The sequence below is a fragment of the Cydia strobilella genome, chromosome 6 (genome assembly GCF_947568885.1).
Source record: "Cydia strobilella chromosome 6, ilCydStro3.1, whole genome shotgun sequence".
Lineage (NCBI taxonomy): Eukaryota > Metazoa > Arthropoda > Insecta > Lepidoptera > Tortricidae > Cydia > Cydia strobilella.
This window is the reverse complement of record NC_086046.1, coordinates 15,696,671-15,840,849: the sequence shown is the minus strand read 5'-3', so window position 1 is coordinate 15,840,849 and position 144,179 is coordinate 15,696,671. Positions and strand designations below refer to the sequence as shown.

Sequence of the window (144,179 nt, the reverse complement as noted above, 5' to 3'; positions counted from 1 at the left end):
TCTCGCATCGGTCTATTCAGCCACCAAAAACGGTGTCTCTCCGGTGTTACACCATAAATCGTCTGCAATTAGACGCAAAGGCCAATGATGAGGTCTCTATGGAACAATTTCTTATACGAATTCAAATCTCACCAGCGGGTTTTAATGAGATTCAGTACCATATTATGGCCCGGCGGGTTATAATGAGATTTAGTACAACCCGGCGAAATTAGAATTATTTGAAAATCGAACTAGCCACTACAAGCGATATACGCAAAACAAAGAAAATAAAACAAATGCCGCGAGTGTTGCAAAACGCTGCAGTATCAGCAGGAGGTTGAAGTCGAAAGATTATAATATTTAAAATTTGTACTTTTTTTAAATAGGGTACTAATAAAACGTTGTTTCTAGTGAGTAGCCTTGCTTTTTATTGTCTCGCAAAAGGTGAGAAAAGTATTCTCCTTTGTGATAAAGCTGTTTTCGCCTTGGGCGAGCTTGAATCCCTCGTTTCACTCAGGACTCTGTTTTAATTCCCTCGCTTCGCTCAGGAATTAACTCGTAACACCCTCGCTACGCTCGGGAGTTAAATCTGGAGTCTCATTTACTCAGGATTCAGTATCGCGCCCGTGACATAAAACAGTGCTTTATTCCCTCGGTGCATAATCTACTATAGGATGTTTGTTTATTTATGAGTAATACAATAAATAATAAACTAATATTCAAACAACTTCTAATATAAAAGTACCTACACTTGTGATATTAAACAAAGTGGTACCTACCAAGTTAAATTGTGTTAAATTGTATGTTGTTTAAAAGCGAAGTAGAGAATTAAGATATATATAAGTACTGTATCACTTACTCTTACATTACATAATAACAAAAAAATGGTCAACCGGATCATTTTGATCACAATTTATCGATTAAAAGAGTGACATGTATCTCAATCATATCAACAGTGATAAAATACAACCATAATAGTCTTGCTGCGATACAGCTTCATTCATTTTACCCCCAGCCATCCATCGATTCACGCACCTTGCGGTTCCCCATGCACCTGACCCATATGCCGTTCCGTGACGACACCATTTTTAATTTTGGGTCATCGGCTGACATTGAACTTCCTCCGTCCCCTGGGGCTATTATTTAGCGTTAGTCTACATCAGGCTTCGGACTTTGATTAATCATTTACGTCTCGCTGTGGCAGTAAAGCGTTCCCCAAGTGAGACGTGGCAAAAATGCCGGGACAACGCTAGGTGGATGATGATACATGTTTTTAGAAGAACCTCATGGCCCAAAACGAAACTCATTGCGCATGGATGACCGGGAAAAATATAGCGTTAGGGCCCTGTGTTCGGACGGTTAGGAAGACAGTCAGTCCTGGCGTAATCGGTTGTAAGTGTAATTAATGTCATTAACGGGTCTAACGCGATTAAATTTCATTATTTTTACCTTTATTCCGACGTTTTAGTTGCCTGCACTAGCTGTGGTCACGGAAGACTGACGTCCCAGCAAAATGTAAGTAGCTAAATGTCTATCCCTTCAACAGGCTTAGCCAATGCATTGCAACATATTTATCTTGTCTAACTGTATGTGTAGGTACACGTTTTCTATATGCATGCACATTATTTTGATGTATCATATTTTTATTTATCTATAGTACGAGTAAAACTGTTTTAGGATACCGATAAAATAATTTATGGTTTACACTGACCTGACATTTCCTTTCTCCTGCACTAGCATACTAAAATAACGACCACTTTCTTGCGGTCATCCAACGGCACGTAGGAACTGCTGCAAATTTAACTATCCAAGTGGCGAAAATTTAAAACTATATCTGCTTTTAAGATTTGGCTCTCTTTACTTTGCAGGAGCGCCAATTTGAGCCGCAAAAAGAGCTTGGTATTTCCCTGGAGCTGCAGATACGAAATTGCATTACATTGCAGGTCGTAACTTGCTTACTGAATGTGATTTTATGTCTCTAGTTGCACACATTGACGTTTACGTTGCGCGCTAGAGTAAACGTACTTATTAGCAGGAGTGTGTGAACTTGTTAAGGAATTAAATTTAGTTAGATACGGCAGGAATTAAAATAACAAGTTTATAACGTGTTTTTGTAAGATTTTGTCGCCTAATCTTAATTTAAATAACTTTTAAAATTGTAGTTCGTAGCCGTGATCCTGATCACAACACACAGAATTTTATCGTCTTTCTTTTATAAAATTAATCTGCATGTACCTACGTACTATTTTTGACCTTTTTTACTATACTTAGCATATTTATTTTTTGTTTCAATCCAGCGTTAAAGGTATGTTACTACGAACAACATCTTTATATTTACAAAATGAATTTAACTTCTTTGAAAATATTCCAAAGTCAACCATATCTGTCAAATGCAGATATTTTTGCAGTCTCATATTATTTATTGTCATTAAGTTTCGATGTTTATTATTCAATACTACACCCGGCTCGTTTGAATATTTTCCATACTAATGCATGTAACGGAAAAACTATTAAAATACCTAACATCTCAAATATTCGTCTACTTGCAAAACTAACCCTATTCCGTGTCCAAGAAAGTTCACTTTTAATAAATAGTGTAAGTATTTAAATATAATTATGTACGTGGAAATTTTCGAAAGTTACTAGAAATTGCAACTTGCTTTGGACAAATCAGTCTGACTTTAGCATTATAAATGTTTGCATAGCTATGTATGTTATGAAACTTTTTTTATATGTAACTTTGTGATTAAATAAATAGTTAAATCAATGTATGTTGTCGTCCTATGGTACCCCATTGGTACAAAGGGCCTTCGTGAGACGTCGCCACCCGCTCCTGTCCTGCGCCTCGCGCTCCGCGTCCCTCCAACTCAGTCCTGCTGCCCGCAGCTCAGCGTCGACAGTGCGCTGCCACGTGTGCGCCGGCCGGCCATGTCGCCTGCTCCCGTGCGGCTTCCACTTGTAAGCAATCCTGGCCGTGTTGTCCTCTGGTCTTCGGAGGGTGTGCCCTATCCACTTCCACTTCCGTTGTGCGATCTCTTGTTTGACCGGGACTTGGTGGCATCGACTCCATAGATCCTTGTTGCTGATAGTGTTCGGCCAGAATATGCGCAGAATGGATCTTAGGCATTTATTGACAAACACTTGCAGCTTGCCCATCAGACCCTTTGTCTCCTTCCAAGTCTCGCAGCCGAAGAGCAAAACAGACTTCACAATGGAATCGAAGAGGGAATCAATGTATACGATTAAATAATTCTGATTTTTGTCATTTGAAAGAGGAAACTATAAAATTGTAGACTTACTATACTAAACCATAACTATACTAAACTCAACTCATACATATCTAAGCTCCAAAATAATTTATTTGGTTACCAAAACCCGTATATGTTTAGAAGCACATGACATGTGCTAACCATATTCTAAACATATTCTAAAAATAACTACACATATATTTATTGTGTAGTTATTTTTAGGGCTAAAATCACAAATGTGTTTTGTTAAAACCTGATCCAAGTTAAATTTGCGTTTACTGGTTTTTGCATTGATATGATATGATATGATATGATTTATTTATCTTACAATATACAATACATTAGATGCGGAATTAAATTTTAAAGTCAAGTCAAAACTGCAAAAAACAATATCGAAAAAATGCACATAACCGAATTCGCAATCTCACCGACGATATACTAATGCTCTTTCTATACTCAGCATAACTTGAAAACTACTTATTTTACTGGAACTTGATTTGGACCATAGTTGTAAGCTGTGGATTAAAGTTACCTGATTTTAAGGTAATAATTAATAAATCTTTTTTCATGGGTAACTTCACTTTGTCAATATACAAACTTTAATTTATTCTTACTTGACGACACATTTATACAAATAAGATTATTTTTATCAAGACAGTCATACAAGGGCGTTGGTTGTACTACTTGATATAATTATTGATAAGGGTTCTCTTGCTTGGTGCTTAAATGTTAGGTACAGGTACGGCTATGTTGACATTCAATTTACCACTGATATCTACATATTAATGCAAACATCGTGTTTAATACAGCTACCTCAGCGCCAATAAAAAAAGGCACGTGCCTCAGAATAACATCGTCGCCTATTAACTTTAACGTTATTTTCTAACGTCCAATCATCCTGAAAGGCAATAACGTTTTAGGACATTATGTTTAAAGTGTATTTACATGTCCCGGTCGTCATAAATGGTACAGTGTGGCCAACCTGTGGACTTTAGTGTACCTATGCGGATTACTAGTGCAACTGAAGCATATCAGATCTTATAGTAAAAATGGAATGACGCACAATCTACATACTTACAGTACATACATACAACAAAGGTAGGTACCGTAAAATTTTTTTTTTACTATTACGAACACCATCCATGACCGATGGTAGACATGGAATGTCCAATTGCGCAACTTTACTCGTTACAGTCGTTACCCTTTCATGTGGATTTCATATATGCTCAATTTCGATGCTTACATTAGAGGTACATGCATGAAATATTTGGGGATATTCTTACACAGTAACCCCCAAATTGAGCTATATATGATATTGTACCTAACGCAAACGCATACCCGTAAAAATACTTCTAACGATTTATTCAGTGTCGAAAGCCAATTTCCGTGATCAAATACTCATGATTCTCAACTACCAACCTTGTAAAAGCAAGTAACAGGGATATGGTTATTAATTTTATTTCTTATCACGATCGTACTTAGATAATTGTCATTGTTGACTTTCTTAAAGTTATTATTATTACTTACTCGTGTCAATCCACACATACATAAATTCTTGTATAAATACACATTGTACTATTTCATCACACTATCACACTATACTGTAGGTAGTGAAATAACGTAAGGTGACGGTATAATATAATTGTAATTAGAAATACGGCAGCTCATAGCTATATGTCGACAAATACCATATATTGTACTGATTGACTACACTCAATAGTCGTGAGTATAATCAAAGATAGATATAACTCCGTAATAGATGGATAAAGTCTAAGGAAAAAACGTGCCTCGAAAATCACGAAAATTTGATTCTCGATCAGAGGGCGCCACTAGTTTTGGCCTAGTCTCGTATAGAGGGCGTTGACGGTTTCGTTTGTTATTTATAATTTTAACGCATATCAATGAAAGAACATGGGTCAATATCATATAAAAATAATTAATGCTAATAAAAAAATCATTTATCCATATTTAAATACATTTTAACGTATTTTTATAAATCTCCATTTGTAGTTTTAAAGTATGTCGATAGATGGCAGTGAATTTACAGCGGTTACAAAATTTACTATGACAGTATCGCTCTATCTAATTATATCCTCATTGGTATAACCCACCTGCCATTGCCACGGAAACCGTCGCCCATTGGCACGAGCTCTTTGAGTTATGGATCGCCGACGCAATAAAGAACAGTTCTGAGACCGGAATCAATTTCAATAACCTGTAGTACCTAGGGCATGCATTGAGACTGACAACTACGGTATTTGTAGTAAATAATCAAATTTTATTTTCCTGTTACACATTGACATCCAAGTTAAAACCTACCTACTACTAAAATAATTCAATAAAATAAACCTTCATCTGGAAACGCCGTATTTTAAATTAAGCTACAAGACGTTTTTACTATACAATAAGCAGTATACAATGTTTTTAGCTAATTTATGATTTATAAAACTATGCGAAAGTTAGTTATAACAAAATATCACTATAAAATAAACGACGGCGTACCTCACATCTATGGTCGTAAAAGCATATAAAGCGTATTGATATTTAAAACTAAATCTCAAATTAGGTTCAAACATCAGTACAAAAACCATGATTACATCAAACAAAAGCGTTTACCGTCCTAGAAGTAATTAATGATACCTTCTTACAGTAATAAATCACGATAAGTGGTTTCCAAAAAATTAAGCAGAATTATTTTTCTAGCAAAAGTGATATTTCCATTTCTAGTGCCTAAAAATAACGTAAATCTTACACCAAACATTAGATAGCCCAGGCGTAATTCTAAAAATCTGCCTTTCACAAAAGGCAGAGTCCACAATTTTGATTACTTGATAAAACTAAAACAGACTGTGATAATAAAGATTTTTGACAAAGAATTTTAGCTTATCTCCACAAAAAATTCAAGAGTCGAATCTTGAGATTAGCTAAGAGGCTTTAGTGACGATGTGGTTAATTATTTAGTAGGTACTTAATAAAATGCCTAAGACTGCTGTATTTTGTGCAAAGCGTGACCTGCCGCCCTTAGTTGGCCTGAGCGGCTTTGTTAAAATGAATTTATGTCTAAACCACAAACGCAGAATTTGGTCTATGGATTAGTTTGCTGAAAGGCTTAGCAATCTGCGGGAGCCTTACAAAAAATATATGTTTTGATTCGAGCTACGAACCCTGTCATACGGCTGTGCTGAGGAGCTGAAACGTAGTGTTATTAAGTACTAATGTACTCCATCATTGCGAAGGTACTTTTATTCACGTTGACTAATGGGATAAATAATTGTGTAATTTGTAATAATATTAATATCACACAATTTTTATACTTGCAATCACAACTATATCATAAAACGTAGTATATAACCGCAATATTTATAACCCTTAATTTAAACGAACGTCACAAATTCAACAATACTTAAATCAAGCGGTTCCTTTTCAATCAATTTAAGCTATACGTATATTTGTTCACCGTCCTCGTCGGTTCCAATTTCGTTAACGTTACCTTTAAATATTTAGTAAAACAAATTACCTACCCTCTAATGGATGGACTTTTCCTTACTTAAAGGAAATACATTTTAAGTGACTTTTATACGCTTCAATTTACTTTTATTACAGGTTATAAATTTTCGTCCCATATTAATTGCTTTTTAAAAACACATTATATTTTTAACTTAAGGAGACCGAAGGTAGGAACTCTATAATACAAATGCTAGGTTATATATTTGTTTCCCTTGTGTTAACTATAATTTACTTGACTATAATTAACTATAGATAAACATACATATCAAAATTTCCATATGTTCTTCGTCATGGATAAAATCAAAAGCAACATAACCAGATAACGAAGAGGCTTAGGGAATAGAGAAAGACTATTGTATGTACCAATAAAGCAGACAATTTTACAACTTAAAGCTAGGTCCTACTAATATTATAAGTGCGAATGTTAGTAAGTATGTTTAAATATTCTTACCACACAGTGACATTTGGCGTAGAAGAATTTTCATCCGGGATCGTCTCTGGAAGGGCTTAAAAGGTGGTAAAAGCACGAGTACCAAAGCGGTTGCTTCAATGACTACAAGGACGAAGGCGTGTAGGCAGGGCTAGTATGTAATAAATTATCGTAACAAGCGCGTGTAACGACAAACGCATACCTTTTCCCATTCTGAGATCCGCGAACATGACGCCGATTCTGGTTTAACAATTTGTTGCGTTTTTCATCTTATTTTAGTAAGACGTAGGCCGTGAACACCAATCAGCGTTAGCGGCTCAGGCTGATTGGTACTGATGAAATGCAATCAGTAGTCGTCTCATTACCTAAGGCATTTCGCTCGCACTTATTCGGGCGCGTAAGATGCCTGGAGGCCTAGCCTAGATAACAATTGTTGATCGAAAACGCCAATCTAAACTAAATAATGTACGGAAATAGGCACGAGACTTTTCGTAGCGTCTGCCAACCCGATACATTTTTTTCATTTCGTTTGGCGTTAGAGCGTTTTCACATTGTCCGATCCGATATCGGATGTAGGATCCGCCATCCGCGTAGTCAGGCCGCGGGGGCGCGCCCGGCCGCCGTCTTTAGCGGTCACGCACACTACAACAAGCGTTATGCCTACACATACACACACAAACAAATATTATTGGTCCGACAGCTGACGGGGGCTCCGACATGGCTGAATTTATCGGAAGCGCCTTTCCGATATCGGATGTCGGAAGGTGCCTATGACAAAAACAGCTGCAGGAGAGTGCGATTGGCAGTAAGTCCGCCTTTTGATAATGATTGATTCATTAAAGGCATGAATAAACGCAGAGAAACACATATCTCACATTTACTTTCTACCGACATCCTATATTGAAAAGCCCCCCGTCAGCTGTCGGACCGATAATATTTGTTTGTGTGCGTATGTGTAGGCATTATGCTTGTTGTAGTGTACGTGACCGCTAAATACGGCGCCCGGGCGCGCCCCCGCGGCCTTCTTACGCGAGTGTCGGATCCTACATCCGTTATCTTAAATAATAAGTCCTATTTCTCTTCTCAGCAGTCTGTCTAAAATGCTGGAAAAGATTATTAATAATCAACTAATCAATTTCCTTGAATCAGAACACCTGCTCTCCCAAAGACAATATGGTTTTCGGAAAAACACATCTTCTGAATTTCTTCCTATCTTGACAGAGGAGAAACCTGCGTTGGAATTTTCCTAGATCTGGCTAAGGCATTTGATACTGTCTCAATACCGATATAGCTAAGGAAGCTTGAACTGTTAGCCATTCGCGGTATCGCATGGAACTGGTTCAAAAGCTACCTTACAAACCGGCAGCAGTGTGTAAGACTTGGCACTTTAGTCAGTGACTCAGCTCCGATAACTTTCGGTGTGCCGCAGGGAAGCATCCTCGGTCCCACCTTATTTCTGATCTACCTCAATGACTTAATTTCTCTGCCCGTCAGCCAGGCAGAAATTATCTGCTACGCAGACGATACTGCTCTGCTACGATGTGGCATGGGATCGATGCTTTGCGGTAGCGGAGACAGGTTTGTCTGTGATTACCAAGTGGCTCGCTAACAACCTGCTCTCATAATTATTATTCTCTTAATATTTCAAAAACAAAATACTTATGCTTTCATAAAACGGCTTCTTCTGCCCCCAGCTCACGGCCAGATCTCAAGTTTTCTCGTGCCAATGCAGATGAAAAAGCACATCGAAATAATGTCTACTAGAGTCAGAAAGGTGATATTTATTATGAAGCTGCTACGAAATTCTGCTACGGGGGAATTGCTTAAGCTTGTATACACTTCGATATGCGAATCCATCCTGTCTTACTGCATTGGCGTGTGGGGTGGCTCCACTAGCTCTGCACTACTGTCTCTCGAAAGGGCCCAAAGGTTTGTGCTCAAGGTCATGCTTGGGAAGCCTCGGTGGTTTTCAACGGTCACCCTTTATAAAGACGCGGATGTTCTTAGTGTGAGGCAATTATTGATCCTACGAGTTGCAACTCACGTGCATCGAAAAAACCGGCCAAGTGCGAGTCGGACTCGCGCACGAAGGGTTTCGTACCATTACGGAAAAAACAGCAAAAAAATCACGTTTGTTGTATGGGAGCCCCATTTAAATATTTATATTATTCTGTTTGTAGTATTTGTTGTTATAGCGGCAACAGAAATACATCATCTGTGAAAATGTCAACTGTCTAGCTATCACGGTTCATGCGTGAGATACAGCCTGGTGACAGACGGACAGACGGACGGAGAGACGGACAGCGGATTCTTAGTAATAGGGTCCCGTTTTTACCCTTTGGGTACGGAACCCTAAATACTATAAATTCCGAAGAATATCTTACCCTAATCCGTAATCGAATCTTCAAAATTCCTACTCCCATCAAAAAATCCGTATTCGCGAGGCGTTTGCCTAACTCCCTGCATCCGTATATTTATAGGTACAATACAGTGGTCAAAAAATCTACTCTTAAAGAAAAATTCGTAATTAAGAACTGGTTGAAAGGTCTTAACTACAGTCAAACTGAAATGCTGCTGAAGGTCGTCACCTAATCACTTACGTATGCTAACAATCTCTGTAGCTCTTTAAATTACATAATTTCTTTAATTATTACTTCTATTAATGTCACCTAGTTTTTTACTTAACCTTTGGTTGTATATTGCGAATCCGGCTACCACGTGACAGGCATAGCCTAGTGTGGGGCCACAGCATAATATCTAATGTTATTAAGGCTTTTTCTTTATTCTTTTTCTTATTCTTATATCGGATCGGACAATGTGAAAATGCTCTCAAGGTCGTATAAAAATGAGATGAAAACCATAAAAATTGGTAAATGAGAATCGGTCTCATGGATGTTGCTGGCTTGATTTAGTGCATCGTGTAATAGGCCGCATTGTAGCTGTTAACCCAGTTCGCTTGATTAAACCGGATTTAGTCCGCTGTGAACTTACACTATGTGCTCAGTTGTGTGTGTATAAGGGATCAAGTTTAGGTATTACATTAGATGTTTTATTCGTAAATATATAGAGACAATTACCAAAATTTAAGATATAAATATTGTTTGGAAAAGGTGAGGTTAATGACGAAGTTTCAAGATAACGCCATAATTTATTGCTCATTTATAGGTACTTATTAAAAATATGAGTATACCTCTTCGGAAGTCAAGAATGCTCAATTTTAAGTAAAAAAAGCACGTACCTATGTATCTATACTTACCTAAATTCTTTTTTTTTTTTTATACTACGTCGGTGGCAAACAAGCATACGGCCCACCTGATGTTAAGCAGTCTCCGTAGCCTATGTACGCCTGCAACTCCAGAGGAGTTACATGCGCGTTGCCGACCCTAACACTCCTCTCCCTCGAGCTCTGGCAACCTTACTCACCGGCAGGAACACAACACTATGAGTCTTTTACGTAAACACTTATCAAGTTTGGTATTTTTTTTGTCCTATCTAATTTATAAAACATTTATAAGGATTGCTTTACGCAGTTAATTTCATCTCAAGATTGCTAGAAAACAATCTCATTACTACTTCTCATGCGAATTGAGAAGAAATATGCCCGGTAACCAATTGCGAGAATACTTCGAATGAAGGTATGAATTTTAAAGGAAACGAAATTGAAACGGAGATTGCGCTGAACCTCGTTCAGATGTTAGTAGTCTTTCAATTTTCTCACTTGGGTGTACTCTTAAATTGTTTCTACTAACTTCTATTTATGTGAACTATCAAGCTGGAAGTCCTGGCTAGACTTTGTTCATTTTTTATTTACGTATTAGGTACAAGCTTGCAGATCTTTAATCGCGCGAAATGGTAAGTGCTTCGTTGGTATTATCAAAACTGGAATGTTAATTTGAAATTGGTGTAATGTTTATTTAAGACATCGTAAAATGAGTAAATAATAAATATGGGTTTGTTTTTTAGAATTACTTCTTGAAACTGTATAAATAAGGCGTGGTTACATCTTCGAACATGATCTTGATTTTGAAGACAGGTCTCGACATTTGCATCTTTATATCTTTACAGCCAGGCTGGAAGCTACTTAAAAAAAATGTTATACATGATACAAGCCTCGATGCCTTAGGTTGACAGCCGAAACACATTAAAATATAACTTGACCTAACCTACTTATCCCTTTTAGGTATCAAGCTTCCACTATATATATATATACGTCGTATGCTCTAAACAGTGTTTATCAATTTGGCAAGGCTGAAACACAAACAGAACTCTCACACTTCCACAATCGGATGAAACTTACCCAGAGAGTTCCGGTCACCGGTTACAAATCAAAAGCTAAAGTCAAATATCCGGACTTTCCCTTCTACAAGATCTTAAGTTGCCTCTCCACTAATTCACTTAAGCTCGTTCTAATATTGACTTTAGATCGGGTTGTTCAGTGTTTGTCCGTTGTTATAAGTTTGGCAAATAGGTCTTGTTCGGGTGCCATGAGTTTTACATTTGAACGTTTCAAGGACGTGCCCATGTTTGTTTAGATCCTACATAGGAGGTAATTCAATAACTAGTTTGAATTCCAAAGTGCTTTATTTGCAATATTGAATAAATACACAAACTAGAAGTAAATTAATCAACTAACCTCATTAACATCTGTCCGTCTCAAGTAACCAACAGCCGTCAAGTGACCTCGCCTTAATACATGACCGCTTTGTGGTTACAAGTCCGTAAACAGGGGTTGAAACAATGTATCCCGTCATCATAAATATAAAAGGGAGGTTAAGTGAGCTTTAATCAAGATAGATAGCGAACGCAGTGACCTGGATACCGGCGGTGGTGGTTACTCGCTGCACGTCGACATAGGTGTCTCTGTCGTGGTCCCAGAGGAAGGTTATGGCGTTGTTGTAACACTGGGCACGACGCTGGTAAATGGTGGCGACGACTATGAAGCGATATCTATGGTATTCCATGGTTTTCATCTCGCGCATGATCTCGCATGATAGACGCAAGGCTAGTGCCGGAGATTCCTAGAAAAATTCACGATGTTTTGTTTAATTTATCATTTTGTTAATTATAAAATAAGATTAAAATTATCTAAATTTAAGTTGTAACGAATAACTGTATATAAAGGATAGTAGTAGACTTCAACCCTTTGTTACGCAATGTTGGTCATGTACAATTTTGGATATTTTTTTCCACTGTTATCTAACAAAAATTATTAGAGCAATTGAGCTGTGAGAAGGTTTGCACTCACTATTTAAGTAAGTAAGTACTTGGCTAAATGTTTTGTGCGAGTACCACAAAATAGGATTACACAAAGGTTGAACACATAAAACAAGCGTCATAATTACATAATGCTACAAGGGCACAGCCTTGCCTAGATAAGTAGGCACAAACAGTTATCACGTCCAAGTTTTGAACGTCAAACGAGAAAAATTAAATGTTCGGAGAATGTCAGTTATCCACAGTGCGATAAAAATGTGTGTATTTATCTGAAGCATTAGATTATAAGATGTGAATAACTGCATAATGATACAACTCCCCAATGAACCTCATTTTAAAGTCCCAAAAACTAATAATGAATATGGCAATAGAGTCTGGAATTCATATAGTCTGTCAAGCAATTTCCGTCAGTAGCAGAAAGCGGCAAATTTAAAAAAAAATTGCCGAAAAAATGTGAAATTAATTCTGTTTTCTATCTCCTCTTCTTATAGGCTTTAAGTTATGTTAATTAATTGTATAAACTCATTCGAGTCTGGGTTACCTACGAGACAGGCTAAGCCTAGTGTAGGAACCAGAGTAACCTGACTGTATTTTTCTATGCCAGGTACATTTTGTCAACTGTGTTTAATTTAAGTTAATCTTAACAACCCTGTAAATATTTTTGTGTACCTACAATAAATGTTTTTTTTTTTGAAAAGGGTTTTCGCCCCATAGAAAATTAAATTTCGCGCCTTTATCTATATTTAAGTACCTACTATTCTAAACAGCTTTCCTAATAGAGTATTACAAGTTAAAATATATAATTAAAAAAAACTGAGTAGCATAAGTACAAGAATAATAAGTAATAAATAGCGAAAAAGCACACAATTATAATATATTTACATAAACATGTATAAATATTATTTGAATATAAGACTAGAAAATAAGTCCCTCGCACTGTGGTTAATAAAATATTAAATATTGTAACTAGGTTTAAGAAATGTTTCATTTTGTTAAATTGAAATAAACAGATTTCATTATATATTTTTTTGTGCACTAATCAGCGTGAGATCGTCAAGGTAGTATCGTCACAAGATCAAAACCTTAACAAATATTATAATCAGAATCGGTCTAATGGCCTACTAGCAGAACATATTACCTGAACATTATACTTATGGCCTGTAAAGTTTTCATCGAGCAACACGTCAATGATCTTCTGGACCTCAAAATCTTTGACTTTGTGTGAGGGCTCAAGCTGGTACGTCGGGAAATACATCAAGGCGGGCCGCTTGAATTCAATGCCCAACTGGAAAAAAGACGCGTTAAGTAACAGCGCAGAAACGAAAACCTATATATTTACATTGTGTTACTTTGTCTAGAAATAAATAAACAATGAATACAAATACTCGAATACATAAGAAACATGAGTATAGGACTCAGGAACAAATGTCTTTTTTAAGAACAATGTACCACATTGTCGCGTGCCATAAGGACGCTCTTCTCACGAACGGCCAAGAGGTTGAAACGCCGGAGTGGGTTTAGTGGGTAGGGCCAGTTCTCCCCCCCTCTCGCCAAGAGAGGGAAAAGGAGCGGCGAGTCCCACACACCGTGCGTAAGTGCATTCCCACTCCGACAAAAAAAAAAAAAAAAAAAAAAAAGGTTATTCGTATAAAGATACAAGCAAATTTCGTCCTTATGGTAAGCGACAATGTGGTACCTTTTTGCTTGACAAATATTCTTGATAAACACGCAAAATAAATGGGATAAGTACTAGTACTAGGTGTAATTTATATTATTTATGGTTTTACTACTACTGCACTGTTAAATAATCAGAATTAGTCAATGGATTGTACAAGCCTACTTTCGTCACTCCAGAGAGTGACGGAAGTGCGACTTTCGTCGAAACAAAGTAGTTAGTACTTCAGTGAAACAAAGTAGCTTTTTAATTTAGTGAAGGCCATGAACTGCCACTTCATACTTCGGGGTCTATTACAAATTCGAAATACATTTTAACCTTTAATATGTGCTCACTACTGAGGTGAAAAATTATATGTGTCACACGAGAGCAAAGTTATTTTACATCTGGTGTTTTTGAGTCGCAATAAAAACCAACTTTCCTCTTGTTGCACAAATAAATATTAAGACATTATTAAAATATTGTTATAAGTACAGTCAACAACAGAAATTGTTCAAAAAATAACCAATATTTATTGTTCAGACAGACTACGAGTATGTGCCGGACATTTTGAAGAACTCACCGCTACTGTCAAGCTTTCTCTGTGCAGCTGCACAACTGACTGTACTCAAATCATAGTTTCCATCAGGTAAGGTAACAAAGCTGATCTTAGACTTATATTGACCGGAATATGGACCGTGATTACCTTTTGTATTGTTTTTGAGCTCCCGATATTTAGTCACTGAGAGTGTAGTGTGTTTGGACAGACCAACGAGTGTGAATGCGACCGCCGGTAACGTTGAAAGCGAACGCAGCCGACGCGCACGAATGAGGGTAGACCAAGCGGGGTCTACACAACTTTGACACCCACCCGCTGTCTTCAGCTACCCTTGAACAAGATGCATGTAACTGCGTCGAAATATCGGGGGCTCAAAGACAATATAAAAGGTAATCACGGTCCATATCCCGGTCAATATAAGTCTAGTGAAACTAACCGTGAATCTAGACTTATATTGACCGGGATATTGACCGTGATTATCTTTTGTATTATTTATGAGTTCCCGATATTTCGACGCAGTTACATGCATCATGTTCACGGGTGGGTACAAAACAAGGGCCTGACACTCTTTGATAGAGAAAGATAGTCTTATTGCGATTCCTATAAGAGGAAAGAGAAAATAATGCCATGCTTTGTCCTTACCACGGACCGGGTTTTTTTTCATGGTCGGGTTATGGCAGGTAGGAGGCGATGGCGAAATACCGAAATTTATAAGAGTGAAATAGAAAAAGGATTGTGCTGCCATACATTAACCTGTCAATACATGAATATGTCTTTCTCTTACCCCTGGTCGCTCAGTTTCATGTCTATAACTACTATTATATACTATGTCTATGGTACAAAAGGTAATCACGGTCTATATCCCGGTCAATATAAGTTTAGTGAAACTAACCGTTAATCATTCAAAACTGTTAAAGCTGATCATACCTGTGAGGTTCTAGGCCCAGCCGCTGTAATACCAGGCACCCTCCCGAAGCCGTAAGATTGCCGCCTCATCTTCAACTTGCTGAATGATTTCTCTGCAAGGGCTGCTTTGCTTGCGCCTTCGTGTATAGATAATCTACTTTTTCTTTGTTGGTCAGCCATTATTTTTTTTTGTAACTATATATAGTAAATAATTGAAAATATTTCTAATAGCAATAAAGCTTCGTAATTTCTCTTGGAATCTATAATTTAATATTCTGATATAATAATGTAATATTCTAATTTGACAACGTCACAAACGCAATTTCCGTCTGACAGTTTTGATAGGTACGAATAGGTGGATGAAGAGTAGATGGTTCACAAAAAGGTTCACGGAAATATATTTATAAAAATCTACGATAAAGATATTTTTTAGGGTTCCGTAGTCAACTACGAACCCTTATAGTTTCGACAAGTCCGGCTGTTTATGTGTCCATCTGTCTGTCAGAGGTGTTGCTCTGTTAGTAGTGTTAATGCTAGAATGCTGCAATTTGAAATGAGTATATATATATATATGTATAAAGTGGGATGTTTTTTAGGGTTCCGTACCCAAAAGGAAAAAACGGAACCCTTATAGGATCACTTGTGCGTCTGTCTGTCTGTCTGTCTGTCTATTTGTCCGTCTGTCACAGGCTCACAGCCTATTTTCTCCGAAACTACTGGACCAATTAAGTTGAAATTTGGTATACATATGTAAGTTTGTGGCCCAAAGACGGACATGTAACGTAAACAAATGAATTTTAAACATGGGGGCCACTTTTGAGGGGTAAATGAGAAAATTATAAAATAAAGTATTCAAACTGTATCGTGTTATATATTAAATGAAAGAGCTTACTGTGAGAATCTCAAATATATTTTTTTATAATTTTAGGATAAACAATTTAGAAGTTATTCAAAAAAATAGGCAAAAAATGACCATTCTCCCCCCTTTATCTCCGAAACTACTGGGTCTAAAATTTTGAAAAAAATACGCAAAATAGATCTTCACCTATAGCTTACAGGAAAACCTATTAGAAATTGCAGTCAAGCGTGAGTCGGACTTAATTACTTAGATTTGATCCGACCCCTACGGATTTTTTAATGACATTTTACTCACGTTTTACATAAAAACACATTGTTTAAATTGTGTAATGTACGGAACCCTTGGAACGCGAGTCCGACTCGCACTTGGCCGGTTTTTTTTTTTACTTCCATCCTATTGTGTAAAGCCTGACCAGGAAGTACTTTATAATAATTCCACCTATAATCTTACTCTGTCAGGTAAACGAGCATTCCTACTATCTGCTTCTTCTTCTCGGTTGGTGGTTTCAGACTTTGAGACTGTGCGGGCACGCCGGGCAAGATAGCATTTGTTCCATTGTTTGGGGAGTCGTCCCACATGGACATTGGGCGCCTGAGCCGCTTATTCGTACTATAATAACTTATACGTTAAGACCAACCCGTAAATCCCGAAAATAATGTTGAATGTTCCATAGAAAACATCGATATCTAATCAGCCAAAATGTTTGAAAAAGACGATTTATATCCTATTAGTGATTTATATCACATTTTTGAAATATGGTGCCATTACAAAAAGGATAATTGACCTTTAATTACTTGCAAATCCTTTTTTATTCAAATCCAATCAAGTAAAAGGTTACAGGCGCAGCTCGGCCACCCGTTTAAAAAATTTAATTACTTATTGAATACAATTAATTAATAATTAGTTCAGTTATTAATTATTGCGCCGCGTAAGCCGCCGCTTCATTCTGGATAATTAATTATTTCGCTTTAAGCCTCTTTGCGCGTGGAAGCAACTAAACTTTACTACCTATTTATTTTCGAAATATACCAAAAGTACTTTTTTCCGTAGGTAAATGATTTTAGATATTAAATAGGTTGTTTAGGGTAGGCCCCATGTAACATCAAAACATGCGAAATTTTTGCATATTCGGCTACGTGGACGTTTTATGGCCAAAACAGACTTTTTCAAACATTTTTAAACATCGCACTTAAACTATCGTGAGACATATTTCAAAACTCGTGCCTGAGGATGGATTCCCAAAGAATCCGAAACATGTCGCCAAAAGCGACTAAAAATAATAGTGAGTAAAAACCGTACTGATAAATATTTTTAAACATTTAACTAACGACTTAACGACTTTCGTAAGATCCTGGGACCTATAAAGAGAGACAACGGCACGTGGAGGATAATGAAGAATGCCGAAATCGAAGAGTGGGTGGGCGGTCCCAATATCATCAGCGCGGCGAAACGAAATCCCACAGGCTTCGGTGGTTCGGTCACCTATTAAGAATGGGAGAGGATCAGACTGCCAAGAGGGCGTACTTAGGAAGACCGACTGGTGGCCCCCCGGTAGGTCGGCCTAGATACTGCTGGAGAAACAGTGTGGAAGCGGATCTGCGTCAGTTTTAAGCCGATAATTGGCAGGAAACGGCGCAGGATCGGGAAAAGAGGCGTGCTCTTGTTTCGATAGCTAAGACCCTCTATGGGTCGCTGAGCAATATTAGTTAGTTAACTACTTAAATTAATTTTTGAATTATCTAAGCAGAATTATCTAATTGTCTGGTTGACGTAACTGGTGACCGAAGAGCTGGCGGCTTCGTCGCACAACGTATCAGCGTTGCGATACAGCGAGGGAATACCGCCAGCATCCTTGGTACAATGCCTCAAGGGCCTATTATAGATTTAAGCTAGTTATTAATTTCGTTTACGTAGCACCACTGTATATATCTTGTATGTAAATAAAGATCCTTTCCAGCAGAATTATCTGCAAACGATATATATTTCCACATTGACGTTTTTCCACTTTTAAATTATTTAACTACAGAATAATTACGAGTAACTTCTTGGGTATTCTAGTATATATGCCTGTCCGTCCGAAGAATTATTACATATATGTTTTTGTGCCTAACATCATGTTTACTAAAATTGTACTAAACGAGAGGACTCATACTCGTAGGATTGTAATTGGTGCAACTGGACTTAATTGCAAGTATTGCAACTAATAAATAATACAGAAATATCACATATCTACTTTCCGTTGTACATTAAGTATCAAAACAATGACCAATTCCGATTCAATCTCTAAATAAGTCCACATCAACGAATTGCTCCGTTCTCTAAATCACCATTCACCATGAATTGAACCGAAGCAGAGATTGTCTAAACGGTTCAGCGCCCCGTCGAGCATGAAATGCAACTGCATTCTGAGGATAACTTCAACAACCTCCTATATTGTTAAATTTACCGTGTAAATTAGACTTTGTTCTGTGCAACTCAAGCATCAATCTCTGGCCAACTTGACGAAATATACGAACTAATTAGTTATTTGACCATTCGGTTACATTTAAGCGACTTTACGTCAACTTAGGTTTTTTTTTAACAAATTGATCCAACCATCACACGACTCATAGGAGAATTAGTTACGCTAACCAGTACCCGTGATGAGTCACTGACAGTGTCAAAACTGACATATACGCTAATAATGTCTACGTAATTTGTGTGAAGCTAAAGGGTAGGGTTAAAGGTCCTTTTTTTAGTTTTTCATAAATAACTCGTAAACGGTAGACCATAGCAAAAATAGTCTGGTGCGTAAATAATCTATATAAAATTTCCTACAAAATAGATATACAGAATGTCGCAAAAATACCAAATCAAATTGACACTGGAGGTTAGGACACCCTAAGAGAATCCTACTCTTTGGTACCTGCGTTAGACTATTTGAATGCAGCCACGATTTTTTTCGTCGAACATTGCATTATGAAACACCGTGGGATTAAGTGTGATTGAAAATAATTAATTATTTACTATTATGTTAACAATGATGAAATTGATAATCCAATGAATACCTATATTAGGTAATCCGTATTTTTTGACATTTAGATTTTTATTTTAAAAAGTTTCTAGACTAGTATTTTTTTATAAAATTTTGGTGTTTGACGATCCTTTTGTGAAATTCTTATTATTGAGTTTGACATATCACTACATAGTATAAAACAAAGTCGCTTTCCGCTCTGTATGTAGGTACAGTTGTGCGAAATAAAATAGCAGTCAATAGGAAAATGAAAATTAGGCGTAAAAAAATTACTTTAGATCAATTATATTGGATCTTTATTTATAATTCTTTACTTAACTAATATTGGAAGTATAACAAAAATATCATGAAAATCGGCTTTTTTACTATTTTTTTCTGCTAATCTGGCATCCTGCTAATCTGACATTTTGCTTTTCTGGCATAAATCGTCAAAACCACTACCTCGCGGAAATTCTTATAAAAACGTAACAACCTACGAAAAAAATACAATTGATGTGTATTATAATTGTAATTTAGTATCTTGCCTATTATTTCCAATCAAAGCTTTACATCTAAACATTATAAGAGGTCTATGTCCAGCGATGTCAGCATGGTTGCATTTTTATCACCTATCACTATGCCTGTCACTTTCGCACTTACTTACTTGTTAGAACGTGACAGGCATGGTGTCAGGCGATAAAAATGCTACCGTGCTAAGCCCGCAGCAGTGAACGTCTATCGGCTGACATGATGATGATGATGATGATTATAAGAGGTTTAGATTAAGGTAATATTTGTAAAACTTGACAATTTAAGTGCTTGTTGCTAGGCCTATTTGGATAAAGAATATGACTTTTGTTAGACAGTGGAACTTCTGTGCTTGTGGGCGCCGGCTAAGTCTCACGTCAACGCTCGCTCGGTTATAGGTTAGTTAACCGACTGTTCACCCCAGCGACGTTCTCCGAGTGGCACTGAAGATGGTGACTGATAGCGTCGGACTGCTTTGGTATGTTTACTTTTTTAGTCTAGTATTTGATACTTTAAAATGAATGAGATATATTTTTACAAGCTTTTATTCAACTTGCAATTTTTGTCTGTGTGTCTTTTGTCTGTATCTAGAAGCTAAATTAGACCCACTGGGTGACAATGCAATATTATGGTACCATCGAGCTGATCTGATGTTGGACACAAGAGGTCGGCATAAAAACTCTGTGATAAAACCACGAAACGGCTTGTTAGAATTGTCTCGATAAGTATTACATAGTTGCCTGTTGAAAGAAAAGTACAGCCAGCGATAAAAACTTGTAAGAAAAATTAAATTATTGACAAAAAACTTTATTGAGAATAAATTTATTTGTTGTTGACTGTTACAAGCAGATCTCTCATCGTATTATGTTGACAGATTGGAAAATGAGCCCTTACTCAAGGCGCCTATTGAAGTGAATAATCAAATATCGACACCTGTCCCGATTGTCAAAAAGTAACTTCTTTTACTATTTATGCTCGCTCTACCGTGCCCCTTGTTTACTTGGACGTATGTACTCATATTTTCCAGTTATTGACCGAGCGTTAGCGAAGATCTCCGTTTCAGCTTAAATGGGCATTGGGATTGGGCAAAAATGCTTACGTATGATTAAATTACGATTAAATAGATTTTTTTTTGTCAATTCGTTTCTGGAATTTTTTCAAAATGGCCGATCCATACGTTTATTGAGTTTTAAGCTATGCTCGAGAGGTCCTCAGCTCACAGAGCCACTGTAATAATTATTTTATACTATTTATGTTAGTTTCAACGATAATCGAGTGCTTTAAATATGCGACTCAATCTTGAAGCAGACTTGTACACGAAAAATACATATTTCGTTGTACCTAGTTATCAAAATATTGTGGAAGTTCCGTGTGGTTCAATCAACCCCACTCTACCCTATAAAAAACTACGAAATATTCAAGATATGCTAAACAAGACATGTCAAAACAGTTGCAACCATTACATAAGTTAGCATAGTAGTAGTATGCAGAAAGGGCTTCGCCCGCCCAGGGTCGGCGACACTGGCGGGCCAATTCGAACAATGATCCTAGATATCAACTAGATGTGCACTAGATATGAAACAGAAATGATAACGAGATATTTAAGAAAGTCATGTCAATTTTGACATTTCCGCGATTCCGAATGTCCTCTTGAACGATCTCTTTAAGATTTGCTTAAGATATTACTTAGACATCCAATAGATATCTAATGAATATCCCAATACGTCACAATAATTGTAGCGTGAAACGACAATTGGTTTCTCGAATCGAACTGCAAAAGATAACTAGTTGAGAACTAAACTATAACGTATCTATTAGATCCAGTGGCGTAACAAGGGGGGGCTGGGGGGGGGGCACGTGCCTCGGGCGCCGTCCAAGGGGGGGCGCCAAAACGGGCGAAAAATATAAAATTATTTTCAAAAACATTGATTGTTCCCGCCGCGTCGAACGGGGGTCTACAGGCTACGTTGGGGGGGGCGCAAATTTGGTGCCTGCCCCGGGCGCCATTTCCTCTAGCTGATTAGATCTCGTATTGTTCTCGTATCTAGTAATTATCACGTTGTTCGAATTGACCGGTAGTTCAACTCAACCTACACGTCGATGCTCGCTTATGTAAGACCTTGTAATATTTGGATTGAACAAGTACGCTGTCAAGTTACAAGGTCTTCATTCTAAACACGCCAAATTCTTATAAAAATAGTATTTTTGTCGGTTGATGAGCAAACTGTCTTATGGTTGACGAGTAGGTAGTTAGATAAAACAAACGAGGTTGCAACAAAATTTTCTTCTACACGGACATTACCTACTGTTTAATTCGTAAACTCATTGATTAGGCAGAAATTTACAGACAGCTTAGGTCCATTTGAGATAAATTCATTCAGGTTTGTAATTATCCAAACTTTTTCATGATCTTATTTATTAAATACCTATCCAAAGAATCCAAATACCAAATTCTAAGTTGCATTTGCTAAGTGACACGGATTGCCATATATATCAGCAGGCGCTGCAGGCGTATTATGGATGGATTTATCAAATTCATACATTATTATTTTTAACACCACGCGTTTGGAAGAAATAGATTACTGAGGCCTATTCTGATTGTAATAAAGTTATGAATTTGATCTGGATTTGTTATAGATATGTCAATGGCGAAAGGGCCGTGTCTGGTTGAAAAAATGTCATTTTTGACACTGGCAGATCATGTCCATAACAAATAACAGATGACCGGTCTGGCCTAGTGGGTAGTGACGCTGCCTATGAAGCCGATGGTCGCGGGTTCGAATCCCGGTAAGGGCATTTATTTGTGTGATGAACACAGATATTTGTTCCTGAGTCATTGTTGTTTTCTAATGTATGTAGTTATCTATATACGTATGTATATCGTCGCCTAGTACCCATAGTATAAGATTTGCTTAGTTTGGGGCTAGGTCGAACTGTGTAAGATCGTCCGCCAATATTTATTTATAAAAAAAAAACAGATTATGCGTATTATGGATGACTTTATTCACGTGATAAAATAACTGTCACTTTAACACCGTGGGATAGAAAGTGACGGACACCGTTTTATCACGCTGTCACGTAGACATAGTCTACGACTAATATCCGTACCACAGTGTTACAATTATTTGTAATACTGTGTCCGTACCGTACAAAAGTAAACTAACAAATAACTTACACATTCCACTCTTAATTTAAATTAAATAATCCTAACCAATCCAATTATCGGAAACCCCGAGGTGTCATTTGCACAGTGTTGAATGCTGACCGGGAAGCCGGGAAGGTCAAGACGTGGGCGACAAAGGAGCGGCTCCAAAGGGTAAATTGATTTACGGCAGGACCCGCCATTGTCAACAAATGACAACTCACACATTCGCACTTGCGTCTTGATTGTGTAGGTACACAAATCCAGGAACCGTACTTGAAATGGTAGATCAAATGGTTGATGCAGTATAACAGTAAGCGTGGTGTTTAATGCAAATGAGGCAATAAGGGAAATCTGAAACTATGACGCATAGCTTAAGTTTGCCATAAAAGCACCATACGAAAACGGACTAAAAGTTATTATACAAAACCCCTTGCCTTTGGCTGTAACTACGGTTAATGGATACAGAAAAATATTCCTGCCTCAGTGCGGCAAAACATTTTCATGGATTTTCTTTAAAAAATAAATAAATAAAAAAAACATTTATTTCGGACCACAGAAATCAATAACAAGTTAGTCGAACATGTACATGCAGGGACTTAAAACTATGTTAGATACAATTAATTACTCAACTTACTATATGTATACTATCTACATTTCATACGAAGCTAAGGAACGATGCAGGTTCGACCAGTGCTGCATGTAGCGACTATCGAGCCTACCCGCTATCACACTCAGGATACTGTTGCTACTGTCTAGCACTGCGACGCGTCGCGGCGGCGCGCTTTCTTATTGTAGCAAAGAGACCGTCTACCTGCGCGTCCGCGAACATTCCTGATGCGCTGCAGAAGCGCGGCAGACGCAACAGCACCCTGAAGGCGTTGTTGAACTGAACCCGTAGGGCGCTGATCAATCTTTGCTAATAATTAGCCCATAAGCTGCAGGTATAAAGAGAGGTACAGTAGGCTCTAAAGAGTGTTATTTTGACCTGAGCTGTACAACCTTTGAACCCATGTGCTACCATATTCGCTCTTATCGCCAGCGTCCTATGTTCCCTATCTATATCAGCGTCGTCACGCAAATTTTCGTTGACTAAGTGGCCTAGATACTTGACACATGTCACTCGTTTAAGGGGTGTGCCATTTCGATATAACGGCGGTACAACAGATGGGACATTTCGTCCCACTCAAAAATCATAAGTTCACTTTTAAGAGCGTTATATCTGAGACCATGTTTACATGCATATTTCTCACATACCTTTAACAGTATTTCAAGTCCTCCCGGCGAGGGACTCAACAGCACCATGTCGTCTGCATAGCTAATATTATTCATACATTTACCGCTAATATGGCATTTTTGGACACATACACACGTCTATAAACGACTTTTTATCGTCAAAGTTGGCCTCCTGGGTCACAAAGACCAATCCGGCTAATAGTTTAATAGATTCTGATTTCACTAACTGGCCTATTTGGATTATTAAAAACCCTCTATGCATAAGGAAATAATATCAGTGTGTTATCCTTCAACATAATTTACCTAATAACTGTAAGCAGTGTTGGCTGAACGTTAATTGCAATTAACCATTAACCAGTACAAACTAAACCGTAAACCGTAACGGACGGTTACAGTTAGTTTACGGTTCAATTTGTACTGGTTAATGGTTAATTGCATTAACGTGTTGACCAACACTGATTGTAAGTATAGTTTATCTTTCAATATCTAGTCAACTTATTTTACGTTATCATATGTCTTGTTAAAAAATAATAATGTTATTTGTTTTCGAAGAAAAGTTAGATTAAATCTATATTGTTTCACAGCAACTCCAAATTATTTGTTTGACTTTATTAGATTTACCTAATTAGGGATTTAGGTTAAAGGTCTTATGCTCTTTGTGAAAAACTTGATATTCGAAGAAATTGGATGAAACCAAGCTATCATATTCGTGTTCTAGTGTTACATACTCGTATTTTTTATATAGTATTCTCTAATATTCGATTCATTCCATTTCAGGAAAGATCACAAATTAAGAGGTTTCATCATGGTTATGATGATGAGGATTGTGCTTCAGGGATGCAGACCGCTATTCCATTAGGTTTTCAATTATAACTAGAAACCTAGGGAGTATTTGAATACCTTTTAAGTAAAAATGGTGCTGTTCAGTAACATTTTCATTTAGAGGAAAATATAGTATACTTATGGGCAGGAGCATAAAGAGGGCGACGGTCTGCATTTTTTTTCTAACGTTGCAGGGTGTTACTTTTGTTAAAAAAATATTATTACTGGAAATAAAATCACAGTGGTTCATTTAATATAAGATTCAAAAGTAAGATATTTTCGGTTAAAATCTATTACTTAATATTATAAGTTGTCTTACTATAAACCGAAATAAATGTCATATACGAAGAAAAAAATTACCAAAGCCTCCAGTGACCGGATAGCCGAGTGGTTCAGGCACCTGTCCGGTAAACGGGGGACGCTAAGATTCAAAAGTAAGATATTTTCGGTTAAAATCTATTACTTAATATTATAAGTTGTCTTACTATAAACCGAAATAAATGTCATATACGAAGAAAAAAATTACCAAAGCCTCCAGTGACCGGATAGCCGAGTGGTTCAGGCACCTGTCCGGTAAACGGGGGACGCTGGTTCGATTTCAGCTTTGGACACCCTTAGGTATTTTTTTCCTTCGTATATGACATTTAATATTTCGGTTTATAGTTTAAATAGTAGTGTGTCTACTTGAAATAACACAAATTAAAATATTTAAGTATCTGTATCACTTACTATTAATAAATACCTATTGGCGCCACCATATTATTATACCAGCTCTCGAAATGGTGCTATAATAAAATCGAAGCTTATAAGTAATTAGTGCTATCTACAACAGTGATAAAAGGCACGCTGCGTTGTATAGTGGTTGTCAGTCTTCTAGATTTACAATCCTCTAAGTTATTTCTTGAGCGTCAACCCTAAGCAGTCTTTTTATAAACTCCACAGAAGGATTACGTGATTCTGCAAAGTAAATAGAATACCTCTAGGGCTATGCATGACGCAAGTTCAGGGTTAACGACTCCCGGTGCATCGCGGGGCAGCCACTGAACCTCTGCACTTCTCTAGCAAGTACATTCAACTGTTATACCCGTACTCTTGCTGCTAATGAAGGTTTGTACTGAGCTTACAGTTTTAATTATTTTTTGAGGTGGCTGGTAGTGTACTCGTATCCTTTATATATATATATATATATGCAAATTTCCAGCCCCGCAAATGTAACTACGGCAGGTAAGTACCTAAATAAGTTTATGAACAAAAATTCAGATGTTATTTCGACTAAATATTTTTAATTCTAGAATTTAATTTGATATGTTTTATCTCTTTTGATATGTTACATTTTGCTATATTATCTTAGAACGTATTTTATAAAATAATTATCGATTATAATAATATTGTCGACCGGTTTTGACGACCGGTCTGGCCTAGTGGGTAGTGACCCTGCTTGTGAAGCCGATGGTCCTGGGTTCGAATCCCGGTAAGGGCATTTATTTGTGTGATGAGCACACATATTTGTTTCTGAGTCATGGGTGTTTTCTATGTATTTAAGTATTTATATATTTTAAATATCGTTGTCGGAGTACCCATAACACAAGCCTAGCTCCTTGGGCTTACCGTGGGACTTAGTCAATTTGTGTAAGAATGTCCTATAAATATTTATTTATTTATAAATAACAAATATGTATACCTATTTAATAAATATAATGCTGTTATTGAAATCTGTCTTTTCCAGATAGGTATCAAATCATATCATATCATTTATTCAATGCAACCATGGTATTTTACAAAGATGTACTTACTTTTTAGTTATATGAAATGAATATGTTGTACCAATCGCGCAATATCTCTGTAGATTGAAACACACGTTCCAACATTATATTTCATATTATTCTAGTAGGTTTACCTACGTAATAATTACATTTATTTACTATCGAGAAACGCCGGGAGTACAATCCACCTACCCTACAATAACAAAATATAGCCTGAAATAATATAGAATGGGTTTCAACAAAAATAAAGTGCTGTGTTATTTCATATGAGCATTATTCGCGAAGCTAGAAAGGCAATAGAGAGTAACTGATAATCTGAAAGCAGTAAAGGTATCTAAGTAATTTTGTTTTTATCAACTTATAAATAAATAGGTACATGTTACTAAGGATATTGAGATAATTATGTTATAGGTACATTATAAAAACGAGAAGCCAGCCTTTTATAATTAAGTACCTAATTATAAAAGGCAGGCTTCTACTTAATCCATCTGATAAAATCTAGTACAAATTAAGTTTTATTTTGTCACGGTAATTTACAGACATTTTTCAAATTAGTGTTCCTACCTACAACTTTTTTAGAAAATCGTTTGTAACTACTAAAAAACTCTTAACAAAGGGACTGAATTCTTATAACACAAAATTCCTGCAATATTTTTTACATTTCATATTTATTGCACAAGCATGACGGAAAAGAAAGATATACCGTATCCGTAATAAATAAGGAGCCCGAACGGAATTCGTCCTTTGCCTACTTTTATTTCCAAAAAGTAGAAAGATCCCACAGCCTATTTAACTTTTCTGGTCGGCTAGATACTCGCATTCTGTATAATTTTATACCTACTACCTAAATATAAGCGGTTTTTCCAAAGGTCGCTGAACATAAAATCCCTTATTTTCGGACTAATGAACATTCATACTTCATACCTGAGAAAAGATTAAATAATAGATGTTTGAGAGTAGATGAGGTCTCGGGAGGGCCGTAGCTCGCGGATTTGGAGAGAGCGTGAAATAATAATGACGTAGGATTCGTTGCTCGTTTCAGGGATGTATGTTGTCATTAGCTTTGTGCTCGTGGATTGTTTCAATGTTGTTGAACGGTGAGCGCGGTTGTTGTCCGTGAAATATTTAAAGAGCATTCCAAATTATAATGAATTGTTGTTTGCGGCTGCTCTTGCTACCGATAGGTTGAAACAAAGTTGATTGGTACCGGTTCACATACTTAAAAATTAAGGTTTGAACTATGCCGTCGGATTTTAAAAGGTTCTGTGAACAAAATCTTCTAAGAAGACTGCCTTTTAGTATCCGACAGCAGAACTTGGTTTAATATAAAAACAAACTTAACAAGGGCAAAAAAAATTCTCGTGAAATCTTCGTTTAAGTAATATATGCTTACTTGTGTAGTACGAGTAGAAACACTTTGCAGATGAAATTAAATTCTAATACGTTACCTACTAGTTCCTGTAGATATATAGCTTTAAAGGTGGCCTTTAACTCTTAAAGACACGGAAAACGTACGATTGTCAGTTAAATTTGAAATTTAATTAATTCACAGAATGTTATCAAATCAACAACTCAAAAATAACGTATTTATCCTAATATTTGAAGGATTAAAAAACTCAACACAAGAACCCACGAGTACAAGCGTGTTCGTGTGGTGGCTCTTAATATGTCATCATATATATTTATGTATGAGGAAGTGTCAGATTCAGTTTCTCATAAGTATAGTTATTTAGTTATCAGTAATGAAGGCACGTAATTCCATTATACGGCATAAGTTTCATTAGGTAAATTAGGTAATAAAATAATTTTACGGCAGCGTTTATGTGCTAAAATACAACGTAAAATGACTTTTAGATTTTCACCCTCTTTGCATAATAAAGTCTGTATGGCATCTGTGTTCACTAATTATTCATTGTATTATTATTATATAGCACCAAAGGACTTACATACCCTTAAGTGTGATTTAAAACATATCGTTTATTTCATTAACATAAAGCCAATTACAATAACTTAAAAAATGACTATAATATAACTGCAATATGTGATTTTATAAAAAGTGTTAAAGGTTATGCAATATACTATAGGTTTTAAAATGTGCCCTAAACAAATGCTATTAGTACCTAAACACAAGATTAATCAGGAATTAATAATACAACAAATTCAAGCATTTTTTTCGCAACTTCAACTGAAATACAGTCACTTATTTAGACGTAACCTGTACAATTGTACAGCCGTGTCACGCGCAACTCAAGTCTTTAAAACATTTTCACACATTATTGTACGTGATTCATCGGCCAGTCATGCGTAACTCCGGTAACTTACGAAACAATGGTGATATTTTGGTAAGGTTTTGGTTGTGTCAGTCATGCATATACGAGTATCATGCAACTCAGGTTAAAGGAGTTGTGCTAGATGCCTGTTGCAAAAAACGCTAGTTGGCAAAAAAAAACCGGCCAAGTGTGAGACGGACTCGCGCACAAAGGGTTCCGTACCATTACGCAAAAACGGCAAAAAAATCACGTTTGTTGTATCGAAGTCCCACTTAAATATTTATTTTATTCTGTTTTTGGTTGTGTTATAGCGGCAACAGAAATACATCATCTGTGAAAATTTCAACTGTTAGCTAGCTATCATGGTTCATGAGATACAGCCTGGTAACAGACGGACAGACAGACAGACAGATGGACGGACAGCGGAGTCCTAGTAATAAGGTCCCGTTTCTACCCTTTGGGCACGGAACCATAGTCATATGTTTTTCTCAGTAAATAGTTAAGATTTTTAAATTTTTCTTTTAGTAAATCTAAATTTAACGGTTTTTAAGGGGATTTAGACTGGTTATCCGTAACTAATGTAACTTAAGTTAGCGGAGTTGCGCGTGACACGCCAGTGTAGGTATATACCTAAATCTTACGTCTAGTTGTTAATCATGTTACTTATGTTGGGTCTGTAGATACCTAATTGACCCAACTATCCGATATTGGCATTTCCATTTTTCTGTATAGTTCCTTAACTTCACATTGAATAGGTGAGCAACAAACGTGGCTAAATAAGCTAGAAGCATTTTCAGGTTTCTAAAATATGATATCAATTTGATTTCAATAACACTCGTTTAAGTTAGTGTGCGCCCGAACACAGTCATCTGGAAACATAATAGGGATGATGAGATATATTTATCAGTACGGTTTTTACTCACTATTATTTTTAGTCGCTTTTGGCGACATGTTTCGGATTCTTTGGGAATCTTTCCTTCTTCATAATAGTGAGTAAAAACCGTACTAATAAATATTTTGAAATATGTCTCACGATAGTTTAAGTGCGATGATAAGATATGTATTATCATATAATCTAGTTAAATAGATAAAAAAATAGTAATATATCACGATAAATTGGACACAGAAAAAAAAAGAAATAATAAAACAAAAACGAGACCTGAGATTCAGCATTTAGGTTTTTATTGCTCCAAAATGAAAAATGAAATGATACCATTCGATTCCTTACATTTTGTTAAAAAATAAATTATACGGCAACTATACATAAATTTCTTGTTTTCCATACTTCAAGATCGTGACGTCACGATCAAGTACCGTTTAGTAGAAGTTTCGTGCGTAGAATACGATTGTCTTAGACTGTCATTTCTGACTTTGTATTGCTAATGCAATAAGTCACATATAGACATTTTCTCCAAAACAAATCTTATCTAGCCTGTTGTAGGCGTATTTTTAAAATCTGAATGTGGCCCCTATCCCCTATATGGACCATAAACTATCTCGCCGGTCAACTATACAAACTACAGGCCGGGGCAGATCTGACTGGACGCACTAATGGAAAAACCAATGAGCCAAAAAACACGAGTTTCTTTGACGAAAATGTAAGCCATTTTATTGATTAACTGCGTTTTGACCAAACTATATTTTTTGTAACATTTTATAAAGCTATGAAATATCTCATGAGGCCATTTGATACGTTTCTGCGAACGTTTAAAGGATGGATCACGTTAGTCACGTTATAATGTGCTGAGGCATACGAGTAGTTTCCAAGGGACTGAGTGATGTATAACCTGGCCCCGTAGACAACATGCCAATCACTTACGCTCCGTAGCGAATGAAACGCAACTGTCACTGTCACACTAATATCGAAGAGTGATATAGAGAGACACAAAGCGATTCGATGGCGAAGCGATAGCGATTGTCACCTTGGCTAGGCCGCCTGGAGGCCAATTTTAACTTACATATGATATCTGCACGATGTCATTTTATTATTATTGGCTCATGCATCTCGCCCCAATACAGGTACTTACAAGTACGAGCGAAATTTATGCGGTAATGATAACAGAATGACACCTGACAATTTAAGTTCGAATTGGCCTCTAGGTCTTATCTAGTTATGTTTATGAGCTAAACTACTTATGAAGGACACCGTTTATGACAATAAAAATAGGTAGGTACCGTCTCTATGGCAATATATAAAACAAAGATTTTCTTGGATTTAAATAAAATTTTATTCTGATTTAGGGTTTTGTAGCCAAAATAGCATAAACGGAAAATTATAGTTTGTCAAGGGACTGTCTCATTTCAAACATAGACAGAGAGAATCATACTATCTTTGTCTTACACTAGTACTAGCACCCAAAAGAAAAGGATGAGTATAGTTTTATGTACCCATTTACTGACAAGATCTGCTTGACCAACTATAGATAATTTCGTAATATCACAGCCATTTTATTCAGAAAACACAAGATGATTATTAACTACTTACAACACCTGGATAAAATATACTCGCTTCTGTGATCGTCCTATTTCAATTTACAAACATTCTTTGTACCCGAATAGAAAGAATAAGTTTGCCAAAAAGTACCTAGCGTTTAAATGTATACAATATATAAAAATACCAAATAAATAGCAGGGGGCCGATTTTTGAATTTCGACCGCACAATTTCGTGTATTTCGTTCAATAATATCTCCACTACTAGGCAATTAAATTCTACTAAAAGAACTGAAAACAAGTGGTAAAAATATCTATCGCTCGTATTTAAAAAAAATAGCATTTCACCGTTTTCCACCGATTTTCGAGTGACGAAAACGAGCGTTCTAAATTCAAAAATCGCCCCCTGCTGCTGTTTAGTAAATATATAACAAAATGACGAGTGGAGTGCAATATAAAGTGCTGTTTTAACAGGATCGCCAGTCGACAGTCTCTGAGGAATATAGTAATTAGTTTCAGCAGTTAGTTTTGTGCGGCAGTCGCGCTGCTTAATGGCATCACATTATTCCTGCTCTAGTCACTACTTCATTCAGTTAGTTTTAATTTAATACGAATATGTTGCAATTCAATCTAAACATCAGTGTGATGCGCTTGCACACATTTAGTTTCGGTTTAGCGAGAAAGAGTGCACGCGGACAAATTGGACTAAGTACGTAAATTTTTTTGTTTAGAGATAATTATCAAGCTCAAGTCAGAATGCTACAAACCATGTTTGAACTTTGTATGAGGTATTTAATAGAATACTTAAGTAAGTGAATGACAAATACAAACTTCGAACATAATCCATACGGGAAATCGCTTTTTCGTGATAAAGGTGTCGGCGGCAGATCGTCTAATCGGGCATATCGAGATATTCCTAGGCATATCATGAAACGCCGCCATTTCATGATCTGACTAGCGACTATCAGCCATATCGTTCAAACCTCAACGTTTGACGATTTGCCTGGCGACGTTTAGGCATATCAAATAAGTTTAGACTGTGATATTCCTAGGCAGATCATGAAACGCCGACATTTCATGATCCGCCTAGCAACCACTAGCCAACTCGTGCAAATTTCAAGGTGATATTCCTAGGCAGATCATGAAACGCCGGCATTTTATGATCTGCCTAGCGACCACTAGCAATATTGTGCAAATTTCAAGGTGATATTTTTAGGCAGATCATGAAACGCCGGCATTTCATGATATGCCTAGCGACCACTAGCCATATCGTGCAAACTTCAAGGTGTGATATTCCTAGGCAGATCATGAAATGCCGGCGTTTCATGATCTGACTAGCGACCACTAGCCATATCGTGCAAATTTCAAGGTGATATTCCTAGGCAGATCATGAAACGCCGGCATTTCATGATATGCCTAGCGACCACTAGCCATATCGTGCAAACTTCAAGGTGTGATATTCCTAGGCAGATCATGAAATGCCGGCGTTTCATGATCTGACTAGCGACCACTAGCCATATCGTGCAAAGTTCAAGGGTTTGTGGAAAGATAAATATCAAATATAAATTAGAATTATATTGTATTAAGCGGCTCTATTTTACGGTTTTACAACAAAACAAAATGCGAAATCAGCTAAATCACGTATGATGCCGTAGATAACTAACAGTTAAACTCGATCACTGATGCTTTTCCGCCATCTTGCCGCAAACCAACGACGAATACATTGCTCCTATCGATCTGCCGCCTCTTTTATAAGGCATATCGTGATATGCCTGGGTTAAACTTAGTCAGAACATGAAATGTCGGCGTTTCATGATATGCCTAGGAATATCTCGATATGCCCGATTTTACGATCTGCCGCCGACATAGGTATAGCCAATTAAATATAGTATGTTACTTAAATTAATAAATAAAAAGTTTAACAACATTAACCAGGCAATTAATTATTAATTTTCCACAATTAATGACGTTAATCTGACGACAACTTACAATATAAAGGAGATATATACATACATATAAATCGGAAACTTTTACATTTGATTCACAAGTAGACACATGATCACATTCGTCGTAATAAGTTAAACTACTTTCTATTTGAGCGTAAAATCAATTGAATTGAACGATTTTATCAGTCTTGGACGGAAATCCAACCCTCACCCTACCGCGGCCTTGTTAATTTCATAACAAAGGCCTATATTCACAACAATACGCTTTAGGAATAAACCGTGCCAAAGTAATTCTGGTATCATGTCAAAAGTTCCCCTTGTTCTTGATAAAGTTATATCGGCTGGCCGTAAACTGCTAAGGCTCATGCGAGTACTAGGAGCGCTATTCGAACTTTTTAACATCTGATCTTTATTTGAAATAACTCGCAGTACATCTTGCATGTTAATTGTATTGCAGTAATTGTTCGAAATGTAAGCCGTGCTGCTCCGAAAATAGTTTTTCACATTTTTGCACAATTTATTAGGGTCTTTTTTAATATTGTCTTCGGTTACCGCGATAGTTACTCATGAAATAAAACTATGAAAACGGATTACGGACGGATATGAACGGACGGGTGACCCGTTGACCACGAACGCTGTAAAGAGTTCGAAACGTCGGGATGTATTATAAATTCAATATACGCGATATAATCCGTTTTCATAGTTTTATTTCAGGGTCTTTTTTGTTGAACTTCGTTAATTTCAAGGGTGCATTCCTGAGCTTAAATTAAGTTACTTTGTCAAAGACTCTAATTAACTCTGTTTTGGAGATAGTCAATAATTTATTTTTATCGGATACGAATTTATACATTTACTACTAAACGCAAGGACCATTTAGTTTCTTTAAATGTACTTATTAACCATAACCCTAAGTTAACGGAATTCAATAAAAACACGGTGTATACTGTTGTTTTTTCTCCCTTCGTCGAAAGCACCCACAATTTTGATTTAATCTTTAAATCATTGAGGCTTTTGGTTTTATTTACATACCTACGGTTGGATTTAAAACGCGAATACGAGGGCGCACGATATTAGTATTGGACTATTGGCGCGGGAACAAAGTATGAGTCACATTATCTAATCACTATCAGAATTTCAAAGTTGGGATTCCGTTTCAGTTCAACAGCCGGAATATTTAAGCAGAGACATTTTCTTCCATCGTCGTAAAATAGGTGACCTGTTCCTGTACAACGTTTAGACTCGAAGATACTTGCAAAAAACCAAACGTCATCTTTTCTTATGAATAGGGCTTTAGGTTTTGCATACTTTTTGTTTACAAAATTGGCAAACCAGACAAATATCTGTTTTAGGACTTTTAGGATTACTTAATTAGCTAAAACAGCAATAACGGAAACCATATATTTGGATTTGTGTATCTGTCCTCATACATGCTACAATATTCTTATAGTTAGTATAACTTTATAAATAGAAAACCGGCCAAGTGCGAGTTGGACTCGCGCACGAAGGGTTCCGTACCATTACCCAAAAAACGGCAAAAAAATCACGTTTGTTGTATGGGAGCCCCACTTAAATATTTATTGTATTCTGTTTTTATTTTAGTATTTTTTATTATTCCGTTCCGTACTTTTTAGTATTTGTTGTTATAGCGGCAACATAAATAGATCATCTGTGAAAATTTCAACTGTCTAGCTATCACGGTTCATGAGATACAGCCTGGTGACAGACGGACAGGCGAACGGACAGCGAAGTCTTAGTAATAGGATTTTTTACCCTTTGGGTACGGAACCCTCAAAAGTATGTGATCTTTTTATAATATTATATATTTATGCTAAGAATATCGTTAACCAGTTACTTTGAAGAGAAAAAATTATAATGTTAGGTACTAAATTATTACAAAGATATTAAAAGATAAATGGTTTATTCGATGACATGGAAGTTTCAGAAATATCTCCAGGTCTAAGGGAAGAGTGACAAAATTTCCACAGTGAAAGGAATTTGATTGACCATTCACGCTGTCAATGGGAGGCGTTAGATTCCGAAATAAAGTAGGCTTTTAAGATAAATTGGGTGTAAATAAAATTGCGAGTTTCTAGGGGAGATATGAATGTCGTGGGCGTTTACTTATATTCCTGTATCGTCGTTTTTGAGGAAATCGAATGCTACTCATCCAAGGATGTATTTTGTATTATTTACACTATTTACAGTCATAACAAGGGAGCGGCCCGTTTTCTTATCGCCTCGTTACACAGGATTCGATTTTTAACATCATTTTTGTATCGTATATCTTATTTCACAGGGAGTCTCCGTCTCATATCCCCTTATATCATTGATGCTGTTCTTTATATTCAGTTTGATTCAATTTATCCGGCCGGTAGTGAGTAGTGCTGCCTGCGCAACATGAGGTCCCGGGTTCGAATCCCGGTAAAGGCATTTATTTTCGTGTTTATCACAAAGATTTGTTCCTGTGTTCTGGATGTTTTCTACGTATATTAACTATTTATATACAACTATATATTGTATATATCGTAGTCTAGTAGGTTCCTACCCACAACACAAGCTTTATTGATCTTACTGTGGGGCTAAGTTGATCTGCATAGAATTGTCCTATAATAATATTTTATCTATTTATTTATACATAGATCAATCAGAATTTAATATTGTAACATAGCAAACATACCTCCGTACGTGCTATGTTGCAATCAAATTGTTTGTGGTGTAATTTCAGTATTTTTAAATATAATAATTTAGAAATTATATACACCTAGGTTTATAGTTTGGCTCTATTAGACAGTGAAAATTGGCCTAGTAACACTGCGTTGTGTTCGGTTAACATTCGGTTCACCTCGCCACCCGACGCCGATAACCGCAGAAACGGCGGTACACAATTTATTGGGCACCCGTAACTATTGTCACATCCGCCATATCTCGCGATTTATGGTACGCATTAGGCCGTGGCCGGACGGGATTATTATGAATGCGGTCTATAAAACATTGTTCTGTACATCTTAGATATATTTATAGTATTATATGTTACGCTACAGTAAACTTATTTTAAATTAAATAAATTATAAAAATTAAGTAAATTCCGGTATTGTTTAATTTATTTTGCTTGTAATATTTGTTTCTCATTTGTTTTTTTATATGTGAGAATGTAAAGAAAAGTTTTTGTAACGTAGATATAAGGCAAACGTCCTAATCCTCGACATGCTAATGTAAAATAGATGGCATCCTGGTCTCGTCTCTATTGATAATGACTTAGGTTTAAAGATGGCATGTACTGAGACAGTGACGAACACTGACATCTAGATACCTTATATAAAGACTGTACCTACACGATAAAAACCCGGCCACGCGTGATGTGCTTAATCTTTTAAATGAATGTAGGTACATTTTCAAGCAGCACTTTTCCCTTCATAATTTGTAGTTCTCAAACTACATAATAAAATTAGAAATATAATATAAAATTAGGTTGTCTGTGACTTTGAGTGTTATTTATTCCACAGTACCTATATTTTTGTGTCCACGGTCTTCTGACTGCCAAATTTTTTCGTTATTTTTTTTAATAATTTTTAATTATATAAACCAAATTATATCTTGTTACATTCTCTTTTCACAATACCTAACATTTTTCTAATTGTTTTCAGATTGAGATAGTTCTGAGGTGGTTGACTTTTTGACAAAAAAATGCCTCCCATTGTATAAAAAAGTTTTCCTGACTAAGTACCTCAAGTAGAAAAGTGTTTCAAAAAGTATGTTTTTGGTAAGATGATATTCTAATGAGGATAAAACAGCTTATGAAAATATAAATACAATTAAGGCATTGTAGTACGAAGCGAGTGAATATTATCAAAAAACGTTGGACAAAAAATTTAAGGAATGATGAAATATATTCGGCGAAAACTCACAGAAGCCCATACATTGTAATATGACTGTATTTTTATTATAAATTACAATAATAACAGATTTTAAAAATAAAATAACTGCTTGAATATGTGCACTTGGTAAAAAGATATACCTACCAGGTCAGATCATGTATGGCCGGGTTTCATCGTGTACTTACTGTATTTATTTTAACCATTCTAAATATGATTTCATGATTTCTTGTTAAAACGTCAAACTGTAGTTAAACTTCAATCTACCTATCTAGGTACTGTTTATCTGTAAAAGACAACACAGTGATATTAAAAATACATTTGAACGTGTTTACCCAAAAGGCCCGCTCTATCACCGCAAAGAAAAAGATCTTGCGTAAAAATATCATGGTTGGCTTATAAGCTCTTTTTAGTTAAAACGGCGGCACTACCCTGCCTTAATATTTTATTCCACTGCTTGATTATAAGGCGTCGAGAAAGAAAATGAAACAACATAAATGATAGAGCATGACAGAGGCTGAACTCGTAGGTACCTAAAACACAAGTATGGCACAAATATAAGACAGTGCGTTGTAGTATCTAACAACGATTGTAGAATCTGCATGTACTTTTTTCGTCATTTATGAAATTTTTTATTGACTAATTTGAATGTCATGAAAAACTCGACGGAAAGATATATTTATGGCATGCCTAAAGAGCTGGTTGACTTGTTTAGTCATTGGTACGAGCGGCAAGAAAACTGTGTAAGGTGGGCGGGAGCGGTATCCGACACATACAGACTGGAATGCGGAGTGAGGCAGGGGGGGCTAACCTCGCCTAAGCTTTTCTGTCTGTATGTCGACGAGCTGATTGCAGGACTCAGCAACACGTATGCGGGATGTTCTATAGATGGCCAAATGGTCAATAACATTAGTTACGCGGATGATATGGTGTTGCTGAGTCCGTTAGTCAGTAGTGCACTTAGGGACCTGCTGCGCATGTGCAAAACCTATGCTGATTCACATGGACTGAAGTACAATTGTCTCAAAACGCAAGTTATGGTTTTCGCGGAGCGGGGCATGTCGACAGTGTACGACGCCCATCAAGCTGTATGAAAAGGAGCTGTAGAAGGTTGACCGGTTCAAATATTTAGGTCACATTATCACGAGTGATGACTTAAAGGACGACAGTGATATTGAGAGGGAACGTAGGGCGCTGGCGGTTCGAGGGAATATGCTGGCTCGCAGGTTCGCGCATTGTACGGGGTAAGTAAAGAGAACCTTGTTCAAGTCCTTCTGTCAATCGTTCTACACCAGTGGCCTGTGGGTTAGTTATACTCAGAGAGCCCTCAACGCCTTACGAGTCCTCTATAATAACATGTTTAGGGTGCTGATAGGGCTCCCTAGATTCTGCAGTGCATCTGGCATGTTCGCCGACGCACACGTAGATGACTTCCACGCCATTATGCGTAAAAAGATCAAGTCCATCAGAAGCAGAGTACAGGGTAGTGCCAACAGCATACTAAATATGTTAGCGGACAGGCCAGATAGTCTTTTACAAAGACATGTCCTCACTTATAAACCCCCATTCAGGGGATATATTTTTTTTAAATTATGGTAGTGTGTAAAAAAATAGTTTTAGTATAAATAACCTAGCTTTTAAGCAACAAATTAACAAATTTGGAACATCGTGTCTGAATAAAGAAATTATTTATTTATTTATTATTATTATTTCGCTGGAATGTGACGTGCACAGAGTTGTAAGATAAGACTACATACTAAGTATAATAGTTCTCTGACTAAGTAACGAGTCGCAAATGTAATAATATCTACATTCTACAAATATAACAACATTTGTATAACATATAATTCGGTAGCTTATTTTTAATGGTGTTTATTAAACTTATACTGAAACCTTAAAAATAGACTTTATACCGAACTATTTAAGTAGAAAGTTACTAAACCTTTGAAAAAAAATAGGTCTTTTGACTCGACATAAGCAAATAAGCCTTTTGGTAATGCCATCTATATATGTGCAAGTATTTTGTTATATGATATTTTACTAACTGAACAGTTAGTAAATTTTTTCGGAGGCAGTAGGTATATATTCATATTAATAAGTTACGTATATTTTCAATGTACTTAATTGATTACTCGTAATTAAATTTTCAACACAGTTATGTAAATTCGTTATATACCTGCCTAAGTATTATTTAAATAAAGTAAATACGGTAATTTAAATTAATAATTTATTTGCAAACAAAAGTATATTTCATGGCAAAATTAAAAAATTAATTGTCAACGTTATTTGTTACTTTTTGCTACGCGTAAACCTATACTAAACTACGCGTACTAGAATAGTGTATGTTATGTATTTCAGTTTATTATTTTTACTTAAAATACACATCAAAAAATATTTCATGAAATAATTTGATTTGTTCCCTAGTTGGATCAATCCTGAAGTTCTCAGAATAGGTATATAATAAGTTGATTTGACGCCATCTGAATATCGGGTAGGTTTGTAATTTATGCAGATTGTCAGCACTCTAGCGAAGGTGAGTTGAAATGGAAAATAATTTTCTTTGATATCCCTTAAGGAACTGAAATGAGGGCCTGGAACGTGAGGATCGATTCAATTCAATTAAAATTAACATTGGAGACGACGTTGGAATAATAAGCAGTTCTAGAACCGTTTTCGTGTGTTACAATGTATCCATAATTAGATGTCATTAATTATGTTACACGAGGCGTTTCCTCAGCAATGGATCTCGCTCGTGTGCGTTTCTTCTCACTTCGATCTGCAGCAACTTGTGACTAGGGGTCACAAACCCGGTTTCACCGAAATCGAAAAAACCGGAAAAACCGGGTTTCTAGGCAATTGCAAAAACTTGTGACAGGCAGAACAACTTAATAACAAATGATTGTCGAATGTTTGATCATACATGCTTTTATTGCTAAATTTTTTCCTCGAGACCATTTTTAACCTTTTGGACGCCAATGACCGATATATAATCACCGTAGGTTCAACGCGAAAGACCGATTAATCAGTCATAGACCACAGAGCAACATAGACCTACATGTATAATATGCATAAAGTTCAATTTCAGTTTTGACACTTCGGTGTCGTGGCGTCTGGATGGCTGCTTTTGTGTTTGACACGGCGTTTTGTTTTGTTGTTTTGTTTTATGTTCGTCTACCTTTCTAGTTTCTTTGGCAACCTACTTACCTTCCGAGTCAGATTCTCTACCTCTCCATCGTCGCACAGCCCATGTTGGAATTAATTTAATATTTAAATTCAAAACAATAAAGGACGACTCACGCTAGAACGGCGGAACACTTTGTTTTCTATATTTTCTATATTGGTGATCACGTGATACTTTCTATAGAAAATGAAGTGTCGGACGGCTCGGCCCGGACCCGGACCGTTCTAGCGTGAATCATCCTCTATTAGCTTGATGAAATGGTATCTAGTCAAATAAAAATAACTAAGTAACTAACAATAACGTATATAACGCAAAACGAAATATAGAAAAGACTACGGCTTAATGTAAATATTATCACAAATCTTATTAGGAACATCGTGCTCACGTATTTTTTTTTCTTGTTTTTATTCATCATCTCATGTTCAAGTAAGAAGGCATCTGAAAATATTTTACGGTACTCTCCGTAATGGAAGTACCTAAAGTCTGAGATCGCATCAATCTCCCCACAATCATGACACAGTGCCTTTGATAAGATAAACAAGCTGTGATCATCTTTCATCCTTTGGATATTTTTTGTAAAGATTTAGATAAAAACACGAAGATATTCAGTCATTATAGCGCTTATAATCTTCTGGATATAATCACAAAAAGGTTCCGAAATTAATTAAAGAAAGCTCAATTCCGAGGTTGACTTAATTACCTCGTTTTAATAAAATCACACATTTGTAAAGGAGCGGTATTCGCACTGAAAGAAATGTCTACGTAAGAGTAGCAAAATATTTTGTTACTACTAACAAGGAGATAAGAGGAGGAGGAGGAGGAGGAGGGGTTTTGTTACAAAGAGATTCCAAGCATAACTAAATTGTAAATTGTGAAATGTTGTAACCAAAAATAATCAATTTTTCATTTTTTTTTACTTACACAAAAATTGGGACTTGCGAACTATGTGTTACACCAGCCAACAGGTCGTTTTACAGTAGCAACAAAATCCTTTTTAGGATATTGATCAAAATTTATTTCTTTATAAGTACAGTTATTTTTTGATTACTCAATGACTTCGGCAATATATTTTTTTTCAGTGCAATCTTTAGGAATCCGTTGTTGGTTGACAACTCGCAGTGTTTGTAACTGGTTTGCACCGATACCTAGATTTGTGCGAGTAATATCAAATCAAGACCAGATATCTAAATATAGTGTTCGAAAACCCTTTGTCGTTGACTTTGTTGTAGTTAAAATAAGATGGGGTTTCACATTATTGAAATTAGAAGGTAATAGAGTTGCGTCTTATTTTATACGTTTAGTACAAAGTGTTTTAAACCTATACTAGAAAACTCCAACATAATTTTCCTCCGAACTCCTCACTCAAGTGGTTTCAAATTAAAAATCCTTTCGCTAGCGTAGAGGCAAGATCCAATACTCAGTTCCAAGGGAAGTGTGCTCAAGTGGCTTAAATCAAAAATCCACGCTACAAGGATACTCACAGCCATTGAGTGGCGACAGTGATCGAGCGGCTAACGAATCGACCGAGTACGTACGTTCGGTACGTGAAGCGTATTTGGATTTAAAAAGTATATTATTAATTTGATACTGGTATATTGGGGTTACCTTGAATCGCGGGGAAATATTGATCATCCATCAAATACCGTAAATTGGGGTTTACGGTGTTTTATCTATCGCGTGAGGTACAAATATGTCTATTATATATATGATGTCGTACCTGATACATATAGTGCCTGAGTAAAAGTATCTCAAGCTAGTAATATGGCAAAATTTAGAACCCGAAACATGCTATAGCTTTTTGCATTAGTACACCGCACAAAATTCCCGCAACTCCCTGTAGATATTATCGTTATATTCCTTAAAGTTATGGACATTTCACCACTAAACAACAAAGCTCTCTAAGTTGTAGATTTAATCCACTTAGCAGTACTAGGTCTTAATTCAGGAACAACAATAAAAAACAATGGAATACCAATCCAGTATGAAAATCTGTTCGCCACAGTTGCACATATGTGGCCATGTTCTAGAGCGATGGCAAAACACTAGCAATATATCTTCGATATTATTCTTATACGACATGTTATTTTGAGAATGATGCTCGGCGAACTGTAACGAGCATAACTTAATAATATAATGAGCTTTGTCTGCTTATTGGCCAACCTTATATTTGTTTCATCAAGTCGTGTCTGTATTTTGCTGTCTTGCTTTGTATGTAATGACGAATCGAAAGCAGAAAAGTTTAGTGTATAGGGACTTACCTATATGTTTACATATACTTGAACTAACTTTTCGTACCACTGAAGTAGAGCTGACGAGAATTATGCTAAGTACCTGTGAGTATATATTTATTATGCTAATGTTATCGCACCCCAAAGAAAGGGATGAATATATTTTATATTTAAGTAACTCTGCTCCTGACAGAAATGGATAGCCAAATTATATTATTTACATTAACTGTACGACATAGCAACATTTTCTTAAATGGGTACAACTAAGATATTATCAAACAGAAAATAACATAAAAAAGATAAAAAAAAAAGATAAAAAATGTTTTTATTGCACAGAACGAATACAATTGTAGTACATAGTAAGTACATATCACAAGTTACAGAAAAGAGTTGGTGCATAACTGAATTGACATTCGGAGGTTCCAGGAGTCCCCGCACTAGGCTAGGCCTGTATCGCGGGAGACCAGATGTACATTTTTATGTCATGCGAGTTTACTAGAATAATATTTTTTACAATTGAGGACAAAAATGAGATTCAGGTTTATATACCTGGATTAAGAATTTTTACAATTGAGGACAAAAATGAGATTCAGGTTTATATACCTGGAATAAGATAAATACAATTTCTGTTATTAGTTATTACATTATTGCTATTAAATTTGTTTCTAGGTTCAACTTTAGTTTCAATTATATTCCAATGATATTTAGTCTAATCTAGCTAGTTTTATATCTATTACAGTTATGTGTTATACAGTTTTATAAAGTTACGGTATTTTAGTCTAATTTAGTTAGTTTTATATCTATTGCAGTTTTGTGTTAAACAATTTTATAAAGTTACAATATTTTAGTCTAATTTAGTTAGTTTTATATCTATTACAGCTTTGTATTAAACAATTTTATAAAGTTACAATAAATATACGAATAGTACGGAACTCGTAAAGTTATATCTGGTTCAATGTAAAACCTGACGAACATTCAACCCATTTATCCATCACGTCTTTCTATCTCCAACGATTAGCCTAACTTCGGTTCTTTACCTGAAAGTTCCTCGCAATACACCTTAATAAGACACATAAGCGGTGCCCGAGAGGTCAATTCAAACGTTCACTTTGACATAAAAAAGATGATTTAGTAATCATTCCCGCGTGCAATTCGCTCGTACTTGTCCGCGAGCGACACATATGCTAACAAAATTATATAATTTTGATCTGAAAATGTAAATTTGAATTAGCCTCCTGGTTTAAATAGATATGGGGAAACTGACTTTGTTAACTAAGGATATTAAATAGTTGGTTTAAAACTGGGTTACACTTTGTTTTGATCTTTAGTTTATTTAATGTTTATTAAGAAGTCTCTCATTTTACATTGATGGACATTGTTTTAGGTATTATGTGCTGTTGTTAAGGTGGAGTGAGTTTTGCGGGCGCAGCACGGTTCCATTTCTGTCGTCTATCACTATGGCCGTCACTTTCGCACTTACATACTTGTTAGAACGTGTCAGGCATGGTGACAAGTGATAAAAATGCAACCGTGCTAACCCCGAGGGCGCTGATTTTTGAATTTCGTGCGCTCGATTTCGTCACTCGAAAATCTGTGGAAAGCGGCCAATTGATATTTTTGAAATACGAGCAATAGAAATTGGGCATCTAGTAGTATTGACCACTCGTTTTCAATTCTACTCATATTGATAGAATTTAAATGCCTAGTAGTGGAGATATAGATAGTTAATAACTAACTAACTAATAGGGCCTATTTTAGATTTAAGCTAGTTATTAATTTCGTTTACGTAGTACCAATGTATATATCTTGTATGTAAATAAATGAAAAAAAAATAGTTATATGATATAGTTAGTTATTAGTCCCTAATAAAATATTGACAATATTGTCAATTTATTATTCAATTCAATCCAATCATTTATTAATAAAATCTCAATGTGTATTACTATTTTATATTTAAATTACATGCTTATTTTTTAAATCCAACGGTATCCAATACAGCTACTAATTATAATATATACTTTTGAATAAAATTATGTTTATGTTAATAATGATTATTTTAATGTAATGGGTTGATACCTAAATAAATATTTTATTTATTTTTAATTTTTATTTATTTATTTATTTTAGGATCAGTTTCAATCAAATTTATTTTCCCATTTATTTCAATTTTAATAAATTTTAACATGTAAAAATAAAATTAATAGGTTATTAATGTAATGTTAGAGAAATTCATATTTATGGTAGAATAAAGGCATTGTATATATATTTATATATATATATTTATGGTATGTATATATATTATTTGTTTTTTTATTTTTAAAAGCGTTTTAAAACATTTCCAGAAGCCAGAGAATGATTTTACACGATTTTCATAATTTGTTGATATGTTAAAATAGAACTTCAACTCATAGCAACCTTTTCGTAATTAATTTGAACATACGTTTTATGTAAGATTACAAAAATTACTTAAATTAATCTTACTTATATTCACATACCATTTAAGACATCAAATTTAGAAGAAAAACGAAAATACCCGCGTATTCACTCGCGGGTAGGTAAATATCGGGTATATACCGGGTAAATACCCGCTCTCGGGCTCGGGGCCCATTTACCCATGCTTCCGCATTGTAGGTATCATGGCAGTGACTGTCAAATGACCTCTGCTACCGTACAGAAAGGACACTTCCTACAAAACCGAAGTTTGACAGCGATTCAGGGACGAATGAAACGCTGTCCCTTTCTAATGTATGGTACCATCCCTTTCGGCTATTTAGGGTTGTCATTATCTTATTTGTGGTCGAGCACGCAAAGGGACGTCGCATTGTGTCAACCCTAATAATAATTGCTCGGAGCAATGCTGAGCCGAATGGAGCCGAGAAAGCCCGAAAGGAGGAGTGTCCCCCCACTGCTACAAGACCAGTTCGCGCTAGAGCGGGGTGAGGTCGATAGTATCTATAGTCGATACGGTTTATCGACCTATGTAGGTGTATAAGTTTAGGTAAACTATATAAATATAAATATAGGTATAGGAAAATGTATATGTATAAGTACCTACATAATATTTCTAGACAGTAATTTATATACCTATTTTTCGGTAGCATTACCATAAGAGCGAGAAATCATAGTACCTACCTAAAACGTCAGTCCGAAGTGAAGGAAGCTAATTAATAATTAGGTAAATAATTACGAATCTCGATTTTCCTGAACAGAATATATAACAAATACATAACTGGGCTCGTGCTTATTATATAGAAGCCTATTCGAAGCTCAAAATTACAGCTTGATATTTATTGATATGGCACGACTTGCAGTACATATCTCGCACGCTAATAAGCTCGAACCAGGGTGCCTAGCCGAGGTGACAATCGCTTGCGCTACGACAACGAAACGCTTCGTGTCTCTATCACATTTCCATATTAGTTCGACAGTGACATTTCGTTCCCTACGGAACGTAAACGGTTGGCATGTTGGCTACGCACCCTGATACAGTGCTTGTCGTATCAGGTTCGTTTTATATCAAACATATCAAGTGGAGATTTTATAATTCGAATAAGTCCTTGGTCATAATTGAGCCTGCTGAAGTTCCCTTGATTGGGTTCCTGTTACAGGGTTAAATTGGAATCGTAAATACTTAATTGTATTTGTTTGGTTTGTTTAGTAATTACTTTGCCTTTAATTTCCGCTTCATATTTGTTGACGTAAAACATCAAAGTGAATGTATAATAATACATTTATTTATTATACAGTGGTACTACTAAACGAAATTAATAACTAGCTTAAAGCCAAAATAGGCCCTTGAGGCATTGTACCAAGAATGCTGGCGGCATTTCTTCGCTATATCGCAATGCCGTTAGGTACGTTCTGCGAGGAAGCCACCAGCTCTTCGGTCACCAGTTACGTCAACCACCCTTCGAGATTTCTGCAAACAACTTGTGCGCGCTGGCCGTGGACCTAGAGTTTCAAATCCAAAAGTGAATGTATGAATTAATCTCACATAAACTAACTAACTAGGGTAAATTTTGATATTTTATTTGTTTTTCCTATTAAAATTAACAATACTTGTTAAACTGAAATGAATTAGGAATGCAAAATCTAAACAATAATTACTGAACATTACGTTGACTTTGCAGGAAACAGATATTCAGGATAGAATTAATTTACCTTATATTTACCAATAACTTCACTTAAAGAAAAATTCAGAGGTAGCCCGCATGTGAGGTCCCGAATCCGCACAGAGTTAGTGTGAAAGCTCGTGTTTTCCTTAATTGTAAACCTTTCTTAAATGTAGTTGAATATTGTATAAATATAATTTAGTACCCATATTATTCACATTTGATGTAGCATGATATCTCAAGTCTCAAGTCATGCAACGTCAAACTTTACTCCATACAAAGTGACACCTGAACTAAGTTAGTGCATCTATATGGTGAAGCGAGCTGTCACTTTTTTTGCCATACTAAATTGAACCTTATCACCGACCCAGAAAGGTGTTCCTACCAGACTAGAGAAAAACGGTCCACATGAGATAGCAAACCAGAGCCCCATGTCTCACTCGCACGTGTTGCGAATGTTAAAAAGATACCATTGTGGTATTATTTATATCTATATACTACTGAAATTAATTACCTTCTTATAATATTTGAGTGCTATATTCAGATTACGGTTCTGATATCTTTTAAGTAATTTGTAAATAATTATGATGTTAATATAATTAACTGATTAAACCAAGCATGTGCACAACAAAAAAAATATTAATTTTAGTATGGTAGACATTGTAGAAACATTGGATAATAATTGGTATCCCCAATTGTCAAACTCAGTAGGGTGACTATGATGTTGGCACGATGTGAATCGGTCTTACAGGATTCTTATTACGTACTTAATATTTTAAAATAAGTTTACGTAAATAGGTATATCTTTATTTCGGCATGTTAAATTATTTGGTCGATGTAATGAGAGCTTATATAATTGCCTAAATTTAAATCCAAACTTTACATACTTACATTTATACATAATATTTAATTACTGAAACGTTGGTTAAAACTATTTATATATATGTAATCGATTCTATATAGGTTGGACACCGTTCCGTCAGTAGACAAATGCGGCAAATTTGAAAAAACGTGACTATTTTATAGATCGACAGTGGACGCCAACGGCTGATATTTATTTAAGATCTTAGCCAAACATATATATTCCTACTTATCCTAATATCCCACATGACTTATGGCCACCCTAATTAGAACGAGATGCAAGGCTCTAGTTTGAGTTCTCATGTGGACACACTTTTTGGCCAGTGTACTCGATCCAGCTTATTAGTTCTACATCCGTGATCTAGGCATTGTAGTTCAAACGTCTTTGATCGTCCAACCGTGATGATCAATAAGGTGCGCTGCAGACTCGCCGAGGCACTGACGGCGAAATTACACGTCAAGTCACAAGCGAGAAAAGTAAGGCCACGGACTTACTATAACAACTAGACTGGTTAAATAAGCTTACTTAAATTATTAATATTATAATCATTTAACAACCCTCATTATTTTTTTTAATATAGGGGCGAGCCTAAGCTACTTACCGGGTCACAGGTGGCTTATAATCCTGTAGTATGCAGGCCAGCTGCAAGGGAAACCGAAATAAGCAGCTATCGAGGCGGTAGGGTTATGGGTTAAGGCGGTTCCCTGAGCGAGAAGGCTAAAAATCTCCTTATATGATCATATTTTTCTAAGAGGCGTTGATATTCGTACGCGTGGAAAAAATATATGTAGTTCTTGACTATATTATCTTTAATATCATAGCTTCCGATACACGAATTATAACACTTCGCTCGATACAATTAATTCCCAAAGTAACCTCTAACTCGGACTTTTAATCCAACTTTACTCGGTTATTTATTATATAAACCAAAACAGAAGAAAAAACAATCTTAACTTAAATAGTAATTTCATAGCTTTCGAATTTCGATATTGTAGGGTAATGTTTTTAAAATAAATAAAAATCGACAAAATTCGATCAAAATTGACACTTGGCGCGCATGATATTTCCCGTTCTTTCTTGCGAAATGTGACAGAGAAAGCGGCAAACCGATGGAACGGCCTTACCAGGGAGTGCTAGGGTATTCAGTGGCGTGGGTACCTCACTTTATAAAAGGCACAGTCCCGATGACGATCCTATTTATGGCGAGCAAACACCGCCATCAAATAAGTGTTGAGTTTTGAATGATTCACGGTTAGTTTCACTAGACTTATAGTCGAGCGCGGTCTACACAACTTTGACACCCACCTGCTTGCTATCTTCAGTCACCCGTGAACATGATGCATGTAACTGCGTCGAAATATCGGGAGCCCATAAATAATACCAAAGGTAATCACGGTCTATATCCCGGTCAATATAAGTCTAGTGTTATAAGTGTTGCCCTGGCAGAGGGAAGCAGCCTGCCAGTAACTAGTTCGGACCTAGAAATTCAACTGCGGACGACGATGTACTGCGATCACCAACCCGTCATGGCTGACGTGGTGATTATGGCTAATCCCCTTCCCTTCAAACCATGACAGACAAAAGAAAAGATGGACCCTGAGTTCCCAGCGCTTCTTCACTCCCTGGCTCGAGCAGTAGCCGAGTAACATGGGGCAGGGTGCGACAAGTAATCCCTCAGGGTCTTGTTTTTCAAATACAAAAACAATAAAATTACCTACCTACAATTTTTATGTATTTATAGAGTTCCGTGACCAAAATGGCAAAAACAAAACCCTTATAGTTTCGTCATGTCAGTCTGTCCGTCCGTATGTTCGTATATCACAACCATTTTACTCGGAAACCATAAGACATTATAATTAAATTTGGAACGTAGGTGTATTTTGTGAGCTGCTACTTAGTTTAAAAGATAAAAAATATATTTATACAGGTGATTTTTAACTCGTGAGCAATAACCACATCTGCCAATAAAGCCTCCTTAAACTAAATTCTTGTAAATATGATACATACTTGTCACATAATCATAGCAGCTTGTTCCAAACGATGATTATTGTAGATTTAGAAGAAAAAAGAAACATTTAATTCTAAAACAAGGTTTTATTTTTTAACAACAAGTCCTTTCCTTATAATAGTTCGATGGGGTAATTCTAATTATTACAAACACACAATTTTTTATACAAGGTGTTCACGAGGAAACCGAAAGATTTTAACCACGCTTTTCTGAGGTCAAAAGAAGGAAAAAATGGAATAAGTTTAGGTCAGATTCGCAAAAAAAAATTGTTTTTGTTTTTTTTTTTTTTTTTCAGATGTATTTGTCCATAAAAAGTAAATATTATTGGTAAACTTGTCACTTAAAATGGACTTTTACTTTTTTTTTCGTAAAACGTAGTTTTTACAAAGTTTACTTGTCACTTTTTGACATCTATCAATAAGGTTACTTAGACTACGTCCCACAGTGGCAGTGGCGACATCGACATCAAAAATGCGTTTTGCACTATGTAACAATAAAAACTTTTTTTTTTAAATTGGTATTAACTCTAAAACTAGGCAAATTACAGAAAAGTTTATAGGACATTTTAGTCTTTAAATAGGAATACGCTGTTAAAATTATTCGGTATCCTCGTGTTACACCGTGTATAGGTACTATACGTATACGGTCGTAAATAACGTGTGTTTAAATTTAAATAATGACTAAGTTAATTGAATAAACTCAGCTACCAGGTAAATAATTGAAATTATCTTCAATATTAATAACAAATAATGATTAACGTTTCAGTTTCATTTAACCTTACTTACTTTCCAAATGTTGATACAAACAATATTTTATAGCGGTTTTATTAATTTTTTCATTTAGGTTACAAAATGTAAGCAATACTCTAGCACTGAGTTCATTCGCCTTAATATAAAGGTACAAGTATCTGTTCGGGCCAATATTTATTTATATTTCGGCTTTCAGAATTAAATTCTGGTCTTATGTACGAAGCAAATATACCTACCTACTTAGTGTCATTCAAATATACAAATATCTGGGAGAAAACATATAAAAACTCAAAAATGCGCTTTTTCCCAGAGAAAAGACTAGCTAGATCGATTTTTCGCCCCCGAAAACCCCCATATAGCTAATTTCATCGCAATCGTTAGAGCCGTTTCCGAGATCCCCGAAATATATAAATATATATACATATTCATATTCATATTTATTAATAAATATTACACATACATTACACGTCAAAAAACAAAATATAATTACAACACATAAATATATACAAGAATTGCTCGTTTAAAGGTATAAGATTACTAATTACTGAACGGCAGAGTGTTACTTGAACCAGAAACACATATTAAATAATAAAGACTTAAGCTTAGAATAAATTCAAAAGTGGAAAAATTACTGCCTTGGGTGAGACTTGAACTCACGGCCTCTGGATCGATACTCCAGCGCTCTGCCAACTGCCACCAAGACCTCATCCATAGTCAGAAAATCTTCCCACTACCTATATGGGTCTAGGGGACCCTAGCGACATCTACCGTAAGAGTGTTACACTTCTTAAACGGCCACCGGAGTTCTAAGTCATATTGGAAATTCACCAGTTACGATGTGCTACCTATTCTAATTAGGGTCACTCTTTCAATCGAGGCAAATTTAAAAATATTGTCAAGTTCATTTTTTATGGACTGCAGAGCAATGAAACAGACATACAAAGGTACACTTGGAAAATACTCAGACGGGCAAAAATCTAAGCCTCAATTTTAATGAATGAAACGGACCATAAAGGCGGGATTTCACCAGTGTGCGGCACAAGCATATTCAGTACAAAAAAGCTTGTGCCGCACACTGATGGAATCCCGCCTATGAGCCGCAGCACAAAAATATACCTGTACTTATTGCATAATTTAGCCTATTCTATCGCTCTCGTGCTATCACTACGAGTAGTGACGATATACCTACATATTAAACTTAGCTTAATGTTTGACATTTATCAAGCCAAAATATGTATTTTTCGAATTAATGTAGTGTGTTATATTAAAACACAAGATATCGGTTAAAGGTGCTACCTCCACCACTGAATATAGATAATACCTAATACTACCTATACCTACTTACGTGGAGAATTCTTACTACCTGTCTAATAAAACCCATGTTTGACAGCGGAAGGTCACGAATAATAGTGTCCCTCCCTAACGCATCATAAATGCGTTAATACAGAACTGAGAAAGAAAAACAATATACAAGACTAGGATTAATCAGTATTATGTATTACCAAAAAAACGCTAAAACGTAACAATGAAACTGCAGTAACATAAAGAGTACGGTACGGCGGTTACGTAAGAGCCGGTAACAGCGCTAATATCAACAGGCGTTGTGTAATGCTGATAAGAAACTGAAAACAACGGTAGCTACGGTACATGGCTCGTTTTTATGAGAATTTTTGACACTCGTGTTTCGATGAGGTAAGGGGGAATTGTATATTCGGATGGCGACTACAGCAGAGTTGATACGCGGGATGTCACTGTCAAAATCCTTAATAAATTGTGTTGTTGTCGTTGTCGTACTGCTGCACGGGCGATGTCACTGTCAAAATCCTAGATAAATTGCGTTGTCGCATTGCTGTCGCGACTAGGATGGCCAATCCGTCATTAAATTTATCTATCTAGTGATAGTTTACTAAATTAATTTATCTTGTGATATCTCCTCCTTTCCTCTACTTCAACACTACACCAGCAAATGCTGAAGGAGCAACGCTGCTGCATCTGAATGTCATCTAATTCAAGATTTTTGGTTTTAATACTTAGCAGCTGGCTGAATTTCGAACCGTGCAGATTTAAGAAAAATTTAAAATCTAATTAATGACGTCTTCAAAAAGTAGAAACTCCTCGATTTTTTTTAAATCTTGCTGAACATAAACTCGAACATAAGGTATAGGTATATTACAATAACTTAAATTAAACTAAAACTACTACTCAAATAACTAACTCAGCCCAACAGCACTCCTGTTGTCCATGTGCATGGCGTTCCACTTTTTAACTATTCACTTATGCTCTGTATTTTTTTATTGGTGTACCGAAGTGAAACATCACATTTCTTATTTCTTTCTATATTCAAACTAAAAAACTACGAGTACAGCACAGCTATTTTGTTTAATGTCAGTAAGGTATGCTCGCACTCATTTTGTATTTTTATCTTAAATTAAATATTCTTTGTGCAGACATTGACATAGGTAAGAACATTTTTTACTTATATTGTAAACAAATTGGCATCATATTTACAGATGCGAATAAGCCTACTTGAAACGCCGCTTCAAATCTTGTTTACGAGCAGTGTTAGAGTAATCAAGGATGCTATTGAAGCGCGAATGAAGGCTCCAGACGCCGAGGTGCATTTCCTTGTTTTTCTTATGTGCAAAAAAACTTCCTTCGTGACTCCGATTAGATCTTTGCTTGCTTTGTTTTTCTGGTTAGGCTGGAACTGACCGCAGCCTACGGGATTAATTAAGAATTGGGGCGAGTATTTTGCGTTTTCCTTATTTCCTAATTTGAATTTGCGGGTCATAAAAGCCTAAAAATTGGAATGGAAGGATTGGCCTGTGTTTACTTTACTTCTTTAAATGGGAAGCTTGTTCATTTAAAAATAGTAGAAAACATTGATGAGCGAGAATATTTCCTAATTTTTTTTTATACCACGACGGTGGCAAACAAGCATACGGCCCGCCTGATGGTAAGCAGTCACCGTAGCCTATGGACGCCTGCAACACCAGAGGTATTACATGCGCGTTGCCGACCCTTTAAAAACCTGTACACTTCTTTTTTGAAGAACCCCATACTGTAGCCCCTCGGGAAAACAGCGGCAGGGAGCTCATTCCACAGCCGAAGCGTAGGCGGGAGGAAATTCCTCTTAAACCGCACAGATTTTCCCTTATAACACAAAATTGGGACACCGCTTGCCTAGTAGTACCAACTCTAAAGTACGTAGATATTTTTTGTGCGTCCTTTTTCGTCTTCAGCTTAGCTTCATCCAAAGAAATTCACATATTTTGTGAGTTTGTTTACTGTTATTCTTTTTAGTCTGTTTATCTGTTATTCTTTTTTTTTTCAATGTGACATTTTATTTTAATGGAGGTTTAATATTAGTTAGTAATTTAAGAATATTTGTACGCCATGTATTATGGTAAATCAAGGACTGGAAACAATATTATGTAACAACAATTTATACCCTTTTTTGCACAAATAAACTATTCTATTCTATTCTATTCTATTCTTAGTCATATATTATTTGTTATCTATATCGTCATTGTAGTCACGGAACAGGTCTAAGTATATTTGGGTAATGCGAAAAACTGTCATTAAGCTTTGAATAGCCATTATCCAAAGAGACAATTCGTTTTACATATACCACACTACTACGTACTATTCAAAAGTACCACAAAATTTTGGTAATGCCTGACCCGGCAAATGGTAGATTAACCTTTAAGGCGGTTCCAGAAGGCGAAAAATCTCCTTATATGACAATTATCACCTATATAGAATACATAATGGTACCTACTGAAACATATTGGCCAATATGCTTACTTTTAAATTTATTACACGGTTACACCTAGTTGCGAGATACTTTGGTAACTCCAGCAATATTTTTTATCAGGATCTCAATTTATCGCTGAGTTTATCCTTATCAAGCACATGTTAGATAAAAATAACTGGCAGATAACAATAACTACGCAATATTTATTTAAGACGATAGAGGACGACCGCCCCGAAACCGCCTATCCATACAAACGTAGTCACCATTTTTCCCTCTGGATATTAACATTATTGAAAATATGTTTACACAATTTGATGTATTTTAATCATAGCTATGCCCGACCGTTACATTTTTTCATTATTATAAAAGAGTTAGGAGCATTTAAAATGTTATATGAAACCTGTTTTTCGCTTGTAACTTTTATAATAATTAAAAAAACGAGAAAAATCAAACGGTCGGGCATAGCTATGACTAAAATACCTACACAAAATTGTGTAAAAATATTTTTCATAATGTCAATATCCAGGAAAGAAAATGAGGACTACGTTTGTATTGAGACTAGATCGTCGTCGTCATCATCGTCTCATCTCGTGAAATAAATTGATTATTGTTTCATATATTTTAGGTACTTCTTTTATCAATTTATTATTACAATAAAGTGCGCTATAGGCGTACAAGTGCCTAAAATGTTAGTGACTTTTGACGCTGACACTTCCTAGTAGATCCAATTAAAAACTTTGTCGTAGAAATGAATTTTTAACTAACTTCTCTTAATGATATGTCGTTGGACCAATGTTTGAACAAAATCAGATAACTCACTCGTTATCAGATTTTTTAAATAGTATAATATTTCTGGCAGTGGAATCGAATTTCATGTTAGTTTGTTAATACACGTTTTCAAAGTCGCTTCGTTCATGTGCCATCTATCATCACGATACTACGTATTTTGACAATATAATATATTATTATGTATAATTTATTCATACTTATATGATATAAAATCTGACACAAAAGTTAGGTGTCAAAATACATTGCAACAACAACAATAAGGCAATAATACTAGATTGTTAACCAAGGGATGAAAGGCACTCATTTGTGTCGAGGTAGTGACAGAGCCAATAGTCCGAGGCTGAAATGATGCCTTTCACCCGAGTTAACACTACTTGTGTACAAAAGATCCATTTAAATTCTAATTTTAATTGCTTATCGGTAAAATAGTAAAAAAAAGGTACTTGGAAAGTAAAATGCTCTTTTGGTTGGTAGGATTGACTTTTGATGACTACTTGACTATTTTGAGTGATAAATATTTAATAGCGTTGATGGCGAGGAAAATTCTAACCGTAAAACATTACAAATCAAATCTAAATGAACGCTGTTAAATATTTGTCACTCAAAATCATGAATAGCGTTCATTTCGATTTGATTTGTAATGTTTTACAGTTAGAATTTTCCTCGCGTTGATGTGGTGAAAAATGTTGTGATTCACTCGGTTGCAGTTTGTTTAGCGCTTCTGCCCAACCGCATTTCGCTTGCTCGGGTATCAATATCAAACAGCTTTTCCCCCTTATAAAACAAATGACTAGTACACATAAATTACCTTAACAGCTCATACAATACTACTTAGTAGATATATTGCCAGAAAATGTTGGATGTGTGTTTCTCACAGCACAAACAAAACAGGCTCCAAAAATCATTCAGGTTTTTGCAAACCCTTGCCTTTTTATGCTATTAACTTTTTATCGCGGAAGTTCATTTAGGAAAAGGAAATGCACCTATCTGGCCTCGAGTGTATGGAACTCACTTAACTACTTTTTACTCAACATTGAACATTATAGTAACTGAATGATCGAGATTAATGTTTGAACAAAAACTATCTGTATTATTGTTTGAAAAGATCCTTGCAGGTTTAAGAAGGAATAGGTTTGACAAAGCTATTTCCAGTTTTTATTTGATTAGGTTTAATAATTAAACTGTGTAAGCTTCTCTGGTAAAGTTTGGTATTAATATTATGTTACGACTGCTGGCTAGTAAGACTGAAAATGAGCACTGGAAAAACAAACAAAATATACATTCAAGCATAAGCATAAAAAATGAGCACGTGCGTCTAAAAGAGATACTACTTAATCATTGTGCGGAGGAAAATAATGCCGCGATATTTACCTTAGCGTGTCACAACATAATTTGTTAGCATACAAATTGCTTAGCGGCGGTAAAGCCGGGGAAGATTAACGCTTTTCCCAAATGTCGATTAATTTACATGTGGTTAAGCGTAGGTGTGTGATGGCGATAAATATAATATGACGATAAAACTCCTCGCAATATTTTCCGCTAAAATACATTGTAAACATGAATATTTAATACTTACGATTTACATAAAGGAAAGGTTTAATCGTACGTAGGTATATAGCTTTTAACAGAATACATATTTAAACCCAAGACTGCTATTAACTATTACCAACTGTCTGCATCGTCAGCAAATATTTATTGAAATGCGCGTGATCTAGAAAACAACCCTAGTTTCACTTTTCATTAGACAGATTTAAAATGCCCAAGAATATAAGAGGGCGGCGCTATAGCATAATATGGTTAGCATACAAATTCCTCAAGCAGCGTTACTTACAGAAGATTACTGTTTCATCCCACATGTTGATTAATTTCCATGGAATTAAGTGTATGTGTACTTATATATTTAAATGCAGACTGGGTGACCTAGTTCAGGGAAGTATTACTTGACTTATAATATCGAGGTTAAGCGTATCTAGCAGATACCAAGCTATCAAAGTACTACTAAGAATAGAATTTATCGATTATATGTAAAATATTTCTTTTCGATCGATTTAGGTCACGTTTTAGTGTTAATAGTTCGAAACTAAGTCAACATCAGGTCAAAATAATTTCGTACAAGTACTACTAATTTGTTAATTTCGTTGATTAGGTACTAACTTCAACTTGAAGGTTTACTTCTTTATTTTAATCACCTTCGTCAAAATAGTATCCAAAAGAATATTCAATTAGCCTGAATAAGCTTTCATGACTCTTCTTCTTCTTCCTCCTTGACCTTTTTCCCATTTACTTGGGGTCGGCCTTTCTTGTCCTTTTCTTCCATAATACACGGTTTTTGGCTATTTCAGCGTCTGTATTAACATCTTTCATGTCTTTTTTGACTGTCGTCAGCCAAGTGGCAGGTGGTTTTCCACTTCCTCTCCTTTGTGTCGGCAAATTTAAGGCTAACTTGAACATATGATCTTCTGGGCGACGTAGGATATGCCCGTACCATCGGAGACGATTTTCTTTAAGTTTCTCGGATATAGGTGCGACTTTAAAACTTCCTCGTATATAGTCGTTGCGGATTTTATCCAACAGTGTGACTCCTCCCGACCAACGCAACATGCGCATTTCTGTGACATGCATGACACCAGAAAAAAAGCCTTTGGGTCGGGCGCCTTCGGGCGCGTGAGGGCACAGGAATGTCGCTGACCTGTATAAAACTGCGGTCCCCGTAACAGTCTAGGCAGAGAGCCTATGATGACGGCCGGGGGGGTTGCCACTGCTGGCCGGCGCCGACGTTGTGGCCTCGAGGAAGGCCACCTCTATAAAAAAACGCTAAGGCTACCTGAGGGGGTGGAACCCGGGGCTTTTCCATCTCCTCCCGGGGTGGAGGTTGTCATGAAAACCAGTGTGTGGTGTCGCCCTGCACACTACCTTCGAGACGGGGAGCGTCGGCTTCAGGGCCTTCGGGTCCAACGGGGGGACAGCTTCGGCTGTCGGCAGCAGGCGGTGGAATGCTCTGCGATACCGTGTTCACCGCCACCATTGCTGCGAGACGGGCATACCATGGAGGGTTTAGTCGGTATTTGGCCACGAGTCCGACATATCCGTCCTAGTTCCCCGGCTAGGCGGAATGCCTAAATGCATTACTCCACGTAAAAAAAAGACCAGTTATTCCCGGGTTAGTGAATGGTGCAAGTGGTCAAGGGTTGGCTCTAATTCGTCAAGTTATGTATTTGTTGTGTTTAGCTTCCTCCACCTGTGAAAGCAGATGATTTAGAGAGGGTCATGGATAAGGCGTCTATTAATCTGACCAACAAATACAAATTCTTTAAAATAGTGGGAGATTTTAACATGCCTTCGATTGCCTCGAACGCAACTGACAATCAAATATCATTATCCCCAGAATTGCATGGTTCGTGTTCTCTAGGACATATTGTGATGGAGTTTGCTGCGCTGAATGATTTGGGGCAGAATAATTCTGAAAGTAACTGTAACCCTAAGATCCTGGATCTCGTTTTCTGCAGCGAAGAAGTTCATCAGAGTTGTACTGCCTTAAGCCTAATAGATCCTCGACATCCGCCAATTGATTTCAGCATTGAAATTGACTTAGAATCCACTCTCGCGTTTAATCTAAAACCAAAGCCAAATTTTTACATAGGCGATTACTCAGAACTAAACAATTATCTTGGTGGCATAGATTGGCCAACGTTACTTTTTGATCTTGTGTTGGATGGGGACGATATGGTAATCAAATTAAAACATGAACTAGGCTTTGCCATCAACAAATATGTTCCACTTAAAAAACCAAAAGGGAAGAAATATCAGGTTTGTTGTCGCGAAATCTAATCAGAATGCAGAAAGAAAGATCCTTGTTAAGACAGAAAGTAAAAAGATCCCATAATCCTCTTTATCAGATTAGCCTAGAGTCAGCGATGTGAACGTTAGGCGCGTATTTTTGCTATAATTCATATTGTTGACATTTAGAAGAAAATATCCTACGCAATTCAAAGCATTTCTGGACATTTATTAAGCAAAAACGTAAAAATAAGTCCACGACGCCAAAATAAAATCTCATTTGCCCGTTCATCTGCTCGTACTTCATCACTACATAGTTAGTATAAAACAAACGGACCAATTCGAACAATGATCTAGATATCCACTAGATATGAAACAGACACGATAACGAGATATTTAAGAAAGTCGTGTCAAATTTGACATTTCCGCGATTCCGAATGTCCTCTTGAACGATCTCTTTAAGATTTGCTTAAGATATTACTTAGACATCCAATGGATTTCTAATGGATATCCCAAAACGTCACAATAATTGTAGCGTGAAATGACAATTGGTTTCTCGAATCGAACTGCAAAAGATAACTAGTTGAGAACTAAACTATAACGTATCTATTAAATATCTCGTATTGTTCTCGTATCTAGTAATTCACTTGCATTATCACCTTGTTCAAATTGACCGGAAAGTTGCTTCCTGCTGTCTGGATGGATGTCTGTCCCTATGTATGCTTAGATTTTTAAAACTACGCAACGGATTCTGATGCGGTTTTTTTCTAAATAGATAGAGTGATACAAGAGGAAGGTTTATATCTATAATACATCGGCATTGTACCCATGCGAAGCCGGGGCGGGTTGTATACTCGTGTTCGTGCAAGCGACATGCGTTGCGATTATAATGTCAAAATATCAAACGAACGCAGGGGAAGCTTGCATGCGAGCAATGTGTACCTGTGATCGAAAACATCCCGTTTTCCAGTCCGGTTTATCAAAAGCCGGACAGGATAAATATTTATTGAGCTACCGTATCGCAAATACAAACGCATCAGTTTCGAGCCAAATGCGCAGCGCATTGATAGATACTCGTATATAAAATCTGTACATACCTGTGAGTTTTTAGACATATACAACTAGCGACCCGCCCCGGCTTCGCACGGGTGCAATGCTGATTTATACATATAAACCTACCTCTTAAATCTATTAAAAAAACCGCATCAAAATCCGGTGCGTAGTTTTAAAGATCTGAATAGGGACACACATACCTACAGACATGTTTTTACATGATGCTTTTTTGATGCTAAGCAGTATTGAGTAAGTGGTAAATAGGTGAACTGAAAATAAACTTAAGTTACCTACGTTACCTACGGCCTACGTAGGAAGACAGCGAAGAACCTGTATTTAGTCTTAAATTGATGCCATTGTGTTACAAGAATTAAGGAGTTTTTATTTAAACATGTATGCAAGTATGTTGGAGTGTGCTATAAACGTATTCATTTTCCATAGCGCTGACTAGACGCTGACGCTCATAAGACGCTAGTGTGGGGTCTCTCTAATTTAACTGATATCATATACACTCAACGTCAATGTGTCACGGGTCCACGAACCTATTCGCGCTGATGTGTCCATTGAACGCGGACGTATCAATTTACGTAGCCATTATTCATCTGCGGCTCATGTCATGTGAAAATCTAGAGCTTAAATATCGAAACACAAATAGTGGCTGAAAACAGTTTAAAAATTAGTTCGTTTCACGCGTTTAAATGTATAGTTTTCATTTTTTATCTTTGTCCTTCCTGTTTTGCCTATGTTTTTGGAAACCAAAAAAGGAATTCATCATTAGACATGACTAGTCTTAAAATTGAGTCAAACTCTGTTTTAAAAAATATAATTTTCATCTTATTTTGAAATGACCTTAACCGTGAGCACTAAACAACGTTAGCAGCGTACGCTGATTGGTGCTGACTTATTGCAATCAGGAATCTCATAAGGTATTTCGCACACATATTACGAGATGCCTGATAACACGACTCAAGATCTTATCAAAATGAGATGAAATCGTATCAAATTGTTAAAACAGAATCAGCACCAGTACAAAAAAAATGTTGCAGGAAGAAGAAATGATAATGAATTGGATTATCCGATTTCATAGTTTTTAGGGTTCCGTACCCAAAGGGTAAAAACGGAACCCTATTTATTACTAAGACTCCGCTGTCCGTCTGTCCGTCACCAGGCTAGCTGTATCTTATGAACCGTGACAGCTAGACAGTTGAAATTTTGATAGACAGATGATGTTTTTCTGTTGCCGCTTTAACAACATATACTAAAAAGTACGGAACCCTCGCACTTGGCCGGTTTTTTTTTATTTCATGAGTAACTATCGCGGTAACCGAAGACAATATTACAGGAAGGTTATTTTATAACCCAAAGTCAGCGCTCTTGATATAACTTTGAGAAGTTCCTGAAGATATTCGTTTGTTTAACTGGTCTAATTCGGGCTATTAATCCTCGATGTTGAGGAAATTAATGAACTTACGTAATTAACGGTCGAAATTTGAATTTTATTTTACTGTGATTCATGTCTCTGGGAGATTTATGCTTTTAATAACTTAAGTTTTCAAGTTATCTCATAGCAAGGTCTATTTTCGTTCATAGCCATTTGAAATTTAAGATATAGTATATTTTCTATGTTTAAGCTGTGTGTTGTGTTCTAGTGCGTTTAGTTATGTTTTAAAACGTATTTACTATTCAAACATTTGTTATATGGATGGACAGACGGACTGACACGACGAAACTATGTTCATTTTTGTCGTTTTAGCAAAATTGATCATAATTTAAACAGATTCAGAATCAACATCTTATTGAATAGAATTTCCTGCCCTCGTTTCGCCCACCGTGAAATACATAAATTTTTCCCAACAGTACTAACCGCCATTGAAGCTGTAATAAATCGCAAATACAGATTTCGAATATAGATATATTTATTCAACCGCACACAGAAATCATAAATCTTTAATATTGAAGCGTCCGAAATAAAAATTGAGATAAAATATGGTAAAATGATTCCACGAGACCACAGGGCTTTAGATAACTCATTAGCATTTATATCAAATATAAATAGGGTTCGTATCAATAGGTATCATATGACCACAGTGCTAGTGAAATTAATAAAAAGTATCAATGAAAATAACAGACGAAATTCAGAATTTTCCGGCTGGATCAGGCCAATTCGAGTGTATAACTACTAAGTGTACGGACGTATACGTGCTAGTATTGGTACGAAGTAAATAACATGATTCAAATATAATTCTGATGGCAGTGTATGTACATTTCAATTGGTCTGTTTCATAAGCACTGCTTCGCGTTTTCGAAATTGGACATTTTTAACGTACCTAAAGGTTTGTACATTATTTAAGCGTCTATTTGGTAATATGCATTGTCAATGTAATAATTGGAAGACATGACTTTTGAAATGTTCAAAAATACGTGACGATTAATTACAGCTATCATCTCTGTGTAAACATTTACTAACACACAATCAAGTAAAAAAAAAACAATAACAAAATAACAGTAATCCGAAGGGGTCAAATGATTAAAAATACTTCAATTTATTTGGTCGTCATACAAATTGGATTTAAGGACATTTGTTGTAGACAGCGCTTTAACGATTAGTCTGAAATAATAAAATAATTTTAACATTACATATTCAAAAAGGTGAATATATCAAGGTTAGTAATTTGTGTTCAAAAATATTTATATTCCTTGCTTCCAATGCTAGTCTTAAATACTAAAACAAACAAGAGAATGAACCAAAAAAAATATAAATGTACACTAGGGTGGAATAAAAAAAAAATATTTGTAATCTTTTCTCCACAAGGCTCCCTTTGTTATATTATGAAGTAGTTATCTATGTGCCAAAATTTGACTCATTTGCTAATTATTTACTGGTCGCTTTTAAATTGCTTTAAAATTTGATATCTCATACAATACTTAAATAAAAAACACATTAATCCCAAAAACGAAACAGGGAAAAATGAAATAAAACCATTAAAACGTCTCCAGGTAATTTTTTTAATTGGTCAAATTAATTTCATACATTATGGTATGGAATAATTGCATTATTTTGAGCGACCTCTAAATAATGTTTGATTGTTCTCAAAATTGGTTTACATAATTTTTATAAATTTTTTACCAATAATGTACACAACCCCATTTTTAAGTTCAAACATAATATAGGTACCTATTTCGCGTAAAAAAAAAGTTATTACACATAATACCTAGTCCATGTGGGAGGTATAACGCGGAAACACGTACCTACACAAGCGTAATGACCTTCTAAGAAATTATTACTTTAACTTTTCGATACATCGTTACGAGCATTCTGTGATTTTATTTGCTCCATAAGATTGGAAAAATGAGAAATTGCCGTTAAACTAACCGTAAGGAAACGCTTGTTTAGCGTAGGTAATTTCTGCTTTCTAATGGATACTTTATGATAACCAATTGTATAGTAAATATAGGCAGCTCGTGCAGGCAAATAATGTTAAACACTAGAATAAATATCAGTCTGTACTGAAGTAGAGAAGGTTATATTCTGGCTTTGTTTTGACGTTTAACCACTTTATTTAGCCAGTCGTTGCATAATTTTTAGGGTTCCGTATCCAAAGGGTAAAAAAGGGACCCTATTGCTAAGACTCCACTGTCCGTCTGTCTGTCCGTCTTAATATCTGTCACCAGGCTGTATCTCATGAACCGTGACCGTGACCGCTATAACAACAAATACTAAAAACAGAATAAAATATTTAAGAGGGACTAGCTCATACAACAAACGTGATTTTTTTGCCGTTTTTTGCGTAATGGTACGGAACCCTTCGTGCGCGAGTCCGATTCGCACTTGGCAGGTTTTCCACGATTCTCAACATTCAAGCAAGTAATTTAAGACAAAATAGTTATAATAAGTAGGTATTATTTTCAATTAAACGTGTATGTAAGTGACTTGTATGTCTTTTATGAGAATAAATATTTTTAAACCTAACCCAATTAAACAATAAGAAGAAGTTGATCAATAATTTAAACTTACGAATATTTTCTTGATTAAACGTCATAAGAACTACCTATATATCTAATTATGGACCTATTCATCGATATTCGATTAAATTCTGTAATACATTGACGTGCGTCGCTGCGGATTACGCAAATGTCTGGCTTAATAAATCAAGATAACAGCTGTATCTTATTAAATTGGCAAAAATCAGCGGTCATGTAATATGCTTAACGTAATATTGGTGCCTAGCATAAACAGGAAGGCAATTTAAGGCATTTTTCTATATCTTCTAAATTATGTTTAGATTATTATTTAGAATACCAATACCAGATCTTTTTAGGACAATAATTAGGAAAATAATTGCTTCTGAAACCCAATGTTTCTCTCTTATTACTGCGTAATAAATAACACAAAATAAAAAAAATATTTCTCTTTTACCTACAGAAGGTACGAAAGTCGTAAACAAAGATAAAACTATACAAAACAAAAGCTAGAACTGACGCTAGCTTAAGTTCTTTTTGAGATTGAAGAAAATAATAACAGGATCCAATAGTCCGAGGAAGAATACCCGTATCCCGGTGGTTGCTCCCGTCACAGTTCAACTTTTAGATTAAACCTAACACACGGTCGAATGTAACGAATGGGGAATTAGTCTGTCAAAGTTTACGAGACTAATTTCTAAACGTAAAATTTCCCTTGATGAGAATGGTTTTTATTTTGCTTTGAGGGTTACATTTAGTTGAAGAGTGATCTACGTACTTATTGTTATTAACAGTCCTTTCAATATTATTATAGCATCGAACTAATAATGACCTGATGAACCTTTTCATTAAAAACCACATCTATCTTCTTCTTTATTTTTCGGGGATTGTAAATATTGTTTATACATATAAACAATATTTACAATCCCCGAAAAATAAAGATAGTCATGTTTGTATTAATCTTCACAACTGACTTGTATGTATAATAAACGCATACATACATACTTAGGTTGAGTGCTGCCTTTCATGGCATGTTAATTTTACGCCTTCTGTCGAGTCAGCTTCGAAATTGCATAAAAGTAAATTCCTTAAATTATTCCAGCTAAAATACAACACTTTCATTCTGTAAAAAACCCTTGAAGGGGTAAAAATACCTGAATCTCATTGAACGGTCATTTATCAAACACGCCGTCTGCCCCACGGACATTTTGAGCAGGGTAAGTGGGCCGAGGAAGGGTTATTGAAGTGATTATTTTGTATATCCTTGAAAGTTGTAATTTGGGTAAAGCTGCGCTGATTGTAGGTAGGTATGTGACGCTACATGTACATTGAGATTCGAAATTGCATGGAGAAATTATGAATGAAATATTATATGTAGGTAAATACCTACAGAAAACAAATCACATTTATGGTTCTTTTATCAATACATCGTTAAATTACCTACTTCCTTAAAATCAAAATGTATTTGCTCTTTATTTCATTCGTAATAGAGTACGTTTTTCAAACGGTCCCGATACGACTAAGAAGTTACCTAATTTCCCAACAAAATTGATCGAATACACGGCAGCGGAAATTTTGGCAATTCTTCCGGGACCCGCCAAGGTCTACGTACCTGCGGGCTCAGCACGGTCGCATTTTTATCGCCTGTCACCATGCCTGTCACGTTCTAACAAGTATGTAAGTGCGAAAGTGACAGGCATAGTGACAGGTGATAAAAATGCAACCATGCTGACACCGCTGGTTGTAAGTAGGTAACCCGCGCAGATTGACGATTGTGATATAGATATATAGATGGATTTTATTAAAGGAACATTGGTATTGATACTTACCGGTCAATTCGAACAACGTGATAATTAAAAGTTTTGAATGATTCACGGTTAGTTTCACTAGACTTATATTGACCGGGATATAGACCGTGATTACCTTTTGTATAGATGCATGTAACTGCGTCGAAATATCTGGAGCTCATAAACAATACAAAAGGTAATTACGGTTTATATCCCGGTCAATATAAGTCTAACGTGATAATTACTAGATACGAGAACAATACGAGATCTGATAGATACGTTATAGTTTAGTTCTCAACTAGTTATCTTTTGCAGTTCGATTCGAGAAACCAATTGACATTTCACGCTAAAATTATTGTGACGTTTTGGGATATCCATTAGATATCCATTGGATGTCTAAGTAATATCTTAAGCAAATCTTAAAGAGATCGTTCAAGAGGACATTCGGAATCATGGAAATGTCAAATTTGACATGACTTTCTTAGATATCTCGTTATCGTTTCTGTTTCATATCTAGTGGATATCTAGGTAGTTGATATCTAGATCATTGTTCGAATTGGCCCGAGTTATCCCAGGGTTTGGCTGATATAGATAGATAGACATATAGATGGATTTTATTTATATTGATTTTACATCGTTACGCTACTATAAATTATTTACACCTAGGTGAGCAATAACATCCGTTAAATTCGTTGTACATTTCTATGTAACTCAATATAGGTAATTAAATATAATGGAATTTATTGAACATAGATTATTATTTGAACATGTTTAATTGAATTATAAAGATTAAAATGTCATATGAAATAATTAGAAACCGATAAACTTAGCAATAGCGACTTAGCGGCGCGTATTTTATTTTTAATGTAGTGTGCAAATTAAATAAATATCAGCAATAAAATAATTTTATTATTTCGACATATTTAGTCATTCGTATAAAGTATGTTATGATCACATACCAATTGAAAATATTAAAAATGAAATGGGTTAAAAAAATATCCACTCCTGTTAGTAATTAGTCCCGACTGCAAGTTGTATGGCAACTGCTCGCTGACTGCTCGCCAACTGCAGTCCGTCTGTATCGGCCCTAAGACTGTTATGCATTATATTATAGGACTTAGTGTTAAATAGCAATCATTTCATGTCCCTATAAAGCTTTTTGAAATTCTGACTACTCCTAAATATGTATAGCGGAAAACTAAAATAGAAGACAAGCTTCTGTCTAATAAAAATATTTCCATTTTGTGGATTTATCATTACCTTTCTTGTTTTACCGGAGGCACTTGAGTTTTCATATTGTAATAGACACGTCATTTTGTAGAACCTCTTCTGAATTTTTCTCAAAAAATACCCAGAGAATAAGGAAAATTGAGGTTAAAATATAAAGTTGATTTGACTAAAAGCCTCGCCGCAATCGGGTTAAACGTTTTGACGTCGCCGTTACACTTTGTAATAAGAGTCCTTGCATATGACGTGTTATTAAGACGACAAAATTTACCTATTTTCAATGAATAGGTGATAAATTTACATATTTTTCGTGAATAAGTTATTTATAGAACCTGTCAAACTACATATAATGTTTTTAATAAAATAGGTAATACATAGATGATTAAAACACCAGTCAATATATTACCTACACCTACTTGACTGTATTGTGGTTTTAATGCTTTTATACTTAGTTAAGAAGAAAATAACAAGTGGATATCTGGCATTTACTAACTTAACGAGACTTATATTATGCTTTAAACTAGTTAAAACTGAATTCAATAAAAATTCAGTTTTTTAAACTTTTCCAATCCCAGTTTGAATATCTTATTGAAATAAAAAAACTATAATTGCATAAAGCGTATTTGACTATCGCAATGTAAATGTGAAGGTGAACCGTAGCTCTCCCGTGCGTAGCTCGTAGCGCTACGACAGGGTGGCTACGATCAAAGGTTTCTGCTTTCTGCTACGCGCGGCCTCACCCCCAAAACAATGGCCACTTCCGCCGCATATCAATGGTCCATCCCGATTGAATGCCCATTGTTCAGACACCGGCATTTCAGGTCAATAGGCCCCAAAGACGACCGTAATCGTAATGCTATGTCCTTAAACTTGTCAAGTGTAACAGCACGGTAGAGTGGGCAAGTGCAGGCCCAGTCCCCGTGACCTACATCTGCGACCCTCGCTCAGGAAGCTGCTAATTTCTACCGCGCGGGCTGAAGCCGACGTCACAGGGCGGGGGGAGCGGCGCGCGGGGAGCCGGGGAGGCAGCGCCGAGCTGCCTGCGAGCCGGCACCGGACCAGTCCGCCGCCCCACTCCGGTCTGAACGCACGCGCCGCTTCTAACAACATAGCGCCAGACACGATAAACACGCAACCTATTACCGATTTAATTTTTTCAGTGTTCAGTATTTTTGTTGAAGTGCGATAAATGTGTAAATATTTTTCTATATCGACTCTGTGATAGAGGCGGGCAGGCTCGGGCGGGGCGAACTCCTGACACAGTGGCTCAGTCGGCCGCAGGTCGCCGAGTAAGCACCATCGATTTTCTCCACGCAGCAATACGCGAGGTACGTAACGTCACGTGCAAGTATTTTCATACGGCTATTTCCACGCGGCGCGTATTTCGAGCGGTCTCCGTTCAAGGCCGCATCTGTTTGCGTTTACGCTGCGCTTACGATTGGGAGTTTACGTTAGTGTTTGTGATCTCACGTGGGATCAGGGAGTTTTCACGGCTATGGGCACGTGCTCGGAATGGCTAATGCGATAACGCTATGAAAGCCAAGGCTCTAACCTGCTCATCGTTTCTTATTGTCATGCTAATTTTACCGTGGGATACTATACGAGTAGTTAAACGGACTAGTCACATTAAACGCGTAAGTGGTACGCTCTTAAAACAAGGTTAAATCATCCCACATCACATTAAAGATGGTGAACACTCTAAAACTGTTTTACTAAATATGAGATATTATTATGATAAAGTAGTGAATCAAAGTGGCTAGGGCAGGTGTGTTTGCGTTGATGATGGGCATGATCATGACCTACAGATCGCGTCTAAATCAGAAGCAAGTGATTAGCGACTTGGCAGTTATTCGGACAGCTTCCATTCAACACGGCCGTATAATTGTACGCGCTGCATCTACCGGCAACATTTATTTTTATAGCTCTTTCATTTATTATCGAATAAACTGCGATACTTTGTCAATGAATGGCTAGCTTTCTTACGGCCCAAATAATTAAATACGGACAAGAGCTTAGTGTAAAGTAAACCTGTTGTTTTAATAGAAGCTACATATAGCATTCTAACTATATGTACTTCTATTTCTATATTCTAGCAAAACTATGATATTAAGTATAACGAGTAGAACAGTGACTGATGCTTCCTTCGTTTATTTAGGATATCCTAAACCATTAGGAATATAAATTTTACATATTTATAAAACTCAATGATTTTTTGGTTTTGATCCTTCTCTTTTAAGAATACATAAAATACATAAAATTGTATTATTTTAAAATATTTACTTGTGTACTTGTTATTTTTTTACGTTGCCTACCTAAAGTTTTCAGTTCATTTATCGGTTTCCGCCGAGCAGTTGCCGTAAAACGGTTATTAAACTCTTATCGCACATATTGCGAAATTATATCAACCGACAACCAATTTTATCCATGGCGAAAAACTTTAATTAACTCTCGGAGCTGAAATCTGCATGTACTTACATGGAAAACATGTTTCCAATTATGGGTACAAGTAAAGATTTTAAAATACTAAAATTACGCAGCTACGCTACCAACTTTCTTTTTACCATTTACTCAGATATTAATAAACAAGATTGAGAACAAATCAAATTATTTTATTAAATATTTTGATTTCTGTTTTTTTTTTTTAAGTAGTGTTACTACTATATATAAATTAAAAACTGTAATAGATGTCATATATTAAAGAAAAAGGGCTTCGTCACTTTTTCTTAATAATTAATTAAGCCTTAATAATGAATAAATTAATCAATTAAATCGAAATTATATGCGGAATAATAGTGAGTATCCAATTAGTAGGTAGGTACTATATATTGGTATGTTTTATTGTCTTAATTATGTTACTTTTACCAAAGATAGATATAACTCCGTTATAGATGGATGTATACAGTAAAAAACGTGCCTTGAAAATCAAGAAAATTTGATTTTCGACCAGATGGCGCCACTACCTTTGTCCTACTCTCGTATAGATGGCGTTGACGGTTTCGTTTGTTATTTAACAATTTTAATGCATATCAGTAAAAGAACATGGGTCAAAATCATATAAAAATAATTAATGCAGTAAAAAAAAACCATATTTTATAAATCCATAAATACCAAATTTTTATTGAAAATGTTATGTATGTTTTACCTATGGATCAATGTAACCTGGATTAAATGATTTTATTATTTATTTCATATATAAAAACATTTTTTGATATTTTTAGTTTTAATCGTGTGTCGATAGATGGCAGTGAATTTACAGTGGCTACAAAATTTACTATGACAGTACCGCCCTATCCTATTATATCCTCTATGTTTTTACATATTGTTGTTAAAATGTAGGTATGAGTAAATCTAAGACTTGACACGTGCGTACCTCCTTATAGTAAAACTCCAGTTATTGCACATAAATTACACGACAAGTATTCCGTCAATGCCACAAAGGCGTTGATATAATGCCGTTTTTCTGTATTACTCCAAGGTTATCAAATGTACGTAAAAAGAAGGCACTCTTCCGATTCAGTGCCAAACTAGCGACCTCTACGAGACAACGGTCCAGCAGTTCCCACGTCCACTTCCTAAATCGCGAGATAAAAAAGGAACATTGGTTTGTACTGAAGGCTCGGAGCGGAATAAACAAAGGTTGGCCAAAATCAGTGCCTCGCTATTGTCTTTGAAAGTCAAAACAAAGCTTAGTTTTAACTAGGTCCTAAAAATATTTTTGCTTTATTTTTTACCTTGTTTGTTTTCCGAATGACTAGTAGTAATAAAGATAAAATAATAAATGATTTTTTATATTTCTGGAACTGTAGCAACCTTATATTAGGACTTTAAATATCCGGGCACTATTAGGAATAATTGAAAATAAAGGCTTTAATTTCGAATAATATATGATATTGTGAGCAATGACCATTAATAATAGACGCGTGACGTTCATAGTTGACAAAACTAAAATGCAGGCAATATTTAGTAGATGATTGTGACAATCTTGACACATTGGCGTCAACCGTACGACTTACTCAATATAGGTTCCGGAACCTATATTTGATGGCTCACGATCCAGCGCCTGGTGCCATATGTAGATATCCTCCCTTTACTTACATCCATGATTATGAGGCATTTTGTCAAACTATTACAAAATGAAATAAGTAAGATATAAAAATTTTAGCAGTTCTAAATAACTCTAGTGGCTCCCAAAAGCCCCATTGATGGAATATTTGAAGTTCAAATATTCCATTTCAAGTAGGTATTTGAACACTTTGTTATCATCATGAGAATTTAACAATGACAAACAAACAAGTAGTTACCTTTTGTGTGTCTGTAACCATTGATTGACACACTTTGCCTTGGGCGAGGACGCGTAATTGTAAACATACGTGACATGGCTGTTATCCTAAATCAATCAATCGAGCTGAATTTACGTACATTGTGTTCTGTCTACCAGTCCACGAAAATGACGACTGAAAAAACAACAGCGACATCAAACTTGATGCTCATTTATATATTAAATTTGATAGCCCTTCTGACAGTCAATTTAATATTGTTTATACATGCCAAGCCAGACATTTGACAATGGATACCCACTTTTCTACGGCGTCTTAAGTAACCATTTGTTTACTCATTCATTCAATCTGCCCATTTATACACCCCGAAATTTTTTCTTATCTTCACAATCAGAAGAGAGAAAGTAAACACTCATTTTCATACAAAACTTAAAGCGATTTACTCTGTCCAGTAGGTTGTTTTTTTTTTAATTTTGCTAAAAATACTTTTATAGTAAGAATTATTTTATTATTATATTCCTCTGTATGCAATATTACTTTATGCATGTTTATAACAACACAAATAATATGATAATATTTGTTTAAATTTTATTTTTGGTTATTTTTTAAATTATAAACAAGTTGTGTACCTAGAAACAATATTTCAAACAACGTACCAACATCTTCAATTCCGTAACTGGCAATTTACACAGTAGCCAAACTCGTCCGAAATCGTATTTTTCGGCTGTCACTATTAAGCTTGTTAATGGCATAACATAATGGGCCACGTATTGATGTCAAGGCACCCCCGGCTGGCATCACCGGGTCGAGTCAACGCCAGCGCGGACGACGCCTGCGATGCACAAAAACTGTTTCACATACACCACTACTATTTAATTGTAAATATTAATACGATCTCTTTTTTATTCATGATTATTTTTATATTGATACGAGGCAAGTAGAACTTTTTCAAAGTACTCTTTTATGCGATTTGTGGCAGACTTTTGTAACCCAGCCAGCCACTAAAGTTTAAAACCGAAAATATTTGTCATACTTAAAACTAGAAATTGTATGTACGAGGATCCCAAATTTATCTTTATACCACTAATAATATTGATAATACGAAGTTCATTAACCTTATATTGACCGGGATATAGTCCGTGATTACCTTTACCTTTTGGTAAAGGTAAAGGTAATCACGGTCTATATCCCGGTCAATATAAGTCTAGTGAAACTAACCGTGAATCATTCAAAACACTTAATAGGAAGTTCAAAATTCAGTCATTAAGCTTCAATTGATAGCGATCTAAAATCTCGATTGAACATCATTGGAAATACTATTTACTACTCGAAGATTAATGAACACTGCCTGCGTGTACCGTAATTAACATCACTGCTATCGATTTTATACTAATGCCATTCATTAAGTTGTATGACGGATTGATTGCAGTCAACTTCAGACTCATACAAAAAAGTTTTTATGCACATTCTATTTTTCTGAATATTTCCATATATTATCAATAACTCCAAATGAAACAACTTAATTATTAAATAACTTTTAAACTGAAATAGACGTCATACAACTTAAAAAAAAGTGACCAAAGGGCTCCGAAATCGACCCGGCGAGGCGTCTTCCGTTTACGCTGCTTTTCTGATCTTCAGTAATAGGTAGGTACGTTGTATAAAGAATAGTTTTGCACGTTTTAATACAATTTAACCTGTCTTTGTTGAAGTCTTTTTGTATTACCAAAACATGGGTTAACCACACAAATGGCAATTTACGGACTAAAAAAACTTCAACTTGATATTATTCACAACTTGGGTAGCTATTTTATTCGATCAATTCGGATTTAAAAGGCTTTCACGTTTATTCGAGCTTTATTTGATGCTTATTTAAAATATCTAGCAGGTAATGGAAGATGAAAGCAGGAGCATTTGATTTTGTTATAGACGTTAAAAGAGAATTTTATAAAATTTAAAAAATATATATTTGTATATAATATATAAGTAGATACTAATTGAGAGTTTGGCCATGTTCTAATCTGTTATCTAAATGGATATTTTCACTGGTTCATAATAGTAAAGAAAAAACAATATTACAGAATAGTTTAAAATGCTATTACAATAATTTATGACCGTGCGTCTCATGAAAACTACACTAGGTATTTAATTGCAATTAAACCATAACTCCTTAGTCGCTATTTATAACCATACATTGGAGTTTTCGGTGCGGGAATGTTTGACATTACCCAAAGAGTTAGGTATTGACTTAAAACAGAATGTATTCTAGCAGGTTTCTACCTAATGAATAATTAATTAAACAAAAGATGAAATAAATAAATAAATATATTTTTATAACAAACTTTGCTACCAAGTGAAACACAATTTTCTTCACCACACCAATGCTACGAAAATACTAACTGTAAAACATTACAAATCAAATCCAAACGCACATTTTTTTATACATATCATTCAAAATCATCATTTAAAGTTCAATTCTACTCGCCGAGATCAGAAATTAACACAAGATTTGGATCTAATTACTTTGCCACTCTTGTGGATAAAATGCAACTTTCTCTTCCGTTTTTGAAAAATAAGGAGGGTCTTTACGAGCTAGTGTGGTAACAATAAAATTGTATCATTTTGTGAGGTCGTTATTCATTAGGCTTAATATGTTGTTTTCTCAGACTAACCTGTCTGATTGTCTGGTTACTCTTACTCAAATCATTCTGGCACCGAAAACCCCATTGTATGTTTATAACCTTATTTGGAACATGCATTAATTTATATTAAGCTTATTCCAATTACCACCAATTTTATACACTCAAGATACTTAGGTACAGTATATAGGTAAATTCAATAGCAATTAGTCAACTTGAACACCAAAATTTATGAACGACGATAGCCTCGATGATACCTTTTAGACAGTTTACCCTACCACGGAATAATTTACGGCCTCGCTGTCACGCGATCCACGCTAAGGCATTTTCCTCATTAGGTACACTTTTTGTTTGACTTTTCCTTTTTAACAATTTTGCTTTTAATGTAGTTTAAGAGTTACGAATTAAAGCGACAGATATTTTTTTTCGAATTAGTTATTGTAGTTTAATAGTCATTACGTTATATTAGCAGCATTAATTGCTATTGAAACGTTGTAATTAATGGAGTCGCAAAACACTATAACCTTATAATATAACCATAGGATATCATGATGGAAACAGAAATTTATAAACAATAGCCATTGAACTGAATTAATTGCAAGTTGATCGTTTACCGTATTGTACAAAAACACAAACAACAAACAAAAATACAAACTAAGTAACTACTAGATCATTACTTTCCAAATGTGTAAGGATTATTTCAATTATTACAAAACAATATAACGTGACTGGAATATCACCGTACGTTCGAAAACACGTCCGAGATGACGCGATAAGCACGCGATACAACTATTTTCTCAATTGCTGAATGAATTGCTTTATTTTATTGATTCACGCCTGTTACGAAACAGTTAAGTAATAATACCCTAAAAACCGGTGTATTTCTAAACACATTTTTCGTAGGCCGATGCTTCATCGGTTGTTTTACGATATATATATATATATAATTTGTACCTCGTTTAATTCTAGACTAAAATTGGAATTATAACAACAATATGGACATAATTTTTATCTAAAGCATATACCTACGACTTGCGATATGCTACATTTAGCGCTTAATTAATATTAATATTATAGGGACATTCTTAATCAAATTGACTAAGTCCCACGGTAAGCTCAAGAAGGCTTGTGTTGTGGGTACTCAGACAACGATATAATATATATAATACTTATACAAATACTTAAATACATAGAAAACATCCATGATCAGAAACAAATATCTGTGCTCATCTCACAAACAAATGCCCTTACCGGGATTCGAACCCAGGACCATCGGCTTCACAAGCAGGGTCACTACCCACTAGGCCAGACCGGTCGTTATTTATTTTTATTTTTATTTTATTTTATTTATTAGGAAAACTTACAGCTGAAGTAACACGTTAGGTAATAACATAGAAGCAGTGAGCCAATTACAAGTTTCCACAGATAGAAACATATTATAATAATGGCATAATATAATTATAATGGCATTTAAAATATAATAATAGATGGCGCAGAGCTAATAAGTACGTGATAGCCTAGTTGAACCCTAATTGAACCTCCCTGCAAGTGTAAATAAAAGTCAAGGCAATCAAAAGACCTTGTTACACAGCTGCCTAAATTACCTAACATTCTCAAAGTAAGTGACACTGTAGGCATTGCAGCTTTAATAAACATATTAAACAAGAATGTTATTTGTTTGTACTCAAGAAAATGAAAACAAGCCAACTCTAGAGAACGAACCTAGCCAAAAACAACGTATTGGCACAGAATAAATAATAGTTCTACCGTACAGAAAGGAATCTTCCTATTCTTCCTACAAAACCGAAGTTTGACAGCAGTTCAGAGTCGAATCATGCTGTCCCTTTCTAATATATGGCACTATCCCTTTCGGCTAGTTAGGTCTGTCAAAATTCAAGTCATTATTTTACCTGTAGTCGTGCACGCAAAGGGACGTCAAGTTGTGCCAACCCTAATAATTGCTCGGGGCAATGCTGAGCCGAACGGAGCCGAGTTTGCCCGAAGCGAGGAGTTTCGCACCCCTGGTATTGGTCATAAATGTAACATTGAATCTATTTATTGCACAACGCTATTTATTTTTTATAAGTCAATTTATTTTCAGCTCAAAGAGAATAATATTCTAGTGATTAAAAGCGGCCAGTGTTTCAAATTAAATAATTTTTCACAAACCTATACTATTTTCATTCATCTTTCATTTCAATTTCATTGCAGCTGTCACGTGAATTAAAATGACAGTTATTATGTCTTTAATCGTTATCGCGGGCAACTTCCTGCATTGGAAGCTCCTTGTATAGTTGTAAAAAATCGATAGCGGTGCTTTGCTGGCAGCGGTGAAAAAATAACTGCCAGACCTCTACAAATACATTTAGCAATGTTACGGAGCACCGTTAAAATTGATTTTTTTATGATTGGGTTCTTTATAGGCTAATTTATTTTTATACTGTATTTTTAGGTAACTGCTAATTTATTTAATTTTAAAATTGTATTTTAATTTTAAATTGTATAATGATTAAAATATCTTAACAATACCTTCAAAATCTGGGGGCACGGCCGTGCCCCCGCCAAGACGAGATAGTTTATTCTCCCGTCGAAAATATTCAAATTAGAATTAATTTTGGAGAACTCCCAAAGTTATCGAACCGTTAGCGACTTAAATTAGTTTAATTCAATCATTCAACCATCCCTATAATTTATTCCGTTGATCAAGCCAGAATATTCTGCCTCATGCCTTACTTTATTATTATATATAATTAAAGCAAATAATCGGCTACCTGTATTATTATTCTAATTAGCATCGAGTCTGCAAAGTGATGAGGATTTTGTCTCTATGGTAACCTGAAAGACGTTAAAATCTTCCAGCGAAAAAGAAAATCTCAAGAAAATGAATTGACTGAAACTGAACTGTCAGACAGAACAATATAAAATGTTTATATTGAAAATACCCTGAAGGTTAAGCATTTTACTTTATTTTTACATTTATCTTATACCGCACAAAATAAATACGTATTTAATAAGTCGATGCAAATTCTTATCAAGAAATGCAACATTTTTTACTCCTATTATTCCCGTTGTATTTAACGGTTGTATTTTTGCTACTATTTCAACTGGCTTGTAACTTTGTTACGTAAAGGTAGCCAATAAATTCATTTCCCATACCTGCAAACGCCTATTGAGAGAGAAATGAAGAATAAATAAATTAAATTACTTTATGTAAGCAAATCAGTGTCAGTAGGTAGTTCGAGGTGTAAAAGTATTCGTACTACCTACTACCTAATAGTGATTTTACATAAGCCTGTATAGACCCCGAATTTAACATGCCTCACAAGCGCACACAGCGTTCATGGTTAGTTATCCACGAGCGACGGCTCACTGTGTCTGCCCATTCGTCGGGATTAATCATTGTATCCTGATTGCGTGCTGCCGTACGGAAACACGTGCGGGGCGATAATCGACTCTACTGGCCATGAAATTAATCTTAAATTACTCTGCATCTCCTGGAACGATGTAGTCGTGATCAGCAAGATCAAATATCTTTTCACCGGGAAAATATGTTCGTATGGTTTTGAATATGGTTTAAAATACGAGTATTAACATGGATTCCATTTTAGGGGCAGAATTAAAATAACCAAGAGAAAATAAGCGAATATCTACTTAACAAAATTTCTACACATCATGAAAAATATGGGTGAAATTATTTATTTCGATTTTGGTCCCATATTATAAATAATTCAGGGTATTTCAGAATACCCTGTGTGTGTAATGTGTATCCCAGGCGGGAACAAACAGCATATCTTAGCACAAGACTGGTAAGTTAGTTACCTACTCATTTATAACCTCCTGTGATAATACCTATACTAGCTAGAGCTTCTTATGCCAACGACACGGGACACTTAGTATAAATTTTCCAATTTCTACTGGCAGACGTTCAAGATTCCCACGATATGCCGTCATAGCACTTCCGCGGATATTTACGACGCCATCTCGTGGTATAATAGTTATGTCATAATTCAGAAGTGTAATAATTATAAAAAAACTGACTGTATTGATAAATAGTCTACGTCACAACAAATTGTAACGACGCCTCACTGCTTAGGTTATTATTGTTATTAAAAACCTTTCAAGCTGCATGTGTGTCTTCTCCAGAAATATTTCTTACGTTCAAAATAAGACATATTGTTTACATTATTTTATTATGTATTTATTTTCATTTCTAGTTAAAATTAAAACACGAAATCATCCAGTCACGCTCGAAATGTTGCACATTTGTCACTAAGAACATTGTTTCTTTTTGGTCTTACTAAGATTGATTAAGAGCTTGTTTACGTTAAATAATGGTTAATTTACATTTTGTCCAAGTCAACATTTTATTTAAAGCTTTCAAGTTAGTTATATATCGGTATTTATATGCACAATAATGAAACATTGGAGTTCCAAAGCTTAGTTAGTCAAGTTATTGACATAAATAAGTACAGAGATCAATGACTTTGATTGTTAATGACTAAGATTAGTATTTTATTTTGGATGCACGAATGTTCTGATGTGCTATAAACTTAATTACTTTCTTTACTATAGGTACTTATGGCTAAAGTGTGCCACTACTATCACATCGTACAGCGTAATATTAGAACAAGTTTGGGAACAAAACAAATTATATTATTAAATATTTTGATTTGTTTTTTTAGTCGAGAAATTGGGACGGGTACCGCCGTGGCGAGGGTGGCCTAGGGGTTCATGGCGTTAGCCGTGATAGCTAAAAGACGCCGGTTCGAATCCGGCCTTCACCACTGGAGGCCTTCGTCACTTTTTTTTTTATATATGACATCTATTACAGTTTTTAGCGTAATATTAGATTTTATGTTTGTAATACACTAAATAAACATAATCGTTGGTCACAGAAGACAGACTGTAGGTATCCATAAACCGTCTGGTGAATCCAGCGATCGATTTAGGCTAATCCCGTTTTGGCAGGGAGGCTAATGTTAGGCTTGACCTAGAACCGTATATCGATTGTAAGCCTTGTAATAACGTTTCTGCATGTTCTTTGCAGTTAGCGATGCAGTATTGTGAAAGCTAAATGAAGGTGAAAAGAAAATGCGTCAATTGGGTTAAATGTGTCTATTAAAGATATGTTTCTAAACGGAGCCTGTTAGAACTTTGGCAACCCTCTAGTATGTTCAAAGTATGGTCACCGAGCTTTTAATGTAGACAGCTATAATAGTTACGAGTATAATATGTTGCGTTTCGAAGATATCTTCAATAGACGCATATATGTACACCAAGTGACTCATTTATCCCGGTTCACTTAGTTGGATTGCTGATTTCAGACATTCTAACATTGGGACTACTTAGGGATTGACAGGTGATGTTGTCTATCTCAGAAATAAAATAACTTAATGACAACTCAATGTAATGTTGTCTTAAGTTATTTAAATGTATTACTATCAATAACTGTGTAACTGTAACTATCAATCAACCCCTTAGGGCCTAGAAGCAGTCATGATGTAATAAATCTAAACTAAAAATGAAAATAAACCCTTTGGGTAGTATCCCAAGTTATTTATTTTTAATTGATTTTACCCCCATTTCTTAAAACTTAATATCACGAGTAACTGCGCGGCGCCGCGAATCCTGATTTTCCATCCAATACGAATCCAATTTATTTTTACTACACGTGGTGGATACAGCTTCTGATCTAAATTGATTTTTATTTTGGTTATTGAGATAATTTATCAAAAATAAAAGTAATTCATGTTTCTGACATCTGACCCGGCTCAGCCTAGAACTTCAGATAATTTGAAAATTTAATATCCGTCAGAAACGCCGGAAATATCGATCACTGTCGAAAATTGACAAGTAGGTAAATAAAATGAAAATATTTATTTTCAGGCAACTATTGGCCCATAGATAATTTATACCTATCTTAAAACTAAAAACAAACACTATAATTATGGCGGCGATGCAGTTCGCAACCCCGTAGTGTCAGGGAGCCGCGAAACCGCCGGAGCTTGACACTCTTCGGCAAAAACTCCTCCTTGGTGAAGGTCGCTAGATGTTCAGTCGGAACGTAAATTAAACGATACATAGGGCTCGATTAGACTTGATTTGTCTTGACTGAAGCTACGGAGGCGACAAACGACAACGGCAAATACTTCCACGCGACGACATCGACAATGACAACCGCCGCAAGTTGTTAAAGAAACAAGCCTACAAGCGTACCTATTAGTATTATCAAAGATAGATATAACTCCGTAATAGATGGATACAGTCTAAGGAAAAAACGTGCCTCGAAAATCACGAAAATTTGACTCTCGATCAGATGGCGCCACTAGTTTTGGCCTACACTCGTATAGAGGGCGTTGACTGTTTCGTTTGTTATTTATAATTTTAACGCATACCAGTGAAAGAACATGGGTCAAAATCATATAAAAATAATTAATGCAAATAAAAAAATAATTTATCCATATTTAAATACATTTTAACGTATTTTTTTAAATCTTCATTTTTAGTTTTAAAGTATGTCGATAGATGGCAGTGAATTTACAGTGGTTACAAAATTGACTATGACAGTACCGCTCTATCTTATTATATCCTCATTGGTATTATATTTCTTAAAATTTGTCAATACCTGACAGCTTGACTCCCGTGACGTGACCAGAATTATGAAAGTAACGTAAGGCCACTTATGTATGTGTAGTTAAAAGAAAATTGGGTTAGTAAATTATTTAACAAAGGAATCTTGTGTAAAAATCAGTATCGTATTGATTTTGCCGACAAATTATCAAAATCGCCCTTCAAAATGGAGTCTCACAGAAATTCTAGTTTTTTTAGATAGGTAAGTATAATGTTTTTTTATTACATCCATATGTTACAAACTGTATTTATTTTTTTCAAAATCCCCGAGTTTGTATTACTCAGACTGCGCTACTCACGCTTTTGACATAGTTTAATCCTTGAATCAAAGCACAATCAAAGTCATGTTCCAACTGCACGTATTGGGGTGACGATGCCTCTTTATATTTTCTAGACCTATGGAAGATTGTTTACAAGCACTTGTTGGAACAGATGGTAGTAGGTAAACATTGAATCAGTTGGTATTTAGCTACCTAATGAAATGGTAAATGCGCAGTTGAAACGTGACTTTTTTCGCAAAAATACATCGACATACCTAATAAAAAGTTCTAATTCTATTGACAGCTTTTTGTGGATTGGATCCTTTTCCCTAAATGGCGTCCACTTAATATTTTGTCCCATGCTAAATATTTTGAACATAGAACTACCTGACCTATGTCACCTTTTTCAACCAGTAATGGCTTGCAGAAATAATAAGTCTTAATTAATTAACGTAATACGGTAATACTGTGAGAAAAAAAAAACAAGATTGGGGTAGATAGTGAACTGTTAACTATGGTATATGGATTAGCAACTACGTACCTAATTCGCAACGCGTCAGTTACTCCTCGAAATAGTTACATATTTAAGTATAAAAGTAGGTCACTGTTGGTCAACTAGGTCACACAGATACATTACAAATGTTACATTGAATCTGTTACCTTTAAATGTATATAAAGCCAATATACTAATATGCTTTAACAAATTGTGACAATGAACCATCTGTTTTGTATCTGTGACGCAGTGAAAAACAATGAAATAGTTATTTGTTTAGCTGTAACGACGTTGTGCAATTGTACACAGAAGTGATTCGCCACGCTTGACGACCGGTCAAAGAATCTCTTTCACACTGTGTAGGTTAGAGCTAGGATTGTTTTCATGATAGTCAATTGTTCATAGTTCGTGACGATCGATTGCTTACAATTAAACAATACGATGGCCGCGTTGCCAACATGCCAATCGCAGCGAACGAAACGCAACTGCCACTGTCGCACTAATATGGAAGAGTGATAGAGACACGGCGCGTTTCGTTGTCGCAGCGCAAGCAATCGTCATCTTGGCTAGGCCGGCTGGGGTCTTCGTATCGTCAAGTCTGTTTTGTTAATATATGTATTATATTAAATAGACCTTGTATTTCATCATGCACTAATAAAATGCAGCATTGTGTAGCAGCACATGTACGAAGTTTTTGCTTTTAAAAGAAGGTAAACGTGATAATTTTTATATCTTAATTCCAATGACAGCCGTGTCAACTCCTTTACCTTTATATGAGTTATTGTTGAAACTGGCAAAACTAATGAGACAGTATCAAGCACTCGGTTTTTTACGTTTAGTATTCTTAACAAGTATAGTAGTAACCCACAAGTAGTTCTCTTTTTTAATGTTGACAAGGTTTTCCCTAACATACCAACATACCATACCATTGTCATGCCACATTGTGACAGTATTACCGCGCGTAAAGTTCACAGTAGGTATACCTACATAGATGTATGTTCATAAACTTCCCAAATATATCTACTCGTATAAGGTATAATTATAAGACATGATTACCATCAGACGTTATGGTCTTTATTATGCACATTGGCATACATTAGAACAAAACCTAAAAGGATTTTTTTTTTGTAGTTTATTTAGAACACAAACAGTCACATATACAAACGGATTTGAAGTACAAATGTACTTGACATACTTAAGAAACAGACCTGGAGGTTCATTATTAAGTACATAATGTTAACATACACACTAAACAGCAAAGATAAAAAGAAGATCAAAGAAAAACATGAGCCATACCTACCTAGGTAGGTAGGACAACCGGCAAGTTACATTTATACATTTACTTATTTATATTTATATTCAATACTTAAAATATTAAAACAATTCAGGTCTAAGTTTCATTCTAAGACTAGACAGGGAATTGTGAAAAGGATCAATATCATGTAGGTGCTTAAACAAATGAATGATTTTTTAAACAGCATCGTCCAAAATCGCGAAGTGCGCATTGCCCAGTTTAACCGTGCCAGTTTCCATGACGTCACAAGTTATCTCAGCAGATAATCCGTGTGCTGCGTTATCTAGTCCGCAGTCAGATGCGGCCGGTTGGGACAAACAAGGATATTGAATGATGGGGTCACTTCCCTCGGCCTTAAAATGCATCCGTCGAACGTAATTGAAGTGTAGAACGTAAATTAACATGATTTATCAAGGCTTTTTAAAATGTTAACGTTTATGGCTAGCTTTATTTTACTTTTGTTGAAATATCATACACGTTAGTATAATTGGATTATAAGATATAAATCGGCCCTCAAAGCTCACTACAATTATGTATACATGCGTCACAGTTTAAAAATAATAGGTAGGTACCTGTTATGTTCGGCGATCGATATAGATTGATTGGTTGTTATCAATGGGGCGCGTCATGGTGCTGTGATTTGTTAATAGGTTATATAAAGTTTCATGTTAGCACTAGAAACCTATATATGATATGTAGGTGCTGAGAAAGGGGTGGCAAGTACTTACTACAGGGTCGGAGGTGGCCAAGACTACAAATCCGCCACTGGATACTGCTTCAAAATAGATATTTTTTAAAACGAGGATGCTTCCTAATTCAATCTACTAGGGGAATGTACGGTGATTACTTATCGAAGTATGTAACTACAAGAAACAAATCAAGATCATATTGTTTACAAAAATACGGCAATCAAGTGTGCACTTTGCATGCTTGCATCCATGGGAACTCATTACACCATGTTACGCCTCAGAGCGCAGCAGCGTTCATGAATGGGTTGACATTGGCATACGACGCGGACTTCCAGGGTCATTATGATTAGACTCATATTGTTTTTTACTTAAGAGTAGTGGGTACACGTCAGACGAACCATGTAATGGGATATTAGAGGTGACCGTGAGGTTGAAGTCACATGATTCAGAATTTTTACAATAATTGTAATTCCTTCTACTTTAAAGCAAGAGCGCCAACAGTCATGCAGTATGCTAATGATTGATTTTTTTGTTTCAGGTAATTAAAACATAACATGCTTCAAATTAGAACTGCCACTTTGAATTATTTGTAAGTAAGCAATTAGTACTTTCAATGTCAAGTTCGAGACAAATATGGAACGGTCGATCATTTAATTGTTTTTGCTCCTTAAAGATTTTCCGTATATTCTACAATGTTTAATTTTATTGTTAACTGTTGCGAAAACAAGACAATGTGACGTTACCAGCGACTACCGGCCTGATTCGAACTTTAAGATACGTCAAATATTAGATCTAGAAACGATATGGGTTAGATGTGTCAGTGTCAAAAGTGACGTTTTTGTTTGAAGAAACGTCACTTTTGACACTGACGTATCTAATCCATATCGTTTCTAGACCATTAGGTCTTATACCATTAGGCCCGATTCGAACTGTGAGATACGTCAAATATTAATTTGACGTATTTTATATACAGTTCGGAACGGGCCGAACGGCTTAAATTTGACATACAGTATACAAATAGCTATAACACACATGTGGCTGTCCCTACATTTTAAGAGGAAAGTATACCACGTACTCGTACAAAAAGAGAAAATGTTTTTCCACTTCTAAATATTTTCCATTCTCCATGATTTTTAGTATTTTATTGACACAATGAAAAACTAGGTTTATAGATATCCTTTTTTTTTTTTAAATTTGCAATACATTTTTTTTTAAAGCGAAACCTACCTACCTTAGGTACATTAGATCCTCCACCTAATAACAGATTATTAGGGCCCGAGCCCGGAAAAATCATGAGATAATTCATACTATACGCAGCTACAGTTTAAATCCGAATGTGAACTTCATACTCGTATAATCGCAGCCGTGTTGTTAAGTACGATTTATGTTCAGTAGAAGCAAGTAGTTACCCTATTTATACTTCTAATCGTCGAAAATAGTAGCCCCATGAGCGCACTTGGCCCGACTAATTAACCTTATGTCACTTCATTAATGGCAACGATTTACGTCACAACCACTATTTAGACTGCCCGGTTTTAAACCACGGCGCTGGGAACTCCGCTGCTCGCTACTACGTAGCTACAGCGGAGTCATAAATAAAACGTGTCACGCGCTGAGCCAGCTCTATCAATGGCTGACATTGGCACACGCCGTTAAGTGCCAGGGCCACTTTTTTAATAATCGTACGTGGTATTGATTTAATCATATAGTCAATCACTTTAGCGCATTAAGATGCATTTGATATTCCTTATTACTACAGTAGAGAGCCCTTTAGCGCACGTCCTCTTTTTGACCTGATAACGTCTTATAAATCGATGAACACCGGTAGCATGCACGAAAAAGTGTCACGTTGTGGACAGATCTCCATGGTAACGTTGTGGACAGATATCCATAGTAACTTTACGGCCACGTTGTGGACAGATCTTCATGGTAACGTTGTGGACAGATATCCATAGTAACTTTACGGCCACGTTGTGGACAGATCTCCATGGTAACGTGACGTGACAGTCTTATGACGTTATCACGCAAAATTATCGTCCGTAAACTGACTTTATAGACAACCATTTTTTTTTAAACATTTTTTCCGAAGCTCTTAGTTAGAAAATGCATGAAATAGATAATTAAATTTTGCGCCCTAGCTCAGGTGTACCCAAGCATGTATAACGGGCGCTAATGGGTTTAAAAATACTTACTATAAAATTATATTTTTTTGAAATATGAAGACTAGCTACCTATTTGGCATCGTGACTTTCGTTTCATTCTTTCTCAAAAAAAGAAAGTTACAACGGTCGATGAATGTGATATTGGCAGACGCCGCGTTCGCCAGGGCCGTTGGTTTTAATCGGATTAAGAGAATACCAGGGGTTTATTACGATTATGGCGGGTTTATTATATGGCGTTGTGGGATTAACTTGGCGTATTTCAGTTCTTCGATATGCTTAAGTTTTTGCAATACTTGATTAGACTTATTGAAAACTTGGTGACGCTTGATTTTTTTATATAAATTTTGGATTAAATATATCGCTCATTATGGATGAGTATGCTTATTTGCCATCATCGTGGTACCTGTAATACCAAAAACGAAGCACCAAAAACTTAAACAGACTAACTTAAACCTATGTACCTTCTTATTTTGTCAAAATAGTCACGATACGGCACAGCCATTACGTGAATGATATATAAACTAGGTCTGAAACCAGACCGAGGTATTTTCCAACTTACAGTAGCGGTTACAGTAGCGAATTTAGGCCGGTCCGCACAGTTCAAAATGTATGAGAAATCTACATTTGTTTTTATAAATCCAAATTATTACTAAAAGAGAGAAATAAACCAAAACATCAATCCCCACACTAGAGATTTTCTAATATGCTGTTCTCAGGCATATACTCATTAAGTATTTATATTTTCTTCCAGCTTGGCACAGAAACCTGCCCCCAATAACTTTCTTTATTAAAATTTTTTTTTACATAAAAATAACAACTAATGTGTACATAAAAATTACATGTTAATTAAGCTCTTTATATTTACTATATTCTACAAAAAAATCTCTAACGTAAATGAATCCGTTTAATTACTATTAAACATTTTTGTTTCGATTTTTTTTTGTTGCTTATAGAAAATGGACACTCGACTTTTGTTTCACCTTCATAAATCTCTTACTCATGTTAGTGTAATAACAAAAAAAATCTCATGTATATGTAATATTGTATGGAATACAACCATAATTATTACGACGTCCAAGCTATTTAAATTACCCACGCAGGCACTAACTGACGGGTACTGATTCACTGTAGAGAACGTTTGATCGACTTCCATATCTCCGTCTCACTTCAATGTTCGCGGTAGACGATCGGTCCGCTTGAACTGCCGAGAGTTCGCGATGCGGTCGACCGTTAATTCTCCCATGACTAACTTACCCAGTTTCATCGGTACGCGTAAAGATTGTTTACGCATGTTTAATTTTGATTGCGCGCTTACTTAACACACCTCAGGCAAAGCTCCGATAAAACGCGCAATGCATACATTGCGGCATATATCTCACGTATGTCAGCTATGAGGCTATGTCGCTATGACATAGCAATGACAGACAGTGGCAGTTAGTGCCAAATTAGAATACAGACTTTTTTACCAACCATAAAGTTTAGTGCAAAGAGAATTTTAAACTCCTTAGTGAAAACCTCACGGTTTGTGCGAAATTGAGCGTTAAGCTATACTATGCTAATAAACCCTAACAACCATTTTCGGTCGCCGTTACGACACGGTGTAGACACATCTTGCGTCGACACCGTCTTTTCCGGTCACAAAACGGTCGCAGTGTGGTCGCCGTTACGTCGCCGTTACCGAAATGGGGAAGGCTCGACACAGACACATTTCAGTCACAAAGTGTCGTCGCCGTGTGCACACATTGTTACCAGTTTGCGACTAGTTATCCCAAAATCATTCGTTCATTTTGTTCGTTTCAAATGGGAACTGTCAGATGGAAATATACTTAAATAAAAATAAACAAGTGACAAACGCCATCGCTAAGAAGGATTTACAAGACGTAAGTATTTATTGTTTGCATTTATATTACATTATGGCTTTAAATACTATGGGAAATTAAACTGCTCGAGTGATTTGATTAACTAGGTGTAATTTTATCAACGCGCCACCTCATTATTTTAGTTTAGCCAGAAATGAAATTATTTACTTCTCAGTGCATGTGTTCATAACTACATTATTTGATGCAATTTTAGTGCTCCGATGCATATACTATACCTAAATAATAAAAATAACGCTTTACATATTACTAAACTTGGTACTTATGATGTAAAAATATGGTTTAAGGCTGAGAAAAATTCCAGTCACAAAGTAGTCGCAATGTTACGACTCTGTGTAGACTCTGTGTAGACACTGTGTAGACATATGTCAAAAGTAGTAACAAAGTTACTGGATTTGCAAAATGGCTCCTTGTACTCATTTGTTTTCAGATCAGTGTTGCCAGATCGTACCTCTTATTTACGTACTTTTTGAATAGCATATGTACTTAAAACGTACCCCGCCCAAAACCGTACTAAAATCGTACTTTTTGGCTAAACCGCACATTTTAGTACGATTTTACGTACTTTTCGTATGAGCGGTTCAAAAATATGCTATAATGGCGTAGAAATAATAGTGACAGACCAAAAAAGTACGATTTATTTGCGTAAAAATTTGTGACTTTGTTTTGGTATTTCTGTGCCTTACTATTTTGCATACTGTTCCTTTTGCCCTGAGAAAAACAAACTAAACATAGTTTTTTGCCCAACGTGACCGCAAGTTATCTTTATTTTCAGATCTAACCAATTGCTACAGAATACAAATGACAAAGAAAAGAAGCAAGAAGGAAATAAAACAAACAAAAATACAAATGATTCCTCGACGCAATCGGGTTATTCTTAAATTGTGTCCATTTTTTGTTTTTGTCATAAAAGTTTTTATAAGAGTTTTGAATGATTCACGGCTAGTTTCACTACCTATATAGACCGTGAGTACCTTTTGTATTGTTTTTGAGCTCCCGATATTTCGACGCAGTTACATGCATCTTATTCACGGGTGACTGAAGATAGCGGGTGGGTGCAAAGTTGTGTAGACTGCGCTCTGTCTACCCTCATTATATCATATCGGGGATATTGGGAGCTCAAAAACAATACAAAAGGTAATTACGCTCTTCTTTTTTTCATACAAAACATGGTACTATATTGGTGATTCTTAAATTGTGTCCGGAAGTTATTTTTTATAAAAGTTTTTATTTTTCACACATTGTTACATATAAAGTACATACAAAAAGTGAGCGTTCCGTGACATTTCTTGCATTTTTTTTAAATATGTTTTCTTTATCTATGAGGATCTCACTAGAATACCTAATACAATTAAGTCGTTAATTTTTAATTATCCTGTATAATGATCTCAGCAATTCGTTTTAGTAGTTTAAGTTTTAAATAAGTATTAAATAAGTACAAACGTATGGTTGTGATATAATATATAGGTATAGACTGCGAGCCACGAACCGATTTTAATGACCAATAGCCTCCCGGGCGAAAACTCGTAAAGTGGAAAACCCTGGTTTTTTTCTTGTTATTTTATAATAGTTTAGTATGGTCAACCACTGAACAAATATTAAACTTTAAAATATTTTGAGCCTTGCCAAGATAAGGGTTAAAAAAAGTATGCTTAGAGAATGTTAATAATTAATGTTTATTTATCGAAGCGTTGATAATATTGGAAAGAATACCATTTCGGTATTGCAATCCATAGCAAAAACTTTGCATTTAATGTCGTCTAAATTATATTCTCTCAATTCTTCATTTTCATAAATGAGCGCTGTGGCATATATGTTTATGTTTGATGATTTAAATGGCAACTCAAAAAAAATATATTTGTTTTTTATATTCCCGCCGAAGACTTTTATTTTTCCTTCTACACAAGTAGCGTATTGCATTTCTATTAAATTTTTGTCAGTAGTTAGAAACCACTTGTCCTTATTGTTTTTAAGCTTAGAATAAATTTAAAAGTGGAAAAATTACTGCCTTGGGTGAGACTTGAACTCACGGCCTCTGGATGCCTCGGCAGAGCGCTGGAGTATCTATTGTAGCAATTTTGGGAATAAATAAAAAATATAAATGCCACAAGATATATATATTGATATTTACAAGCCACGGAAATCAACCTTATTAAATAAAATGCCACGGAAATCAATTTTATAAAAATGCCACGGAAATCAATCTTATTAAATAAAAAATGGCTAAAGCCTACTGGTACCAGTGGGGATCAGCCAGGAGTGAAGGCTGCGAGTAATAAATATTTAACAGTGGTTTAAATTATAAAAGATATAAAAAGGAAGACGTTGAGTAGATTGCCTAAAATTGGTAGGTAGGAAATAGGTACTTCCCTTGAGAGAGGAGAGTGAGCTGCTTGGAGAAACAGGCCCAGGCCTATACCGGTTCCGGTCAGGCGGATGTCGGAGCCGCAACCAGGGATCTATGCCGGACACTGTGGTATGGCGTGCGCCGTGATCCGTGTCCAGAAAAAGTAGGAGCAATATGTTCTCCAAATAAAATGAAAAACTGCGGACGAAGAGAAGGGCCACGCTATAATAAAGTGATGAAATGAAAACCAATAAAATAATAAAATAGAATATGGAACGGACTTACCCGCGACAAAAAGCGGTTCTCCTTATTTCTAAAGGGTCGGCTATTCACGTTAAAAAAACTTCCGTGATCCTGGATAAACCCGGTACTTGTTATAGATGGGCAGAAATGGCAGAATTACTTTTATTTTGTGAAAAGATCAATTACTTTTTCACCATCACATCCAATTCCTTCTCACATTGACAGTTTTCACACCTTCATCTTTTTTTCATTCTTTTGGCAGTTGTCAAAGCAAATCAAAGAACTCACTTGTAAAGAAAAAAAGGTTTCTCCTAAAGCGTTATGCTGCACTATCCAGAGGCCGTGAGTTCAAGTCTCACCCAAGGCAGTAATTTTTCCACTTTTAAATTTATTCTAAGCTTAATAGCATCGATCGTAGACGTTCCTGCTTGTTAAAAATTAACTTATTATTTTTAGATATCGAGTATTTTTTACTAATTCTGACTGTCTTAAAAACTTTTTCACCAGTTTCCAGTAAAATTTCGTTTTTGAGGGCGGGATCTGATTTGTTGCAAGTAGTCTCTATATTCAATTTCGACAGTTCTTGTATGCGATTCGCTACTTGCGCCAATGGTTGGTTCCCTTTTCGTAACAGGTTTTTAATACTGTAAAGCATACCTTCAAAAGGATAGGCGCTAAGAGAAGGTAGAGACCCGAACTTCATAACGTCAATCATTGACAACATGGCATTAAATCTTTTATACTGGACGCTCGATGCCCAAAAGGGACGGTAGTTCGGAAGGGACGACAAAGGGACGGTGTGGCATTAAAAAGGACGGAAAATCGTCCTATTTGGGACGATCTGGCAACACTGCTATTAATGGACAGTTTGACAAACCTTCGTTTCCAATAGGTATTTTATATTGTCATTTGCGGTCACAATGTTTCGAAACATTTCAGTAACCGTTACGACACATTGTGTAGAGATTTGGTCACAAACTGAACGCAAAGTGTACACAATGTGTCGACACCTTGTTACCGAAAAGTGTACACACGGCGACGACACTTAGTTACTGAAACAATTCTGGCCACATTGTGTGCACACGGCGACCACACTAAGTTACCAAAACTGAACACAGTCGCAAAGTGTAGTAACGGTTACGACACCGTTTCGACACATCTGACATTTAGTTACTACTTTGATGATTCTGCGACCGGAATGGTTATATGGGAAGATGATGGTGTGATTTACGGAAATTAATAATAGATATAATTTATTTTATTGTATAATACATTCCCGTTTCATTTACACCCAATATTATATCTTTTTCCGTAATCAAATGCGTTTATAATTACTGTAACCGTCTGTGTAGTGTACCATAATATACGCGATGGTTTGTCCTCCGGGCCCAAAATCGATGATCCCCTTTGATTATTTATTTTAAATGAACGTCAAAATCCAGACAGGAAATTTGATTTTGACATTTACGGCTACTGCCGTAGCAGTCGACAGCAATGTCGCGCTTCAATATTGCTGCAGTCGACTGCATTGCTGCAGAAAACGTGAAAAAGGTCATTCAATTCAATGGGTAGTAGAGTTATGAGATGAAATGACGCAATAATGAAACTTTAGTTAATTAACAATATTATATTAAATCATTATTACATACTATTTTACTCGCAAAAAGGTTTACTACCAACATACTTCTTGGTGCCCAAATGAAATAAATAGTACATTTCGATGCTAGTGCGGAAAGTATGTCATTACTTCACGAGTACCGAGATAGGTATCTTGGCAAGACTCGGGACGAGTGAAGAATGACATTTCCGCACGTGTATCGAACGACGTTTTTTAACACAGTTGCGAAAAAATAATAAAAACAACAAGTGAGGAATAAAAACAACAAGTAAGGAATAAAAACTTGGAAACTTAAAACGCCGCTTAGTAAGAAAAAACGCCTCTTTTTTGACATGCGTTTCGGCAGCTATTCCTTTAAAGTGATATTTTCCAGAATGAACAATAAATGGGCTACATTGTCCATTTTTTTATTTAGTGCAAATCGCCACACTGTAATTGTAACAGGGAAAATTGTCACAAAAAATTACATAACATTTAAATTTTTTGTAAACAACTCATTTTTTTGTATGGAAAGGTCTAATAATTTTTTCAAAAATGAATTCCTCGTTCCTAAATTATACGAAAATGATATATAAGTTGCCCTAGTTGCTAAGAACAGGAAGAAATATAGCATAGATTGGACTTGGGGAGCCGACCCTTTCACCCCCCTTTTGGGGGGCGTTACGATCTCGTGGCTACCGGGCTGAATCAGTTTTATTTGCCCTAAGGAACAATCAATCGTGCCAAGCGGCATCGCCTGAGACAAAAGTGCATACTCAATGCGCTTACTTACCACTATAATTTAATAATCAAATTAATGGGCCCTGGAGGGAAATTCTCTGAAAACCTTAAGTTAGCTCATTTTACTTAAAGGAGACATTCTTTTATTTTTAAAAAGAACCTAAATTGCATTCAAAGGTTTTTAATTTTTTTTTTTCAATTTTGCTTGTCTAAAAATATTCTTGAGTACTAAATATTCGATTTTATGGAAATTTTGTACGACAGACGAGTGTAAGACCTAATGTTTCTTGAATAAATGTTATCATTAACATTAACTGTATCGACGTGGTATCGACTAGTAGAATAAAATAGGGAGTGTTTATTGTTTGGAATTTTTAGTCGGTTCGATTCCCAGGCGAGACAAGCGAATTTCAAAAAACCTTTGAATGCAGTTTTGTTTCTTTTTAAAAATAAAATGAGCTAACTTAAGGTTTTAAGGCACTTTCCCTTCAGGGCCCATAAAAAAATTCCACACTGTATATTCAGAGCACGTCTTATTCTCAACTGTTAGACCTTAGACTAATATAACTTGATCCCAAGTTTCCTTACAATTATACGTAATCGAGGGCCAGGTTCATACTGGTTTCATGTCGCGATGCGCTCGCTGACAAATACCAAGCGGTAAGAATTGCTGACATTTGCGTCTTTTCACTCACACAGCTCCCGCTACTAAAAGCATCGGATGACAGGATCGTTGAAAAGGGACAAACATATCGTTTGACGTTACGTTACTCTTCTCGTGAATTGTCAAAATTTAAAATTCGAAATTAGCTTTATAATTTGTCCGGGCGGCTATTCGAAGTATAACTAAGTGGACGGTCCTTACTAACCAGTAAGATTCAGATCAAGCATAATAGATAGTTGTAAGACTTCAAGTGTCTATTTATATCTGACACAGCATCCAGTATTCTAAACGTTTTGTGAATAGATATAAAAATTTGACAGCTATCGTTTTTCATATAAAGACAGACACTTAATGCATTGAACTATTGAACCTTAACGCAATGCCATAAGCCATAAGGTATACTTTCCTAATATACCTTGAGGCTAATTCGAACTTTGTAATTAAAGATATCATTTTTTTAATTTGCGTGTGCGTTTCGCTCGTACTAGTTAAAATATGTTTTGGAGCGAGCGAGACGGTCGGGCGAATGATAACAAAATGATATATTATTGACATCTTAAATAAAGTTCGAATTGGCCTCTGTGAATGCCTGGAAATACCGCATACTTTTTAATTTTTTTATGCTGGAAATTGATTTAATTATCGAGAGAAAAATGAATACGTTATTCTTCCATAACTTGTGCAGTTACTGGCAAAAAACTAGAAATGTCCATTAATTGTGCAGAACATTATTTGCTGTTTGTTTCCAAAATCTTGCTGCTATTCTACAAATATAGTAGTGACTCGGGCGATTTTTAAACATGATCGATACAACTACTTCATAACCACCATAGTAAACTTTTCTCTCGGCGTGGGAGTTCCTCGGTCATGAAAAACTTACAAAATAATAATTTGTTTCAATAAATTTATAATTTACATTATTGTCGAGAGATATTCTGACCGTGTAGTCGTATAAGCTTCATAACCCATTCTACAAAAAATATCTTATGTGGGAATTATTGTTTAAGTAGTATAAAAGATTTAAAAAAAAGTTTTATTTCTCAAAAACGGGAACTGATATCAAGTTGTTACTTTACAGACGGGTATTCAATATGATATAGAATTCACCCATGTAGAAAAATTTGAGTGTGCATTTAATGTAACTTAAACTTTATATTGACTCCACTAATTGCGAAGTTTCACAGTGCGCATTATTTATTTGTTACCTATTTATTTTGTCTACAAGCCAACTAAGTAAGCAGAACTAGATTTCCCTTTGGGTTATGAGGTCAAAAACATATTTCATAAAAAGTAGTCAGGTAGGGTAGGTTATTGTAGCAAATCAGACTAGGTGTATTTTGATTTGGAGGTATTATTTTTTTATATCATGAAACAGACTACCACCCGGTATTGAGTAATGCAAATTATTTGTTTATTTCCAAACCAATAGAAAGATGTCCATTTACCAATGTTATTATTTAATCTAGACCGTTCCACGTTTATTAGGGTACTTTAGTAGCTGTTTAAAACACTATAAAAAATGTAAAACCTACTTTAGTTAGTTTTAGGTTTTATCCATTTAACCCATTTTTAAGTAATTTCACTTCCTACACGTGATTTAGCTCCCTTTTCTCGTAAGAATAGCTATTTTACATTCTCGATAAGAATAAGTATAGTAAAAATTAGATAAAACCCCGACCCCTCTAAAACTAAAATATAATTCAAATCCTTAACTAACCGCACAGTTTGATCACCAATTACAATCAGTGCGCGACCCGACTGAAGGTCAGGACGGCTGAATACACACGAGCTAGGACCTTAACACGATTACGCAAGGTTCAGAATATTTTAGCACATATTAGCTACATGTTCTTATGGTGAATACATAGTGCAAGGTGTAACATACGTACGTGGTACCAGGTTTACGGTTGTCAATGGCTAACAATAAATATTTAGAAAATATTTCTGGCTAGGGAATAATAATAAAGTTACAATTTTATTTTTATATTGATTTGATAAATTTCCACGGGCCTTTTCTATTTAATTTCATGCCGCGTTAAAAGGTATGTCGATACAATTTATTTATACTGTTCTAGCTAAATAGCAACATATTGCGTAAATAATAGGCCTTATTTCCGCTTGCAACGACCGTCATGCCAGTAAAGCTCGTCACAGACGGAGCGATAATATATCGGCAGATACCGTAAGATAACGACATATATCTTAGATTAGAGTATCGCTAAGTACCAAATATATATCACTCTCTGTCTAGCACCTACATTGTGAGAGAGATGAAACATACCAATGGTAAGATACCAAAATATATATTACAGCTCGTGTCGTCGTCGTGTCGTGTCGTATATGGACTCTGTCAAATAGTACTTACGTAAAAGATATCGTAAGATGCCGTATCTTACGGTATCTGCCGATATATTATCGCTCCGTCTGTGACGGGCTTAATACTTAGCTAGTTGTTTTGTTAGTGCGATGCGATCACTCGCAAACAAAAAAGAATCTGGCAAAATTTAATTTTCCACTTTCAACCCAAACCTTGGTGCCTTAAAGTTAAAGTTCGCATTTCATTTAACTTAACGCATTTTGATCGCAAGTGTTTGCCCACGATTTAGCAGCATCACAATTGGTGAGAATTGATATTTCACATCGCATCACGACCTTGTGACGTCATGGCACAATGTCACGTCCATTGCGTGACGGTTTGACGTCGCGCGTGACTAGTCATCCACCGTGCGTAGAGCCGTCGCTTCGATGTGACGGTGGGCGGGGAGAGCTCAAGGGCGCGTGGTTCGTGCACCGGAATATCAATTAGAATGTGGAAGAGATGGGACCTTGAAAAACGTATTTATGGTAGGTTTTTATTTTTTATAAGGTACTAGATGACCCGGCGAACTATATCTAGGTATCTTTTTATTCACAGTCAATTTGTTTTCTTTCATAAGAACCTTTTCCTGACAATAACAAATACAACAAAAAAAAGAATTAGCGAAGTTAGTCCACCCGTTCATGCGTGATGCCGTGACCAAGGGAAATAGGGATTGATTTATATATAAGTATAGGTATAGAATCGGTTTAAAAACAACCAATATCCGATGCCATTTTCGCTCGTTGTAATTTTTTTTTAAATCCTTTCATCATAATATACTTTTTTTTACTGGCACATTATTTTTTTTAGTAAAACTATAATGGTTTAAATAAATCCATAGTCTTCCAATTATCATGCAAAAAAAAATTAATGACTGTGTTAAAATTTTGGCACACAAAGTTTTTCAGCTTGATAACAAGATACGATACTTTTTATCCCAGAAATCGTTTCACAAGCCATAAAAACGTGAGTTTATTAGGAAATTTGTACACGAATTTATTCGCCGCGGTCAGATGCTAGGATTGCTAGGTAAAAATAAATTAATCTGACAGAACCTGTTAGCCAGTGTTAGGCGACTTTAACAAAATGCATCGCATCATAAAACATTCAGTTAGCCGTTAGCGGAACGCTGACCGACCAACGCCCAGCGCCCGTGACATTGCAGAGGTCAGCTTTGAGTCAAGATGACAAACGACCCGGCATTTGTGTTACGTTTTTAGTGATCCCTGGTTTATCGGAGGGGTTTAATTGATGGTCAGAAGCCCTACTACAATCATGTCTGTAACTTCAATACGCCAAAGCGATAGAGATTCTAATCTCAATCTTCTATTCCGTTGAGGAATACATGACATCTTTTGAGTGAGGTAGGTGCATGATAATTATAATATAGAAGTTGACTATGATTGTTTAAACTTAGCTTTAGTTGTAAGTTTAGTTTTTTGCATGCCAGATGCTGGTGAAATATGTGATACTTATGTATAATATTGTCTGACCCACCTTTTGTACCATATTTCATGCAAAATAAAGTTATTTTCTTTCTTTCTTTCTTTCAAATGCGTTAGTCTAGCGTTAGCCACCCAGGTGGTAGGAGACGCTTATAGAGCTAAAAGAGTTATAAAGCTTTTTATAAACTCTTCTATTTCTCAAGATCTTTGGATTCTGTAGATTGTAGATTCTGTGGATTCTCGCGTAAATGAGAAAATTAAAAATAATGTTTTTAAAACTATATTGTATTACATATCAAATAGAGCTCATTGTGTGAATCTCAAATATATACATTTTATAATTTTAGGATAAACAGTAGAAGTTATTCAAGAAAATAGGCCAAAAATTATTATCCCCTCCCGAAACTACTTGGTCAAATTTTTTTTTAAATACACAAAATAGTTCTTTACCTGTACTAGATGACAGGAAAACCTATTAATAGAAATGTGCAGTCAAGCGTGAGTCGGACTTACTTACTTAGGTTTTGATCCTACCCCTACGGGTTTTTTAGACATTTCACTCACGTGTCACATAAAAAAATACATAGTTAAAAATTGTGTTATGTACGGAACCCTTGGAACGCGAGTCCGACTCGCACTTGGTTGGTTTTTGTAATGTAAGTCCTATGTAGGATCCGTCTAAGATAACTTTGGACCGACTTAGACAAAACAGTGTCAAGACCAGTGTCAGTGTGAGCGTCAAGGGTTCAAGTCCCACCCAAGACAGTGAATTTTTCCACTTCTAATTTATTTATAAGCTTAATAGCATCGTTCGCAGACGTTTCTGCTTGATACAAAATTAATTTAGTATGGGATAGCGCATCGTTACTGGTGAATTTCCAATATGACTTGGAACTCCGGTAGCCGTTTAAGAAGTGTAACACTCTTACAATAGATGTCGCTAGACTAGAGCCTCCTTAATGGCTAATATATGGTGGAATTATTCGCTGCATTGGGTGGTCTTGGTGGCTCAGATGGTAGAGCACTGTACTAGTGATCCAGTGGTCGTGGGTTCAAGTCCCACCCAAGACAGTGAATTTTTCCATTTTGAATTTATTTCTAAGCTTAAAACAGAGTCATTTTACTCTAGTTACTTCTTATCCATTTTACATATTAGTATACAGAGATTGCACAAATATATTTTTAAATACCTACCTACTGAACGTGACAGCTTGACATAAAAACTATTTGCTATAATTTCATGTTTATGTCTGTCATTGTTAGCGATACCTAGTGTAGGTACCTAACACCACTACGAGTAATGCCCAGCGTTAGTAGCAGGGTATGATGTATGTGTCTTTGTAATGAGACACCTGTCATTGATGACATGATGACCGACATGACATGTAGGTATGTAGCAACAGCGAGTGCCAATTAGATAAAGAATAGGTCATGCTGAATAATTAACACACAATTTTAAATACGTCATATATGTCAGACAGATAATCCATTCTGATAAAAAGATTTAACTTACAGCATTAATTTTTAAACAGTATTCTCTAGTTTAGGAACCTTAACACGTAAAAAGTAATAGCACAATACAAATGACAATACCATGAATTGAATAGTCCACACGTTTATCTTTTATCGCATTGGATAAGATATAATTACGTCACATTTGAGAAATACTAAACTGTTTAAAAGCCGCACGTCTTATTCAAACCGATAAAGCACGTTGTTACACCGTGACAATGTAAAGTAATCATTTTATATTCAATAATTATCCATCTGTCACTGACTATAGATATTTTTAGTATATGTCTGCCGTTTAACTGCGACGGTTGGGAAGAAATTATTATGGTCAGCTACGGACTGGTTGGCTTCGCAGCATGAAGCTGTATAAGTGATAGAGCTGTACTTGTCATTCGCCGCAGAATTTACAATAAACAATGTAAGCAATTGTGAGACGTTTCGACCACAATTGAATGATAAGACTCTTTGTGCGCGAGATATAAAGATTCCCTTCATTATATTTTTGGAGTTCAGTACTTAACAACAGTTTTATTTAAGCACCTAAGGAATATTAAATAGTCCAGTAAACTCAAAGAATAAATTAGTAGGTATGACTTCAAATTTTAGTTTGAAGATTATTCCGATTTTAGACAGAAGTAGCTACAAAAATTGCAAATGGCTGGCTGGATACTTATTTGCTTAAGAGTAGTGATCGGTAACAACGTTTTAATTTCATGGCAGCGTTGTTAAGGAAATCTTTAAAGTAAAATTCAGCTGAAATAATTAATTAAGGTTATTAACCTTTATATGAACCTTAATTGACGTCAAAATTGTTACTCGACCACGCTGCCATGAAATTAAAATGTTGTTACCGATCACTACTAATGAGTAAATAAATTATCATAAAACAAAGATTTCCATCACGCAGGCGATACTTCAAATAACTATAGGTACAGTACCAACTGTAATCTGTTTTTGAAAAACACCATTCACTACTACGAGTATAAGTAGACGTGACTAAAACTAAATCGGTAATTTACTGACTTCGTAAAATAGACGCCGAAACAGACATAATATCTGCCTACCTCTACCTACATACCAAGGATTGATTTTACAGCGTAATACATTTTCTATTTAAGGGTGAAACAGATTATATGGGTAACCTTACCACCCTCGTGCGAATAATAGCTCCATTACACATCGACCTCGCTTTTATTGTTCACTGTGTCAGTATAACGAAAATAAATATAACCGCTTCCGCTAAAAAGGGGTATGTTATGTAATGCTTTTAGGATATTAACTGTCGTGGATTGAGTGAAATTTGATTATTAGCACTTGCGCAATAGGGTGTTGCAAGTTTGATGACTTTGATGTTTAACTACATATTAAGTAATTCGCTACTATAGTATAGTATAGTGTAGTTATCTTTTAAAAATTATGAACTGATTTAGTTTTAGATCTTATTCTTATGTTACTATGAGATGACCTTGATTTCTTTGACAGGAACAGGTGGGAGACGGGTCAAGACCGGGATACGTGGAAAGGGGGGAGGGAGGCCTGCCCAGCAGTGGGACACTCTAGGCTCATAGAAAACAAAAGCTAGATTGAGAGGTCGTCCTATGCTATTATCTAATAAAAGAGTACAGTCTTTATTTAAAGGTTTTTCGTCACCTATTGAACATCTATTTAATGCATTAGGGTTTCTCACAGACAATACTAGACAAGTAGACAACATCTCGGTGTATGTCAGTCAACTGTCAAGTTAACGTACTTGATTATATTGGAAACATTTGAATATAAAATGATCTAAATTTCCCAATTTCGTTTGAAGACAAATATATTACTTTCCGATGTATCCTTAAACGTCATTGGAAACAGAGGGCAATATTAGGTACTCCCTATCCCACGAGCCTACATCAATCAAGTTTTTCCCGGGTCTCCGAGGAATTTCGTATAAATGGCAACATTAATCATTATGGACGAAAGGCCCAGTTTGCCGGTGTCACGTTTATCCGCGATATCTCCAATTTATCCCAGTGTTGCCAGACAAAGGATGCGAATATTTCTTTAATCAAAATATGTTATCTGAGAAATGACCCGGCCTATATGTTTCTGTTCCGTTGTTATTGAGGATTCCTTTATATAAAAGGAACTTGGAGTGATGAAAATATGTGATACTACTGGCATACTACAGGGTATGTAGGTAGTATATATCAATCATTATATAGTAAAGGCCTGCGATGGATACGTTTATCACACGATAAAGACAATGTTTCTGGTTAACATGTTTAACATGCAATTATTATACATGCTAAACATGTCCTGGGTTTGAAACCCGGTAAGGGCATTTATTTGTGTGATGAACGAATGAGTCATGGGTGCTTTCTATGTATACATATAAGCATGTAGTTATCTATCTATATAAATATGTATGTCGTCGCCTAGCAGCCTTAGCCCTGCTTAGTTTGGGCTAGGTTCATCTGTGTGTCCCCTGATATTTATTTATTGTTTTATTTTAATTTATTAATAAAGCCATTCCAGATAACTAATTAAGTAGGTAATCATTATTCTATTGGTTTCAACTTTCTAAAAGTAACAGCAAGATAATACCATTATCACTACAAAGGGCTATAAAATGAAATTCCTCGCCAAAGCAGTTTAAAGTTTCAGAAGCAATTTATTAAGGCTATTGTTACGAGATCATAAAGTTTCAGTGTTTCGGCTACCGATGACGTCGCCGGATCGATTGGGGTTATATATAACGCCTACATAGCACCCAGAAAACTGGCCGCGTATTCTATATGGTTTCGCGAGCTAACTTAGTTTACGGGCGAGTTTTTATACTTTGACTTAAACCTAGAAGACTCGAAAAAGAACTGAAGAGAAGAGAAGAAATCTAAATAATACTAAAGTGTTTTAAGCCGTGCGTGACCGTTCGAACGTACATTTTGATAGGTATGTAAATTATTTTGGGATTATTTATTTATCGTATGCCTTCGTTACATGTCACTGGATACAAAACTTTAGAGAATACCTATATTATATTAACAACATAAGATTAAAATTTCGCCCTACTCAGTTAAGCAGCCGCTTCTTCAGCGGGATTGCTTGTCTACAGAACATATGTAGCGAATTAGCGATATATGGAGATCCGGACAGTGGCCATCGGATTGGGCACATTCTGCTATTCTCCCCTTCCACTAAAAAAGGAACTGTTCGAAAACTGCAATAACTATAGAACAATAGCATTAATATCACATGCAAGCAAAATCCTTCTCTGTACGTCCTGAATGCACGTTCGCGGGCTTTTTTGGACTTGCCAGGGAGCAGATACTATACTTACGCGTTCTAATAGAAAAATACTACGAATTTAACACTCCGACTTTCATGTGTTTCGTTGACTACCAAAAGGCTTTCGACTGTGTGAAATGGGAAAAACTGTGATATGTGCTCTCTGAGACAGGAGTTCCTGCACACCTGATATTAATTGTTTCGCAATCTCTATGAGTCGGGAAACGGTACTGTCTCGATAGAAGACGTAACAGCGACCCGCTTTAAATTTCAAAAAGGCATTCGGCAGGGCTGTGTAATCTCTCCAATCTTATTAACATCTATGGCGAATACATCATGCGACGAGCGCTTGAGGATTGGAGAGGCGGAGTAAAAATCTCCCTCCGATACGCCGACGACACTACTTTGCTAGCATCAGCATGGCCAAATCAGCAATGACCCAGTTAAGCAAACTTTGGTAAAATAGAAACATCACAAACAAAACCAAAACACACCTGGTTCGCTCTCTGGTTTTCTCTATTGAGCTTTATGGGACAGAGACATGGACGCTCAAAGCTGCGGACAGGCAACGCATTGATGCATTTAAATTGTGGTGCTGGCGTCGCCTACTGAGGATACCGTGGACAGCCCATCGCACAAACAGCTCTGTTCTGAAAGAGCTCAAATTGGAAACCATGCAGCGTCTGGCTTCAAAGGGTAAAAACGGGACCCTATATTACTAAAACTCCGCTGTCCGTCTGTCACCAGGCTGTATCTCATGAACCGTGATAGCTAGATAGTTGAAATTTTCACAGATGATGTATTTCTGTTGCCGCTATAACAACAAATACTAAAAAGTACGGAACCCTCGGTGCGCGAGTCCCACTCGCACTTGGCCGGTTTTTTTGTCCGCTAACCCTACTGTAGCAGTGTTATAAATCTTTAGGTGATAAAAATGTGTGCCCAATCCGGGGTTAAAACGGGATTATAGCCGGCTATAACTCCTATTTTTAGAGCACTAAGAACACCGAAAGATTAAATGGGCGTTTATAAATCTCTTCCTTAAATTTAGCGCTTAATGTTACTTGGGTATGGAGTCAAAATGTTCATTTGGATTAGCCTTCTGTAAAACTGGGTTTAGTTCAGAATTAGTAGTTTAATAGATGAGAAAATGTAGACTCATGAAACTCGAGTACCTTACCCAAAATTGTCATACTATTTGACAAAATGTCAACGGTCAAATAAACAATAAGCTCTAGGTCCGCCAGGACGCTATAGGACCGCCAGCGCCACTATAGTGTACTCATCCAATACTAGCCCCGATTATTAGTTTAAATAAAATATCTATTTACATATAGCGCTTCAGTTACGGTTAAGCTTTTGACACCCTTGTGCTTGTCTAGTGAATATAATAACACCCCAATAAACTTATTTACGTTACAACCTAAAAGCGTCTCCAAGCGATAGTGTGTGGGAGTAAGTATGGAGAAGGGATAAAAATAGTTACCTAAAGTAAGAGTTGGCTTTGTTAGACTGTTGCTTGATAAAAAAGAAGAAAGATATTTTCATCAAATATATAAACCTTATTCAGTATAATGTAGCGTGTCAAATTTATAAAATTTTGCACTAACTGCTAAATAAGCGCACTAAACCTGTCTTACTCAAAATAATAAAATATTATTATAGGTACACAATATGATGATAACGGCATTATCAGTCTAATACCTACATATCATTCGGTTTTGTTGCTTGCTTACTAGATTAATCTAGTAATACATAATTCAAACACCGCTCTACATTTATTTTGTCAGTTAACATATTGATTTCACCGACATATAATATATGTTCACCGACAAACAGCGCCACATATGAAGCCATATTCAAACCCAAATCAAAATACGCTCCCTCGGGCAGAAAGTTACCCTAGCCAATTATTGTACTAACATGTACGAAACTTTACCCTAACAAATTATTGTTCTATGATACACAAACATACTTAAGACTAATACCCGTCACTGATACACGTACTTAGTAATTTTCGTAATTCATTAACCTCTTATTAGGATCATTTTAACGTAAAATCAACCTAAACTCTTACTGCACAAAGTTTAAATTTCAAAAGTGAAAGCAAACATCGAAATGCAAAGTACCTATAGACTGGGGGTGATTCGCAGTTGCGTCACCGTCTTTATGGGATTCTAGGCCTTGTGGGGTGGGGAGACAGTCTGGTTCCCCCTGGCGTCTGATGCAAGAGTTTGACGTCACATGACTCGGTCACGCGGTTAGATCGTTTACACATTGCTTTCGTGCTTTCTTTCTATTCGGATCAACGCAATCGGGTAGACGTTTAACGTTGATTTATTATTTCGCTTTGCAGAAACATCTGAAATTACATTTTTGATGTATTTGGTGAAGATGATTGGATTTTTGTATTCACGTTTTAGGCTATGTAACTTTATTGTTGTATTTAAATCTAATTATTTTATGACTACTCTGACTGAAGTAAAATGACGTGATTTAAATATGTACCTAAACCTAAAACTCTACTTGTATAAGTTATGATATTAGCATAATCCATTAAAATGTCTTCTCGCTTTAATATTTCTTGCCTGAAATTCGACGAATAATTATATGTGCATTAGGTGTTTTCTAAAATCATGCAAAGATAAACATTTATAGGTACTTATATTGAAAGCATAAATAATTATAGATACATACTATAAATCTTTCAAATCTAAAACGCATTAGCTTCAGTTATTTTAGGGGACTAAAATACTCCATTATATATAACAAACTGAATAACAAAATTAGTATGCACGACACGCAAACATATTTATGTAAAGTTATATTTATGAGTGGTAACATTAACATAGCGATAATTGGTTTAACAAGAGCGCCGTGAATGCATAGCGATAACCGACACAGTAGAATAACTTACAAACTGCGATTATCAGTAGTACTTATGTAAGTAACTATAGTTGGTATGTTGTGTTACTGTTTCGTTTGATGATGTTACTAAGTTGGATTACAGTCTGAAAATAATAGCTGACACGTAATATGGTGGATATTACTGTCTTCAAATGGTCAGCACATAAAACAAGGCCTAGTGATGTGTGTGCTACCTTGTAAAAATAGTTAAACATGTTACATGCTATGATAAATAATTTCAATATAATATTCCAACGACCATTACTACGATACACACTAACTTGTAAATATTACGAAACGCATAACACATTTCATGACATATTAATTTTATAAAGGTACAATTTCAGTATTGTGTACAGTTACAGTTTAATTAATATTTTTTCGTTCTTTTCATGTTCACGCACAAAAAAGACCTGATTTTGAATTAATCATCGCGCCCAAAATTACAAAAAATGAATTTTGGTGGAGCCAAAACAGAATCTCAATTTACATAATTTTGTTTAGCCACGTTTTACAATGACATCCAGGTCGTGTCTGTCAAAAAGGGGAAATGCCTTGACACCGAGTCCCGTCCCCGATATCATTGTCACCGCGCTGCATTGTGTCCGATATAATTTCCATCTTTTATGTCACCCTGGTATCACTGACAATGGCTCCTAGTTATATTGTTTGGATTATGTTTAAAGCCTTGGGTACTAATAAAGCGGTTATTATTATGGGTGTTATGTTAAGGTTAAGCTATTTTTTGACAAACAGGGCCGTTTTATTTAACAATACCTACACGAAAATAAGTTAACATCAAGATAAACCTAACTATATTTCATATGCTGCAGCTAACCAAAAACTAGACTCACAAACACACATTCATGCACTATAAAAACAGTATCCTGCCGTCCCTTTTTCATCAGTTAAGTAAATAAAAAATAAGGTCAAATTACACTTGAATAAATATTATAGAACTTACCTATATTATAGAACATTCTTACACAGATTAACTAAGTCCCACGGTAAGCCACACCGGTACGGCTTGTGTTATGGGAACTCAGACAACGATATATATAATATATAAATACTTAAATACATAGAAAACACCCATGACTCAGCAATATCTGTGCTCATCACACAAATAAATGCCCTTACCGGGATTCGAACCCAGAACCATCGGCTTCACAGGCAGGGTCACTACCCACTAGGCCAGACCGGTCGTCACTTGAAATAGTAAGCAATAATATCTAAAAAAAAATAACAAGCAGATACGTCTGCGAGCGATACTACAAATTTTTATATCAAAGGAAAAAGGAAAAGGGGTGGGAAGGGAAGGGAGGGATTTTTTTTATTAAGCGAAAAGGGTTAAGAGCAATGTTTCGGGTTCAAGTCTTGCTTACCAGCAACCGCGTAAATTATTCAATTTTTTCCATTAATATGAAAATAATAACGTTAACTCCACCTTATAGCAACCCAATTCAAACAAAAATGTTATGTTATCACACAACACAACTAAGTACCTAGTAGTTAGTAGTACAGCAATGCTCGGAAACTGAAATCCCCGAGGCGACCAAACTTCAAACAATGAGGATTTACTGCTCACTGCAGATTTCAATCCCAACTTTATTTTCACGCTTTCCGAACAACGGACTGATTCGCGCACATAGTTTATGAAAAAAAAAATCATGTAAAAATTAATTATTTTTTTGTTATAGGGTAACTTAAACACAAACTTATCACAATATTATCATTCATTACCATCACAAGAAAACCTTAGAAGTTAGCATTTATTACTTTTATTAGTATTAAAATACATAACTGCCATGCATTACGCAAACCTCCGGAATTACGGAGACAGCCACGAAACCACCGAAATTTGACTGACAGTGTGACACACGTCGGTAAAAACCTCTTCGTTGCTAAGGCTAATAGCTTAGGTTGCAAAATGATTAGTAATATATTATGTTGGAACTCTAACTACAAAATAATTCAAATGAAAAGTCTCTCTCTTCTTCGATTGTGTTCGTAAATATGCTATACATCCACCACCACATTTATAATCGATTTTTCATTGACACTCCATTGATGCCTTATAGGTCTCCAAAACCCTTAAGATATCTGGTACTTACGTCCTACACAGTCTCTCATTCGTACTGAAATCAAGTTAAAAATACCGTAAACGCCACTGTCTTTACAATCTCTATTGTCCTTGGTATCATTCCGATCGCTTTCCGAACGCAAGCGGTTATCGCTCGTACAAACGAGTATACAAGAACGCTGTCGATTTCGCTTAGTTTTTTTACGGATCATGAGATCACATTACTATGGTTTTCCTGAAGCTCTTGGTTCGCCCACGCTCGCGCATGACGCGCATCGCATCTAACGGGAACGACCTACTACTGATGTGCCGATGAGAACGTTCTCATTTCTGAGAATGCCTTTCCGAAGAAATTTCCGGAAAATTTGCATATTTCTCGAAAACGTTCTCTACCTACACCTTATAAAATAATGTCCCCGGCCGCATTTGTCTGTGTGTATGTTGGCAATAAACAAAAACTACTGAACGTATTTTCACGCGGTGTTTACCCATAAGTATAGTGATTCTTGAGGAAGGTTTAGGTGTATAATTTGTTGAGGTTTTGTGTAAATTGGTTGAAATATGACGATGTTTGTTAATTACGTCGGAAAAAATCACGCTGGCTAGGAGCTTTAATCGAAAACGCTGCCCAATCCGTTTGAGATATAACAACACAATGTATGATGGAATTGTCTCTCTTTTATTACTCTACAAAAAAGTCCGCGATAGTATATGTCTATCTCTTAATGATAACTTACTATACCCATTACTAACTTCTTATTAAAATCACATAATGTCGTATTTGCAAAGCTATTTACACGGATACAGTATTAATCATTATCAAACTAAAATAACTAAAATAACTAAATACGTTAGTTACATTAAGCATTTCATACAGATTATAATGGATCTTTACACCAAACAATTTAAATGAACATCATAGATGTTATCTTAAATTAAAAATTTCGCGCGAAAAATTCAAGCAAAACTATTTTGTTGACGTTGTTGTTTCGAGCGACGCCGAGGCGGGTCGCTAGTTTTAGCATAAATAAGTACATTCTTATATTTTTAAATGGAATGACATATTTACTTTTTTTTAAGTGTACACCTTTTGCCTCAAATAACTTGTTTGGGAAATTTCGGTAGTTTTACTCCTGGTATTTTATCAATTAGTATTACATATATATTTTTATATTGAATTGAATGGTGCCAAATATTTGTTTTTAATCTTCCATGGTATTTGCCTTATCTCCTACACTAAGCGATTAAACAAAAGAAAAGAATTGTGACGGTTTCAATCAAAAGGTCACATTGTCGGTTGTCGATAAGGTTGATTTCTAATTGAAGCTATATGGAAAATGCTATACCCTTTTGGTTGAAAATGGCACAATTCATCGCGTTTGCGACAAAAAGAGTGTAGCGGTACTTAATATCTACGATAAACATCCTATATAATACGTTTTTTTATTACTGAATGTTTGTATATGTTTTGTATTTACTTGTCTAAAACCCGATAATGATAATATTTTTTTTTTATAAACGAATGATGTCTGGAGAACGTTTCAGAAAACGTTTCTCTGGAAATTTCCAGGAAATAAGGAAATTTCATGTTTATACTATCCCAGTACATAAAATAACATAATCAGTGTATGGAGGCTTACCTCTGAGAACACAAAAATAACAAAAATAAAATATTTTTTGTTTAAAAAGTACTTTCTCCAGAATTTCCGTCTCAGAAAACGTTTCCGAGAAGGTTTTCGATAGATTCCTCTGTTTTCGGGAAAATTTTAAGAACGGCACATCGCTAGAACGACCTTTTATAGACAGAAGATCAATCATGATGCCAGTTTTAGAATACCTGTTTTGGTATCTTATCAAGAATTTCCGATATCATCCATCACGGGATGTCGTATTGACTGGTGTCACTTTGGGATTATCTGCATTAAAAGTAAATAATCAATGTTTGGCGTGTATACAGTGCATAAATACAATACAATAATTTAAAGTTACGTAGTTAACATGAAAGATATGATCAATTTGACAGTATCTACATAAAGACATTCTTTATGATTTCAATTCGTTTATGTTCTACTGTATTGCCTGCCCATTTTTTCATAAAAAAAAACCTAACGCTTAAAGGTTGGCAACCACTTTCTGTCTGGCCTTACTTTGTAACATCCACGTAATAACAGCAAAAACTACACCGTTTAGCGCTCTCGTGTCTATATTATCCATTGTAAGGATCAAACGTGTGTGTCTTGTTATCATCTTGTTACATTACATTATGTACACGAAATTGCCGACTGACGTCAAACTCCCACGCACTGACTTGCGTACGCACTAACTGTATTCATAACAAAACTTCGGCAAATCTGTAGTTTTAAAACTGTGCAGACTGAATAATTTTGTTATTGTACACTAGACTGGTTTGCTTGAATAGGGAATTCGGATAAGCTAATATAAATTTACATTTGGACGTATATTTTGTCCAGTTATTTTTATGGGTAGGCACGACTAGCACGAGAACCTAAACTATTGAAACGAAGTCCAGGTTCTGGTTAGGTAGGTATATTTTGTCAAAAAGTCAATATATTATTTTTTTTCATTACTCTTCAAGAGAAAAGGCTTTTTTTGGAAATATTAAAATAGTTATTTACGATACAAGTGCGGAAAGGAGGAAATTCGAAACGAGTGGCGATAAATTAAAACACGACCGCAGGGTGTTTTAAATCGACACGAGTTGCGAATTACCTATTCGCACGCGTATCGTACAACGTTTTACAGTACATATGGCCCTTTAAACTTTCGACATATGCACAAAATATGCTCCTTTACGCACTAGTGCGAGGAAGTAGCACCATATGTACTGGAATAGCTATTTATGCAACAAGTGAGGAAATCATCTTTACGCACGTGTATCATACAATGTTTTACTATGCATTGTGCGAGTAAATAAAAAAAAAACATATAATGGCAAATAAGTTTAATTATTAAAAAATTGAAAGTGCGAGAAAGTAGCACCATATGTACTGTAAAAATAAAAATTGAAAACAAAAAGCACTAGTGCGGAAAAGTAAAACTTTCCGCATGATATGGCTCCGTAGGAAACGCACTTTTCGAGCACATGCATTGTAAATGTAGTAACATGGCTGTTGGCTACAAAATGAATTGATTACTTACTTATTCATTAAAATCGGCCCAGCTACTTAAACATTATGATAGAACACACGACACAAACATCCCAATAATATCATCCATATATAGGTACATAGCCTACGGATGAAAAGAAACCTCAAAATTATTCGAAATATGTCATGCGTTATTTACTTTAGATTACATGAGGGACCGTTTTACAGTGTATTGAAATAGTTAGGTATATCTGATCATGAGAATTTTCTAGGTAATTCAAGCTAAAAAATATAATTTCAATAAATAAACTTTTGCCTAACATGATAACAGAAACACAGAGTAAACACAATTAGGCTTTGCTCCCAGACGGGACAATTTGTTCGACGTACGAGAAGGCCCGGGAGACCGGTGCAGTCCGCATGACGGGACAAACACCAATCAGAAAATTATTGAAATTGACATTGGGGCACATGGAAACAAAGTATTAGTAGTTAGAAGTTTATTTATCTAGTATTTTTTTTAAACGAGGTAGTTAGGTACCTATACCTAAGTGTTTTCGGGGATCTTAGTAGGTGTTTTAAATGTGGCATTATCGTTAAGATAGTAAAAATTCTATAACATATCGTTTTACAGAAGTAAATTCCCGACCTTTAATGTCACTTGCACATGTCAAAAGTGTATATACAGTGGTGATAAGTTTGTAATCAAGTTAAATTTAATATAAACCAATTAAGTACGTATATTTTGTACACTAAAAATGTAACCCTGAATTCTCCAGCTATTACTTGTCGCTTGTTGTTGTTGTTGTTGTGTGTTGTGTTGTTGTATTGTTGTGTTGTTGTTGTTGCTATTATTTGTTGAAGTGGGACTGTCATATACATGAAAACGATAAGGAGAGCAGAATGCAGACCCAGTATTCGACGCTGAAACGTAGCGTCTTCCGTAGCGAACAACTCACGCAGCGCAGCGGGCCCACGGCGTTCGCGTTCGCAACGAGATCGCTCACGTAGGACACTTCTATAGGTATCAAAGGATTGATTCGCTTCGCGTTCGCGTGTTGTTCGCCTACGTAGTACGCTGCGTAACCGCCAGCCGACGCAGGCGCATTACAAAACACGCTGACCCACATCGCTATCTCCCGCGTAAGTGTGGAACCGGGTGAAATTTACATAGCGATAACCGAACATGCTGGCGAGGTGAAACATCCTTTGCCCTAAAACGGAATCCTTTCGATTTCGAAATATTTTCGTATTAGCTAGTTGTTTACGTTAATTTAGAATTACAAGGTTATGATTATGTTACTTTCGTTAGTCACGACAATTGATATGATTTCTGTGACGTACTGACATGTTATATAAGTAGTAAACTATAAAACTGCAGGAACGGCAGGCAAACTGTATTATAAAAATATCGTGTATTCTATAGGGTGTATTTTCAACACATAATTTGTACCAGTTTAAAATATAGTAATATATTAAACTTGTATAAATTCACCAGTTTTGCAATAGCAATACTAACCTATGCCCTAAACATACCGAGACATCAATTTATAAGCGGTATTGTAGTGTATTATTATTGTTTCTATTAAAACTAAAACAACTCATTCATAAGTATTAATAAGTACGCAATAACTTAGTTTTTCATTATTCGTTATAGATTAATAATATTTAAGCACTTTAATATATAAAGAGAATAAGCAAGTTTGTAGCTCTCGCAGCAGTTTGTTTTTTCAGAGCCTTGAAAGCAATCACCGCTTTTATTATGTACAAAAGGTTCACTCTAGAGAATTCACAACTCGCTGCGTGCGTCTTTAAAAAAACAAATGTAACAAACGTAATGTGATGTTAGAATACAACTGCTTCTTGATAAACGTAGAAAGTTCCCAGGTTTTTATCATTAGTCTGGTTTAAGGTAGAAAGCTAGCATGACATTATTACCACAATAAGGCAAGGTCCTTTTATACAACACATAAAAGTAGATAATATGTTTCTATGAATAGAAGTAGGAATCTATTCAAGTCCTATGTAGACTTTAATTTCTTTAACTTCAGCGATCCCTATAAATTTTTCTTATGAAATATCTTACCCAAAAGGGTCAGTCTAGTCATAAAAATTAGATAAACGCACAGAACAAATCCTATCGTAAAATTCTGATTCGTACTTGTCCAATCGCACTTAAACTATCGTGAGACATATTTCAAAATATTTATTCACTTGACGACTCCATTTGCGGACTGCCCCGCGCCCCCCGCCCCCGCCCCATCAGCGCGTGCGCAACGAGCGACGAGGCGGGCGGCGCGGGCAGTGCACGACGAACAACCGCCGCGGACACTCGTGCCTGAGGATGGATTCCCAAAGAATCCGAAACATGTCGCCAAAAGCGACTAAAAATAATAGTGAGTAAAAACCGTACTGATAAATATTTCGTACTTGTCCACTTTTTATCCAATAATCAAAATAAATCTGAGTCAAGCAATAACGCACTCTCGCTCCACTTCTAAAAGGTTTTTTCTTAAGAAAAGTCAAATAATGTCAGTTTTAGGCCCAAAGCCAAGGGCCCAGACACATAGGCGCTGTTTCCACGTTTGAATAATTCCCAAGGCTGATATAAAACGTCTGTAAACATTAAATGGGGCAGTCGTTGACCCGAGTGTCTTATAAAGTGTATTTGTAAACCCACGCGAGTATTTGTGTGGCTTTAAATCATGGTCACATCCCTAGATTACGTGAGGATAACATAAGTGTGCTAGTTATACAGCAGCATGGAAGATTTAATTGCAATATACAATAACATTCCCTATGCTAAAGTGTTTTAACGGCCATTTCTTCAACGGTAGGTAAATAATATTGTCATGGAAACTTATGCGCTTGTCAGTTTGAGAATTATTAGACCCTCTTTGTTTGTTAAAAAACACTGATTTAAACTTTCACGATTTTTACTAATTATTATTTACAACGACGGGACTTAATCGCGTAAAATAAGTTTTAAATTTACCTCCGACGTTTCGAGGACGGCGTTGTCCCCGTGGTCTCGGAGAAGACTGGCTAAAGTTGACATCAACATCTTCTAGGCGCGCGAGTTTTTCGAACTACCCGCACTTGGTCTTGTTTATTAACTTGAACGTTTTGTGCTCTTTGTTTGTTGTTGATTGCTGTCCTGTGAGTTCTTTACTATGTAATAAAGTTAACTAATTAATTTTATTTCTTTTCAGGTAATTAAAACAAACTTATGCTTCAGAAGTAGAACTGACGATTCGAAGTTTTTGTAAGTAATATTACAATTTTAATGCGAAGTTTTGTTTTATTTATAAATTCACTTCTAATCAATAATGCTTTTAGTAAATATTGGTAACAAATTTGGTAAAGACTAAAGCGCGCGGTTGTTTTATGCGATAAACGCAGCGTTGAACGCAGGCGTTAACGGAATGTATGAAAAATGACAATGCGCTTACCTCGTAAAACAATATACTGTCATTAGATTATCTAATGTAAAATGTAATTTTACCTACATTCCGTTGATCGCCTGCGCTCAACGCTGCGTTTATTGCATAAAATAAATGCGCGCAGTGATTCTTTATTTTGTATCTGTTTATTTTTTTCCACGAATTAACTCTTTATGTATCGAGGAAGGATCGAGCACTGACTAACGTTATAAATTATTAATGCTGCAGTCACTGCACTCATATTAATCATTAATCAACTTGCTGGAGTACTTCAGACATGTTTAGATCACCAACCAGAGTACAGATATGATGGTTGCAGGTTGTCTACGCGATAGCGTGATAATGAAAGTCTATTTCGTTCATTTGCGCGGTTTTAAATGATTGTCATTTTATCGCGTGAAAACCGTCATCCATAAGCGCAGGCGAAATATGGATGCTTTAACCAAGTGATAAAATACGAGTACTTAAGTGTCACTTTTTAACGCCCCGCGATTAAAAGAGATGGAAACCCATTATCAGGCTGTCAAGTAGGTAAACACGACAAGCGTATCCTTACTACAGGCTCTCTAGTCTAGTATATATCTTGCGAGAAATATGTCACATGAAGGCATTTTTTGAGATCAAAGTAATGAATGATTAAATCAAATGCAAATATCTGTTCTATCGACACTAATGACTTGGAAATTTTGATTTACATTCAACACATAAAAGTCCTGTCAGGGAAGTGGTTCAAATTTTAGTAATAAGATTTGAGGCACTATATATATATATATATATATATATATATACATACAAAGGTATATGCGCAGTGAAGCTAAATAAAAGTGTGTAAAAATATGCTGGAGACGTATTATGGTTGTTCTTACCGCACACAACATGCCATGATATGGCGCTCGTCTTAATAGGCGTGCGATGGTAGAACGTGACGTATGCTGTATCACGCGGCACGCCATGTCATGCGCAATAATGTCGAACATAACACGCCTGCAGAAATATTACATGTATTTTGCCTTGCATTATAGGCATGGAGACTATATAAAGGAGCCAAATCTCTATGTATGAAAAGTGTCCATCAAAAAACAGTAATTAGGCGGCGCCACCATACACCGAAATACTACCAAAGACAACCTACGTAATTTGGTCGGGTTATTTGTTGCCTTATATGGTTCATGTTATACTCATGTCCCAGAGCCTAACTAGCGCCACCGGAGAGATTAGGAACTATTATTTAAAGCTGAAAGCGCCGAAAGCGGTCACTTTTGCAACAATTCTGCCATAAGAGATTGGCATCCTTTCTATACCATCCATACTTCATCGTCTCAAATGACTTTTTCGTCTAAGACGGTAATCTGTTACACAAAAGCAGATGCAGGCTATATCCCTTCTTCATAAATATACCCCGGATATAAATATAGATCGGAACTTTGAATATTATCCAATACACAATTTCCACCTCATATAATTTTATTTAAAAAATTAAAAATAAAATTATATATGTCAAACATATTGCTCAGCGTTATATTATCTGACGTTGTCAAGCTGCGCACAGTACACTCGAGTCGCACGCAGCCAAGGGCATGGAGACTGTATAAAGGAGCCAAATCTCTATGTATGAAAAGTGTCCATCAAAAAACAGTAATTAGGCGGCGCCACCATACACCGAAATACTACCAAAAACAACCTACGTAATTTGGTCGGGTTATTTGTTGCCTTATATGGTTCATGTTATACTCATGTCCCAGAGCCTAACTAGCGCCACCGGAGAGATTAGGAACTATTATTTAAAGCTTAACGCGGTCACTTTTACAACAATTCTGCCATAAGAGATTGCGATCCTTTCTATACCATCCATAGCCAAGGGCCTGACACTCTTTGATAGAGAAAGATAACCTATCTTTCTCTATTCGTCTTTTAAAGAGAAAATAGTGCCATGCTTTGTCTTTATCACCGACCGGGTGGCATCTTAGGTAGGAGGCGATGGCGAAATACCGAAATTTATAAGAGTGAAAGAGAAAAAGTCCTATGCTGCCCAAATTTTATATGAATATTCTTTCTCTCACCCCCGGTCGTTCGGTGGCGCGTCTATAACTACTTGTACATACTATACCTATGCTCGCAGCCGAATTATTCGTGGGGTCGTTTTTGAGCTCTAGGTTAGGCAGACTTCTATATTTGGTTATTCTTGTTTTTTTTTTCCTATTATTGTATTATCTTAATTTTGACTTTTTGACATTACCTAGTTTGTCCTAGTCGTATATTTTTACAATTATTTTGGACATTTTTATTTTTTATATTCTAAATTATTGTGACTGATTTCTACTGTTTACTCTTTCTATTCATAGAAAGTAATTCTTACACAATGACTTTTTACTGTTTTATTTTCTTTTGATTATTTATTAACGGACATTATTTTATTTTTTAATTTATTATTCTTTATTAAATTACAAATACTTTATTAGTTAGTAATTACAAGTTATAACACACATGTCATACAAAATAAAACATTACAAAGATCTTAACCTAAACTAAAACCTAACAAACACAAAAACTATTCACAAAATGCGCCCCGCGCCCCTCCAGATGCAAAGGAGCCCATCACGCTCGCCGCGTTGCCACGTTGAACAGCGATGGACAACCTTTGCAAAAGGAACGACCCGGAGCGAGGGTCATGACCACTCTCCCGCAACCGTCTGCCCACTTCCCCAATAAAAGTCTTGGCCTCAGCACACCAACAGCCAGTGGTTTCCGCGGCAAGAGGGACAAATAGGTAGTGCGTCAACACCGCATACTTTTCCCGCTTCCGAGCCGCCGCTAGCTCAGCCGCTGCCCCCGCCGAACGCACGGTGCGGCCAATATGCGAAGCAGCAAAAGTGTTGACGCACGTGGCGTCCCACAACAGACATTTGCCTCTCTCCCACGGGACCAAGGTCAACCCGTCGGGCCTCTTTCCATCTGTTCTGCTAAGACCCGGTGGCTCCAGCACACACGGAACATTCGCCGAGACCAACGCCCTTCGTACGATATCATTCAAGGCGTGGTGGCGTGGGTACCTCCCAGCACACCGACAACAACTCAACGCGTGATGGCCGTCTCTCTCCACCATAGAGCCGCAGATGCATACATGAGGTTCACACACATCACAGCCCAGGCGAAGAGCCACGGCCACCCGCATCGAGTCGTTATCAAGAAGGGTACCTAAGTGCGGAGAAGGAAGCGCCTGAAGCCACGCTCCGGACTCTGGCCTCGACACAGCGACGAGCCTCGCCCTGTCCACACCCGCTGCATTCCCCAACAAGCCGTCGAACACCCGCTTCACCCCTATATCGTCCCATGAGCGCTGACGGTCCAGTAACTCCGGCGTGGGCGCACTCGGGTTGAGATCCGACCATGCCGCCAAAGCATCCGCAGCATAAGGTATGGCTACCTCATCACCATTCGAAGCTAAAATTTGAGTGACAAGGCTGCCAACCCCAGCCACCGACGCCAAGAAGGCCGGCAGGCTCACATCCCGCGCGCGCCGGACGCCCAGACCGCCGGTCCGAATGGGAAGGGAGGCCAGATCCCATTGACTCGAATCAAGGGAAACATTTAACAGTAACTCTAATGACTCCCTTAACACACAATCAAAGGAGTCAATATGCACAGGGTAAAGCCAAGTCGGTACGGTACGCAAGAAATAAGTCAATTTGGGAACGGCAAAACAGATCCGCAACAACAAAAGAGCTACGTGCGCAGAAATGTGTTTTAGCCTTTCCCCGGCGGTCAGGAGAAGCTGCCTTCGCACCTCAAAAGCCTCTGGAATGGCTTCAGGGAAAATGGGCGATCCAAGAAGATGAAAGGTTCGAGGAGAAAGCTCTTTAAGCCCGGGGAGAAAATCACAAAATGAAGGTGAAGAAAGCTGTGAATCGGCGCTGCAAGAAAAAAATTCGCTCTTATTCGAGTTCACCTCCAGTCCCAGTTCTCGAAAGCGTGGAAGCAGGGTGATCAGATCCTGCTCCACCACCTCAGGCTTACCCCCGAGGGTACCATCATCCAGGTACCAAATGTTCAACGGGGATTGAAGCACTGAGATCGCCTTTTGAATGGCGAGACTGAAGACTAGAGGTCCAAGCGGGTCTCCCTGCTGAGCGCCGACCTGGGAAGAAATGAGGGAACCATTATAAAAAAGATTGGAGGGGGACGCATAAATTTATTAAATTGGATTCTTAATTGTTATTATTGATATTGTGTTGCGACGATCTTTTTGTGACTGACATTTTAAATGAGAAATAAATGAATCTAATCTAATCTGTTGGGTTTATCTATTAAATCATAAACATAGTTTAATTAAATGCAAATTCTTGACCTTTATCAATTCCATTGATGCTCAAGTCAGTCGAAAGTTTGATTTACATCTAATACATGATTCTGGAGTTGCCTCCAGACCTGCCTTGCCTTGGACCCAATATTCATAAGCGTGTTTAAGTACGGCATAACTAATGTCTTGAGCGTTCGTCCCGGCCGCCTTTAACCTTTGTCAGAAGTCAGAATATAGGAAAATTTACACTGCTTAATTTAAGTTATGATATTAGAGTTTAATACCCAGGGCTTATTTCGTGATTCGGGTATGAACAACAATATTCTAAGCAATTCTGTTACTGAAAAAAGAGTGTGTTGTTTAGAAATACATTATTCGCATTTTATTGGTAATTTTAGCGAGATTAATAAAAAAACCTATAACAAACGCATCACCTTCGCTTGTGTGATTTTATAGCAAACACAATTTTGGCCATTATAATTGTGGCTAAGCCCCGTATTTACTAATAAATTTACTTCCTGATAGAAAACAATAATTACAGCAGTTAGCGTGAGATTGTTAGGTAATTTCTACTTTACTTAATTACTTCTTTGGCGTGTTGTTAAATAATTCTTAATTATATATTTGTTTCCAGGCCCGTAACAATTAACTGGAAACTTTTGTAATTAAGTACTCCTACCTACCTTCTGAGTTTATTTTCGTTCGCCTTGATTATTAAATATTTATTTGGTACTATGATCGGTGGAGATTCCTTGTTTGAAACGTCGTTCTTTAAGTCTTGAAAATTTAATATACTATGACTACAATTAAGCTTACGGTGAGTTCAGACATCTGCAATAAAATAACCTGTACAACAAAGTAAAAAATACACGCTTTATAAATAAGATTGATTTATAACATATTCTTCCGCGCTTCATTGTACAGTCGTCATCAGATATATCGGAGCGGCCAAGGCGCTCACAAATATATGAACACGTCTCTATTTCCAAGGTGTTCGAGTGCTTATTTAGATATTTTTGAGCACTTTGGCAGCTCCGATATAGGGTAGGTGTGTCAAATTTCGTCCACTTATAGGAGATGACAACTTTGAAATGCGAATGAACACTTCCCGCCTAAACTTTTTTTTTTTGGTTTTATGACCTCTGCATGAAAGGCACGGATGCGAAGCTGCAACTAGTATGTTTTATTTTATTTCGCTACTTGCGAAATAAAATTTTTATGTGTAGATATATTGTTAACAGATTAAGGATGGCAATAAGTCCAAATTTGTGCGGTAAGGTAGGTTTATATTCAAATTATACGCAATTCTTTGTGGCAACTCAGTCAAGTGGACGGAAACTGGCACTGGACGGTAAACTAGCACAATTACCCTATCTGATGGCGACTGTACAAGATGTCGCAGGCAACTATACCTATTAGGTTAAACACTGAAATATTGTAGGCAATACGTCATGGCAATCTTCGTCACTTCGGCTATTAATAAAATGTCTGGGTATAATAAAATCACTAAATAATTTTATCAAATATAAATTCTACAGTAGTTTCGAAAAGGTCGAGGCCAACTCAATCAATGTTCACTCCCTGTCTTACTTACTTACCTGTATACCAATTAGGAACTGGCTGAATGTGTTGATTAAAAGAGAAATTAACTTAAGAAAACAAATACACTAATTACTATTTTTAATGATGTCAAGACTAATTGTGTCCCTTCAAGAATACAAAACCAAGGGAACGAAATTAGGACTCGCTTTGGCCTTTGCAAATTAGGCCATGAGCTTCCAAAAGATTTTAGTAACTCAGCTTTGAATAAATTATTCCAATTGAGTCCTTAGTACCCCTCGCTATTTAAAAGCGCCCGCCCGACAAAATGGCGGACTTGAAATTACCTCAAATCGACGCAGACATCGTTTAACTTACTTAATTATTTTTTGTATTAAGCATAAACGTCTGCAATCAATTCCACAATCTACTATATACCTAGATGATAGATGTCGCTATATTGTCGCTAGACGCATATTATGAAGGAATGTGGTGGAAATATTCACTGTCAACTGGTTTTTATATCGATAGCTCAGTAGGTGTCGCGGCGGGCTGGTATTCCGAAATCACGACTTGGATTCTTGCCCGAAACAGGGAATTTTTCCACTCTTCCTTTATTTCTTCTGTGCATCATTTAACTTAGTCTATCTTTGAAAGTAGTAGATAGTAGTGTAGGTGGGATTTTTATAAAGCTATTACAATACATCAGGCCATTAGGCGGTGAGAGCCGTAACGGGGATGGATGCATGCCATTTGTAAAGTGTAAGGCACGAGCGGGCTATGTATAGGGGCGAATACAATATTTTTAAGAGCCTAACCTTAAAGCCCAGAGCTTTATTCCTAAAAAGGGGATATGTTTGTTTTAACATAGAATATTTTTCGTATAATGGAAATAAATGGAGGTGAGATTAAAAATGTGCCATGTTCTGGGTATTTTTTATTCTCATGAACAATGAAAATATGTACAAGATGTTTTTATATGTATAAGATAATTTATGTGAACGATGTTCTCAAAAAGCAGCATGAAAATCAATTACACTGCGCAGAGATAAAGATGCTCAGGTGGGCGGGTGGTGTAACTAGGCTGGACCATGTCAGAAACACACACATAAGAGGCACCTTCAAAGTGAGACCTATCCCAGATAAACTATAGGTACAGGAGAGCCGTCTGCGGTGGTACGGACACGTTATGAGGCGACCATCCGACCACATGACCAGGAAAGTGCTAGATATCGAAACTAAACCCCGAGGACGAGGAAGACCCCGAATCACATGGATGTCCGTAGTAGATAAGAACCTCAAAGAAGCCCAAGTCAACAAAGAGACGACCCAGGACCGAGCTGCCTGGAGACGCATGATACGGAGGGCCGACCCCAAATAAAATGGGAAAGGGCCAGGCAACGAAGAAGAACGATGTTCTTGCCGTGACCCTTGACTAATTTAATGTATTATGAACAACGTATAATGCGAGTAAGTACACTAGGTACCATAATTAATACAACCGCCTCTGCAAAGTAAAACTATCATTGCCCATCGCTTAGAAAGAATATGTATATATAATTAATATATAGCTTCTCACACAAAGTATAAGGATAGGTTTTTTCTTATGGAAAAATATTATACCTACTAATTATAGAATTCATACGGCGTACAACAATGAAAAGATAGATAATAAAATATTTGAAAAATAATGCATTTTGAGTAAAGAATCGCTTTCGCCTGGCCAGAGAAGCGTACGTCGCCTCCGCCGCCCGGCGGCCAGCATTGTTCTCTGTTCTTTTCAGCCAGGAAATGGGGGAAATCATTTTGTCTACACAACTGCATTAAAGCGGAAATATGTTTACGTATCTTTTTATTATAAAAAAAATATTATGCTATGCCACCGCCGTGGTATAACAAAACAAGCACGTAGGTTTCTGAACGTTTCTCTGCCTACAGATACTTTAAGTTTCAGAGTTTTGTGTATAACAGTCAAGGCTCGGAACCGAATAAGAAGAAAACATACAAAAAAATAACGGTATTCTTACGTCCTTTTTCTTTGATTTATTATTTCATTTTTAATGGAACAGTCTAATAATACGAAGTTGTTACAAATACATGATTCAGTCCTACGTAAAGAGCATAAAATAATAAAAGATATTGGACTATTTCGGGTTTTAAAAAAAACCGGTTCCGAGCCCTGATAACAGTTATTCAAAAGATCTTAATGAACTTTTAGTTATGGAGTTAGAGCCAGTGCTTAAAAAATATCAATGGTTTTAATATTAGTCAAAAGGGAAAATTTAAGGTTTCTATTTAACTACCTACATACTATTCTTGCCAAAAAGATAGGTAGGTAAGTTTCGAAAACTTCAAACCTATCCACGAGAATGGATAATTAGATATTGTACAAATCTGAACCCCGAATCCCGAAAGAAATTATAACTTCGTTTATCCAATTTATTTTCGCCATTGGCAGGAGATTAAGGCGGTTCCCTGAGCCAGAAGGCGAAAAATCTCCTTATATGATCCTGTTTTCTAAGAGACGTTGATATTTGTAGACGTGGAAAAAATATATGTAGTTCTTGACTATATTATCTTTAATATCATAGCTTCCGATACACGAATTATGACACTTCGCTCGATACAATTAATTCCCAAAGTAACCTCTAACTCGGAATTTTAATCCAACTTTACTCGGTCATTTATTATGTGATACTATAAACAAAAAAAGAAGAAAAAACAATCTTAACTGGCTGGATCTGGCCCAAAACTAGAAGCGGTACAATTTCGCATAAAGGGATTAGGTACTTCTGCCGATGGCCGTGGGCGGATCGTTTGACACCCACATACGCGATTATGGCCTCTATTTTTTTTACACCGCGTTATGGAAAAACACCCTAACATTACACTACGTACGCAAATTGACGAGGTTGTTACTTATTACGTTTACAAGGTTTGTAGAAGTGGGCCGGATGCCGGCATATACACTTACAGTATAATGTTTTTGAGCCAGGATGATTTTGTTTGCATTTTCGTCAGAGTCCTGTATCTTCCCACGAATTATCAAATGTAGAAGATTAATATTATAGGGAATAATAAATATTATAGCTATTACTATGCTCTAACTATGTATGCTAGAGCGACGCCACCCATTGTAATAACATCAAACAAGAAATCCAGAAGAAAATCTACCACAAATCCAATTCACTCCGTGATTCAAAGCGTTAGCGGATTAAAGATAGCACGGGATTATGACCCCTCTTTCTAAGGGCTAAGCGCCGTCGCTTATGCGTGTTCTCGGGCAGTGGGGCAGAGATCGATACTGGCTACATTTGGTACAGATATATAGGACAGATGAACTCGAAGGCCGCCCCCGATACTCGGTTTCGTTCGCTGGCCATCATTGATCACTTGTCCTTGATGGAGCGTATTATACCTGATATTAGCATTTCCGGTTTAATTCAGTAAACTTCACTTTTAGGTCTGCACTAACGTTAAAATTTCAAAAACAGTATGTTAAACTTTCATATGCGTGTGGTGGTCAAAAATTGTGGGTTTAAACTTCGCTCGGTTGTGCTGTATAAAGCAACATCGTTCTCGAAAAAATGCAGCGAAAGGATGACAAAAATTTTGGTCAGGATCCTTATCGTATGATAAGGATACAGACAAGATGGCTGTGTATACATACAAGAGGTAAAAACCTGCTGACTGACTAAAATACATGAGAGGCAGTTGTTGCTAACAGAGTGTTGGCAAATTATTAAGGCTAACCAGTGTACCAGTGTGTGGATTTGTGACCCCGGGATTCGCACATACTAAGCGTACCTAAACAGAGCGCGCACATATACCAGATAGCTTAAGATTTAGTATTTAAATAAGTAGATAGATGAAATAATTTGCCTGACATCGATTCGAGATGGCCTTAACGACTTCTAACTTCTGATACTAAGTTATAACCTATTAATGTTTCTTTCATCTCGCTCGTCTGCAAAAAAAGACATCTTAATTGTAGTATTTCAATGAAAACACCCGTCTACGCCTGGAGAACGTAAATTGATAGGTGCTATAAAAATTGAAGCGTTGCAAAGTTTAGGAGTAAAATATTATTTCGTGAAAATGAAACATTGAATCCAATCTCAAGTTTACGGTACAATTTGAAAGAGGAGCTGGTGTTTAATATTTATTGTTTCAAGCTCTGGCGAATTTACTTACATGCAAGTTATACATGTATGTATGTACTATGTTACTACTTGTGTGTAGCATGATATAACATAAGATAAAAAATAAATATAACTTTTATTGATACGAATATATCCTCACAAGGCAATATATCTGTAATTAATTAGTAGTAATAAGAACTTTGACCGGCATCAGGACCCCCTTTGTCGGCACAGTCACTATCAACAAAACCAAAGAGAAAGCATCAATATAACTGTGTCGTTTTCTAGCAAAAGGTACCACATTATCGTTTGCCATAAGGACGCTCTGACAGGTTTTTCGTATAAAGTTACAAGTAATTTTCGTCCTTATGGTAAGCGACAATGTGGTACCTTTTGATTGAAAACGTCACAAATAAGTAAACGTGTTACATAGGCAGTTGCAATCTTCAACTTATTTAACTTGGTAAACTAGTTGACTCCAGGATGTACTAGGGTGCCGATTACCCCTATTCAGTTAGCCCGCAGATAAACGGGCATGGGGGATGTGGCGGGGATAAAACCTCCCCCGACTCATTTCATTACCTACATGAAAAGTTATCAGCAATACGTAAAGCGTCTTTAGGTCTATCTAATTAACTTTGTTTTTGTCATTGGAGTCGTAAAAAATGCTACCTACTCTACACACAAATGTATGGATGTAGGTATATCGTGAAAAGGTAGTTAGGTACATTTAGTTTTATTTTTCAATCTAAATTACTTTTAGTCTAAATACTGTACGAAAAATGCATCGTTATTAATAGGTACTTTTACTTTAGTTTAAGACATATTACCTCCCAAGACTCCCATATTTTAGGCTTTAATTTGTCTAGAACAAACTTTCAAAGCAATCAGTAACTTGTACTGATATTTGACATATTCGATTAAGTATTTCACTTTGCACCAAATGTTTAAGTTACGTGCCTAAGGATCAAAAGTACAACAATAAGAAAATGGTTACCAGCATTAAATACTTTCTCATTCAAGCTACGTTTACACATCAAGTATTCCCATGGAGATATTACTAATAAATGAGCAATAACACAGTCGGCAATATAATCACATAGTAATATTGTGAAATGGGGTGCGCTGTGAATTAATTGTAACGGCGCAGCGACACGAAATAGCCAATTTAGAGAGAATATGTTCCAACCCTCTCGAGGGATACCATCTAGGTCTGTCGGGGAAAATTGCCTTCTCGGAAGTGCTCGAAGATATGTAATTCAGAGTTTAGGCCAATTGATTCACATACGAACTTTGCCTTAAGCGTATGAAATTTGTCGAATCGCCAATCTACATTCAAAATTCAAATCGTTAGGGGATCAGTAGATTGCATTTAACCTCAAATTACTTATACTTGTTGAAACTTGATAATATCTTAACGACGGGATTAAACAGTATAAGATTTATAAAATACGATAATGTCAATCCATGATATGAAAAAAATCTATGAAACCCTGCCTGTGAAGCCGATGGTCCTGGGTTCGAATCCCGGTATGGGCATTTATTTGTGTGATGAACACAGATATTTGTTCCTGAGTCTTGGGTGTTTTCTATGTATTTGTATATTACATATATCGTTGTCTGAGTACCCGCAACACAAGCCTTCTTGAGCTTACTGTGGGGCTTAGTCAATCTGTGTAATAATGTCCTATATAATATTTATTTATTTATTGACATTTTGTTTTGTCAAAGTCGTTGCAGAGTTAACGTATACGGACTCTACCAAATTTATTCGTTCGGCTCGTTCCATAGACATAGTATGTACAAGTAGTTATAGACGCTCCACCGAGCGACCGGGGGTAAGAGAAAGAATATTCATAAATTTGGGTAGCGTAGGATTTTTTCTCTTTCACTCTTATAAATTTCGGTATTTCGCCATCGCCTCCTCCCTATGATGCCACCCGGTCGGTGATAAAGACAAAGCATGGCACTATTTTCTCTTTCCTTTTATAGGAATCGCAATAAGACTATCTTTCTCTATCAAAGAGTGTCCGGCCCTTGGCACGTTCGCACAACGTTTGTTTGTTTAGGTTCTCTACCTGCCATTGTGTTTGACGGTATTCAGATTCCCTACTCTCTCCAGGTAAAGAATCTCGGTGTCATGATGGACCAGAGTCTCTCTTGGGTACCTCAGGTGAATGAGGTTAGCAGGAAAATGTTTGCTGCAACTGCATCACTCCGCAGACTCCGTAATTTCTTGCCTTACGCCACTCAGATTGCGCTAGCTCAATCCCTCTTATTGCCCATATTAGATTATGCCGACATTTGCTATCTGGACCTTACGGAGGACCAGCTGAATAAGCTCGAGCGCCTCCAGAATCTCGGTATAAGGTTTATATTTGGTCTGCGCAAATTTGACCATGTGTCACAGTTCCGTTCTCAGCTCAAGTGGCTTCCTATTCGTCTTCGCCGTGATTCTCATGTTCTCGCCCTTCTCTATGGCATTCTCTTTAACCCCGCTACACCACCTTATCTCAAAGAGCGTTTCAAGTATCTCTCTTCTATCAGATTTTCTCAGACTCATATTCTTGCTTCTCCCTCATCTACTTCTAAATTTTATAATAGCTCTTTTACCTTCCGGGCTGTTCGGCTGTGGAATGCTTTACCAGTAGAATTAAGATTAGCTAAATCTCTCCCCATATTCAAAAATCAGCTAAAACTATACTTTCTATCTCTGCCTTAAGTTGCCATTTTATATATTGTATATATGCTTGTATAAATATATATTATATATATATATATATATATTGTATTGTATATTTATTTGTGTGTTAGGTTTCGTTTTAATACTTATATGTATAAGTAGTAATTGTAGTATGTGTGTTTGTGTTTAATAGTCTCCATATTTAGCTCTTTGCACTACCTGTTGACTTCTGTATGAGTTCTACATTTCCTGCTACCCAAAGGTTGTCTGGAAGAGATCGCTTTTTAGCGATAAGACCGCCTGTTGTTACCTGGTTCTATTTTTTCTTTAAATATTTCTTTGTAGTTTTACATGTATGTAAAATGTATAATTTTGGTGCAATAAAGAATATTTACTTACTTACTTACAACATAAATTTAAGCACAATGCCCTGGAAATTTAAGTTAAAATATTTAATATTATATCAATCATATATAAATTATGTGAGCACGATTGTCGCCGTTATACCTTCTAAAATTAAATATATTCATAACTGTACCGACGATAAAAGACGAGAAACCCTACATTAAACATAATAAAGTATTTATGCAGAGTAACGTCGTAACAGTTCCGCGGTTCCATTAGTGTTCCATTACTTTCCGAAGTGCCTCGCTCGTTCAAATAGAACCATTCTCGTTGGAATCGACACGGCAAGGATCTGCTGCTCAAGGTTTGGTATCTTGTAGTTTTTCTTGAAACGTATTTTAAGACGAAAAAAGAAATAAAGAATCGTTAGCATTTTAGATCTTAGCACTGAAAAAAGATGTCCTAGAGCCACACGCCACATTTATATAGCTAACCCTTCTTAATTGGGTGTGCGTAGGATGTAGTATAAACTAATATTTTCATAGAAATTTAGCTGCTTTTAGCTAAGAGGAGATGGGGTAAGTAAAATATTTTGATTGGGGCAAAACGAACATTATGACGATTCCATAAAGTTTTCCACTTGCCCCGGTACCTATTCGTGTTACCACCTCCCACCTTATTTGAAACAATTTTTGAGGTTGTTTAAAATACTCGAAATACTTATTAATGTTTATAAAATGTTTTAGAAAACGTACTTTTATAATTTCACCATCGATCGAACTTTATCGAAAATTGCGAACGCAAGTCACTCCAGTTAACTTTAATTAAGATGTTTTCGGTGGCGATAACTTTAAGTTTTAGTGTAATGACATTTTGATTAATGACTTTTACATTTTGGTATTGCAATTTAGTCTCCAAGTTGAACTATTTAAACATTATTTAGTTTAATAATTAAAGGATTGAATTAGCGTGTCGATCTAATTCAAAAGCCTTTTACGAGTATGTTTAGATGAATGGACGGTTTTTCGTAGCGCCTCATTTGGTCCTTACACTTCATAAGGTATCCTGTATGCTTCAACCTCGTGTTTGCTCGAATGTAAGATCACTTAGCTGCTGTCAAGCTAGTGATTAATGGTTGGCTAAATTAATTATGCCGACCTTTACACTTCATGGATTTATTCTCATTACGCGAGTGTGAGTTGAGCTTATGGTTTAACCAACGTATAGTGACCTCGAGGTTCTTAGAGACTGCTAAGGGCAATATGAGAGCCCCTTTATACTGGTTCACTTGAAAAGCAGTTTGAATGATAACTCAGAGCACAATATTTAGGTAGGCAAAATGCCTGATGCGAGAATTTGGTCTGAAACAGACTGTAAGTTTGGGTGCAATTGATAAACGCTGAGCGGAATTTTGGCCTAGGAATAATGGTATCATTGGCAGCACCAAGATGCAAAGATCATCTTCTTTCTTATATTTAAAGCTACAAGTTGCCTAAGCTTTAACAATTTTATGTCCGATCTAGCTAAATTAAATAATGCAATTATCTATAAATTGACTTTCTTCAGCAGGCTTTTTCGAATTCTATGCTCGTTTGCAGTATGCGCTTCAGCTTGTGATTTAGAGCATATACTGGGACTATTTCTCATAGCGACCTTACTCGTGACAAGGGTGGGCTTTGGTCGCTCAGCGCCATTTTACGCCTCTACCTGGCCTTGTTCCTTTTTTAACGTGACTATATGTACCACTATAACATGATCTCGAAGTCCGTATTTACGTTTTATCCAGTATGTAAGTGCGAAAGTAGCAGGCATAGTGACAGGCGATAAAAATGAAACCATGCTGCCACCGTTGACTATTTAGGAGGTATTTTCAGTTTGTACCTAACAGCTGAGAAGGTGTACCTACTCGTAGTAATATTTTACGGATTTTCTTATTATTTGTCCGAAGGTTTCGTTTGGGCTTGTAATTCGTAATACATTTTCCCTTATTTTACTTGGCAGTATTCGTAAAATTACATTTATTTTAAATCAGTCAGTTACAGTTATATTTACATCGATTTAGTGGATCACACTAGGCTAGGCCTGTCCCGTGACTCCACGTTAGCGCATTATATTAATAGCGATTTTTATATATATATTACCTATATGTATGAATTATATTTCTTCCAAAAAACCTTTAAAAAGCGAAAAACTGGTAAAGTACCAAGTGAAACAGTGGTTACTGCAAAACGATAAACGTGACTTATTTTGTGCAAAACTGTTAAGTAGGTGCTAATCTAATTTTTATGATGTAATTTTCCATAATAAGTGCTATAATACGAAGTGGCGGAAATATGTTGTTTATTTACATTAGTTATCAGAATAGAGGCGTGTCGGCATCGGCTCAGCTCGTCACGATTAGCATACACTTACGTCGTGCGTTTGCGTTGGCTAATGTATGCTAAACTGTATACATACGTACAGCCGGAATAATACGGACTGTTAATCTGCAATCTAATTGTCGCTCGCCGTATGGGTGGATCAACTATTTCTTGTTGTTATTTTGTCCCGTTAGCCACGAGACAAGAGTAGCACAGGTTTATAGAAGAATGTTTTTAACCACGTTCTACTGATATGGTTAGAAGATGCCCTTATTGAAAGAGCTTAAAAACTACCAGAAAAATGCATGTTTGTCGAATTAAAATACCATAAAACGAAGGTTTTAAGAGAAAACAGGAGAACGTAACCATGGCAACAAGTGACAAGAAAACGTTAATTCGCCCTAATCATTCATAACTAGGCGTAACATTTTTTTGTCGCGAAAGACAGTTTCACTTAGAAATGATTTTCGATATTTCTCTCACTAAAAGGAAAAATTGGGTCACGGATGAAAGGCACTCAGATAATTTATAATCAAGAATATGATTCATATTCAACTCTCAAGAGTTGAGGCAAGGAGGCGGAGGGGTAGACCAAGGAGAACATACATAGATCAAGTAAAGGAAAAACTCAACGTCGTGTCGTATCAGGCTGTCAAGGAGAAGGCAGAGGACCGACACTTATGGAAATCGCTCCACCGACAAGAGTATCTCTTAAATATATGATGATGATGATTCATATTATTCTGGAATTCGTCCCAGGAAGGAAGATTTGAAGGTTGTAGAGGAGTGCGATCAACAAATACTATTTGTACAATGATTTACGGTCTTAATTATTAACGTATCTCTGAAATCACGCTGAAATGCTAACGCTACAGCGGCTCCTGTCATAAAGTATAGAGGGTACCGAGCATAAGCATAACGAGATGGATTAGGGTTGTCGCACATTATACGCGTTGGGTCCGACTAACCCCACAATGTGTAATTTCGAGTCATAAAAGAGCAAAATATTCCGATGAATCTGCTTATCTTTTAGATAATATTTTCGAAAAACACTAAACAACCAAACCAAAACACAACTACTACGAGTTAAACTACTGACAAAATATGATAGGAATAGGTAGGTATACATACTTACCTACTTATACAAACGTGTTTTGTGAGTAAATGAAAAGGTTTCATTTCCAAATCGAGTAGCAACCCTTAGCAGGGCTGAAAATTGATTAAAACATGAACTCGCGTACGCCTATAAAAACGAAATTGGCTGTTTGTAGCTATACATATATGAAGGCGTCATGCTAAAATGGTCTACGCATGTATCGGTGCGATAACTTTGGACACGTGTAAAGAAAATGTTATCAAATTGTGCTTGAGGTTTCAGTTAATTTCACGGCTGTACTGATAAAATGAGTTAAATGTCTAGGTAATTTAGTTTCAGGGTGCGTAGTCAACAGGCCAATCGTTTACGCTCCGTAGCGAACGAGACGCAACTGTCACTGTCGCACTAATATGGAAGAGTGATAGAGAGAAACAGTGTTTCGCTGTCGTAGCGCAAGCGAGTGTCACCTAGGCTAGGCACCCAGGTATAAGACGTACTATATAAATCAGCTTAGTTTGTATTTTGGTTGAGGTATATACCTATTTCAGAAGCAATTAAAAACATTCCTATGTTTTAGAATTTAAAACTTATTTCATTTGTAGAAAAATCTTAAACAGTCACTAATAGATATAAACGTTCAACTACAAAAAATTTCGTGTCTAGGTACTGAAACATTTTTTCGTGAGATTATATGGTTAGTACATTAAGATCCCCTAAAGCCTGTACAAACAACCGTTGCAATTCAGCCCAACGGCCTTCAATAAACCCAATCTTATTTAAACAAAGCTATCTTGACTTAAATTTCGAAAGTACCGGACCCTCGAAAGGGTTCCTAGGTCCCTCCATTTATTTCACACCCTTAACCTTATCTGATGATTCCCAACGTCTTTATCTGATAACAACACAAACCTATCTATGTCCAACGTAGGAAGGGATATACAAACGTGTTGCACAAAGCTTAAAGTTTATTTTTAAATGCATTTTAAGTCGTGATACGAGTTTTAGTTTTTTGTCCGTGGAGTAGCTGCATCTTGTTTTGTTAAGAACGGTCACCGTGTAGGTACGTCGTTCTTACGATGTAGGGTCTCGTATAATTTTATTTGGTCCATCTCGGACTAAAATGTTGCTACTACGAATTTAAATTTATGTTTTAAGATTGGCAATATAAAAACTGTAATTGATGTCATTTATTAAAGAAAAAGTGACGAAGCCCTCCAGTGGTGTAGGCCGGATCCGGATTTATATATAGTAGTGTGACTACTTAAAAAACACAAATCAAAATATTTAATAAAAAATAATTTGATTTGTTCCCAAACTTGTTCATTGGCAATATAATTTTCTTGCTTTGTATAATGATTTAATGTACGGAATTTACCTATTAACTCTAACCTAAGTTGGCTGGGCATAAACTTTGCACCAACTTGAACAGAGCAAAGTGAGTGAGGGAGTGTTATAAACGTCACAGTACATCCACAGAAATTTGATATTAATGAGGAAATTGAAATTTTCACACTTTACCATAGCACGCAGAGTCAGCTTGGTCCGACTATGTTTTTGTACAGATTTAGCTACTATGAATGAAGCTTTGAATATCTTTATTATTTGTAAATTTCCCGAGTAAGTTCGATAACAAGCGTTCTTCTTCTACCTAGCGTTATCCCGGCCTATGCCAGGGTCCGCTTTCCTACTAGCCTTTCTCCTTCGTTATTTTGCTTAAATAATTATTCCATTTACAAACTCATGTATGTGTAGAGTTAGAGTACCTGATATACTCGTAAGAAGAAATCTTTGTCATAAAAACAAAACAGCAGGCGTAGTGTGAATGGCTTTATCCACGTGATAAAATAACTATCACTTTTTAACACCGCGGGATAGAAAGTGACGGACACCGTTTTATCATGCTGTCACGTAGACAAGAACGACCATCAAATCCGTGCAGGTAGGTATAGTTATACCGCGTTACGTTGACGGATTATTTCATTAAGTCCCTGTGAAGTTTCTTTATTGCATTAATAATGTGCCCCTTTGTCCCTTGTCACAAACTCGTGACAGCTACTATATTAAACTTTACACGAGTTACCTCTGACAGTACTATTGATGAATAGGTACTTAAGTGCACGACATCTGATATAAATTCAGGAAAACTAAATATTGATGTCACAAACTAAGTGATTTTATAAACAAAAGTTTATCTCAATCGACACACATAGGCCAATTCGGGTTTTAGTTATTCGATCTGTTTCCGATATGATATCGATCTGTCGGTGTTAAAAGTGACATTTCTTAAACCAAAAACGTCAATTTTGACACTGACAGATCAGTATCATAATCGGAAACAGATCGAATATAGTCTGCATCTTCTCAAATGATTTTTACGCCTAAAGCGGAAATGTGCTAAACAAAAGAACAATGGCTTTTGTTTAACACATTACAGTTTTAGGCGAATTGGCCTGTCAGAAACGACAAGTACTGTAAAATCTTTTAGAATTAAGAGAAACATTGGGGCCTGAAAAACACTTCAGCTTTTCTTATTATTATATTAACTTAATCCTACATATAGTTGATTATTTTTATAGGAACGGATAAAACAATGTAGTCCCAAATTCTTTTCGTTGACAAATATTTGTGTTTTCGTATCGAGAAGTATCCTTATATGCGGATTTTATGGCAGATATTTTTTTAGGGCGTTCATCTTTTTCGAATCCGATGACACCAATGTTTTTATTTCTATAGGGAAAATATGAGAAGATATGAAACGAACTCAGTGTTGTGTCAACACAGACAGGAAAGATATCATATAAAAACAAAAAATCCTGATGGTGATTCAAATAAATATTGTCTTCTTTCCTGCCGTCAGTAAAAAGTCGCCAATCTGTCACTCTGTATGTTGTTAGCAGAAAAACGTTGAAAAATCGTTTGTTACGTCGTATAAAAGCATCTGCAAGCATTCATAGGCTACGTGTTCAGCTTACCATCAAGCGGACGTTCTTGTGTGCCATTTTACTGCCTTAAAAAAGAGGAGATTTCGACGTCTTTAGACAGGGCACATATTGTCAAAAACAAACAAAATATTCTAACCATCAGATTTTTCAAATTAGTTTTTAAGCTTTTCTCTTTTATAAGTAAGTAGTATAGTAGTAGCGATATGATTGAAGACGTGTACCACATATTGGTGGAATGTGTGCGGAACGAATCCTTTAGGAGCCAACTGAAAATATCATGTAATATTTTTAACAATGTTGGTGGCTGCAATAGTGCCCTGGCTTTTCCTTTGTCGGACGAGGCCAGAGCACTGTTTAACAGGCCGGTGTCGATTTTGGAGCAAAAATGTAAAATTGATAGATTTAGTCGTTGAAATTATACACGTTTTGTTACGTAATATCTAAATAACAAGTATTGGTTTCTATTAGCACGTCTTCTCATCTTGCCCTCTAATAATGAGGTCGCCAGCGTGCGTCGCCGGTAATGTATGAAGAGAAGGGGCAGTTTTTAAAAATTCTTCAAAAAATTATGGTGGTAAATTATACAAATTGATGTATAAGAATAGTTTCAGCAAATGTTTTAGATTATTTAAGAATTAAAATTAAGTTGAAATTAAGTCGATTTTCAGAGAAATTGTCACTTTTTTTGAAGTAATTTCTGGAGAAAATTGAAATCGTTTAACTTTAATTTCCTCGAACAAATCATATAACAAAAATGTAATCTGATAAAGGTCAAGTACAGAATATGTGTAATACAAATTTACCATTTTTAGCAGTCCAAACTTTATGAAATTTACAAATAAGAGCGACAAAATTAGTGCTTTACGCGCGTTTACCTAAACGTCCATCAGAAAAAAAATCGTTACTAATTTAGTAAGTCTGTTTCCAAAAAATTGATCTGATAAAAGGCAAGACAAGAAGACGTGCTAATAGACACCAGTACTTGTTATTTCAATTAGGTAACAAAAGGTGTATAATTTCATCGACTAAATCTACCAATTTTACATTTTTGCGCCTAAAATCGACACCGGCCTCTTAAGCTAGTAAATATAGGCCTTAGTAATCGTAAGTGAGTGTGATTGTATGTTGATTATATGGAGCGACATAATCGCTAAGCGATAAAGCTATTTAATAAAGATACCTCTCGCATCTCACCGCAGCGTAACCAACATTACAGCATTTCTACAAGTCTGCCTCGGCAAAGGAATGAATTTAAAATTCCTGCAGCGGCTTCACACTACAGTCTACATCTGTCTAGATTCAGCTCATATAAACGGCGGTCACGTTTTAAAGAAATAACTTGAGAGTCGAACGAAACGGAGAATACAGGAGGAGTGTTATTGGAATTACTTAAAGACTCGAATGCTCTTAGTGAACCAGTATAAGATGTTTTCACATTGTCCGATCCGATATCGGATGTCGGCTGACCAGCTGCTACAAATTTCCGTATGGCATCAGGTCTTTTTATTTTTGCATTATAGCTTTCTTTTGAACCACAAATAATAATAAAATGTATATAAAGGCACTTTTTACTTTTTGCTTCTTTGTAGTAGTATCCGACATCAGTCACCTGCAAAAATCTTTGCAACAGTTTTGTTTAATTGCTTATACTTACTAAAAAAATCTGATTTAAACTTTCACGATTTTTACTCATTACTATTCACAACGACGGGACTTAATCGCGTAAAATAAGTTTTAAATTTACCTCCGACGCTTCGAGGACGGCTTCTAGGTGCGCGAGTTTTTCTAACTACCCGCACTTTGGTCTTGTTTATTACCTTGAACGTTTTGCGCACAACAACGCTTTTTGAGGACAACACCGTCCTCGAAACGTCGGAGGAAAATTTAAAACTTATTTAACGCGATTAAGTCCCGTTGTTGTAAATAATTACAACAAAAAAAATTGTTACCTTCTACTTATTATGGTGGCAAAATTAATCGCAGATTTTGTATAGACATATAGGTAAATATTTAGTTTCCATTGCGTGTTACGATATATTACATAAAAAGCGTTCCAGAGGATATAAATTTTAGCTTATTTTATGTCGGGGGTCGGGGTGGCGAGATACTTGGATCTGAGCAAGAAAACACAAAAAAACTGAAATAAGTTGTGAAATGAAATGAAATCAAATGAAATGAGTTTATTTGCTTAACATTATGTACATATAAGATGGTAGAGAAAAAGTTTACAGTCTGACCAAATTAACTCTGCATGGCATTTTGTAATAACAACGTTGGGAATGCCATAAGAAATGTCAAATTTCTATCAAAATATGACGTACTAACACCCCTGTATTAAAGTGCAGAGTTAGCTTAGACGGACGATAGGACAAAATTTAAAAATTGGCAACTCGCTTGTGAATTCGACTCGTCTAGTACGGATAGTAATGGGAATATGGGAATACCGGGTACGGACTGAAATACGAGTGGCGGTAAATATAAAGCGATCAAGTAGAATTTACGACGATACTGGGAGTTAATAATTGAATTAGGCACCTTGTTTGGGAGAGAACGGTAATGCGACTTATAAAGTTTAAGCTTTAGCTGCTAAAGGACAGCTCGGATGAAGCAAGAGATATTTTATGTTCTTTTAAGAATCTTCTATAGGACATACTTAATGTATGTATGTAATTGAGCGGTGATTTTCTAGGAGAAGGTAGCTGCTGAGTTATGGGACAAGTTTATTATAATTTTACTTATTTAGCATAATATAAATCAGCATGCAGCCAAGCATTCAACTAGTCCGTAGCTGACCACAATAACTTGTTAACAACCGGCTCAGTTAAACAGTCGTATACCCGTAACCATGGATCGAGCTATGTGATTTACCTAAAATAGGCTGAACGCAGATGAATTGTAAATAAGACTATATAATACGAATAAATATTACAAATGAACTTTTACTAAATAAAGTAGACTTTCGAACAAAAACGGACTAGCCTTGTAGAATTGTATATAACAAAAAAATGGATAATGACTAGTTTACTAGGTAAGCATGTTCCTTAAATATTGTGAATACATACTCGTAAATAAACGCTTTTCACTCGGCATTTATTCAAAAATAGAGTTCTATTCTAAACGTATATTAGAGAAATGTTTCCAAATAATAAACGCGTTTTCTCCAAGGATACAACTAATTTCTCTAAAGCGTTTTCTCGAGAGTTCGCACGCCCACGCGGCGCTGAATATAGTTTAGTGGTGTAAAAACGTCTCGCACGTGACTTTCGGGATGTCCCCACTGGGCTGTTACCGCGAATATTTCGATCGTTCGTCTATTTGCGTTTCTATCACTCAAATGTACAAGAGCGATAGTGACGGATAACGAAATTTTGATGTTCGTTATTGGTTCTCAGTCCCTAGCGACTAACTGAGAGATACGACTAGTAAATGCTGCGTACGAAGTATTCGCAATTTACGTAGTATTTGATGAAGTATGACAACTTTCATAGCGTCGCGTGTGGGATAATATGCGCTTTATTATAAGTATGTCAATAAATTATTAAGTACCATTAGGTTTTTACGACAATTTAACATCATTAGGCGTTGGCATATGTAGGTGTAGGTAGTTCGTTGCTGGAGGTGTCTGACGATGCGTGAAGCGTGTAACATTAGGTTACAATTTACATACCTACCTAATAATAACACAATTTTGAAAGAGAAAGTTTTTCGAGAAAAAAAACCGCGTTAAAGTGTATCAATCTTTGTTTTATCAATACTATAAGATATTTCGTTACTTTTATGAAAAGTAAATAGGGTCATTGCGCTAGTTTTCGTCCGAATTTGAATAAGTATAAACTTACATTGCTGCACAAATTTGGACTTATTGCATACAATTTGTTATGCAACTGTTGTTTTTTTTTATTCTGACTTCTAGGCAAAGATCTACAAACAATTAAGTATTTACTTTGATTTTATTTATAATTTTAGGTGTGTGCTGCTGTCTTAGAAAAAATATTGTGTGCAACGGTACATAATTAAGTCTTAATATTCTCGCTTCGTTTTGTAACTTCGGCCCTTTTGAATTATAATTAAGAACCCTTATTATGTACTTGTTGCACAAAATACTATTTCGATGCTTTTAAATTTTTAAGCATGCGATCATCAGTTCGAGGCCGACCTAATTTTAAGTGAAGACTCCGGCCAACATTTGTTTTTGCCGATATTCCTAACGATTCGGGTCAATGAACTACGAGTATTATCACGTTTAACCAAACCTTAACTTTCAGAAAAACATTTCCTCCACAAAAGTGACAGACACGATTGTGTGTCATGTGCCAGTAATTGCAATATTATAACTACTCATATTTCATTTGTCATAATATTCTTCCTGCATTAGGTACCTATATACTGATTTTATCGAATGTATGTCACATAAAAATATCAAGGTACATCTGCAACACAAGAATAGCCAATCCGTGTCCATAGCTCATCGATCGATACCTATATTATTTACGGAGTACGTGGTCTTCCTGGGAAATGACCCCCAACCAATCACTATTTAAATGTTAGATTCGCAAATCGCCTAGAAACTGTTCCGAGAAGTCGGGTTCAATTTCATCGATTCGTCACGATTACGATTTTATCGATTACTTCGTACACGTAACAAAAGAAACGGTTGAAATTAACGTCACTTTTGTTTTCTTGTGAGTGCGTCTTCAATTTAATCATTTGTTCTTTTTGTTTGTAGTTTTTAACCGGCTTCCAAAATGAACATAAATAATTGTAATCTTGAAATCGATAAAATTCACATTTTATTCTCGCATATCGAAAAAAAGTTTCTTGAAAGTTGTGCTGTGTTCAAACCGTGTGCTACACGCACCACGCATGTGTCAAAATGTTTCATACTGAACTGAACTGTCACCACATACATGAGAATAACAGCGCCCTCTTGACAATGATCATATATTTCTGGTCGGGCTTTACATACGATGGTATGAGGTTGTTTTTTGTAGTTTTTGTAACGAGTGTATAGGGAAACCATAAACCATAATCGGGTTAATGTTTGTCAAGTTAATCAAGTTTTATCTGTGTTTTATCGATACGATAACACAATTCGCCACTTTTATGAAAAGGTGATACCAACGCTGATGTTTTTGCTTTAAAAAAAAGTTTCGTTAACTTATAAAACAACTTTTTAAACCAGTATTTTTTTTGTCCGCAGTGCCCGCAAAATGCATATTGAAGTGCAAGTAGCTCTCAACTTCGTCATATCCTACCTATACAACAAACTGCCTCGGCGACGGGTGAACATCTTCGGTGAGGAACTGGAGAAGGCGTTGAAGGACAAGTTCCGGGGTCACTGGTACCCCGATCGACCCTGCAGAGGGTCCGCATTCCGGTGCCTGAAGACCGGGGGTCCGCTGGACCCTGTCTTGGAGCGCGCTGCGCGGGAGTCGGGGGTCCCTGTGCGGGATGTGCTGGAGCACTTGCCGAGGGATCTGGCTGTCTGGGTTGACCCAGGTATTTTTATTTCTTACTACTAGGGTAATAACTATAACTACGCATAAGATCACTGGAATTGCAGGCGTCCATAGGCTACGGTGACTGCTTACCATCAGGCGGGCCGTATAATTGTTTGCTACCGACGTGGTATTAAAAAAACACGTCTAGCTTTCGAATTACGAAGCAATATTGCACCTTATTTGATCACAAACTACAACATAAATTTCCGACAGATATATGCATTCGTCTTTATAAAAAGTATTACAATAATAATAATTACTGCCTGCCTACGTAAAAACAATAACACGACAACGGAATACCACCCTTTACGGACAAGTGAAATGAAGAACACTTACGAAAAACTTGGTTTATCAAAGACCTATGTAACTCCGTATATAAGGAAATCAAGAATAATTGATTCTCGGATAGATGGCGCCTACACTTTAGGCCTATTCTCGGCTGGATGGCGTTGAGGACCCCGTTTGATATTTAACAATTTTAACACATATCAGTGAAAGAACATGGGTCAAGATAATAAAATAAATACAAATTATAAAATCATTTATCCATATATGTATATATAATTTATTTGATATTTTTATACATTTTTATTTTTAGTTTCAATCGTGTCGATAGATGGCAGTAAATTGACTGTGACTACAAAATTTACTATGACATCTAACTTCCATCTATCCTTTAAATTTTCTTTGTTTATGCTCAAAGCCATGAAAGTAAAAACCTGACTTTAATGTGTGGTAGAGGTATACGGAACTGTAAATTATTGGCTACAGTATTGCTTTGTTTCTGTTACCATATGAATTCGTGCCAATTTTATAGGTGGGTTGTGAATCTTGAGTACCTAAATTGCGAAGATTTAGGTACCTAGGTGTTTTTTAAAGTATAACTACAGAAAAACCATACGATTACATACATACTTATTATACGATACGATTTAGATATTTTAGTACCTGTTTAGCCACAACTTTGGTAACAAATCAAATTATTTTATATTCAATATTTTTGATTTGTTTCTGGACGGCTTCGCCACTTTTTCTTTAATATACGACATCTATTTCAGGTTATTACCTATTTAGAGTTTAATCTTATCGAGCAGAGCGCTTGTACCTAATAAAATAAAACTTTCTTACATAACTCTGACTATCATCTAAATTTAAATCCAAACTAAACTAGAGTTGACATCATAATCTATCTCCGTAATATTGTTAACGAACTTTAGGTACGGTACGGTACGTAACGTGTTTCATAACTTCATTGAAAATAATGTGGGCATGAGCTAAGTGTTACATTATTACTAACTTCAGCTGCTAAATGCCAATGACTTTGATGTATCGAATGTTTTTTAGAATCGAAATGATGAAAACCGAATAAGGTAGAGTTAGCACGGTTCAATAGCAGTTTTGTTTGTTTGTTACATAATCGAGGCCGTCGGACGTAACAAGTTATTATTTGACCCTTACCGGTTGAAACTAGGTTCACTCGGCTAGATGGATTGAAGATCTAGATTGCTGTTTCTTTTGATTGTTGTGCTCTCAAGCTCGAAGCGGTTTTGTAATAAATAGATTAGTTTTTACCGTAATTTATTTTGATTATACCTACCAATGATTCTTAATTGTAATAGGTACCTATTAGTTTATTTACGCTTAGACTGCACAAATCGTCTGCAGCGATTTATGATATATGTAATATCATATTGGTAGGCTTATTTGTCTTTGCAAGGTACCGAACTCATATAAATTAAAATAGGATAGCTATTCTAAGCTAAGTTAACTTTGTACCGACGTGAACAGAACAAAGTGAAGGAGGGTCATTATAGCTAAGCGCCATACTTTCATTAAAATTTGACATATTATATAGCTCGGACAGATCATCGCAAAACCACCGCAAAACAGTTGTAATACAAAAAAGCAGTATTTAGATTTTATCAATGTCAGTTCATTTCTGAATTATATTCATTGTCCAAACCCACAAAAATCCAAATGTTTGCGTCTTTTCTATTACCGTATTTATTTTGGCGATAATCCGAGCTCTAGGCATTAATGATGATATTGCCATACTTTGCAAATGCTATGCAAAGTTAGCTTGGTTCGAGACTAGTATATCCCTATTTACTTATACGTGTCCAATATACATTGCTAATTTGGCCCGACAGCAGAACCCTTAGAACTAATAATTGTTTTCCTTGTTTCAGGAGAAGTGTCGTACCGCATTGGTGAGAAGGGAGCGGTGAAGGTGCTATTTAGCAGCGACGAGCGAGCGGCCGACGAGCGGACCGACCGGGAGGTGAGCTTTCATTATTTTTCACGCTTCAAGCCGGCTGTAGGAACACTCGTCGAGTCTTGGCAAAACCGACCCAATCCGGGTAGGGCGAGATCTCTCGGGGTCTCTCGACGAGTGTACCTACAGCCCGCATCAAAATCTACCTTACCTTAAAGAGACTATTCCATTTTGACTACACTGGACTTACACTATACCTTTTACTACACTATCCACCCTCGCAAGCGTAGGCGGCTCAATTGGATGTTAAAATCTCGGTAAAACGATTCATTTTATGCCTCGTTATACGGTCTATTACCTTTTATTTATGCCTGTTTTATCACATGTATCAAACACGTCACGACATTTGAAGATCTGGCTAGGCATTTTGGCACGTGTAGAATCAAACGACATTGTAAATCATACACATAGCTTTCATTGCGTAATCTGTAGGTATACGTATGTCCTTCAAATATGATGTGATTATCGCATCTTAATGTCTTTAGTTATGCTTGGGTAAAATTCCCGCTTGCCACTCATGGCAGAGACGTCAATTGACATTGGGAAAATGAACCCGATGTTGAGCCAAAGCCAAGGCAATGTCATAGCGCTGAGTCGGAGCCAAGTAATCGTGAAGCTACAACTCAATGTTTGTCGGTTACAGGTGACCCGGGCGTTCAACCCCGAGGCGCAGTGCTTCCGGCCTGTGGAGCCCGCAGCGGCGCCGTCGCCCCCAGCGCCCGCCGCCTTCTCCCCCGCGCCGCCCTTCCGCGCGCAGCCCCTGACCTTCACCACCGCCACCTTCGCGCAGACCAAGTTCGGCAGCACCAAGCTGAAGACGAGCAGCAAGCGCGCCAACCGCATGTCGCCCACCGAGTTCAGCAACTACATCAAGCAGCGCGCGGTGCAGCAGCAGATGGCGTCGCGCGCGCTGTCGCCGGCGGCCGACCCGGCCGCGTACTTCGTGGGGCGGCGCGAGGGGCCGCCCGCGGGCGCGCCGCCGTACCCGCCGGCGCCAGCGCACCTGCTGCTCGCCAACTGAGCCGCGCACGCGCGCTAGCCGCCCCGCGCGACCCGCTCATAGTCGACATAGTCTTTACTTTTTTACGAGAGAGACGCGCGCCGCGAATCGCGATTTATTTTTTTATTTTCCGCGGGGGCGCCCCGCGCCGCCCGCCGCTTGTGATATCCGTACGATTTTCCATAACTTTTTGTATTCTCGTTCGTTACGTCGATGTGTAAATTTATCGATAGGAGCAATAATCGGCCGCGCGACTCGCCGGCGATTTATTTTCGTAATATTTAAAGCCGAGTCACGTTTTTGATGTCTTCGTTCGATATCGATATATTAGTAGGGTAAGGGAACGAGAGGCCGGATGGCCGCGTGCGCTTACGACGTACCTTCTATAGAGCGAGCCTGTATACATACGTCCTCCGATCTAAGAAATACTGATATTTAAATATGTATACATAATATATATTCGTACGCGATATTCGTCTAATTTTTCACGTGGAAACGAAAGGCCAATAGAGAAATTACGTATTTTTAATATTGAAATTGATAATTCATACTAACTATATAAAGTACCTACTAACTGGTATGTATGTACTCGTATCGTATCGTATGTAATAAATGTTGCATATCCGGTCGGACGCGGTCGGACGGCGCGGCGGGCCGCCCGAAGGCGTCGGAGATCTCACCTAGTGTAATCATCACTCGTACGATTATTTATAACCTTATAATATTATTACAATATACATAATATATTATAGGTATAGTTACGTTTCAATCTAACAGTATTTTTTTAAGAAGATATTAGTCCTTGAGTACATTACCGGTCGACCGCGCGTCGGCCTTAGTCTGTATGGTACCTATAATAATAATGTTATAATAAAAGACATTGAGTGTAAATGATAGAAAAGATTTCTCAATTCATAAAATAACGGGTGCATGCAAATTCATGGAAGTAAATACTATGTGTTATTTATCTTTTTTATATTTCACTCGGCGATGTTCAGTTTTTCAGTGGAGGGTGTAGTGTAGTGGCGTAGTGTAGTGCCGCTTGTCCTTGCGAGTGTCCGGAGTGTCGCCCGCGCGGCACGGACCGGCCGGACCGCGTCGGGGAGTGTAGACACGCTTTCTATTCCATGCACAACAATGACAAGTTGTACCTGAATAAGAAAATGTGCAACTATTTTTTTACTATTTTTATATTTTGATTTAGATTAAGTATAGATGTATGATTTCAGTAGGCGTCTACATTTCCTACGATAATTTTAACTTGTACTTGATTGATACCCTATTCATTAAATTATTGGTAGGTAGGTACGTTGGGTAAAAGTACTGAGATCCCTCGATTGAAAAACTGGCCAAAGTGCTACAGTATTTTGTAGATAAAATCTATAAAGTAAGTTTAATAATGATAATACTTAGAGTAATGAGAATTTTTATTAAAAATACTTTTTTTTCTTTTGTAAGATATATTAGATGGAAGTGTTAAAGATATTTAATATAAAATTGCATAATATAGTAAAGCGGCTCTCCATGCCCGTGAATATAATTAGTCAATAATAATTTTTCATATTGTTGTACGACTTTTTAAGTTTATATTAAAATGTTTTGTGCAATCTACTACTGTGTATGAATTTTATTTCCTTGTAACCTACGAGGACTGATCCGAAAGTTGTTAGCTGCTCCGGCTCTACTCATGCGATCACAATATTATTTATACCATTTATCTTTCAGTACTTATTGAAGTGGTGTAAATACATTTTTAGAAAACGATTTTTTATTTTGTTTTACTTCGAAGCGTTGAAGCCTAACCATCAGTCATGAAAAACAGTAATTGAGACTCCATATATGCTGTCATTTTTATAAACAGTATTGTTAAAAAAACAATTAGTTTTTTTAGGTGCTGTTAATTACGAATCTAGTCCGTTTTTTCTCATGTAAATCGTTTTAATTGAGTAAACATTATTATGATTTAATAGGTGTCAACAATGAGTCATTTAATTAAAAGTAAAAATTTCTGATATTAAAAAAATATATACATATATATAACATTATTTATCGATTTATACATTAGAAATGGCAGAAGGAACAGAATAGTCCCGGGTAAATTTAAGTTCGATCATCAAAGATTTCAATACAAAATTCATTTAACTGTGCCTAAAATTGCCGTTTTTTCTAAGGAATTCGTAACTCCATACAAAATAATCAGTTAATAAAATTTAATAAAAAAAATCGCATTAATTAAAAAAACAGCCATAATTAGCATTGAAATATCCCTCACAATGGTAAGTATAAATAATATTGTGATCGCATGAGTAGAGCCGGAGCAGCTAACAACTTTCGAATCAGCCCTCGTACCTGTCAAAGATGCAAATGCAAATGGGTCTGCAGATATAACTGTCGAGGAACCGACGACAAGCGGGTTTTTTTATGCGAGCTTACTAGTAGTAAAGATAGATATCTAGTAGTAGGTAATATCTAAACCCCTTACAAGACACGAACAGTTTATTTTCGCAGCATGGCAGCAGTATAACTTAGGTACTTACATCTGTGTAAGGTTTCCTCTAATATTTATTTTATTTATTATTTTATAGTTACATTTTGCACTCGAACGAAATTTCAAATGTTTAGTTATTTAAAAAAGGCCTGTGAAGCCGATGGTCCTGGGTTCGAATCCCGGTAAGGGCATTTATTTGTGTGATGAACACAGATATTTGCTCCTGAGTCATGGGTGTTTTCTATGTATTTAAGTATTTATATATTATATATATCGTTGTCTGAGTGCCCATAACACAAGCCTCCTTGGGCTTACCGTGGGACTTAGTCAATCTGTGCTAGAATGTCCTACAATATTTATTTATTTATTTATTTATTTTAAAAATGCATCTAAGTTTGAGTTGCCATATGTGTAGGGACGTCGACCCGGACATTTTTTTTGCGTTTTTGATTTAGCAACATGAGGGATGCAAATTTTTATTTATTTATTTAAAATTTAAATCAGGCAACAAGGCCCATATTACAAATACCTTAGAGACTAACATACATATATGTATTATATAAAATTAAAACTAAACACTATTGCTCCGTTGAGTATCACCGGGACACCACGCTGCAAACGGGG

At 36.2% G+C, this 144,179-nt stretch overlaps 2 protein-coding genes and 1 non-coding gene across 3 annotated transcripts; 2 read left to right on the top strand and 1 right to left on the bottom strand.

Moving 5' to 3' along the window:
- Window positions 1–11,855: 11,855 nt before the first annotated feature.
- On the bottom strand, window positions 11,856–15,705 carry LOC134742563 (dynein light chain Tctex-type protein 2B-like). Its single transcript, XM_063675776.1, has 3 exons — window positions 15,519–15,705; window positions 13,517–13,663; window positions 11,856–12,182 (listed from the first exon to the last, which is right to left on the bottom strand). Exons 1-3 carry the CDS (start codon window positions 15,675–15,677, stop codon window positions 11,946–11,948), a joined length of 543 nt encoding a protein of 180 aa, XP_063531846.1. The 5' UTR covers window positions 15,678–15,705; the 3' UTR covers window positions 11,856–11,945.
- Window positions 15,706–67,897: 52,192 nt separating this feature from the next.
- LOC134742498 (protein Tob1) lies at window positions 67,898–142,678 on the top strand. Its single transcript, XM_063675715.1, has 4 exons — window positions 67,898–68,176; window positions 137,492–137,790; window positions 139,982–140,073; window positions 140,711–142,678. The coding sequence occupies exons 2-4, from the start codon at window positions 137,502–137,504 to the stop codon at window positions 141,086–141,088; spliced, it is 759 nt and encodes a 252-aa protein (XP_063531785.1). The 5' UTR covers window positions 67,898–68,176; window positions 137,492–137,501; the 3' UTR covers window positions 141,089–142,678.
- Window positions 97,564–97,636, top strand: Trnat-agu (transfer RNA threonine (anticodon AGU)). Its single transcript has one exon. It is a non-coding gene; the product is annotated as a tRNA-Thr (tRNA).
- Window positions 142,679–144,179: the final 1,501 nt, after the last annotated feature.

Bases quoted from the DNA above. Each gene is read 5' to 3' on its own strand.
- LOC134742563 (XM_063675776.1), bottom strand. From the start codon at position 15,677: ATGGCTGACCAACAAAGAAAAAGTAGATTATCTATACACGAAGGCGCA. The intron at 13,664-15,518 runs GTATGATCAGCT...TCTTTTTTCCAG, and splicing joins CTGGGCCTAGAACCTCACAG to TTGGGCATTGAATTCAAGCG. The intron at 12,183-13,516 runs GTAATATGTTCT...GAATTTTTCTAG, and splicing joins GCCATAAGTATAATGTTCAG to GAATCTCCGGCACTAGCCTT.
- LOC134742498 (XM_063675715.1), top strand. From the start codon at position 137,502: ATGCATATTGAAGTGCAAGTAGCTCTCAACTTCGTCATATCCTACCTA. The intron at 137,791-139,981 runs GTATTTTTATTT...TCCTTGTTTCAG, and splicing joins GGCTGTCTGGGTTGACCCAG to GAGAAGTGTCGTACCGCATT. The intron at 140,074-140,710 runs GTGAGCTTTCAT...TGTCGGTTACAG, and splicing joins ACGAGCGGACCGACCGGGAG to GTGACCCGGGCGTTCAACCC.